The sequence below is a fragment of the Trachurus trachurus genome, assembly GCF_905171665.1.
Source record: "Trachurus trachurus genome assembly, chromosome: 1".
Classification (NCBI taxonomy): Eukaryota; Metazoa; Chordata; class Actinopteri; order Carangiformes; family Carangidae; genus Trachurus; species Trachurus trachurus.
Window position 1 is genome coordinate 28474863 of NC_139891.1, and position 144179 is coordinate 28619041.

The following is a 144179-nucleotide window of genomic DNA, read 5'->3' on the forward strand; positions in this document are numbered from 1 at the left end:
AACAAAGCAGTCGCTGCAGCTGTCCAGCCTTGCAGGGCTTTGTTTCTCTGTGACTGTTTACCTGAAATCTGCTTGTCAGTGAACCAATCAGAAAAGAAACTCAAGAGTCTCCTGTCTTCTGATTGGCTAATTGACCTGTTGCTAGAGCTTCAGAGAGAAGCCTGAGGGAGGATGATGTAAAATTACATTCTCGTGGGTTTTTTTGTTTTAAAACTCCCAGATATATCTTCTTTTGGGGCAACACTTCAAATAAAACATGTGAAAACGGTTTAATGTGGGACCTTTAAAGCTATTACTGCTGCCATGCACACTCCAATGTTTTAATGGGCACTTGGTGGTGACAGAGTACGTACATAATGCGCCGTGTTTGGGCGCCGTTGGTCAGGGGTTAAAAGGGGCCCATCAGCAAAATTTTCCCCGCAGGGATTCACAAGAGGTTAATCCAGCCGTATCTTCTCTTAAACTCGCCAAGCCTGTGTTGCCAGGGTAGAAATGGGATAAACATTATTACCGGTGATGGCATCATTGTGCATTTCTCTGACAGAGAAGAGAACAGAGACAGGAAAGACAGTGGGAGACGGGCAGTGAGTGGTTTTCTTTTTTGTTTTTTTTTACTTAACACAGAGGAAGGCACCACATCCCAACCTCCAAACCAAAATTGATTATTTTCACCATCTTTTTAAATTTTTTTATATCAAAACAGGCCTGGTGTGTAAATAAAGTGGATGATTGCCTCACTGTGCACACACTGACTTGCTAATGGACAGCACCACTTTGCAGCAAAGCTAGAAAAGAGACGGCACAAATGCACAAAGCGTTATGCACCTGCAGTAGATCCAATGACAGCGGTGACGGTTTGTGCATGTGCACCGACTGTGGATCCCTGCTGAGGCAAGAACCTGTTGTTGTTTTTGCGAGTAATGTCATCAGCGAGACAAAAAATGAAGATGAATCGGAAATTAAACAATGTACTGTACAGATGATACGGCCGAACAAACAGTTGCAACCTAACACAGGAAATAAGGAGATCAAACACATTTATACATCGTGGCCACAGGAGTCATTGTTGGAAATTGCTTTTGACAGCAGGTGAACATGACAAAAGGACGCTGAGAGCAATTAAGAGATCTATATCCTTTACCCTCCTCTGTCGGCCTCTCGAAATAGATTTTCCATTTTACCCACATGAAGTACATGTTTCAGTGCTCTGCATGACCTTTCCGTCTGACAGAGGAATGTGCCACATTATTCTCTGTGGACCACGACAGCATGAAGCAACACATCACCATCACATGTCATACATACATGCATCACACATGGACTTCATGGAGAACATATTAATAAGAGGAAGTTGTGAAATATATATCACTGGAAAAATGATAATGATAATTAGCTTTGCACCTCGTAAAGTTACATAGTGTTTTATGAGACGATAAATCCAAGACGGAGCAATAAAAATGACAATATACTTAAAATACAGCTGCCTCATAGATCAGGAAAAGCGAAGGTAAGATAATTTGGATAATTAAATCTGTGACAGTATATAATTTTATGGACTCCCAATATTTTGTTCTGTAAAATCTGTTCTATTCATCTGCTTTTTGCTCAACTATTTGTTGCCGATTTGTTTGACATTCAGATGAGGAGTGGTTTAAAATAGAAATACACATGAAATTAGATTTTGTACTTGAGTATAGTATTTTTGTGAATGTGCTCGGTTTCATTTACCATTTCATATGTACATGTTAATCAGTGCAGGTACTAAACCAGAGCCCACGGGTGTCAGATATTATTCCAGTCAGCTCTGTGAATGCTGAATGGACAAGTTGGAAAGACTTCAAACAGGCACACAGAATGCAGAATACACAATTATGTCCAAATGTATTCGCTTCCGGAAGAAAATATTGTGATGTTAATAATTTCTCTCATCATCATTCACACCTCCACCACCTGTCCTTGTCGAATGACCAGCTCCCTTTGAGTATTCACGGCTTGAAGTGCGGAGAGTTGACAGCGCCGTATAGAGGACAGATTTCAAGCAGTGGCTGCCAGAAATAATCACTGATGAACTTTTGACTAAAGAGAACAGACACTGGATGCCGGTTCGTGCGCTCGTTTGATAACGAGGGAGAATAATTGAAAAGGAATGAACCATAATCAAAAAAAAAAAAAAAAGGAGAAAAAGAAGAAAAAACTGTCATAACATTTTACAGGAGACATTTGCAGGAGATAAAATCCACATTTAGACAGGGAATCCATGAAGCTCTATTTCCCCCCTTAACACACACACATCCACACGCAACACACACACCCCTCCGCTAATGTTAGAGGCCTTTTATGTGAGATAGGTCAATCTTTCAGACAAGATTTTTTTTTTTTTTTACATTTCACTGATTTATTTTTCCCTTTTCTCTGTCGCTTTCGAACGCAGACACAGGATATCAGGTTTATTTAAAGCAACACAATCAGAGAACATTTCTGATACTCAACTGTTTCTGGTGCTTTGTAGTTTCCAGTGTATTATTAATGTAGACTGTAGAATAAATAAAGTTAAATTATAAATAAATTAACTGAAAAGTATTGTTGTTATTAATGCTTTCTAGACTTGTTTGTGACCATAAATATCATCTCAAACCTGTTTTGATATATTATAGTCTAATTTAGGTTGCATATTTAACTGTATAATACCATGTTTGTGTTGAAAATGTGTCTCTCTTCAACTAATTAGAAAGAAAATGGAGCAAAAAACATCATTGCACCTTAATTTCTAGCCATAGGCCATTGACTTTGATAATGTGTGATCACGCTGTGATGTCCTGATATGTAATAATTAATGCTCAGCAGGCATGACCGCTCTTAATGGATTCATGGTGTGTGAGGTGAAATGAGAAAGTGAAAGTGCACAAAAGCAAATGAATAATGGCCAAATAAATGTCAGACATGAAACATGAAAACTGATATTTCTTTTCTCACACTGGCTTTTACTGTCATGTGAAAATACTTTTGAAAAAAGTGACACAAACTGACATAGTTAATGCTTTATTCTGAAGGGAAAAGGAAAGGTGATGGGCTGGTTCAAGTTTGACAGCTAGGCTTTCACAGATGACTATGGAGCTGCTATTGTGTGTTTCACAATGACCAGACAACTGTAACTTTGTTGTCATGAAATACATCACAACATTAGACTCTTGTCTGTTATGTTGTTGTTGCTACATGACAAGAGTCTGCAGCCTCCCTGTCTGTGGCTGTGATAATACAGTATGTGCTGCTGTACGCTCACAATGTTAGAGAGCATAACAAAGTAAAGGTCGATTAAATGAAAAGTTTTGTTATTATAGTTATCTGTGCTGAAATTGATGAAATCTTATGAAATATGTAATATGTTGAAGGAAAAGGGAAAATATTGTGAATCTTTACCTTGTGAGTAAAACATTTACGACTTGAGCAGCACTCAGAGAGCGCAGATGTCTGTCAAGGCCAATGTCAAACAACATACAGCAGAAATCATAGGGAAAAAAGCTAATCATCCGAATCTACTTCTTCCCTTGCCAATATTACTTCCTTCTACCAAGTTCAGTGCCAATCGATTCAGTATTTTTTGCATGATCCTGCCGACAAAATAAACAAATAATCAGACGTGGTGAGAACACATTCTCCTTGGCATACGTAATGAAATCACTGCTGGGTTCTTTGAGTTCAAAAGATGTAATGAGCTTTGAAGTTACAATTGAAAAGGAGCAGACGAGCGATTCTGTATCTTTTCAACAAAAAAGTATTCCGAGTATCAACATCAACACAGTGCGAAACAAAAACATGAATGGACGTGAACATAGAGGCACTATATAGTCATGTTTGAACATAACTCCGTAGAAATCTGTCTTGGATATGTTGACATATTTCACAAGGTAAATAGAGGGATTCTTCCTCTCATCCTCCTTGATGTCTGTACAAAGTTTCATGGCAGTCTTTCAGTCAGTGGTTCAGACTGACAAATAGGCAGAAATGCACAAAGCACCGTAGCTATATAGCTCTTGAATGAACCTATAATTAATATCTAAAGAGAGTAGATGTTCACATTGTATCTAACCTCATTTGAAAATGATTTTCAGCCCTGAAGATAAAGTAGTACAACTACCACTTATCGTAGCTACCAGTCTGTCCTTCTCTCACTGAAAAAAAAAAAAAAACTAATAGCAGAAGGAAATTATCATTCTGTTGAGAGAAAAGGGGGAGAAAGCCTACAGGAAGTGTTAATGTAGAGATACAGAAAGGACACATTTGTTGAGGACTCAGGTAATCTATTCATCTGGTTCTTTCACCTTGGTGTGTGTGAATGAAACTGAACAGATGAAGACAGAAAACCGTCCTTTTCTTAGGCCCTCAAAGGTCCTCTCTGTGCTGGAGTGGGCTGATGATGAATGAACTCACTGTTGGCCTGCTAAAGTGGTTCATCACTCAGAAATGCATCAACACACGCGCGCGCGCACACACACACACACACACACACACACACACACACACACACACACACACACACACACACACACACACACACACACACACACATGGATTAATCGAAAAACAGAATTTCCTTTGAGACTTTCTTAAAGCTGCATTTTCACACGCATCAATATGTTTATATCAACTGCTGGTTAAATGACTGTGTAATATGACAGGATGTTACTCAGAATGATGAACTCACAGTGAATGACAGTCCACTTGTGTCATTCCTCCTCCTGAGTCTTTTTGACATCTTTCACCTGAATGTCCTGGTTACACAACAACGTTAGTGATTAGCTGGTGAGAGTGAATCAGTTAACGTGGTTACTACACTTTGGTTGAGACCAAAACCAATCTAAAAGGAGAGTGAATATTGAGCTTGACTTTAATCAGGTTGTCAGTCATGTCGGTCTAGATCAGGGGTGTCAAACATGTGGCTCGTGGGCCAAAACTGGCCCGTGGGATGAATTTGCCAAGTGTGAAAATTACTTTAAAGACAGAAATTGCACATTTGCTCTCAAGAAATTTCAGGTTGTTCATAAAATGGTTTGTAAAATGATAATTAATTTAATGTAATGCACTTCTTTGCACTAAAACAAAGAGAAAACTTTATAATTCTTGTTATTTATAGGTTAATAACTTAATATGCTCTTATTTTACTGGTCCGGCCCACATGAGATCAAATTGCGCCCAGTCCAACCCAGTCCGTCCTTGCCCCTGAATGACAAAAAACCATTGTAAACTTCTTGTTGTTTGAGGACTGAGATGCATATTATGGTTAGACAAGAGGTAATCTGATATGTCTAACTGTGAACTGACTGTGGTGTTGCTTTCCACCAGATCTTGGTGGGTAAAAGTATTCATTTTGATGCTGAACTCACAACATTTCTTCTCAAGTAGCTCAGCTGCTAATGCTAATGTTAGCCAATATCAGCTCCTTTAATATTTGGATGTGACGGTAAGATCAAGCAGGTGAAAATATGTAGTCTGAAGGTGGTTTCACTTCCAGAAGATTTATTGCCTGGGGTTTATATTTGATAAGATGCAATGAGGCACAAAGGGCTTAAAAGATTTTTACTGATTTTAGTTTTCAACGGGCCACATGGAATAATGACTGTCTCATGACACTTCACCTTCTCTACTTGCGCTCTCGTTAATCCTCATCCTTTGAAAACCTGGGAAGCCTCTCCCACCTGGCTCTGCTCCAACCAGTGTTTAATTCTCTGCAAAATGTATGCGGGAGGACGTAGCCTACAGTACATGTTGTGTTCCAAGCATATTTTACTTTGTTTGCAATTCATCAATTGATTAATACGTCTTGTACCATGCTGTATCTACGGATCTGCCTGCATGTCAGCACAGAAGAAATCACCAAGCCAATAATAACATTAATATTGATGCAAGTTGGAAGAATCCAACAATGATAATTTCTCTTTATGATGTAGCCCTCTGTTTTCTATGCACTGTGATGTGTAATATTTTATCCTAACCATCCAGCCACATATTGATCCCAATCTAATGAACAGCTGAAATTGCGAATGGATCCTCCTTTTATTTTTTATTTTTTTAAATGTGCATCCACATCCTATTCCAGATGTTCTACGAAACCAGCGGCATGATAATTTTTTCATTCATGAGACCTGTTCTTTTTCATTGCCTATGGATGGTGAGCTGTGTGTGCTGCATGCAAGTAAAGCTGCTCTCCTTCACGTGTAAAGTTTCAGCACAAAGGCGAACGTGGTGAAGGTCTTCATCATGGATGACGAAGGAGCAGGAAAAAGAAAAATCAATACAGCAAAAGTGTTGATTGATGAAACTGACTGCCTGAGGTATGAGGAGACTCACTTCTACAGAAGCCGGCCCCTCCTACGCTGACTCCCTGCTCCCTGCTCCCTCCTGTTTTTGCGACTCGGAGAGATGTTAGCCCTCCATCTGACTCGCACATAATCCCACCAAAGCTATCAGATCTGCAAAGGTCATGGACGAAAGAGTCATTTCCTATGTAGATCACAGAACAAGGCGGAAGAAAAATGTTTGAGGCTTCACTGATTACTGAGCATAAACCTAGAAAGACTGCGTTTTAAGTGCAGTTACATTGACACGGAGTGCAAAGCTGCACACTGCAGGACAGAGGAGAGGAGAATAAATCATGTGAAGATAAGATTTACTGCACTGTACAGTAATACACTTGACTATAGAATCTGTGTATTACATCATGTAGTAAAACAACCAGTCTAATGCAGCATGCCCTCTGCTGGGGTCACACTAATATCAATTTGCCAACATGCCAAGTCAGTATGAAAAGTTACAGATGAATGTTGAACAGTAAACAAAAAGGCATCCAGACGGAGTTAATCAAATTGCTGTTAGCTCCACAGTTGTGGATAAATGCTGACATAAATTACCATAATATTACTGCACACACCCATCTGTGAGACCGGGGGACAAATTAACCAATATCTTGAAAAAGTCAAAGCCATAAATCCACAACGATGCCCCAGTAACACAAACATTGACTTCTTTTACTGAGATTTTTTTTTAAACTGAGATTTACTTGAGATTATGGCCAGAAATCAATTTTCCTGACAGATAGTGCACTGCATACATATATAAACATTGAAGCCTTAGTACATACATGGGTTTAATGGGATATTTGTCAGACTGATCAAAATCAACAATAGACTTGCAGCAATATCTTGATTTCATTGTGTTTCATTCAGAAATGTGTTGGTGCTTATTCTGCCTGCATTCAACTCTATTATAGTCTCTTCACATTATTGTCTTCAGTGTCTTTTTTCCATCCCAGTGCACCTTGGCAGATGTTGACTGTCATGTGTTTGCCACTCAGGGGGGAGTCGTTGTGTTGACTTGAACATATGGTGAATTGAACATTACATGCACCGAGCCTCGGTGTATATAGCCTCTCTAACTGCTGATGAAATGCTTGTTTCAGCAATAAGACACAACCGTTGGAGGTTATGTCTGTTTTCACGAGAGCCGTTCTTTACCCAACAACAATAACATGCTGATTCAATGACATATGGTTAATCTACACACCATAAAACCACAATGTCCTTTGTTTGATCTCAACATAGCTCCCCTTCACTTTCCATAAGTCCCAGTAATTATGAACAAACAATAACATAAAAAGGGAGAATGACTGCCAATCCCGCACAATCTGTTTCTACTAATGAGTTCAGAATTGGTGAGAGAATACGTCTCCATTATCGTGTTAATATAGTTTGTTCACGTACTGTAACAGAAAGGTTGGCCTCCAAATCCCTCCACATCAGCTGCTGTATGCACAGTGATGTTTGTCTGCAGTAAAGTCTCTGATGACAATGTCAGACAGAGCTACACATAAATCAACCAATTTATACCTAATATATGCATCGGATGCATTTTCGTCAGAATCACATCATTGATCTCAAGAGAGAAATTTCTTTTGCTATAAACCAAGCTCCCAAAAGAAAAATTGAAACATGGAAAAATGAAATGTAATATAAGTTTAAGAGAAACTGAATAATTAAACAATATCCACCTCTTAGAATATACATAGACCTAATAGCGGAAAGAAAAAAGCATATTTTAATAATACTAGATTGTCCCATGTTGAAAATTAATATGCACTGTCCCTTACTGAATCAATACAGGAAGCTCTAATGTTATGGCACGTTTTCACATGCCTGGTCTGACATTAGAAACAAGAAAACCAAAAGTTTCATGAGGCACAGTGGAGAAGTATTAAATCAGAATGACAAGCACGTTGTCTGTTACTGTCACTTACTGTCATCATTGTCCTGGTTGAAACAAATAAAAATATTAACACACAGTATATGAAAAAATTGGTGATGAAAATCAGGGGGTGGGGGCCTTCAGGGGCCCCAGAGTTCCTAACAACGGCCCTGCCTTCCTGATGATCTTGTTGAGTCTGTTTGTGTCAGTGCAATCAAAATTAATCTGTCATATTGAGTGGATGAATTGTTGGCCAGTGGTCTGCAGTTGAAACTACTATGGAAAGTAAAACTGTCAGTGTCGGGTTTTATTAGTATCTATTATGCTTGACATGACTTTTGGATGACGTTTCTCAATATTAATGTTATCAATCTTGAGCAGTATATATATTTTCTTTTTCTTTTTTTCTTTTTAAGATGTCTGTCTAACTGTGGAAACCAAAGGACCTTTGCTTTAATTATTTTCCTGCTGAATAAGCAGCGGAGCTCGGCTACAGCTGAGCTCAAGAACAAGCGCGGTGGATCATCACTACGACGTAAGCAGTTGCTACCTAACCCAAAAGAATTTCATTACCCTGAGGGCCACTGATGAGCATATCATCCATTATTGATCCTGTAGATGTTGGCGTTCGGATCAGCCTTTAAAAATCCAATGAGTGGAACTGCAGTGTCAGCGTATACCCGACCGTACAACATTCGCAACACACATCGCTCCATATATGGAGTGAATTTGGAAATGCTGCTAATCTGGATGTGTGTTGTAGCTCTTTTTCCATGGCTTACTCTCAGCGTTCCTCACTACGCTCCATTTTCTTCCCTCCACTTCCTCTGCCACCTCTGTCTTTTCCCTCCATCCCACCTTTTTAGCACCACCATCACACCTCACTACTTCTCCCAGTGCGAGCATGTTTTTTTTTTTCTTTTTTCATTCCTATTCCCCTTCCATTTACTCCACTCGCCCGCTGCACCAACGCCTTGATGCTTCTTATTTTCCCATGCCAATCAAGCTGCCCAACCGATAAAACACATCTGCGCAATTGGTCCCGTCTCAGCTCACATAAGTGGACAGACAACGACACACACAGCACACAACTCTTATCTTTTACAATAACACAGCCAGTGATTCCCAATGGAGTTTGCTGTTGGGTAGAGTATTGATCACAAGACAGGTGAGTGACAGCCCGTCATGGAAATATAATGCAGACATCACACAATCTTTTAACACATGCTTCTTCTGAAATGACTGTGTGTTACTTTTACACATTTAGGATGATGCAGAGGAAAGTTGATGGTTTTGTGATGATGCTGTGCCTTTGTCGACTATCAGAAACCACCAAGAGAGGGAAAAAAATCATAAAATCATGTGACGCACACGTCCGTCTCCTCCTCTCTATCTTTCCTGCTCCACTGAGTTTGCTCATTTCATTAATTACTAATAAGTACAATTTATTTTTCATTTATTCTCTGATTGTGGCTTTTTTATGCACCATCAGATGCCCTCGTGTCTGTCTGTCTGTCCGTCGTCGTTTTCTAGGTACATGCACATGCGTGTGCACGTTACCCATAAACTAATATTGTTAAAGTAATCCCTGAGGCACAGGAACACTGGAAGCCTGAATCAGCTATCGACTCTGTCCTCGTTCATTAGACGAGTATAAAATCACTACTTTATTGATTCCTCTCTTTAACCTTTGCCTCGTTTGATCTCTGCCGTTGTTTTCTGCCAGTCTCTCCACTTTTTTTAATTTTTCATGTCTATATTCTCTCTTGTCTCTTTTCTGTTTCCCCCCCCTCCACTTTTTGGATCCATTATGGTGACAAAATCTCACCTGTTGTCCTCTCTTTTATCTGTGTAACATCGTCTTTTCTCCCCAATGTCCCTGTCCCTCCTCTGTCTTCACAATAGTCACTGAGGCAGCACCTCGTGTCTGGATGACCTTGAGGTGACCTCTCTACTGTCTGCTGTGAGTGAATGATTAGCGAGTCATGATTTCACCGACTGCATTTCTGTTTCAGGGGCCCTCACACACATACACATGCAGCCTCCCCATGCAGGAGCTGTATGTTCTGCATCACGGCGATGCCTGTCACTTAGAAATCAAGCATGACGTTAAAGGGATAGTTCAACATTTTGGCAAATTGGCCCGTTGCCATAATCCCTATAGTCATAGCAGTAGGGTCGTTACCTTTAATTGTCGGTGCAAGCTATTTTTAGAACGGTGGAGCAGAGCCGCAAGCTGCTCAGAGCTTCGCTACAGAGGCTAATGGGATTTCTTAGACTCATCAAATACACAATCCAGCAACTCCAAAACGCTCTGGTGGACAAGTTGTGACCTGCACATTCACCACGCTATGAAATAATAATGGAACGTTACGAGACAGAGTTGTTTTAGTGGTGAATGCAGAGACTGCTTGCCGAAAAACTGCCCCTGACAGAACGTGCATCAGCGGTTTTGCATGAATTTACCAAAACAACTCCATGTTCCGTTATTATCTCATAGCGTGGTGAATGAGCAGGTCACAACTTGTCCACGAGAGTGTTTTGGAGTTGTTGGATTGTGTATTGGGAAACCAAGAAATCCCATCAGCCTCTGTAGCGTAGCTCTGAGCAGCTCACGGCTCTGCTCCACCATTCTAAAAATAGCTTGCACCGGCAATTAAAGGTAACGAACCTACTGCTATGACTATAGGAATTATGGCAATGGGCCAATTTGCCAAAATGTTGAACTATCCCTTTAATAAATGTGAATGCACAATTAGGAGACATGAATGTGAATGTCTAGAAATTAAAAAGGCCATTTATATGCAGTGAAGCAATGAGGAAATATGTGAAAAGCTTAATAGTCTGTTATAATTATGTGTTCTGTGGGTTTAATGGCTCTACTAAACTGCCTGATGACCTTTGATGCCATAAACCTTTTTTTTTCTTATGTCAGATCCTGATTACTAGTCCACACCAATCCTGCAGCAGTAGTTAATTGTAAAGATGTAAAAGGTTGATGCTTCTGCCAACACGACAAGGTAACAAAATATAATGTGGAACTGCCTAACCCTTTATAATTAACATAAAAACTGGCATAGTATTTATGTTTGTGGTGGTGTCTACATGCTGCGAGTGCAAAAAGCCACTGAGTGCAAGACGGCTTCCTGTGAACTGCTTTTACATTTTTCACAACAGATGGCAATGAAGGGCACATCTGCAGGCACTTCTGCTGATTTACTTCTGTACACTGTGTGTGTGCCTAACATGTGTATGCGCCCAATCTGAATGTGTTTTTCTGTGTTTTTCTGTTTTTTTTAATCTTGTGAGCGTGTGTGTGTGTTTACGTCATCTTCCGGGGATCGCTTTATTCAGGGCGACCTTAGGAGGGCGAGGGCAGGTGGAGACGGCGAGGAGAGCCACAGAATACACATGAGAGACGGTAGGGGTGGGAGTGGGAGGAGGAGGAAGAGGAAGAGGAGGAGGAGGAGGAGGAGGAGGAGGAGGAGGAGGAGGAGGAGGAGGAGGAGGAGGAGGAGGTTGAATGAGTCACACTCATAGACAGATAAAAAAAAAGACACTGAGGAGAAAAAAAAGTGTTATTAGCCAGTAAGCAAGGGATACCGTGGTCCAAGAAAAGGAGACAAGAGGAGAGGGAGGGGCGGGCGATGTGATGAAGACAGTGAACCGAAACAGACGGAGGACTCTTGGGGGGGAAAGGATTAGACAGAAAGAGACAGCGACAGAGAGAAAGGGGTCTCCTGTGTCATCCTGAAGAGGACATGTCTTCTGTCTGACCTTTTCAGGCGAAATCACACCCGTCCACCCTCTCTCCCTCTTGCATCTCACCTAACCATTAAAAAAAAGAGTCTCCCCTCGTGACTCCCTCTAGCTTTTATTTCATGTTTTCCGCCTCTTTTCTCACATAAATATTACTGTGCAAGGGCAACTGCTCTGACCTCCCGCTCTGCTGCCGCTCTCCACTGGGAACTTAGTGTGGTAAATTACTAATTACAACTAATTTGACATTGCTGTGAACCAGGCTTTGATAAAGATGTTATAGCTAATGGCCAAGAAGAGACAGCAAGACAATTATTACTATAGGCAAAAAGAGAAATGAGAGAAAAAAGATACCCCAGTCTTACTGGATGTCATGTCTACTCTGTGTTTTCTCTTTGCGTTAAGGTGGCACAACTGCTCAGTGTTTAGCGCTTTATCCTCCAGGTGAGGCTTTGGTCCTTCCTGAGCCTCTTCTCCCTTGGTGTTTCTATGTTTTCTGTTGTCATTAGACCATGTCACATCACGTCACAGAACTGGAGTTGATCCTGTTGTCTGTCAAAAGCAGCCAAATGACTGTCCTCCTGGGACAAAATGAAGTATTTATGCAGAAGTAAAGCAGACGCATAAGAATGAGTCACTGCTATTACGAGTTTTATTAACATAGGCTGTGTGTTGCTAAATCACATTCTTTTGCAAGTCACTTTGAATAAAAACATATACCAGATGAGTCAATGCAAATGTAATGTAAATCTAGTTCCTCTTAGGAGCAACTAGCCTATAGTTTGTTCCAGTTTGCCACTTAAACATTGACTGTAAAGCTTCGGGCTAAAGCATTGTGGCCCAAATGGTAATTTCACATCACCCAGTAGCAATAACCTACTGCTGCCATCAGCCCAACCTTGTTCGCCCAATTAAAAAACTGCCATCAGTGCTTTGTATAGCCTACATCAGTCTGCTGTTGGGTACATTGTCAATTTCTGTTTATTCACATAAGAATAGCTAGTGCTTTTTATTATTAAAGATGCAATCATAACTTGCTGTTGAGCGAATATAAATTAGATTTACAATGAAATTATGCTATTGGGGTGAAAGAATGGCTTGTTTGACCTCCAACAAACCACTTTCCCTCACACTGCTGTGTAAACTGTAGCAATGCTGCTCTCTGTGGGATTATCCATGCAACTACAGTCTGAAGTTGCACACAAGCAGTAGACTGATGGAAATATGATGAAAATTGAGAAATATATCAGTATCCCTGAGCTTCATCAAAGACGTTTAACTTTAGTCATTTTATTCATTCACTACGGGGAACGAGTCTGTTAAGTTTCGCACAACAAGAAGCTGTCTCCATTCTCATCCAGCAGCCAACAGCGCCGTCCTGTCAAGCAAATCTCGCGATACTACATGAAGTCTCGCGTAGACTCATTCGAGCTGAACTGGAGGGATTTTCTGTGTGTGATGTGTGTGTGCAGCTGCAGCAGAGCAACTTGCAACCAAGCCAAGCTAAACCGGCTAGCAGAGCAAAGATAACTTATCAGAAACTGACCGACTCCTCTTCACAGACAAGTCAACTCTGAGGTGAGGGCTTTGCTTCAAAGCGAGACGCCATTAAACACAAAAACTAACTGGGTTTTAACACAGTATTAGCTCGATAGCGTCTACCAACGTACCGAGTTGCTGTAGAAACTACTGATCATCACACTTAACATGTAACTTAACTTAGTTTTACATGGGAACTGGACAGCAGATTAAACAGCTAAACACGGAGACACAACCTGAAATGTGCCATAATCATTTGACGTAACTACGCGACTAAATGTTTGCTTTTGTTTTTAGCCGTTAGCTTAGCTGTAGCTATCGCATCCAGTGGTAACTTCTGGCTGTTTGGCAGTTTGTAACGCAAATCCTGTGAATATAACGAAGTCCAGTCATGTGTGTGAATAACAGAAAGATGATGTGTAAATGCGTAATGCAGCTTGTTAATTCCCCATCAGGATGAGTATATCTATATATCTGCAATAGCCAGTTAACTTTGACTCAAACTCATTGTTGGTCCTCCTTTCTGATTTGTCATTGACAGCTGAAAAGTTTAAGCTGTGCTGTTTTGCATCTCTGTTGTTAAATCTGTACAGTCTCGTGCACTTCATCTGAACCTCTGCATCTATTTCTGCTCTGCAAAACACTACAGACCCTCAAAAATGGATTTAGAGGACGACACCACGGTGTTGACAACCCTGAAGTCCTTCAACTCCTTCATCAGCCGCCCAGAGCATCCTCAGCGGCTGTCAGACCACTCCGCTGGGACTGGAAACCTGCAGGCACAGTACAAACGCAGTATCGACGTATGTACAGATAAATTAACAGTATCATTGATAAGTTGTGGAGAGACACTATTCGTATGCACGCTTTGGATTGACACTCTTGTGTTTTTCCCCCTTCCATATTATAGCTGCTGGAAGCGGCGGAGAGGGTTCACTCAAAGAATCGCTACCTTCAGTTGGACCAGGAGAAGAAACAGATGGAGCTGAGTCACAAGCGCGCTCGGTTTGAACTGGAGAAGACTGCTTCAGACAGCGCACGAGACTTAGAGGTATAGCTCACACATCCATACATGTTCACGTAATAGAGAAGGGCACATGGTGATAATGGAATCTGATGTTTTCAGGTTTTCCTCACCTTAGTTTTCATAGGATATCTCACATTAACTTGCAAACATCAGAGAAATTCTGACTTACGCAAATACCTATTTGTTAAACTTTTATTTTACAGCATGAGGTTGACAGGAACCAGGAGCTTTTGGGACGGATTAAAAAGTTGGAGGAGCGAGAGGCCGAGGCAGCGAAGAACTTATCAGAACAAGTGGAGGCAAACCGTGCTCTCCGGAAGAACCTGGGTGGCCTGAACAAGAAAGTGGAGGAGCGAGATTCTAGACTTAACACTGCCAACCTGGTATGAACGGACACACACACACACACACACTCACTCTCATACATACACTTATTTTTCTATTCTGGTCATGTCTCTTTTCTAATGTTGGCTTACTTCTGTAATCCGTTCCCAGGCCGTCAGTTCTTTGAAGGATGAGATCAGAGAGCTGAAACAGAAGAATCAAAACAAAGACTCAACAATATCTACTCAAACCCTGGAAAACCAGGAATTGCAGGAACAGCTCGATTTACAGCGCAGGTACACACACATACACACACACACACTACCACACAGACAACCACTTACTTAGCTCTAGTTTCACAGTGAGCCGTATTGCATCAGAGAAATGCTGACCACACACTTCTGTCTGATTGGTATTTTAATCAGGAAGTACCAGGAAGTCTCTCAGCTTTACCAAAGTCTCCAGGCTTCCCAGTCCTCCTGCTCAGAGCACGTCATCAAGATTAAGGTACAGTATGCTGCAGTAACTTACAGTGTTGTCTCAGAGTTTTATTTTTTTATGTAATTTTCATTAATCCGTTTATTTGTAATTGGACTCTGCATATTCACGAATATACACAAAAATCATTTGTTGTAAATATGCCAGATTTAGCTCAAGAGCTCCATCTGTAGTCCCATGGTCCACAAATAAAATTACAATAAGACAAAACAAAACAAATGATAAGCATAGTACAAATACAATACATCACATAATGGTTGCATTAGTCGGAGGGAACAGAACTGAACTGAACTGAAGCTTGAAGCATTCAAGCTGCTCTTGTACCATGAGGTCGCTGTTGAAACAGTTTCATTGTGAAAAGACGTAAAACAAAGGCCAGGGCTCTAATGTTTTTTTCCGTGCACTGATTGAACACATGTTTACTGTTGTAATTTTCTCTTTGATGATTTCTCTTTTTACTGTCGGCAGGAGTTAGAGACACGTCTTGCCTTCCAGGAGCAAGACATCGCGATTGTGAAGACTGTGAAGTCGGACGTGGCCAGGCTTCCAGATCTGGAGAAGGAGCTGAAGCGTCTCAGAGAGGATAATGCCTTTCTCAGGTTAATTCAATTTTTTAAGTTTAAAATGGAAAGACTTGAGCGTCGGAGTGTTATTCCACTTTACTAAAAAAGATTGACTCAAACCTTGTGACATTAAAGCCCCAGTACGGAGCTTTTAACTGGATACGCAAAAGTCTCTGTTTTCTGCTGATGTGTCTCTGTTACCTACAACAGCAAATGAGCCCATCAGTGTGAAGATACGCTATTTCTAAGTAGTCTAATTCTATACCTCTGGAAGGCATGGTCGGGTCGGACCACTGACGAAACGATACTACTGTAATAGTTACATTATGCTGCAAAAAAATGAAAAAAAGCAAGTCCCGTCTTCTTTCTGACGTTTCCAAAACAAATCTGCACGCGCCGGCCAGACAAACGTCTTCATGACAGTGGGAAATGCAGTCTTCATTCCGCCGCGTTTGTCTACAAGGGCCGCCAAAATCAACACAAAATGAAAAATCCGTACAGGGGCTTTAAATGTGACCACCTCAGGATGTATGAGGTGATGGTTGCCTTTCCTGGTGTTGCTTTTTGTTCTAGAAACGTCACATCATTTGTTCAGGGTTGTGCTGTATGTATGCAAACACTGAAGAGGTGAAGAAGAAGAAGTAGTTCCCGCAGTGAAGCAGAAAAAAGTTTTTCATGCATATGGATTTTTAGCTGCTTCTTCAGGTTTCTAAAAGTTTCTTCAGAATAAGACACAAAGGTGAACTGCAAAGAACCGAAATAGGAAGAGTAATGGCAGGTTTAAAGGTAACATCATTGACACCATCCATCACGACTGATAACATCTATTGGCTAACCCCTGCAACACAAAGACGCTGTAATTCATCTGAAATAGAGGAAGTGAGATGTACATCTTCTGTGCCCTTTGTCACTCGAGCACATCGGGTCCCGTTTTAACTGTGTAATCTGGGGGTTTTAGTGTAATCAGATTAATGCAACACATTTTAAATGTGTTATCCAATTTTCTGCTCTAACCTTATCATTTACAGCAATCTATTTTTTGCGCATGCATAGATGCAGTCCCCGTGATCTCAGCACATCTGAAATGAAGTTTTTAAAATCGCGTCAGAGTGTGAACGCAGCGAGGAATCACAAGCGTGCCGTTCCTACGTCTGTCACTGAATACCAGAGCTTTGAAGTCAATTTTGTGTGTGTGTTTTTTGTCTTTGCTCCATCCAGGGAGAGCAGAGAGAACTGCCGCCTGCTGAAAGAGGAGGTGGAGGGGTTGAGGAGGAAGCTGGAGAGGATGGAGAAAACCAAAGAAGAGCTGGTCAATATGGAGCTGGAGAAAGAGGTCAGTCTTGTAGAGCTGTGAACAACATATTGATATTCACGATTTCACATCACTGTAATGTTTCACATGTTTTCACACAAAATGGAGATTTTAAGAAGTCCATTGTGTTTATATAATAGCTTGACACATATCGTTAAGCTTTTTGACCGACCTTTTTTTGATGCTAACTCTTTGTAGTTGTGCGTTTTATTTCTGTTGTGTGATATTTATGTAACAGTGAAAGCAGCTTGTAAAAATGTTGTAATGCTGCCTCATTACATTTCTAATCATTGCTTAAAACCTAAATATAAATAATAGATCATTTGATCTATAATGGAAAAAAAAAGGCGCCACTTGAATTTAACTAAGCTAATAGGTCAGAGCCTCCCATTGGATAATTACTGTGTGGATGATTATGTTTCAGCTGGCAACAACTTATCTAACCCTAACTGATGCAGTCTCATTTCTTAAACAACCATGTTAGGAGACACATCCTGTGGTTGTGGAGAAGATGTTAATCTCTTTCAGAAGAGTCAAATTATTGGCATCAAGCAAATAAAACATCTAAGGAGATTACTCAGACTAGATTGGGTTAAGAACTGTCCAACACATTATTACAAACTGGAAGGAGAGCGGATTGGCCATTGAGAATCTTTGGGATTTGCTGAAGGAAACTTTGCACAGAGGTCCGACTCTCCCATCATCAATACAAGATCTTGGTGAAAAATTAATGCAACTCTGGACGGAAATAAATGTTGTGACGTTGCAGAAGCTTATTGAAATGATGCCACAGCGAATGCATGCTGTAATCAAAGCTAAAGGCAGTCCAACAAAATATTGGAGTGTGACTTTTTTTGGGGGTGGGCATTGTAGGAGTCCATCTCTAACTTGCACATGTCTCTTTGTCTCTGCACCTGACTGTTGTGAAAACATGATCTGCTTCCTGTGCATTGGACAAATATACTGTATAAACTGATGATTGTTTTTTCTTTTCTTAGAGGCTGGCTGAGAAGCTTCAGGCCTGGGAGAACCTGGGACAGTCTACTGGACTCAACATAAGGTGAGATGTTGTGAGGGTTTGTCTGAATGTGTGACCGAGACAGAGGAAGAGAAGTGTGTTTTTGGGTTTGTTACATATCTACAGTATATTTAAAGAAAAATGAATGATATGTGCTACCGCCAAGTACCACTAGGTGGAGCTGTGGTCCCTCCAAACGAATGTGTCACATCACTGTGGATCGATTCCACCGGTGGCGTATAGGGGTGTGTGTTTTGTGTTATACCTGCGTACGAGTGTCTCAATTCATCCAGTCAAAGCTGGTAATGAGAGAATGATTGCATGTTTCCTCATGAGCGGCGGAGCGGATCTGACAGATTATAAACACTGCACCCTTGTCCAGTGCATGCATGCGCACATACACGTACGCACACACACACAGTGGCATGATTTTCTCTACGATTAACTCCGTCTGTGATGTAAACAGAATGTTAAATAGAAAACATCCACACGGCACATCTGATTTGTCCCTGCGTGTGTGACTGACTGCAGGGCACAAAGAAAAAGGTGGACACGCTTTAAATTACAAAATGAAATCTTTCCTTCATGCAAAGCTTCATTTCAGTGTCATGTTCTATGTGATGGGACCTGACGGTGTTTGTGAAATCCACAGTTAATTAAAGACCCCGGGAGAAATCACAGGGACGTGATACACAACACTCTGGTTTGGCTGTCCATCACTTCTCTCTCTCTTAAAGGGATAGTTCAACATTTTGGCAAATTGGCCCATTGCCATCATCATAGCAGTAGTTTTGTTACCTTTAATTGTTGATGTAAGCTATTTTTAGCTCATCAGCGGTTTTGCATGAATTTACCTCTAAAACAACTCTGTCTTGTAATGTTCTTTTATTATCCTATAGCGTGGTGAATGCGCAGGTCACAACTTGTCTACCAGAGCGTTTTGGAGTTGTTGGATTGTGTATTGGATGAGTTTGATGAGGGAAACCAAGAAATCCCATTAGCCTCTGTAGCGTAGCTCTGAGCAGCTCACGGCTCTGCTCCACCGTTCTAAAAATAGCTTGCACCGACAATTAAAGGTAACAAACCTACTGCTATGACTATAGGGATTATGGCAATGGGCCAATTTTCGAAAATGTTGAACTATCCCTTTAAGTCTGGGCAGTAGTTGTTAAAGTTTGAAATCTTTTAAAGTCAGGTGTTCACACTGCCTGGGGAAACAAAAAACAAACTGTTTTACACTTGAAACTGCAAACGGGCCAACTGAATGAAAAGTAAAGATTAAGCTTGTCGCATATCAAAGTCCTTGAAGGCAATTTTTTTTTTAACGGTTAATAAATGTCCAAGTTAATTTCCAGGTGGTTCAAGATGTTTTTTCTTTCTCTCTGGCAAAGAAGTGTGATCCAGAGGTAAACAGAGTAAGAGCAGGCCGTTCACCTTCACTGCACTCAGTGAAAATGAGTATTAATGCAGATTTGTGCATTAGTGGGACACTGATTGCCTTAAAGGCTGTTAAGCTGTCATTATCTTCTCAGGTATATAATTGTTAAAGTTTTTTATGAGGAAAGTTTTTTAAAGAATGATGAAATAAATCAAACAGAGTATGAAGTTATGTGATCATTATGGTTTCTTCATCATGGTGGAAAGAAAATGGATGAGACTGCTGCAGTGACAGAATTATAATATCATCGGTAAGGCAACAGCGTCTGAATTGATGTTGACGCCAAAACAAAACTGCCTGTTTGGGGGTGTTTCTTATTCTGTCATGGAATATGAAATATCGGGACTACAGTGTTTTTGCACACGGGTATGTGTGTATGTGTGTGTGTGTGTGTGTGTGTGTGTTTATGTTATTGATCAGTTAATTCTGCCCGGCAGGGAGTCGTTTCTCATTACTACAAGGCGCTGTATTCTTAATACATTGTTTTGCTCCAGCGGGCGACGTTTGGAAACTTTCTCTGTCACTAGATGTTTTGGGCTGGTCATGAGTGTTGGGAGAAGAATATGTAGTGGAGCGGTTGTTAATGAGGAGTAAAACACTGTGGTGCTGTTTGGAGAGAGAGGAGTTTGTCTTCAGACGTTAGCCCCGTCCTTCAACGGTCCATGTCTCTGCCTGCTGGAGGAGAGCAGCCTCACAGCCGCTGCCTGGATTTGCCAGCAGCACTTGGCTGGATGCTGGTGTTTATTTCTCTGTTTTCACAGTCTGATAACATTGTGCCTGCTCATGTCTGTTCCTGTGTAGTTGACAATTGAAAATTGTCAGAAACAGAATGAAAATATTTCTTCCTGAAATTAGGCTTCTTTGAAGGGACAGTATGTGGAGAGATTTTCCTTTTCACCAAAGCTAAAGACAAGAATTGGACTGTTTGCTACACGTGTGTCTCAGGTTTTTCTCTGTGTATATGGAGCTAAATGCGATCATGTTAGCTGGTTATTATTACAGTGTGTTTGAAAAACAGTGTAATAATGGTTTCATGCAGTTAATTTTTGGTATTTTCAAACCTGACCTGCTCACAAATCCCCCAAGTTTTGAAAGAGAAGGGACTGAATATAAAATAGGGATGCACGATAACTATGGTACAGAAATACACAGATAAGTCTATTACTGTGTGCGAAAACACCAAAATAATAAGAATGATTTGACTTAACCTTTTATTTGTAAGGAGTTGCTGTTTTTCTCAGTGACATATCATTCAACCCCAAATATCTTTGGTTTTTTGACAAGCGAATGGAAAAATTTGGAAATGTGATAAACTGTGATGAACAATTTTCTGACTTTTTGTGACATTTTATAATCAGTCAAATGATTGAAAAATAATTAATAATGAACCGATGATTCATATATAGATTATTATTTTGTAGCTACTTTAGTATCTACAAGTTTTGCAAACAAAATTGTCATCACAAAAAAACACATCTCTCTCATTGGCTGTGAGAAACCAAACAGAGCAGCTCCTCCACACAGCAAACAGCACTTCATTATCAGCATGGTTACAGGCATAAACCTGGCGGGGGAAATTAAAATGGACATTGATTTAATACTATACGTTATAAGTTACCACATTCATGGGAAACCAAGTTAGACATTGTCTTTAAATTGGCAAAGGTTTGAGCTGTGTGTGTCTGTGGACAGCCCCTGATGCATACGAACATTAACATCATAACGTAGCCTGAGTTTCACTCTGAGATGATTGTGGATGTCAAGTCTCAAAAAGAAAACACAATCTCCTCGTGTCTGAAAAGCAAACAGCAGTAAGAGTGGAGTTGTGCGTTTAGTTTTCTGAGTGGCCTCCTTTTTATTCGTTTGTTTCCCAAAGTTGAACACACACACACACACACACACCACTTTGACAACAAAGCCCTGGACTGTGCTCCTCTACTCACTGAAGTGTGTGCTGAAAACTGCACCAACCCTGACAGTGTGTTTACTCTTAACAGGGTCACACTTGAAGACTTGTTCATGACATCTCGTCCAGTAATTTACACCCACAGAGTCCCACTGTTTTGCAGCATCAAGTCCAGTCCATCGTCTGCGCAAAAACACAAACTCCCCTCCCCCCCCCAAAAAAAAAACAAAAAAGCCGACTAAACGCCGCCAGAAGAGCAGCCTCTCACAGCAGCTCAGGCGGAGGCTAATCCCTCTGTGCTCGGGGCAATGTGGAATTACCTACTTTGAGTAGCACAGTGATTCCATCGTATGATTCATGAACTCATATTTTAGTCATAAGATTATTTCCATACCTGAGAGGCACCACCTGGCTCAAAGGAAGCGGCGATAAATCCACGCCGGCCAACTTTCAAAACGGGCATTCTCTGGTTTTCCAACCTTGACGTTAACCTTCACTGCTCAGCGCTTTTCCCGCTGCACACCTAATTTGTCACACCACTCCAGTTATTAGACTGTCAAAGCACCAGGTCGGCTCTCAGGTTACCGCCGCCGACCGTCTACCGGCGAAAGCTCAGGTTTGATCACATGCTTAAAGGGATAGTTCAACATTTTGGCAAATTCGCCTATTGCCATGATCCCTATAGTCATAGCGGTAGGTTCATTACCTTTAATTATCGGTGCATGTTGTTTTGAGATCTGTGGGGCAGTTGTGACCTGCACATTCACCATGCTATGAAATAATCATTACGACACATGAAGCAAATACTCTGAACTACTTGTGCTTTTGAAATCACTCCGCCCAGCAGCCGTGTCGGGAATGTAGTTCCGGCTGCATTTGCCTCGAAAACAACTCTGTCTCGTAATGTTACATGATTATTTCATAGCGTGGTGAATGTGCAGGTCACAACTTGTCCACCAGAGCGTTGTGGAGTTGTTGGATTGTGTATTTGATGAGTTTGATGAGGGTCAGGGGACCTGTACCGTTCACCTCCATTGTGTTCACCGAGCAGCTCACGTCTCTGTCCCGCTGATCTCAAAACAACATGCACCGATAATTAAAGGTAATGAACCTACTGCTATGACTATAGGGATTATGGCAATAGGAGAATTTGCCAAAAATGTTGAACTATCCCTTTAAATTTTCCCTTGGAAGCATCAAACTAACTAACTCCATGATGTTTCCTGCATCAGCTCTCAGGTGTGTGGTTCTAGCTGCTAGGTAGGTGGCAGCAGAAGTCTTTCAGAGCCACGGCTGCACACACACACACAGGGTTTTACAGTTTGGAGGTCACGTTGTGCGTTTCCGCCTCTGAGTCTGTGCTGTGCGACCGTTTGTGTTGAGGCCTTCCCATTGTGTGTTTGTGCTCATTGTAATCTGTCAATCTCTCCCATGGAGTGAGTTTGTTTTGTGGAGCCGCGGCCAGTATTTAGCCCACTATCCTCCTCTCATCTCTCCCTCTGCTGCTCCTGTCGTTTTATTTCCCAGCTCCCCACTGGCCGAGTAACAAAAGAATATGTAAACGCTGTCGTTTTCATCTATTCTCCATCCTTTTTGCTTTCGCAGTCGTATCGATTTTTTTTATTCTGCTATGCAAGTGTGTGTGTGGACATGTGTGTGTGTGTATGCTAACTGCTCTGTGCTATGTCTGCCTGCAGGAAACCAGAGGATCTGTCCAGGGAGGTGATTCAGATCCAGCAGAGAGAAATTGCTCTGAAAGAGCAGAACTACACACTCAACAGCCGGTAACACACACTCCCTCTCTTTCTCACAATCCCCCCTCCCTCTCTCTCTCTCTCTCTCTGCCTTCAAACCTTTTTTCTCTCACTCCGTCTGCCTTCATGCCTCTTTCCCCCCATGTATCTATTAGAGCGTATCTCTGAGAAGTCCTTAATTGTCACAAAGTTAATTAAACTGGTCCTGATTCTGATAGCACTCCTGACAGTAACCACTGGTGTGTGAGCGAGAGAGTGTGAGAGAGAGATTGTGAGTGAGAGAGAGAGGGAACTCACTAATTAAACTCGTCCTGTTTAGGCAGAGGTGATGTCTATAAGGAGGCGAGCGGCGCATGCTCTGGTGTATTCATGCTGCAGCTCAGCCCTGCTAAGAAAGCTTTCATTAGCCAACGAGCGTCTCTCTTCTGCCGAGCGTATGGAGCTCATTATGAAATATTACAAACGGCAGAGGGGGGGGTGGGTGGGGGAGGCAGAGGGTGAGGTGAAGGGAGCTTGTGGAGTAATTATTGTCCTCAAGATTAATAATTGTCCTATTGATCAGAGCTGGCACCAAAAACGCTGCTGCAAAAAAACATTTCTGGACAGTTGTGTGGGAAGCGCTCGGTGTTATTATTCAAAACTGGTTTGTCTGAACACTCGGTGCTAATCGGCTCGTTTTCCGTTGTTTTCCTGGTCTTCCAGCGTGCGGGGCGTGGAGCGCTCGCAGGCCGAGCTCCGGGCCGAGACGTCCCAGCACCGCAGCAAGACCCTGGAGGAGCAGAAGAAGAGGGAGACGCAGGAAGCTCTGGTCCGACGACTGCAGAAGAGAGTGCTGCTGCTGACAAAGGTGCCCGAATGCTGACGCACCACACTCACACATAGGGATGGGCACCTTTCACATTAAATCGATACAGTACAGATACTTGGTAGGGCTGACCCAAAAAATTCGAAGCTTCGAAGCTTCGTTTGTTGCCATGGTAATCGATAGGGCTGCCCCCAAATAGTCGACCAAGCACTGGTCGACCAAAAAATCATTAGCCGACCAAAATTTCATTGGTCGATTGGTCGCAGGAAAAAAAAAAAAACATTTGGAGCCGTGTCTTGTCAAAATTAAGCCAACATCAATGACTGAACTGTATAGGAAAGGTTATGGGGCTTTTATTTTGAAGGGCTAGATACAGGAAGTCGTGACGTGACACTTTTTTTTTATTTTTTTTTTTTACAAGGCACGGCAGTCTCACTCGTATCACCGCTGTCACCATTAGCGGTGCTGTCTGAGCCCCGGTCCCGTCCCACAGCGCTCACCGGCGGTCAGTCTCAGTGTCACGGAGCGGATCCATGATAGTCCCCGCTGCAGTCAGAGACCCGCACCCATATAGACACATGTCTATGCCCGCACCGCTCCACGCCGCGGACCCCCACCCCCGCACCCCCGTCACACAGCCTGAGCTCAGTAACTTTTTACTCTCCTCATCTACTGTGTTTATTGGTGATAATAACGGTGAAACCCGACCGGCTTGTTGTTGAATCTCGGACCCAACACGGCCGGAGTCACGAGCATTAATTAATTAATTCTCAACCTGACCGCGGGCAAATTTTTTTTTTTTTTTTTTTAAATATTTTTTTTTTCCCTCAAGGTGGGGGGTCGATTAGTCGACTAATCGCCATAAGTGACGACTACTGGTCGACCAACAAAATCTTTGGTCGGGGGCAGCCCTAGTAATCGATCATGAAAGTCCGCAATCGATTTTTTTTGTTTTGCTCCTTTTTTCCTTTTCTCATCGGCAATTGTTACATTGAAAAGAGTAGGCGACTTGGCATCCTGGAAACCTGCCTGATTTTGGAGATATGCAGTGTTTGTTTGCCATTACTTTCATTATTTCCGCTACGATCGGGCACCCCCCCTCCGTTACGGTCGTCGTCGTCACGCCGCACCCCGCCCCCCCCCCTCGTCAGACGTTACGATCGCGCACCCCCCCGGCCGTCGAAGCTTCGATTTAAATCGATTTTATGTCCGCGAAGCTTCGATTATCAAAATATGATAATCGGGTCAGCCCTAATACTCGGTACCTGGGAACCGGTACAGGTACACAACGGTACCTGCTTTCGGTACTTTTTGTGTGTATGTGTGGTAATTAAAGTTATTTTGTCAAAAAAAAAAAAAGTCAAAAAACATCACAACTCCTCAGCCTTTAAGAGTACCGTATTTTATGTTTTAGGGATGGTAAATGATTTTCAAATAATCAAATAGTCATATAATGAAAAAAAAATTAATAGTTAATGACTATCTTGTCTGAAAAAATGTAAATGTTCCCTTTTTACTCTGGTAGAATGAGAAACATGTAAAGACTCCCACAGCCATCGGAAAGTTCTGTGTGAAACTCTGTAGGTTAAATACAAAAACAATTGAAACGCAGCGCAAATTCTGCACAGTGCCGACTTTGATGAGAACCGGAGAATATTCACGTATTGACGAGAGGAGACTTCGTCCTCGTTTAGATGTGTTCTCATTACTTGAGGAGAACGGTACTGCTGCGACGAGAAGCGGTACTTATATTTGCCGGTACCGATTCTCAGAACAGTCCGCTTCATTTTTAGATGACGGCTGTTTTTAAGTCGGTGATGTAAAACGACGGGCTGGCGGTAGCCTACCGCTCTTTTGGTAGCACTGCTCATTTAAAATGACGGACGAGAGCAAAAGAGAGAGAGAGAGTGTAAGAGGTATATATAATATTTGCATCAGACAGACCCTCCCATAGACCAGTCTATCCACTCTCACTGACGCACTTGAATCGAAGGTGCGTTCAGGTACCGAAATGTGGCACCGTTTGACTTCACGTAAATCGATACTCGGTCCTTAGGTGAGAATTCGATCGGTACCAATAAAAGTACCGGATTCGGTACCCGCCATCCCTACTCACACACACAAACACACACCAGCAGCTGTTGTCGCCTCCACCAGTCGTCTCTCCCTCCCTGTGAACACTGAAAGAGCCCAGTAGATGTCTGCATCTCAAGGCCCAGCGCTGCATTCCTAATCTCCCTTTACCCTCGTCTGCCTCCCTCTGTTTGGTCGATGGACGTCATGTGACTGCTCTATCTGTCCGTCTTGACCCCCCCAGACTCCCCCCCCTCCCTCCACTCTCTGCAGTTCTGGACTAGACCTTCCTGCGCTATTGATTTCTCAGTGTGTGTAATTCCCTAGGTCAACATGCTCAGTCTCTTAGTACACAAATCACAAACACACACACACACACACACACGCACACACGCACACACACTGAGCCGCCACCACAACTAAGCAGAGCTAAAGGCCTGATGGAAATATGACTGTTTTGGCAGAGAACCCACTCAACCATTTGCACCTCACCAAGCTTTCAGTGGGTGGGAATAATGGTCCGTTGTAGTTGTTGTTGAATTCTCTGTTTTTTTTGTGTTTTAAACTACTCTCTGTTATTCAGGAATGATTTTTCTGAACATATTGTGATTTTTCTGAACATATTGTTTCTAAACAGCAAGTTATACGAACCCAACTCCCCACTCAGAGCTGATATTAGTGATCGGGTGCTGATGCAGCGTGATGAAAATCAAAATCGGCACACTGAGATGACGTCACTGTGACTTTTAATCAAGAGACAACTATATGTTTGGCTTGTGGCTTGTTCACTCAGTTAAAGCAGAAGTAAGTGATATGTTTGTGTTAATATAAGTCTTAAATAGTTATATCTTCCGACAGCAATCACTTACATAGAGTGTTTGGTCTGAAACACGGGTCTCCCAGTCCCTCTGCTCTGCTCTGAGCCGAGGAGAAAACATTTATCGTATCCTACAGTTTTTATCCAATGAGGAGAGAGAACGGCATGCAGGGCTGTGTGTGCAGCCAAGGGACGCCGTGAATGTGGCGACGTAGGGACGAGGACTGTTATGGTGCGTTCAAGGAAACTCGTTTTTTTCCGACCTGTGAAGTCGTACCAGTTCGATCTGGTACATAGACTGTACAAAAAGACGTATTGGTACGATTTCATGGGTCGGAAGTTACGAGTGGCCGTTATAGTGACTTTCACCGGTAAAACAGGTCGGAAAAACACGAGTGGGTTGCCTGGAACGCTACAAAGTCGTAAGTTGTGACTTGAAGCTGTAATTTATGATTTCAAAAGCCTGCCTGGAACGCAGCATTAGCGAAAACGACCGGATCACTCACTTCTGCTTTAAATTGTATTTTCATTTTTAAATGTGATGGTAAGAAGCTAAGCTAAGTTATAGCCTGGCTACATGAGCATTGACAGCTGTTTACTGACCAGTTGGAAAAAAAAAAAAAAGTTTTGAGTTCAACATCAAACATCTTCAAAGCAACGGCAATGTCGATCTGGTCTTGTCATTTATCGACAGCAGCTCACACTGAAAACCTGGAGCTGCTCAGAGGACGTGTTTAGAAAGACACTTCTTTATCAATCTACCAGCTGTATTTTGTACGTGTGCAACTTAGAAAACCAGAGTATCCTAATACAATAGATGTGATGGAGTCAGAGTTTTTCTTGTATTGATCAGCTATAATTGTTTGAGCGCTAAGATAAACAGATCTCCACATTTCTCTTCTGCTCAAGGGAATGAATATACTGTAGATGCATACTGGCTCATATAGATATAGATATATATACAGGATTTTCTGTAAAGAAACAAAAAATCTGTGTCACTTCTGAGTGTGTTTGGCAGCAGACACCCTGTCGTCCGCCCTGTGTGATCCTATTTTGTGGTTGTCTCGCTGTGTTCTGGGCGGCTGCCTCTGGTCAGTCGGTGCCATTTGCACAGTTTAGTATTAGCCAGGAGTCGGGCAGGGTCAGGCCGGCGCTATACCAACATGCTGACGACCGGAGCAGCTCGCCGCTCTGCATCCAAACTGCTCATCAGAAACCAGTGGGTGACGTCACGGTGGCTCCATCCATCTTTATTTACAGTCCGTAATGCATTCATACTTTATGGTCTGAACCACTGTGAAACACTGAGCTGTGAATCATCACGGCCGCCCTCTCTCTCTCTCTGTCTCTCTCTTCATTCACTCTCTTGCTCTCTCGTTGAGCTGCAGGAGGAGGGGCCAACTTTGAACAGTGTGTTTACAGAAGACAGCAACCAACAAATCCTGAAAATATTATTACACCTATACAAATAAGACGCCTTCAACTGCCTTGCTCAGCTGCACCTTGACAGCAGTTGGAGGGGAGAGTGTATTTTATTATACAGTATATACGTATATACACACACACACTCTGCAGGTTTCTCCAGCCTCCTCAGGTGAATGAATCCATCCGTCTCTGCTGTAAGACTCCTTCTTCTTCCTCCTTCTTCCTCCTCCTTCTGCTGCTCTGTTTGGATGTTTTGTTTCCGATACACTTTAGTGGGACAGACGCGCTGATCCATTAGAGGCCCAGTCACCTCTTCATGCATTAGATAAAAACAGTTGACATAAAAGCAATTTTAAAAAAACAAAAAAGAAGATGATGAAAACGGTAATGATAGTTTTATCAATCTGTCCTCCTGCTCCCTGATTGTTTGTGTGTGTTTCTTTTTTTAAATGAGAGTTTTTATCGGAGACGAGAGGACAGATTTTTGATTTAGATTGAGTGAATTTCATTGCACAGTAATAGACAGTAAATAGCCAAAGGGCCTGCTGTTTAGGAAAGGTAGCACACAACACACACACACACACACACACTCATACTGACACACACTGACCTCTAAACGTGTTTGTACCTCTCTCTGTTTGTACTTCTGTCTTCCTGACGTGCCTTTCTTCTTCTCGTCTCCTTTTAACGGTTCTCACAGGGTCTGCGCATTAGGCAGTTGTGTAATGTCGTGTGACAACTGACGCCGCTTCAATGCCAAAACAAATAAACTGGAATTAAGTAAGATTTAGCATTTAGTGGGGTTTTTTTTTTTAAGAAACCCAGCTCAGTCATCTTAAAATGGATTATGTTGGTTTGGATCTGGCTAATCACAGACTGAATCTGATTAGGGTAATCATGGTTAGTTTAATCTGACAGCCCATTATTCATAGACCTGTACGTCCGGGAATTACAAGGTGCTATTGAGCCATTGTAAAAACAGACAGTGAACATTAAAGGGATAGTTCAACATTTTGGCAAATTGGCCCATTGCCATAATCCCTATAGTCATAGCAGTAGGTTCATTACCTTTAATTGTCGGTGCAGGTTTCCGGCAAGCAGTCTCGAAAACGACTCTGTCTTGTAACGTTCCGTTATTATCTCGTAGCGTGGTGAATGTGCAGGTCACAACTTGTCCACCAGAGCGTTTTGGAGTTGTTGGATTGTGTATTTGATGAGTTTGATGAGGGAAACCAAGAAATCCAATTAGCCTCCGTAGCGTAGCTCTGAGCAGCTCATGGCTCTGCTCCGCCGTTCTAAAAATAGCTTGCACCGACAATTAAAGGTAACGAACATACTGCTATGACTATAGGGATTATGGCAATGGGCCAAAATGTTGAACTATCCCTTTAAATCAACCAACAGTCGTCCACAGTGGTATTTATTTCTGGTATCTGTCACCTGACTTGAACCTGAATGTCTTGTCTTTCCCTGTTAATTAGCCCTGTTAATAATAGACTCTTGAGCTTTTAATGACCTTCAAAAATTCAAGGATGCTCCTCCTCTAAGTAGCCTGTTTGTTTGTCAGGTGTTTATTAAAAGCCTGATTGCCACGAAATGCCGCCCGCCTCACTTCATAATACATAATAGTGGATCAGTGCAGTGCAGTGAAGGGAAGGGAAGGGAGGGTGGGTGCATCCTTTTAACTGTCCTGACAGTGACAGTGAATGCGCGTTGATAAATGGGTTTTTAAACAGATTGTTCTTCATCTTGTCACCTGGCAACTAGTGCAGCTTTTCAAACGTAACACATGAATTAAACTTGGTAATTAATAATTACTGGTTAAAAGGTTCTAATGTGATTTAGACAGAAAAAAAAGTTTGAGCTTCACTGTGTTTTTACATTACAATTTGTCACTTTTATGAGTTCGTGCAGATTAGTTTGATCAAGTTGAGATAAAGCTTTGACACCAGAAAAAAAAAGGTCACATGATTCAGGGGCATTTACATAATTATAATGTTCGTGGCGTGCAGAGTCGACTGCCATTTGCTGTTTTCTTGCTCCGTCACCCTCAATCAAACACACATGTCTGACTTTCCTTTAGATGTTTGTTTGTTATTTGGGAAACTATTCCAAGCCATGCATGTTTTTGTGTGTGTGTGTGTCTGTGTGTGTGTGTGTGAGAACGAACACTCACACGTCAAGCACAGAGACACGGACTGACAGAGACTCGTGTGCTATTTGGAGACGGCGTGTCAGCCTGAGTGACACTTGTGAAGATGTTGGCTTTAAGAGGTTCTGATCCTCTCTTGGCTAAGAGAAACAACCACTTGGTGTGTTGATTTACTGGACAGAGAGTGAGCAGCAGCGTCGAGGGCACGTCGCCATCTTTTCTTTTCATTCCAGTGTTACGAAGGAGAAAAATGTGAATTTTTGAAGGATCCCATCTCAGAGAAGAGAGATGAAACGGCATGATGTTATATTGCTTTGTTTGCAAAGACATTGCTCTGTCATGACTCACTGATTTAATGTTTTGATTTATTCTTTATTCTTCGTCTACAGAGACGTTTGTCTTTGATTTGATTATTACATGAGGAGAGAAATGCAAATGAGCATGACCAGAACCCTGAGCCTCTCTTGTCGCAGCGCGGATGTGAAACGCACAGCTGCCTCATACTTTGTTCCTCATTTACAAAGGCATTTTGCCTGTCATATTACCAACACCAAACAGCCGTACATAAGTAACACGGGAGAAATCCGAAAAAACATCAAAGAGCTTTAAACCTTCCTAATTTAGTCACGTACATAAACAAAGACATTACACATCTGTTGGCGCAAAATTCTGTAATGTCATGACTTCCTTCTTTCTCTATGACATTTAAATGTGCATATATATGTGTATAGGGCTGGATTTTCATTTGGTATGGTTATGTTAAAGGGATAGTTCAACATTTTGCCATAATCCCTATATAAACAACTCTGTATCGTAATGTGAATGTGCAGGTCACAATTTGTCCATGAGAGCGTTTTGCAGTTGTCGGATTGTGTATTTGATGAGTTCGATGAGGGAAACCAAGAAATCCCATTAGCCTCCGTAGCGTAGCTCTGAGCAGCTCGCGGCTCTTCTCCGCCATTCTAAAAATAGCTTGCACCGACAATTTAAGGTAACAAACCTACTGCTAAGACTATAGGGATTATGGCAATGGGCCAAAATGTTGAACTATCCCTTTAATGTGTGTACGTGTGTGTTACAGGAGCGCGATGGGATGCGAGCTATACTGGAGTCCTACGACAACGAGCTGGCGCCAACCGAATACTCTCCTCAACTCAGCAAGCGGCTCAGAGAAGCAGAGGACATCCTGCAGAAGACACAGAGCCACAATGCAGAGATGGAGGTAGTGCACATTATATACCTGTATTTATAGCCACCTCCTGTGTCCTCTATATACACAACAAATCTCAAACTTTGCCCTCAATATACCCAAGTGTTTTGTTATGAAAATACTCTTGAATTCAATTACATTTCTCATTGAATTTAAAGTTGTCGGCCGGTTTAGTGTGCATGTTGTCGGCTGGTACTTTGCACATAGCTAATGACACTGCAAATGTGTGATGCTCAGCTGCTCCCTGTCCACACAATCAGTGTTCTTAATTAGTGGGCAAGTTAAAACTGATGGAGTGATAAAAGTGCTGCAGTGGCTCACGGGGGAATCGTGAGCAACACTGGAGTTCAAAAGAAAAAAAAAGAAGAAGAAGGCTGTTTGGCCGGCCGGTGTGTCAGTGTTTCAGATCCTGAATGAACTGCAGTCTTTGGTTAATGTATGGCTGTGCCTGGTGCTGCTGCGGCTGCTCTGTGTGTCAATACTGTGAATCAGGAGGGAAAGGACAGAAATTAATTTTTCTTCTCTAACTTTCCCCCCCTTCTTTTGTCTCGTCTGTCATCTCAGGCCCAGCTGTCCAAAGCCCAAGAAGAGACCGGAGCGCTCAAACTGCAGCTACAAACAGTTAGTAAACACTTACACTAACACACAAACTCCCACGCATGGTGTTGGTAGAGCTTCTGTCTGTGTCATACGGAAGAATCGATGCAGTGTGTTGGACGTATTTGACCATAAACCCCAAAAAACAACAAACAATAGTGCAAAAAAATTTAAATATATTAATTCTGTGGGGCCATTAGTGACATCAAAACAGTCACACACATTGTAACACATCCATTAAGGTGCTACATGTAAAATTTTGCCACCATTAGCATTAACAGATGTTCACTTAGTAGTCGCGAAGAGTTCAGCATCAAACATTGAGTTTTACTCGCTAAGAGCGCTGGAAAGTTTTGCCAAAATAAACTTTTTCTTTGCTTCTATTTCTATCACATCTTTTCTTTTACTCAAGTTTGCAGTCTCAAGTACCTTTTTAGTTGCGCCTGTTATCTCAGCAGATGTGCTGTGCCTCACTGTGAGTCACAGATGCTTTAATGCCTCTGTGTTGGTCCTGCAACCCTTTTCAAAGGGGCAGTCTTATTTAGGATCATGTATGTGAGTCCTCAAGTGACATTAATGGGGATAGGGTGTTTAAACTATCATTTCCAGGTTACAATGTCAAGATAATATGCCCTGTGAGTGACATTAAATAATACAAATGAAATAAAATAGAAGAAAATATTTGTGAAATTTATTGAAAAGACACAAAACAATTGACACATTTCAAAATATGACATAAAACCAGGATAAAACAAAGAGTTGACAGGCGTGACCGGGCCCCTTAAAACATTTTCTGTGACTCTGTTTTTATGTCTTCACCACTCGTTCTACGATCTCTCCCCTTTTCATGGCTCCTTGTTGCCAGGGAGACATCAACATAGCCATGGCAATGAGTATTGACGTGTGAAATCCACCTGTCTGGTATAGCAGTAATTACTTATTCGTCTTGGGAAGACTGGGAGTGAGGATGAGCCGAGAGACGGACAGATGCAGTCAGACAGAGAGGCAAATGGGTGTGCAAATGGAAATGAGGGATAATTGCAGAGAGGAGAACGAGATCAGAGAGAAAAGTAACCAAGACACAGGCGGACTAAAAACAAGGACTAGAGGGAGGGGGGAAGAAAAAACAAAAACAAAAAAAAAACGAGGGCACTGTGAAATAGAAATGGGAAAATGAGTCAGTGTAATGGCGTATAAAGGATATATCTGTTTGTCTGGATATCTGTCCCGAAAAGATAGCAGCACACTGGAAGAGAGTCCTCGGGATTTATCTGCAGGCAAAACGGGTTTTTGCCAGGCACATGGCCAAAAGGTGGGCCGGGCCGGCCGCCATTCATGCAACAGGCCCATCGTCTTCTTTCTTTTTTCTGTTTGTCCCAGGTGGAGCTGGAGATGGAGGCTCTGAAGAAGCAGCAGGCCTCAGCAGCTGACGGCAGCTTTTCAGCCACCAAGGAAGAAGTCAGCATACTCAGGTAGTTTAGCGCACACATCACAAAAACCCTGGCACATGAAAGATTCATATACATACACATATTCATATGTATTTTTTTCTTTTCCAGGCAGAAAATTGAAGATTTGGAGGCAGAGCGTCTGCGTTTGGAGGAGCAGAACAACGTCCTGGAGATGAGGCTGGAGAGACACAACCTACAGGTGAGGCGGCGAAAAAAAAAAGTTCCCTCCGACTGTTTCCTGTGATGGATTCACTCGTCTGGCACAAAGGAACCAATTTAATAACCCTAAGGGCAGAGGAGCCTCGTCTGTATGACGGCGCTAGATTGATTCACACAAAACACTTCCCATTTCTGACAGTTTTTCAAACACAATTGGACCCAGGTGTGACTCCAGCGCCAGCGTCCAATAGAGAACTTGTAGAAACCTGTGGCTGATTTAAAGTCCTCCTCTTTTATTTGTTGAAGGGATTAGGATGGACAGAACAGTTTGGGCGAGGACAGCGCCGTAATAAATGTAGTACCCTTTTCAGGCGTTGGCTCCGTATGTGTGTGTGTGTGTGTTTCATCTCAGTCAGGTCCTCTAACTCCCCTGACTCATACTGTGCCAAACTAAGTCTAGCAGGGCGCTTTAATGAAATGTGTGTGGGCAAGCGTGTTGGTTCCATTTAGCTGTGGGGTGAATGAAATCCATGTGCTCTCAAGCATGACCGCCACTTTTAAGGCAATTGACAACCCAGCGCGGAGGTGTGTGTGCGTGCGCGTGTGTGTGTGTGCACGCAGGTTTCAAGGTTGCACGGTCAATGGATCAGGTCAGTTCTTAGGAGTTAATTTTTATGACTCCTCCGTGGTCTAATGCACACCAAGAGACCTCTACATCAGGCCCGGGCGGCGGAGATGAGCGACTGAACAGGGAAGCATTTGTGAGGAGAAATGAATGAGCTGAGCGAACGGGCCTGAGCGACTTACAGAACCGAAAGCTCCGATAAATTGACAGTAGGATTTTCATTATATCAACTTGCGCTTTACATTCCTGTGGCAGAAGCCGTCGTTTCCACCCTGTCTTTATATTTAGATCATACTGACTAGTGTGACTGTCAACCACTCAGATTACCAGTGTAATGAGACTGCGCTCCGCGGACTCGGGCTCAATCATCCTCACCAGCGCTCCTGTCAGGAGGCACTCCTGGGAAATTCAGATTTTCCAACCTCTGTACTTCAAATCTAACGTGTATTTACAATTGACATTTTTACCTCTAAATCACCTCGTCATGTATAACAGCAACTCATTTCAAGCATATTCTTGACAATAACTTCAGTCCAGTGTACTGCAGGGGTGTAAATCACAAGTTACATCACAATACGATATTGTATCTCAACTCAACTTTATTTATATAGCACTTTAAAACACCCATAGTTGAAACAAAGCTGTACATAGAGACATAAAACAATTAAAGGCAATAAAATAAATAAAACAGACAGTAGAGTAGTTGTTTCATTGTTTTTAAAAGCAATTAGAAACAATAAAACAATAAATAAAAGCAAACCGTAAAACATTAAAACAAGAGCAGAGTCTCATGCGTTGAAAGCCAGGGAGTAAAAATCGATTCAATGGACAACAACTCGATATTTGTAGATATCACACAAGTCAGTGATCAATATGTGACAATATATATATGATTTCAATCACTTTCATTCCTCATCAAACCACAAAAAGCAACTAAATATCATATCAATATTTCTACACTGCTGAATTATTCCCGAGAGGGACGACAGTAGATGACCTTTGTTTCTAGCTGCTTAGGCTGGAAACAGACGGGGAAAACCAGGGGATTTTCAAAATAAAATCGCCCAACAAATATGTATCAATTTCTGATCAATGTTTTCATGTAGGATCAGTGCTATTGACTCGTTGGTCATTGAATCGATGTATCGTTACACCCCTAGTTCAGTGTTGGTCTTCATCCTGGATGGTGAAGTCAGGTCAGTAGGTTATCCAGCTTTCTTTGTTTTTTACAACTGCAACTTCACAACATAGTTTTATTTCCAGAATTATCTAACTCTCTATTTACTCCAAACATTCATTGTTGGTGACAGCAGAAACATAAACACATTATATCCTATTCACCGCATCTTTCTTCCACCAGAACAGTAAATGTAAAGACTTTTATAAATGAGTTAACTAGTATAACCATTTATCATTTATAGACAGAGCGAAACAAAACATAGACTTGGCAACATTATTGCTTTGTAGGTGAAAATGGAGACAAAGTAGATTGGAGAAGAATATTCTTGACGATCAAGTTTTATTGAATTTTCTTTTTTTTGGGAGGGGATTTCCATTATAGTAAAGAGATTTGTCTGACAAGGCCATCGCTGAGAGCCCACGGTGTTCAATCCTGTCTCATTATTAACAACAATAATGTTAATTGCAGACAGGATTTCAGAACCTGTCAAGAGCCGTGTTGTGTCTTATTTTAAGCAGCTCCTCTGTGGTTTGGACCCCGTGTTCCTTCTGCTGAGACATGACATGATCATCATGTCCTCGTAAAAAAACACAGTGGAGTTGAGGTTAGCTTGTAAAACATGAGACTCAGGAGTTTTATACGAGTCCATGCTCCACAACCTCTCCTGTGGTTTGGCTCAGTTTTTTTTTTTTTTTTTTCGTTGCACTGCGGACCAGAACAGCTGCACTGATGGACTTAATACTGCTGTGCTTTGTCTTTGTGCTCGCACTGTCATGTCAGTGTCTAGACAGAGATAATTGTAGCCGTTGCAAGGGGGTTGCATCAACGTTAGCTCTCTGTTGTGCATGTGCTGATGTGGCCATAGCAACATTATGTTTGGACATAATTCCCAGTTAGAAAAAAAAAGAGACATATTGCTGACAGTTTAACCTGAGTAGGTCACATTTGTTGTCCAGGTAAGGTGCTGTGTTGTTGTGGTAGAGGTGTAACATTAATTTCATGTGCAGTTTGACCTATATACGGCTTTTAATCAAGTATTTTTGTGTATTATTAGTCTTGAAATCCTGAAAACAATTTTAGTAATGAAATCATCTGAAGACACGACTAAATGTTTAAAGCAATCAACCCCCCGGGGCTGAGGCAATGTTGACATCTTTTTATTTTTTTTTGTCTTTTCCAGTATTGGGAATGAAAATATAAACCTCACACTGAGAATGAGATTTATTTTGGCACCGTGGCAAATGATGCCACAATGATATTTTGGTTTTTTTTGTTCAATATTTTTGCTCTTCATAACGTCGGTCAGATTTACAGCAGTTGGAGCCTAAGACGACACGACAGAACAACAACCCTCTCGTGACAAGAACCTGCACCACTTTGATTACCAATTTCCTTGAAGGAACCTTGTCTATACTGTGCGAGCACAAAAGTGATCAATATTTTAAACCAGATGTCAGACCAGATGTTTTTTGGGGATGTATTGTGCACATTAGATGCTGCACAGGACAACCTGGCTGTATCTAAAAGCAGCTGCAACACTTGTGTATAGAGAGAGCACAGTAATGATGGGACTGGATTTTGATCTGTCTTACTTTAGCCAATACAATCCATTAAATTATCCCCGGGCCGGGGGCCTGGTACCGATCTCTTCTATTGGCTAGTTGCGACATCTCCACTATCCACTAATGATATGACTTTTTTCAAATAAAGTAACCAGATATCTTTTATAATGAGAATATTTTACCATATAAGGAAACACACACTCCTCTTCTTTTCCCCTGTACTTCTTTTTTTAGTCACTTTTATTGAGTTATATACATGTGGCTTAGGCCCAAATTGTGTAAAGCTGAAGAGGATCTCAGTTAAGCTCAGGTTGATCTTGATATCAGCTGATGGATGGGGCAGGAAGGAAGTGTCTGTGTGTTGTTGATGTCTTCTACAGCATCAGGCTTAAACATTTTTTTTTTTCGTATTGAACTCCTGCGAGCGTTCTCTTATCACCACGAAGCTTGTGTCTCAGCGTTGTGAATATATGATCGACTGAGCTGAGCTCCATACTGTGCGTCTTCACATCGCATCCCACGTCTCCCATATAAGGAGTTTTGTGCATTGGTGGGAAGAGTAAAAAATTGATAACAGCTTTCTGACTTTTGAGCAGAAGAGATGATGGCTGCGCCGCTCGCTTTTTTATCCCGTAAATCAGTGAAATGACTCAGGACGTCTGAGGCGAGTGCCTCATCCCCCTCTAGACTGCTCAGTGTAAGATGCAATTTGAGAGAGAAATGTCAGTAATGACAGTTATTGTGCAAGACGTTTGATTAAACAGGATTTTTCTTTTTGCTTCCAAAAGGACGGTTTCTTCCTGCATTTTTTTTTCTCCTGGAAAATACTTAGTGGAATATTCAAATCATCTCTTTTATACCTGTAAAAAGTTATAATCTGTTCTTCACTATATAAATCACATCTGCTCCCTTTTGGCTGTAGTAGCAGGTAGAAAACCCATCAGGCTTGTGCAGGGCAAACGGCAACAAGCACATGTGAGTCCAATTACCAGCTGAAAGACTCCAGAAAGGTCACCACAGTGCTGGGTTCACACAGGTGAGATGGTCCAGTGTGACAGTCTAGTCTTAGGAGGAAGAGGATGACGGGTTTCACATTCCAGTTCTTCCTGAGGGAGTCTTCATCTCAGCTCTGGGCTCCATGTTGAAAAGACGTGACACTACAGTAAGAGGGAAGAAGGAGGAGGAGGAGACGACGGAGGAGCTCAGTGATCCATGCTCCAAGATGCTGCTCCTCTGCAGACCTTTGCCTTCATGCTCTCTGGGCACGACCTCACCCTCCGCTCACGTATCCACAGTCGCCCCCGAGGCTCAGGTCTCTGTAGGAGAGAGTGACCAGAGATTCTGGTGCTAATACCACATGGTGAGAAAAGCAAGCTCTTCATCTCTACCAGCTGCTCCTCTACCTCAGTCAGCTTGTTAGGGAGAAGGAAGTCAACTGAGCAGTCCATCCAAAATGAGGCCTTCTCCACATTTCTTGTTAATTCTCAAAGTTTTCCATAAAAACGGCATTGAAATGTCTGTGTACCAGCAGTGTCCTTGACTAAGAATTTTCATAGTTGAATCTGATTTGTCAGGTTTTGCCTTAAGTCAACTAATCGTGTTGTTTTCCCCCCATCTCATTCATTCATGATCTCATTTGCATCTTCTTCCAAATAAACAAATTAACTTCTGCAGTTGCCATAAGATTACAATAACTGATAACTAACCTGTTTTTGGCGCTGTAACGCTGCCACACAAATACACTGAAAGTGGAGAAGAAGTGGAAAGCTGGTGCGCTGTGTACAAACTCCAAACATTATAACTTGACTAAACACAAGAACATTGACTGGAGGTCGTGCCAGTCCAAACATATCGATTACTGGCGATTTAAAGAGGAACTATGCAAGATGTTTACCTCAACTCTGCTACATTTTTACCTTAATGAAACAGCTTCAGAGTAATAGTGCTGGTTAAAATTTTTTTATTGTAACTTGTTCCAGGGAGAATGGAGGTTATCTGCCTTCCACCTAGCCTCTCTTGGCTGAAAACCAACTTTGCAAGATCAGAGCCTCCGACCCCGGTGTCCCAGCTCTCGTCTCTGCTGCACTGCGACACAAACGCGCCCCCTAACCTATAATCTCTTGTTAATGACAGATTAAACTACACAAATATGGAGTCACGTGGGACCGTCGGGAAAGATGGCGGCACACTAGGAGAGCCCCAGACGACCATCAACTAATTACATAATTTAAGAAACATACACTCCGTTTTTCAACATAATACTAGTGGCCTCTACTTAAACAGACCTATTGTTCGTAGTGGACCGACAGTGTGCGACTTCTCGACGAAATGGCAAACAATAACAAGGCTAACTTTTTCAAAGGCGCGGCGCCGGCGACTAGAAGCAAGCAAGCTAACGTTAACGCTACGAGAGTCAGTCCACCACCTTGGAACACGTCGCCTGCGACGACACCAGAGAACAGCAGACCCCTGCCGAAAAATGCAAACGACCCTGGCGCTGGAAAAAACATAGATGAAAATATGTTTGAGGAAATACGAAAAATGAGCGCTACTCTGCAAATAGTGGCGGGGGACGTGGTCGCGATTAAAGAGACAACAAAAGAACTAAAAGACTCGGTGGAAAACATTCAAGAACGACTTGGAGAAGCAGAACAGCGGATATCGGACATGGAAGACATGCATGCAGGGATGGAGAAAAACGTGGAGAAATGTGATAAAAGATTGGAAGTACTGTGGACACGTGTGGAAGACCTTGAAAACCGAAGCAGAAGGAATAATATCAGGATGGTGGGACTGAAAGAAGGTAAAGAGGAGACGGGCAAAATGATGCAGTATACAGAGAAGATTCTGTCTGAGGGGCTCGGTCTCACTGGCTCTGGTTTCGAGATAGAACGCGCGCATCGATCTCTCGCCCCCATGCCTGACCCGAATCAACCACCTCGGACCATCATGATACGCTTCCTACGTTCATCAGCACGAGACAAGGTGCTACAGGTGGCAAAGGAGAAACGTGGAATCGAGTGGGAGGGCTGCAAGCTGTCTTTTTTTGAAGACCTGACGAGGGAGCTGGCAGAGAAAAGAAAAGCATTCAACCCGCTAAAGAGACACCTGCACGAGCTTAATGTGAGACACAGGCTCGTATACCCTGCAACACTCATCTTTACATGGAAGGGACAAAAGAAAACGTTCCGAGACAGCAAGGAGGCAGAGAGGTTTATGCAAGATCCAAAATAGGACCACGGGACTTGATAATGAGAACATGGCGGAGTGTATGTGAATTCATGGAAATAAGGTAACTTTTATTTTGATGGATTTGTCGGGGCCGGATGGTTGGGTTGCCTAGGAAACCACGCCCCACGGACCAAGTCAAGGTTTTTTAGTTCAGTCCGTGTTCAGTCAGGACGGGAGGGGGTCGCTTAGCAACCGTAAGTTCTGGGTTGCTTTGCTTGGGGGTTCGTTGTTTTTGTTTATGTTGGTTTTGTGTGTTAAGACAGTGTGTTGGCCTAATAATGCTCTGAACAGTTTAAACATTTTTTTTTTGTGTGTGTGAAAATTACAACCATGATGGATAAATTGCAGTCACGGTCACAGTACTATTACAAACCTGAGAAGTATTGCTGACAGGTATATTAATATCATATCGTGGAACATAAATGGATGTGGGAACTACATTAAAAGGAAGAAGGTTCTGACGTATTTAAAATCCAAAAATACAGATATAGTATTTATCCAAGAGTCACATATATTGGGGGATGAAGAGGCAATGAAATTTAAAAGAGGTTGGGTGGGGAAGATCTATCATAGCTCCTACTCGACCAAAAGGAATGGGGTGATGATTCTCATTAATAAAAACTTGAGCTTTGTCATGCTAAAACAACACAGTGACATGGAAGGACGATTTATCTGTATTGAAGCCTTGATCAATGGGATTAGGACAATATTATGTAATATCTATGCTCCAAACAAAGAGGAGCCTGATTTTTTCCATGAAATCAATAAAGTGATAGGACATATGGAAGGTCAGGTTATAATGGCAGGTGACTTCAATCAGGTAATGGATGGGATGATTGACAGGAGCAGACCCAGTGGTAAATCTTCACCAAAAGACAGAGCTGCAATTAAAATGTTGGCAGAGGACCTTAATTTGGTAGATATATGGAGATTAGTAAACCCACGTGAGAGAGAATACACCTTTTACTCTCACTGCCACAAATCACATTCAAGGATTGATTTTTTCCTGATATCAAACACGTTAGTAGATTCAGTTGTGAACTGTGAGATAGGTGCCATTGCCCTTAGTGATCATGGCACAGTGGAATTACATATTGACCTGAATACAGATAAAATAAGAAGGGGTCGCTGGAGACTCAATACCATGCTGCTGAAAGACAAATCTTTTAGTGACGCATTATCAGAGGACCTTAAATTTTTCTTTGAAACAAATATTGGTTCCACAGGAAAAATATCCTCCGTTTGGGAAGCATCTAAGGCATTCATAAGAGGGAAAATCATTGCCCACTCTTCAAAATTGAAAAAAGAAAATAGAAAGAAAGAAGCAAGATTAGACCAAGAGATACGTAATTTGGAGAAAGACCTGGCAAGGCATCATTCAGATCAATTATACCAAACCATATGTAATTTGAAATATCAGTTACATGATATATATAATAAAAAAGCTGAATATGCTTTATTCAGACTCAAGTCCAATTTTTATGAAGGAGGTGAAAAGAATGGCAAATTATTAGCCCGACAATTGAAACAACAAGACAACTCTAATAACATTCCAATGATTAAAAAAGACAATGGAATAGTGACTTCATCAAAAGACATTAATGAGACCTTTGAAAAGTTTTATAAAGACCTCTACACATCCACCTGTACGCTTGATACAGAAGAAGCGGAGACATTTTTCGCAGGTCTCAACATGCCTAATATATCAAATGAACAAAAAAAACAGCTGGATGCTCCTATAACAGAAGAAGAGATTAAAGCTACCATTCTCTCCATGAAAACTGGGAAGTCACCAGGAATGGATGGCTTCCCAGTTGAATACTACAAGAAGTATATTGATATCTTGGCCCCCGTTCTACTTAAAGTATATGGAGAAGCATTTGAAACAGGTGCTCTGCCTGACTCATTTAATGATGCATTAATTACTCTAATCCCTAAAAAGGATAGAGATACATCAGAACCATCTAATTTCAGACCTGTAAGCCTTCTTGGTGTAGATTTCAAAATTCTGACAAAGACACTGGCGTCACGTGTAGGGAAGGTGTTACCAGACATCATACATGGTGATCAAGTAGGATTTATTAAAAATAGGTCCTCAGCGGATAATATGCGGAGACTCATACATCTCATACATAGGAACCGCTCCAGTTCGATACCGGTCGCAGCCCTCTCACTTGACGCCGAGAAGGCTTTTGACCGGGTGGAGTGGGGGTTTCTCATGTTAGCCCTTTCCAAATTTGGATTTGGGACTGATTTCTGTAACTGGGTGAAGATACTTTATTCCAACCCGAGAGCAGCTGTCCTCACAAATGGGCTGACATCAAACTTATTCTGCCTTTCCAGAGGGACCAGACAGGGATGCGCTCTCTCTCCACTACTCTTCACGATAGTATTGGAACCACTGGCCTCAGCAATCAGAGCTAATATGAGAATCAAAGGTGTGTCTGCGGGGGGAAGAGAGCACAAGCTTTTTATGTATGCTGACGATATTTTAGCAGTCATAGCAGATCCTGTCAATTCCCTGCCGGTGTTATTAGGATGTATTAACACATACTCTAAACTATCAGGTTATAAGATAAATTGGCACAAGTCAGAGGCTATGCCTTTGTCAAACACATGTCACTCTAGTTGTGTTAAATCTTTCAATTTCAAATGGATACCTTCAGGTATGAAATACTTGGGTATTCAGTTAAATCCAAATTTAGATGAAATAATGTTGTCCAATATGGAACCACTCCTTCAAAAGATAAAACTGAATCTGGACAAATGGGAAAAATTGAAACTTAGTTTATGGGGGAAAATTAATGTGATTAAAATGGTGGTTGCCCCACAATTCAATTATGTTTCCATGATGTTACCTGTTTGTATAACGCCACAGCTCTTTAAGCAATATGACACAATTATCAAAGACTTTTTATGGGACAAGAAGAGACCAAGGATTAACATAAAGAAAATGTGGTCACCAAGGAACATAGGAGGACTGGCTCTACCCAATGTCAGACTATATAATCTGTCGTTTGAAATGTTCAGACTGGCTAAACATTGGATGGGAACCGACCCGGAGCTGAGCTGGATTAAAATTGAACAGGAACTAACAAACCCCTACAAGCCTTTGGATGTTCTCTCACATGGACCAACTTCTAATGGACAGGACTACTCCTCAAACCCGGTGCTAGCTCATTCTAAGACTGTTTGGAGAGAAGTGCATAAGATGTGTGGTATGTCACATCTAAGACAATCATATGCCTCTATATGGCACAATCCTGCCATACGTATCGGGAAAAAGACTGTTTACTGGAAGCAATGGCTTATGAAAGGAATATGTAATGTAAATGACCTATACTCTGATAGAGTGTTTATTTCTTTTTCAGAACTTAAGAAAAAATACAATTTGGAAAGTAAAAATAATTTTTGGAAGTTCTTACAAATCAGAGACAGTATAACTAAGGGTCAACTCATTCAAGACAAGAATCCAGTGATGGAATTTCTTAAATTACCTGATATAACACGCAAGGCAGCTGTATTTTACAGAATCTTTAATGGGTTACAGGAAAACATCTGTCAAAATTTGAAATATGTCTGGCAGAAAGACCTAGGATGTGAATTAAATAATGAAACCTGGCTAAGAATATTAGCAAACTCAGGGAAATATATAAAGGAGGCTAGGGGGAAATTTACCCAGTACAAATTAATACATAGGTTTTATTTCACCCCATCTAAACTCTATAGAATGGGCCTGTTAGCTAATAATTTATGTTGGAAATGTCAAGAAGAAACAGGAACATACTTGCATGCTATTTGGGAGTGTAAATTCATTAACCCATTCTGGGAAAAAGTGCTTGAATATATAGGGAAATGGGTGGGGTTAACAATACCGATATCACCAAGATTGTGCCTACTGGGAGACCAAACAGAACTGCCCAATATACCCAAATGTAACCTTGTAGTGATAAAGTTAGGGGTTGTTACAGCTGCTCGAATGATTCTCAGAGTATGGAAAAGTACATCCTCTCCAGATGTTAAAAAATGGATAGAGGTAATGTTGGAGGTTGTGTCATATGAACACATGTTAGCCAGAATCAATGATGATGTGGACAATTTCAAGAGGTCATGGGACCGCTTTCTCAAATGTAATGATGTGACAATGTGTTGACTGACTGCACTGATGTGAATGTAACTGTTGAATGTTTAGATTGGTTGTTTCAAATATGAGCATTTATCATGGGCCGTTATATACTTGAAAACAATACTGTCTGTTTGTATGTGTTTACATAAAAAAGAAAATAAAAAAACTTTAATGACAAAAAAAAAAAAAACTACACAAATATACACATTGTAACATCATATATGATAAATACCATTACCCACCGCTCCATGGATTGATTTTTCACCGGCTTCGTTGAAAGCAAATGCACATGGAGGAGAGGGGGGTTAGCAAAACAGAAAAGAGACCAGACTTGTGTACTTCCCCTTTAATGGGTGCGTTTCAGGCGCTGTGACATCAGCCTTTAAAACAAACAAACAAGTTTTGGTTGTCTATAATGCATTTTGGATTTAATCCACCCTGTTTTAGCCTCCTAAAACACAGTTTACATGCAAATGAAACACTAAAACATTATAATACTTTTGCAGATGCTCTCACACCAGTATTCATGTGGACCGTCCCTTAGTCTTTTGTCTCTGACCTTTTTGTTCTTTTGGGGATTCAGCATCACAGTGTCAGCGAAACCAACTGAAGACATGAACCTGAGGCTGCTCAGCAGAGAAATGCTGTAACTTCTCTTTGCTGTTGGCTCCTCTGGCCACAGTGACATGTTGGTGATATTTAAGGCCTGCGCCTGTTTGCAGTTTACACCAGGGAACTCGAAGGTAACCTTGACGCCTTTTTTTTCCTGCTTTTTGTCCCAGATGTGATCGGCCCACGTCGGCCTGCCTCTTCTCACTGCAGCTCAAAATAACAACGCATCCTAGTCCTTAGTTGAGCTTAGATACACTTGTGCTTTGCATGTGTATCTAAGCTTAACTGCGGATCTTTCTCAGATATGTGTATCCTGAACTAAGCTGTATGGGGATAAGCACATTACCAAACAAAACTTTCTCAGTGCAGAGTGGATGTTGTTTCTCTTCAGCTACCACTCTTGATCTGCCTGGGCTGTTTATTTGATTCCCTCTCATCAAACTGTTGCCACTGCAGGAAAAAAAAAACACACATTAAACTACTCAACTTAATCCATAGTAGTTTATTGTCTTATGAACAGAGGTGCCCTGAGTCGTCTGTTTAGAAGCTGCTCTGTGTTCATTGTAGCCTCCTCATCCCAGACCAGGCCTCAGTTTGTATTTGCTGTAAATATTTTATAATGGACATGGCACTGTTGTTGTTATCAGTGTTTGCTTTATTGATCGTCGTACACAGCTTGATGCACTTTTGCCATATAAAGTCCACAGAGGGATATATAGACCCAATATGAAGACAAAGGTGTTTTGACACTGCAACTATTACTGTATTATTTGCTATTTATATATTTTTTTAAAAGATGCATACATTTTTGAGATTTTTAATTCAGTTTTGCATTTGCTGCTCACAGCATACATAATAGAAAATATGAGCGCTCTAGGGATGACCAGTCTAGGTTTGATAACAGAAGACATGGTTGTAATTGGAAAACTGTAAGGCCCACAAAGGCAGCAACTAAACACAAATATGAAAGTATTATTTCAGATCTAAACATTGGATGAAATATTTGTGATTGAACATATTATTTTGTTTGAGGAATAGGAGGGAGACTGTTCAAGGCAATGGATCATCTTCTAATAAAGTAGGGCATTTCTGGGTTTTCATGAATCCAAGGATAGATGGTAAGAAATGTAATATTGATTCTTAAGAGCAAGGTGAGTGTTTGTTTGTATTTTTTTCCTTTTGAAAAAAATATCTGTAAATTGTTATGAATTTAACAAAGGGCTACATTTCTCCACGTGAAGCGCTGGACCTTGACAGTCGATAGTTAGATCCATAGACCTTGCTGCCTGCTACAGAGCTAGGCTTACTGCTACACCGTTATGTTTTTCACCTCAGCCGTGTCGGGCATGAATTGACACAGAGCCCAGAGATGAATATCAAAATCTGTACGGCCATGCATGCATGCGGTGCCGTTATGTAATTGTAATTTGGACGAACTGGTCCTTTAAATGCATCTGTGGTTCCTTCAGGACAGATCTTAAGGAGAGAGAAGCCAACCAAGAAAATGAGCCGTGGTCTATTGTTGATAATAATAACAATGCCTCAGTGAAAGGCCTCTTCCTCCATCTCTCCTCCGTCCGTCCGTTCAGCCTCCCTCTATCGGTTCATGTGGTTTTTAAGGGTGTGCGCGTGTGCGTTTTGTCTTCGTTATCTCCCGATAGTGCCCCTCTGCTCCCGCACTCATGCACACTCGCTCACCGATGCTGTGTCACCTGCTCCATCAGTGACTCACGTCTCCCCTGTGGTCAGTGCTGTGTTGAGTATATAAATGGATGTTTCAGAGCGATTTCTTCAGCTGAGTTAAAAACAGACATTGTTCCCTGGACTTAGACCCTAACCGCCCTCCTCCCCCCCCCCCCCCCCCTCCGCTTTCTCTCTATTTTTTTTTTTTTTTTACACTGTCCCTCTATCTCGCTCTACCCCCCCTCCACCCTCTCTCTTTCTCATGTTCTTGATCTCTTGCTCTGTTGCTCTCCTCCTCTGCCTCATGCTCTCTTTAAAAACAGCCTCTGCTCCCTGGCATTAGATGTGTTGTTATTGTTGTTCTATGAATAAGAGATTCGTAGCCTCGGGCACTTAAAATGGCACTCCACCTTGCTGCACTGTAAATACTGTGTTGAATAGTATGCTCCATATACGCACACACACACACACACACTAACACAAAATAGGCCAACTAAAACAATGTAATATTAAGCAGTTTGCTTACATCCACTTTGAAACCCGGGCAATTTGGCTGTTCACTGTTGTTGCAGCAGTCAACTGAATTATAATTTATAACCACATAGTGCACCGCTTCCTCTTGTGGCATGCAGACATACATATGCAGCCAAAGCTAATTATTACTTTGCTCCATTTTATCGGAGAAAATCTTTAGATTTCATGTTTTATATTTCAGTGGATCTGGATCTTATATATATTTCTCTTCCTTTTGTACCATTGTTTTCTGCAAGTGTGGTAAAATAGATGGAGAGTAGGAATTGTTAAGATTTTAACAAGAGTTAAGGGAGTTAACCATACTGAATAATATAGACAAATGAACAGAATTTATTTTCATATATATAGCTTTAGTAGCAAACTGCAAAAACCAAGTCTGTATGTTTGTATGGTTTGATTTTTACTCCATCATGCATACAGACACCTGGGGCAACGACGCATCAAAAATAAGCTACTGGGGTCACAAACTGTGCATTTCTGCATTTGTATACGCTGGACTTCTGACAGTTTTCTCGTGGTTTATTTATTTATTTTCCGCCTTTTGATGTGACAGGGACAGTGAGAGTTGACAGGGAAGCTGTGGAGAGAGAGAAAGAGAGGATGACGTGCACACAACACAACGACCATGAGTTGGACTCAAACCCGTGGCTGCTGCAGCGAGGACTGAGCCACCAGGACGCCCAAACTGCTTGTGTTTTTTTTCTTTTGTTGCTTTTTTTTAACCTTACATAGCTAAAGATTTGTTGCACTGGCGGAAACGAGCGTAACCAGAGATTTGAACATGTAGTTCTCTAAAAAGCAGGGAGCGCTGCTGCACCCCCACCTCCTCCTCCACAGAGAGGATTTATAAAGGTGAAAATACAATCATCGACTCAAGTCTTACTCAGAAACGGAGCTGCTGAGATAAAAGGCACAAGATAAATGTTATGTAGCAATAATAAATTGGAAATCTCTTCTTAATTTTCCCAGTACAGAGAGCAGAACCGATAATGTCGGAGCTTATCGACGATCTAGTCTTTAATCATTTAGCACCTGGACCTGGTTAGCGCTCAGAGTCTGTTCCCATCCCTAACAAGGATATGGCCCTTTTCCATATTATATCCTTTTCGGTTCAATTATTGATGAGGGTTCAACCAGCGTAATGAATATTATCCTACTTCTTGGCTCGCTGTGAAAATGATGTGCTTTAATGTCAAAGAGAAACGCACTTTCTTTGTTTTTTGCCATTGAGCAGTCAATTAAATCTCTGCCCCTCGGCTCAGTCCAGGCATCCCAAAAAAAAAAAAAAAAGTGAAATGTGAGTTCCACGGCCAAATCATTCTCATTTTCGTTCGCTTGACCCAATTTTAAGGAAGTGTGTTTGAAAGAGTTTTTCACTGTTTGACAGAATGTAGCTGTTGGCTGCATTTTGAGGACCTTCCTTCTCTTTTTGTATGTGTGTGTGCATATATGTGTGTGTGTGTGTGTGTGTGCACCGGGTTTACAGCTCTAATCTACATATCTGTCTCACACTATCTGGCTCTCGTTCCCATTTTCTCTCGCTGTTTACCACAGCGCACACATACAGACGCATCCTTGAATAAACTCGCCATACGCTGATGTAGAACTTCAAAAGATCTACGCAGGAAGAAAATAAACCAGGACTTTTATGTGGCTGTGACGTGTGTGTGTGTGTGTGTTTGCGCAGTCCAGTTGAAATGGTTTGATATAAATATACACATCCTCTGCTTCTCATTTTTGGAAACCTCAATCCCTCTGTTCCTTTTAAATTATACAAAGCGTTATTTATAAGCGTGTGAGGCTTTTTTTCCCTTCCACCCTCCGTCCATGTTGCCTTTTTTTCCCCATACGCTGAAGGCAACGATCGCCCGTCCACCCTTTTTTGTTTTCTCTGTGTTCCTCTCTATGTCCTTCACCATTTCCCATCTTCATATCCCCTTTCTCCTCCTCCTCCTCCTCCGCCTCTTGCCCCCCGCCCCCACGCCTGTAGTTTATTTGGCAACCGTCGCTTGGGGGCATATGGAATCTAATTTAGCCAGTAATCAAGAGCTCAGATTGGTGTGTATGTGTGCATGCCCTGCCTGCGTGTGTGTTTGTGTGCTTTCCTGTGTGTTGGTGTTCCTGTTTGTGTGTGTGTGCGTGTGTCTTCCTATATTGGCATTAAGCTAAGATAGACTCTTCTCATTTACTGAAACCTTAGAGTCTGAGGCAAACAAAGGAACAAAAGAAGGAAATCATGTTTTCAGGAAACGACATTCCCATTTCTGTTTCAGTATTAGCTCCCAATTTTCTTTTCGTTGCCAACATCCATCTGTATTTACCACTTATTATATGTTATGTAATTCTTGTGTCGGGCTGCTGGATACATACACTGCTGCTGTGAATCTTGTTGGGCTATCATAACAGCATCGATATAATGAAACATTTATTAAAATATTTCTCTTTCCAGTCTTTTTTATTATCGACTTCAGTTTATAAAATATTCAGTAAAACTGTAATTGTTTGCATTTGATACATATATAGGATTCGTTCTACATGTTTCCAACAGCTAACGAAGGATTTCGTTGCTTCGAGCAAAGTGAAATTATTTATGTTGGTTTGGAAAGAGAGTTTCCACTTGTCAGTCCTGCTCTGACAGATCCGTTTACATCAGAGAACAAGAAAAAAGCTTTGTTCAGTGATCTATGTGCTGCGTACAGTGCATCAGTGCGAAGAGAGAGCACACTGGGAAATAAAGCAGGTAGGCAGTTTGATGCTCATAACTCCACTGTATTACCCCGTAGCCTCTGCAGAGAAGATTTTTGGCAGAGCAATCACCGCAGTCACAGGTTACACAGAAAATAAATATCTTTAGATACAGAAAGTGGAAAATGAAGCTGTTTGTTTGAACTCCCACTCTTCGCCGTCTCCTACGCAAGCGTTTAGCCGCAGACCTGCTTCGTCCAGGGGCTCATGGCATCACCGTTTATAGCAGAGTAAATATGAATGCTAATGCACAAAGTGATTCTTAAAGGGATAGTTCAAATTTTTGGCAAATTGGCCCATTGACATAATTCCTATAGTCTTAGGAGAAGGTTTGTTACCTATTTAATTGTCAGTGCAGGCTATTTTTAGAACGGCGGAACAGAACCGCGAGCTGCTCAGAGCTACGCTACGGAGGCTCATGGGATTTCTTGGTTTCCCTCATCAAACTCATCAAATACACAATCCAACAACTCCAAAACGCTCTGGTGGACAAGTTGTGACCTGCACATTCACCACGCTGTGAGATAATAACGGACAGTACAAGACGGAGTTGTTTTAGAGGGAAATGCAGAGACTGCTTGCCGAAAAAACTGTCCCTGACGGCAACGCGCATCAGCGGTTTTGCATGAATTTACCTCTAAAACAACTCTGTCTGGTAACGTTCTGTTACTTTCTCATAATGTGGTGAATGTGCAGCTCACAACTTGTCCACCAGAGCGTTTTGGAGTTGTTGGATTGTGTATTTGATGAGTTTGATGAGGGAAACCAAGAAACCCCATGAGCCTCTGTAGCGTAGCTCTGAGGAGCTCGCGGCTCTGCTCCGCTGTTCTAAAAATAGCTTGCACCGACAATTAAAGGTAACGAACCTAGTCCAAAAACTAAATTATAATACTACATAATACTAAACTATCGATTATGGCAATGGCAATTGACAATTTGCCAAAATGTTGCACTATCCCTTTAACGTTGTTGAGAGTCCAGATGTTTTAGATGTTAGAAAACAGTGCAGTGGACAACAAAATGTCAGACATTTTCAGATCAGGCTTATAAATCATCCTGAACATGAAGGATGTGACTTGTTTGTATCTTTTGTTTGTCTTCACTGTGTCATCTCTGTCATTTGCCTTTGAAAGAGAAGTAAATCTTGTCTTATCTAAATACAGTTAACAACACTCCTGTTTAATCCTCATACGTTCATGTGACAGCCAACAGCCTCTGTGTTGTATTGGTGATGATGATGATAGTGGTGGACTAACGGCTGACATTTTCATTTATTTAATCTTTATTTATCCAGGAAAAAAGATCCATAGAGATTAACAGTCTCTTTTCCAAGGATGTCCTGGACAAGATGAGCCGCAGCACAGTATACGCACGAATACAAACAATTAATTGCAATCGCCAAAACAACTCCAGCAATGAACATCTCACTCCAACGGACACGCACACAGCTGCGACATCGATTCAGTGTTGATTTATTTCAATTTATAAGCACTTCAGAATCTGGAGGACACAAGTCCATTCTCAGTAAAACTATTCAGTATAAAAGAAAATCACAATCAAAGCAAACATACAAAATAATTATTTCCAGATTTCCCTTACAAAGCCACACACTCACCTGGAGGACACAAACTCTGTCCGTCTTGTTCCCCTAGTAATGGCCTTTATAACTAAACTGTTACCATAGCTACTGTAACCCTAGCATGAAATATCAAATACACATAAAGATATTAAAATGATACAAATATTTAAGCCTTACAAGCATTAAATGGTTGTATAATCTCTGAGCAGATTTTTTTTTATGTGTGTGTAACATATGACACACATGTTACATTTTCAATATGTAATGGTGTCGTGTCAATGCTATTGGCTCCTAATGTTTTTAGAGCTGCTTATTAAATTAATCGTCAACTATTTTGATAATCCAATAATCGGTTTGAGTATAGTTTTTTTAAGAAAAAAAGTCCAAATTCTCTAATTCCAGCTTCTTAAATGTGAATATTTTTGGTTTCTTTGTTCCTTTATGACAATAAACTGAATATCTCTTTGGTTTATGGTCAAAACAAGACATTTGAGGACGTCATCTTGTGGTTTGAGAAACACTGATTGACATTTTTCAACATTTTTTACATTTTATTGACCAAACAACTAATCGATTAATCGTTTAAATAATCTACAGATTAATCGATAATGAAAATAATCATTACTTGCAGCCCTAAATGTTTTACCTGAAGTTCCCCAAAAATAATACTTAACATTGAAAAAAATTGCAATTTGCTTGTGTTTTTTAAAGTGTAAAGCGGAGAGAAAGGAGCATGGGTATGCATTACAGCCAAAACTCCTCAGCAGCACTTAAATGGACATAATGGATAAAGGAATAAGCTCTTAAATGATAAACGGCGACAAAGTGCGTAATATTTAAAATGTTGCAAGTTTTCTCAAGTCGTCGTGATTGAAAGCAAGGACTCATTTCTCTGAGAGCACTTTGATGCCTGTGCTCACCTCTCATCTCCTCCCTGTTTCTGCCTCTGAATCACAGCCAGCACACACACTAATGGTTTCCATAAAACTTCCTGGCTGCGTGATTAACAAAGTCTACTCGAGCTTTTTCTTCCATATCCTTCTTTCTTTTCTTTTACTTTTACTTTTTCTTTCTGGTCACACTCTTCACAGAAGTGCATCAGCACATTGATTGGATTCACTTCTCGGTTCAGATGTGTCCAGTGCTTCCATGTGTTTTAGCCTCACACACGGATACACACACACTTAAAGAGCGTGAGTTATGTGTGTAAACTTGAAACGCTGTTGATCAATAGAGTGGAGGGGAAAGAAAAGGTCCGTGGGGAAGGACAGAGAGACGCACTCTCCTGGATACCAATACCTCAGCGCCTTGTGTTATTTTTCATCCAGACTTCAATTGACTACATGATCTGACTACTCTATAATATGCAGGTTATTGGTAATCTAACAACATGAGACTTGGATAACCTCACACCATCACTCTGCTACTGTCTCAGCTCCATGCAGCAGCCTGCTACCCCATGAATCAGCCAAACTCAGGTCTTTCAGAGGCTAATACTAGCTTGAAGCCTTGTTGAGAGAGAGAAGTGTGTGTGTTCACACACTGATTGACAGCGTGAGCTCCAAGCCCCCCCTGCCTCCCCCCTTCCCCCCGACCGTAACCTTCTCTGATTGATTGTTCAATGAGTCTGGATCACAGAAGCCTCTGACAGCATTTCTCCACATTAAGATGTGGTTAGGAGCTTATTTCAACAAATGGATTTTAATAAGTTACACACTCTAGCTAAATAATGTGACTGTAGATGCATCTCAATCTAACGTATAACGGCAGCTACAAACCGTGTAGTGGTTAACAGATGATACAACTGATTGATTAATAAATTGAACGACAGAAAATGAATGTGCAGCTGTTATTTTATATTATATACATCCAAGCCAAAATGTAAACACTTCTCTGGCTCCATCTTCTTCATCTTCTGGTTTTGTTGCTGCCATGTATCACTTTAGATTGGACCACTGTGTACAAGCAAACACTGGTCTGTCTTTTAAAGTTGGATGATTTCCTTTTTTAATTAGACTTTTGAACAAGAAGATCATATTTAAGATAGGGATGCACGATAACGCCGATAACCGATAACTTCCTGCTTCTCATAACCAATACAGATAACATTTTAAATACTTTATATACACACCTGAGGTTAAAATAGGCCAAGAAGCAGTGAGAAAAGATGAATTTAACATTATAGATCTGCATCTGACTTAACACAATAATATAACCAACATCACTACTGTAATCAAAAACAAGAACAGATATAAAAATCAACATTTATTATTGTTTCAAATCAACTCAGGGGGCAAACAGACTGAAAATGAGAAAAATCAAGGCAATGTTGGCTAATTATAATTGGCTCTAGTAATGTCATTATCGGACATACAGTATCTGTGTATTTTGCCGATATCGGGCCGATAATCATCTGTACCAATAGTTATCGTGCATCCCTAATTTAAAACCCACTCAAGAAAGCAACCGCAACTGAACGGACGTTATTTTTTTTTTGTCGCAGGGAGACTTCGATCCGGTCAAAACCAGAGTTCTTCACCTCAAAATGAACCCCACCTCTGTTGCCAAGCAAGAGCGGCAGCAGGAAGTGGAGGCTCTGCGAGAGGAAGTGGCGCGTCTCAGGGATCTGGTGCGCTCGCTGCAGGACGCAGGAGGCTCCCTGGTCCACTCTCAGGACGAGTCCAGCCTGCACAGCTCCAGCCTCGGCCTCAGTCTGCCGCCGTCCAAGGAGGTGCTGGGTAAGAGACATAACACAGACTCACACCGACCCACAACACAACCGACGACAACCGTCTAAATAATGGAAACAGGGCAGTTGCGTTGACTTAACCTTTGTCCGTCACATTTCCATCACCATTATTAATACTTTTTAAAGGGACAACGAGGAGTTTGTATTTGGTTATAAAAAAGTCTCACATTAAAGCAGAAGTAAGCGATCCGGTCGTTTTGGCTAATGCTGCGTTCGAGGCAGGCTTTTGAAACCGTAAATTACAGCTTCAAGTCACAACTTACGACTTTGTAGCGTTCCAGGCAACCCACTCGTGTTTTTCCGACCTGTTTTACCGGTGAAAGTCACTATAACGGCCACTCGTAACTTCCGACCCGTGAACTCGTTCCAGATCGAACTGGTATGACTTCACAGGTCGGAAAAACACGAGTTACGAGTTGCCTTGAACGCACCATAACAGTCCTCGTCCCTACACACAGCCCTGCATGCCATTCTCTCTCCTCATTGGATAAAAACTGTAGGATACGATAAATGTTTTCTCCTCGGCTCAGAGCAGAGCAGAGGGACTGACAGACCCGTGTTTCGGTCCAAACACTCTATGTAAGTGATTGCTGTCGGAAAATATAACTATTTAAGACTTATATTAACACAAATATATCACTTACTATCACTTACGAGCCGACCAGCGTTTCCTTACTTTCGGTTTCGCTGACGCTGCCCGGCGGGTCATGAGAATAATGCCGCCTAATCGCCGTTTATGGTCGGAACTACGGCGGTATGTGATCGTCTTCGAACCTCTGACTTTCATTCTTGATGAATGAAAACATTCTTGGCAAGACGTCCGTCTTGCGCCGGTCCAAGAATTTCACCGTGCGCCCGGAGGCTCATGGCAAATGTACTATGAAAACACTTCGCTTTCCAAAACTCCTCGTTGTCCCTTTAAAAGAACTCAATAACAACAGTAGTTTCTCTGCAGAGCAAATATTACAGGAAAAATACATTTCGACCAGCGCAGAACAGATGAATGCAGGACACGCTCGGCACAAGCACACACTCTGTAGCACTAAACTTGTGTTATGTAACGCACCCGCTGTTTTGGGCGCCCTGAAAACTTTGGAATGACCTGGTTTTCTGCATTAATTGGCCATAAAGTGTGATCTGATCTTCATCTTAGTCACAGATGTAGACAAACGCAGTGTCCTGAAGCTAAAAATCACACAAGCCACTGTAATGTGTCGTGTCTTTTATTGAACACACCCATTAAATATTTAACAGTCCTGGTGGGAAAAAAAAAATGGAAGTGATAATAACTGGTCAAAGCTTCTTTTGCACCAATAAACTCAAACAAACTCCTCTGGTAGCATCTGATCAGAGGAGGAAACTCTGGAGCGTTCGTCGTGCAGGTCACTCAGCGGCGCTTCCACTGGGTTCAGGTCTGACCGGGCCGCTTCAACCGGTGGACTCTCCGTTTGAAGTCATTCTGTGATAGTGACTTTGATGTTTTAGGGTCATTGTCCCGCCCCAGCCTCTATTTCCCAGTTTCTGCTGAGGTTCTTTGTTACATTATTAAATATTCTAGCCCTGCGCTTTTGAAATCATCTTAGCTGGATGTCCACCTCGAGGGAGGAGGGCCACACAACCAAATCATCTATTGACAGTTTGTCTGACTAGTGGACTGATGAATATTTACGCTCACTGAGATGACTGTGTGTGTAACCTTTTCAGCTTTATGCGTGCCTCTTGTGAATAGCAAACTCAAACTACTGGAAGTGGGGTTTTTTTATGAGTCAATGTAGCTCTAACCCAGACCTGCTTGTTTCATTATAGATTTTAAGCAGCCACAGTTGAAGCGATGACTACGACATGATGCAACAGCATAGATTTGATGTTGAAACTTCCTCCCTATCTGTCTGCTGAGGGAGAAAAGTTTTCTATACCCTGTGTGATGTGTTATTTTTTGTCACAGTTGACATTTTCATATTATTTTAAAGGGATAGTTCAACATTTTGGCAAATTGGTTACCTTTAATTGTCGGTGCAAGCTATTTTTAGAACGGCGGAGCAGAGCCACGAGCTGCTCAGAGCTACGCTACAGAGGCTAATGGGATTTCTTGGTTTCCCTCATCAAACTCATCAAATACACAATCCAACAACTCCAAAATGCTCTGGTGGACAAGTTGTGACCTGCACATTCACCACGCTATGAGATAATAACATAACGTTACGAGACAGAGTTGTTTTAGAGGTAAATTCATGCAAAACCAAGAAATCCCATAAGCCTCCGTAGCGTAGCTTTGAGCAGCTTGCAGCTCTGCTCCGCCGTTCTAAAAATAGCTTGCACCGACAATTAAAGGTAACTAACCTACTGCTATGACTATAGGGATTATGGCAATGGGCCAATGTGCCACAATGTTGAACTATCCCTTTAAGTTTAATGGATCATTAGTATGGTTGTTAAAAGTTCTAGCTAATTTACCAGATTCTTTATTTCCCAGTGTATTCGTAGTCCATCCTCCCTCTCCAGTCCTCACCCTCACTGTGCTGTGTACTCATAAAGCCGTGACGCTGTCCGTGGTGCTGAAATAACAGATTCATGCAGACTCCTCATCTCCTGTAAAATCGAGTTTTAAAGCAGCTATCAAGTTCTCCCAGGACATTTATAGAGACGTATTGTAGCGATGTTCAGATAAACCTCGGTTTCCTGAACAAGTAAAGAAGTTGCTCTGCGACCTTTAACTTCGACCAGTAGGGTATATACAGTACAGTAGGTGCTGCTGTAGCTGCTACTTTAATCATCTCTGCTTCAAGTCCCCATTGACATACTTTTTCCAGCCTGTCAGTGTTTGGTTTGGGGTTTTTTTAAATTATAGACAACAACAGTACAATTATTTTTAATTACCTTTTTAAAATGGCCTGTGTTTGTTCATAATTGTAGCTTTGTTGAAGATCGGACCATATTTCCAGCTTTCAGTTCCAAAGGGGTCACTCTACTTTTGTTTCACCACTGCAGCACTGATTTCCATTGAATCTTTTCTGATCTAATATATCTGTCTAATGGGTAAAATCAAAGGAGAGGAGGTGTTAACCTGCTCCCTCTAGTGGCTGAGGTCCTCCACCAAAGAATGTAGACAATTGGCTTCATTGATATCGAAGGTCACCGAGGCCTTTGTCCATTTAGGTGACAGACAGCGAGAGGGAGGAAGTGCAGTTAGGACGGGGTTAAATATTTAATTGGAGTTCAGGGCAGCACGGCACTAAAGTCTGTTGGCTAATTTGTCTTTTGAGGGCTACAGAGTGATGCGCAGTTTCTTTCTGTCTCTCTCATTCACTCTGCCTGACACTCTAACTCATCTCCCTCTCTCATCTTCCGTCTCCCACCTTTCATTTTCCTCTTTACACTTCCCTTCACTTCCCGTCTTCTTGCTGTCATTTCCCCCCAGCCATTAAATTTTCCCTGTCTGTTCTTTGACCCATTGTTCCTTCGCACTTCTTCTTTTTTCCAGGTGAAATGATGATTGACTTTCTAACCAGTGAGCTCAATTTAAACTGGAGTAGATAATAAAGTCCTAATGTGTGATATCTGCTGTTATATCATTCAGACCAGGGTCGGTGCTGCGGAGACGTATCAAACAAGAACTGAATGAATTTTCATGTCTTAGTGATGAGGCTGGTTGATATGACTATTTCAAACTTGATTACAATTAAATGAACAATTTGGCAATCATCATTATCTCCCTTTTTTTGTATAAAGGGCAATGTGATTGTGTTACAAGCTTTTTCTCATAAAGCATACAAATAAAAAAGAAGCATAATAGGAAGTCAGTATAAAAACACAGATTACAAAATGGATAATATCTAATTAAAGTGCAAAGATTAAAAGATTATATGAAAGCAGAGGAGAGTAGAGCTTTTTTTTTTTTTTAGCCTCCGTTTAAAGGCAGTTAGAGTTTGGGCAGATTTCCTCTCCAGTGGGAGCTGGTTCCAGCAGTGGGCAGCATAATGGCTAAAAGCCATTTCACCCTGTTTAGTTTTAACTCTTGGCACCACTAACAGACCAGCTCCTGCAGATCTGAGAGGCCTACTGGGCTTAAACATATTGAACATTTCTGAAACCTATTTAGGGCCCAGAACATTCAGTGACTGTAGTGAATGCATCTGAAAAGTCTGAGGTGTTAGAGGCCTGAAAACTCTGCAGGAGTGCAGAAGACGCTGGGCGTAAGTGTAACAAAAGTGATCAAATATACCAGAGTGGATGTAGCCTGAGACGTTGTGTTTGTGTTATCCATATTCCCAGCCTCGCTTCCAGTGAACACAGACTAACTTGTTGGACATGGAGAAGGGAAGTTCAGGGAAAGTTTGAATTGATTAACACATATCATGAAGATTAAACCTTTCAGAGATTGTTTTTGTAGGATGATTTTTCTTTTAATGACTAAATCATTGATAAATCTCACTGTCAAGCGTATAGTTCATGCTTCTGTGTAAACTCCAGACTGTAAATACGCAGGTTCCTCAACACTGTCGTGCAGTTTCGAAGTTCTGCGTCGAGGGAATGCGTTGCTGTGCAATTCCCGACATAGCATTAGGGGTGTGTGTGTGTGGTCATTTGCGAAACTTTGTTTATTTTCCGGGCTCAGTGAATGATGGCGATCGAATTGAAACAGGTGTTTTTGGAGTCAGAGCTTATCTTATCGATGTTGAACAACAAACGCTTTCATTGCAAATGATTCAGAGAAGACGTTTGCGGAGGCGGTCTGTACGCTCCCACTGAACAAGGCAAGACAGAGGACGGGCAAATTGGCCACACTGGGAAAGCTAACTGCCGGAAATTACGTTCTAAGCGGAGCGGACCAATCACGGGCCTTGCGGTCTGCGTCGTGTCGATGCTTAGTTTGAATTTTTTGGAAGTGGACATCAGGCAGACTTGATGCAAAAGGATAAACCAGGCTTTTGTCATGGTAGAGCGTCACTGTAAGAGTCATGCGTGCAACTCGATGCATAATTAAAAGTAACTCTTTTGAACTTGTTAGAACCATTTTGGCATTGTGGGACTTGTGATTATGACACAAACATGTTGATTATAATCAACTGGAACCTTTTGTGTAAATACTAAAAACTAAAACTACGCCACATAGGGCTGGATCTTACTCATAAGTCAGCGGAGGAACACTGTGGTGTAAAAAAAAAAAGAAGAGAGAGCAAGAATGAGTCTTACCCTCGAAAGAAAATGTGAAGGAGAACTCCGAAGACTGACCGTGAGAAGGGGTGATGACAATGACGATGCTAATCTGTCATTTATCATAATCGAGGCAAAAAGTTCTCCACATTTAATCGTTTACTCATGCACCAAACTTTCATTTGTCTAAACTGTGCTTAGTTCATTTTTGTGTTAATGCTGTGTGAGTGTTGTGTAGGTGCGCAGTGTAACCAGAGACATCAAATATAATTCTGCCTTACAGGTTTTTTTTTTAAAATCAGTATTTAAACCTTTATGATGACAAAACATATTCAAAATGACATTTAGGATTAAAGTGACAGGAGTTGTTCTTTAATATGGCTCATTTTTTGCACTAGATTATAAATCCCTCCATTTATTATATTCACTGAGCATTTTTAATTTAATTAAAACCACTGAATTGAGCTGTGTATTATTCCAAGCTTTGCACATGACTGCGTTTTGTGAATGAAGGATTTTTTTTTTTTTGCTCCTTCTCAGAAGCATCCTGAGGCTTTTACTCTGCAGTTGGAAGTGAGACCATTATTGAACATACTGAGTTTCAACTCTTGGTACACCTGCTGTCATCCTGCTGGAGGGCTTCATTTTATTTCATTAAAACACTTTGTCAGTCGTCCATGATGTAGCCAGAAAGTAAACCTCACTGCTCACAGATAAATCTTCCCAGACCATAATCCCTCCTCTCCTACTTTTAGTGCATCCTCTACATTATTTTTTATGCTTTTTAAAATCCTGTTTTTTACTGTAAAATCACCGTCTTTTCTACCTGTTTAATTGAATAGTCCTCAAAAATCTGATAAATAAAAGTCAGGACGCTTTTGTTTCCTGTGTCGATCTGACATTTTCTAAACTCCTGCTGTTCTTCGTTGTCGATGATTTATGTTATTACCCCTTTTCTTGTTCATTTTTCCACATCCTGTGTAGATGAACGACTGAAAATGCAAACTTTAGGAGTTTTTAAAGTTGCAAAAACGAGTTGGCAAAAGCTCCCCCTCCCAATTTCCCAGACAGCTTTTTAAGGAGACAGCACAGCTCGGACCCACAGAGACCAATTAAGGCCAAAAGTCAAAAGTCACTAACTTTTTCCTCAAAACTTGACAGTTGGTTTTAAAAACCCGTTCCAACTGGAATACGATTAATTTACACTTAACACGTGTAGATGATAGTATGCACATGAGGAAACAACCCTCTGTGTCCACGTCAGATTGTCTGCATGTTACTGTGAATTTAAACAGTGTCTACTTCTCGCTGTCACTTGAGTATTAACAGCTATTTTGAGGGCAGTTTGATAGCTGTCACACGCTGACAGTTTTGTCACAATCCCGAAGTCTTGAAACAGTATTTATCAGCGGTGACTGACACTCGAGAGGAGCCCAGTTACCCCGGGAGACCGACGGGCCCACAGATAGGACGCACTGACACAGTCTTAAGTTCATCTGCTTGGTTAATAACGACAGATAAAAGTGTTAAGGGTTGGAAGTCTGGGCTATGGAAAAGCACCAATGTCACTATTAAGTGCTCTTTGCAAATGTGTGTTTATGTGTGTGTGTGTGTATGCATAACACTCAGATGTAAATTTGAGCTACTAGAAATTCCTTTTGTGACCTTCAACAAAATAAATCAAGCTTTTCAGGGATGTTAAATAAGCATTTTCTCAGCCTTGGTTAAATCATTTCTGTCCCTTTTTTTCCCCCCACTCTCTTTGTGTTGCTTCCTGCTCTTTCTATTACCCATGTTAGTTTTTTTTTCTTTTCTTTTCTTTTAACACTTTTCTAAAATGTAACTTTGACAGAAATGGGAAATAGTCGGGAGTAGCATTTTCTCTGCACTAAATAGCAGGAACAAGAGGGCAATTGTTGATTTTAGTGAAGAAGCAGAGTTGTTTGAATTTGTATCACTGCTCTTTAAGTAGGGCACCTTTCAGCGCTATCTGTGTGTGTGAGCGAGTGCAGTTATTTTGAAAGAGGGGTGAAGAATTGCACTTCCACTATAGACATCAGGGTTCAGATAAAAGCTTCCAAATCCGATGGCAACGGGGAGACACTTTGGTTTGCTGCTGTGTTCACAAAGCCATTTAAAAAGTTTCTCATTAAAAGTGAAGAGCAACATCATGGAAACATTTGCCTCCACCCCTCTTCCTCCTCCTCCTTCTGTCACCCTGTCGAGGTTACATCACATTCATGCAGAATTGCACGGGCTCACATGGATGTGTCTTCCCTTTTAACATCTGCTGCTGTGATAACATTGTAAACAGTGCCAGTCCATAATGTCTCTCTTTTTTTTTTTTTTTTTTGCTCTGACAAACTAATTTCTGCGCCTTCTCAAATCAAGCCTTCAAATTAAAGTAATTATCACAAATTGATTTTCACCAAATTAAAGTCAAGCCCCATCCTGCTGCTGCTCTCAGTCGTTCTCTCTGCTCCCAGCCAGGAATCCACCGCTCGCTGCTTCAGTCACCACTCTCCACTCTGAGCATTATAGTGTTTTGTAGTCCCTGGGTGAGCAGATGGAGAGCTGCAGGCAGTGTATATTTGATATGGAGCTGTCCATCTATGCTGCATGAGCTCAGTGAGTTTTAACATGTAGTGTTGGAGCTCTGTGGAGGAGGAGATGTGTACCTGAATCTAACAGAGAACTCCCAGAGAAGCTTGTGCACAGAGAGAGCGATGTTACAGAAATACAACCTGACGCACAGTGCATGCAGAATACACACTGTTGGAATAAAATTTAATTTTTATATGTCTTTAACTTTGTTGATCAATCTCTTCCAAACATATCACTGTGAAAACTAAACCACAATTTACCTCGAATTCAGGCTTAAAGGAATAGTTCACCAAAAACAGACTCACCCTCATGCTGATGAATACTCCGGAGTAGTTTTTTATTCCTCAAAGTGCATCTGGAGACCCGGGAGGCCGGTTCGTAGTCCAATGAAATCCTTATGTTAGAGTCAATAGCGCCCGACACAAAAACGTCCATAAAACTACACAAAAACCTTCCTTTTCCTCCACACTGCTCGTCCACTGCAATTTGAGTGTCCTGAAGGGATATAGTCCAGAGTTTACTCGAAATAACCTAATTTAGGACATTTTTACAGCCTAAACAGTCCTGTATTGCGCTCTGACGTTCATGTGCCCCAGGCAAATTCAAATTCATTTTTTGGTGAACTCTTGAACAATAGGATTTGTTTCAATTTTTTAAACTTTGGTACTTGGTTGAAGATTATACAGCCAATTCTGAAAACATGGATTTACCGCATATAGACTTAAAGCAGGAAAAGGTCAATATAGCAAATGTCTTGCCTTTTATGGCACCGAACAATTGTTGAGAATGGATTTGTTTCACCTAGGTAACTTGGACTCAGTATGTCAGTCACTGATGTGTGTAAATAGGAATAAAAAGAGGAATGTGTCTGAAAAATAAATTATTCCAACTTTATGGGCAACGGTGTATTTGAATCATTTCACTTTTTGTTTGTTGCAACTTTATGTCAAAATCTTTAAAATTGACCCCCCCCCCCCCCCCCCCCCCCAATCACTTTATACTCAAAACCCCATGATGACGGTAAAAACTCAATGCACTCAACATGAGACTGTCTGATTGACCTGTGTGTGTGTGTGTGTGTGTGTGTGTGTTGCAGATCTACGTAAGCAGATGGAGAGCGCCGAGCTCAGGAACCAGAGGCTGAAGGAGGTGTTTCAGAGAAAGATCCAGGAGTTCCGCACGGTGTGCTACGTCCTGACCGGCTACCAGATCGATATCACCACTGAGAACCAGTACAGGCTCACCTCGGTGTACGCAGAGCACATGGACGACTCGCTGCTCTTCAAAAAGGTACCTACACACTGCAAAAACTCAGAATCTTTCCAAGAATATTTGTCTTATTTCTTGTCAAAATGTCTCATTTCTAGTCAAAACTAATCTCTTTCCGCTTAAACTAAGACTCGTCACCTAAAAATGAACTTGTTTTTAGATAATTTTCACTTGTTTCAAACACATTTTTATTTGAATTGAGTAGAACAATCTTTTGAGCTTGTAATAAGAAAGAAAAACTTGCTCCACTATCAGATTTTTCTACTTAATTCAAGTGAAAGAAGTAAAGTGAAGTGTCTAAAAACAAGCTACTTTTTTAATGTGATGAGTCTTATTTTAAGTATAATGAGATTTGTTTTGACTAGAAATGACATTTTTGACTAGAAAAAAGACAAATATTCTCGGTAAGATGAGTTTTTGCAGTGCAGCATACTTACTGCCTGGTATGGATTCTCCAGTCTGCATTTTTGAATTGTCCTTGGGCGAGATACTGAACCCCAACCTTGATATATTATCACTGTGTACAGAAAAGTGCTGTGTGTGAATGGGTGAATGTGGCTTCCATTGTAAATCACTTGGAGTGGTTGATAGCAATAGAAAAAAAATCCATTTACTGTTTACATGTTGATACGATGTGGTGACACAACTGTGGTGCATTTAAAGAACAAAAGAGATAAAAGTTACAGAGTGGCTCAGAAACTGTCACACAACCTTGAAGTCCAGAGAAAAACACACAGCGTATCACAATATTTCTGTTTCAGCTTTACATACATACATTCACATATCTCTGCCTACACAACCTGCTGGGATCAGACACCAGGTTGCAGGTATAGCTGTGAGCCGCTGGCAGCATATGTGTGTGTATGTTTGTGTATGTGTGTGTTTGTCAAAGCATATGCACAGTGATCACAACCGCACAAGTGCGAGGTTAAAAGGGAAACGCTCTCAGCATCAGGATTGATATCCTGTCTCAGTCACCAGCTCTTACATGAAATGCTTCAGGGCTGTGCAAATTTTGACCTTGTAAGGTGCCCCCCGCCCCTCCTACCCCCCCCCCCCCCCCCCACACTCCAACCCATTTTTACTGTACTTCCCCCCACTCCCACATCACATCCACATTTATGCACCATTACGCCACGTTATAGCTTTGTGTCCAACTCGACCATGCAGCGAGAGGAACACCACGCCAACAGAGACTCTCCTGCTGTTTGTATTGAATGTGCAGAAATGGTTGTGTGTATGTGTGTGTGAGAGAGAGGGAGTGATGACTGGGCAGTGTCACAGGGCCGGGCTGAATTAATCGATCACCACTCCCCATACGCTCATTGAGTGGGCTAAATAAAAACTGTATTTGTTGTCCGTCCCCTCGGCTGTTGAGCGAAACCTTTAGCCTAAAGTAGCTTCGCAGTGAAAACATCCTGTTGTGCTCCCGCTGCACTTCCCTCTTTGTCTCCGTCCTCCTCTCTCCCCACCCTGCCCTTCTTCTACACCTTTATCTCTCTTCTCTCTTCTTGTTTATGCCCCCGCTGCCCCCCCCCCCCCCCCCTCCCTCATCTTCCTCCTTGTTACTCTCTGATCTGAGTGTGTGTAGCAGTAGCTAATCACCGTGTTGTTGTTGTTGTTACTGAGTCGTGGTATGATAGGGAGCCTCTAGCTAGAAACAGAAACCACAGAGCATCCATACGGGCGACATCGGAGGCAGCTTTATTATCTTGGCAGGCTAATTATTGTGGTCAAGTGGAAGACGGTTGCCACTGTTCTTTGTCGTTCCTCAAGGACTCACTTGAATGCAGGTGGAAGTGGCGAGTAACATGACAATGGGGGAAGATTTGAATGAATGTGTGCATGTGCGTGCGTACATTTCTTGCTTGTGTGTCCAATCTGCTCCATCGAACCCACCTGCGACCCTGCCAGAGGAGATAATTCACCGTCAATATTTATTAACCTCAGAGTGCGTCCATAGAACACACACACTAACACGCACACACACAGACGTACACACACGGTCGTAATACCCTCGTAGTGCGCACTGTCACACTCAACTGCACACATACTCACTCCAATCTCAACACTCTCCGTCACACCGCACTTCACCACACAACACCCCCCACCACCACCACCCTTCACTCTGCTGGGTGCACATGCATACAGATGTACAAAAGAAGACACACACACACACACACATGCACGCACACACACACATAAAAAAAACAGATGCTAACACCTCCAGTATTAGTATTCAGGGTGTTCTCCACTGTCTGAGTGTGTATGACACACACACGCCTGGTGGCCTATGGGAGCAGAGAGGCCTGTACTACTAATAGACTATGACACTCACACCATGCACATGCTCATACACAAGTGAAAAAGCCACACTTAAAGTCACACACACACACACACACACACATCAATGCAATATATATAATATACATAACATGCATGACATGCTGTTGAGGCGTGTGTGCACGTGTAATCTGTGCTGTGAGAATGTAAAGTGGACTAATTGTGGGATGAGGCAGGAGTAAGTGGAGAGAAAATGGGGGATTTTGGACAGGAAGCATAGAAGTCTTTACAAATAGGATTCTAATGTTATTCACCTCAGCAACAGGGTTGCCAGATAATCCTGCTAATATCCCCCTCTAGCAGAAGCACCCAAATCCCCCTCCTATGGTGTAAGCTGTTTAACCTGCAGCTGTCATGTTCCCTCTCTCTCACTCACTCTCTCTCTTTCTCTCTCTTGCATTCATTATGTCGCACGCTCATTCAAATGATTCCTTCACCTCTGTATTCACACAGCCTTTTTAAAAGACTGGTTTAATTTGGTAATTTAAATGTTTCAAGTTAAATTGTCAGACACAGATGCTTTTTTTTATTTATTTTTTTATCCTCCATTGCTTTCATTCTGTCCTGCCCGGGTCTCAATGGGGATGGAAGAGAGACAGGATGATAGTGGTAATTATAACTGCAAGAAATGTGTTGTTTATTCAGTACTTGTCACCAGCACGGCTCAGATGTTGTTTTTAAAAACTATATTTCCCCCCCTCCTCCCCTATTTCATCTGAGGAAAAGCATCAGCTGCACCATCAAATGCTGCTATTTGAAGGTTTTGTTGGAAAACGGAAAATGAAACCATCGTTATTTGATCATGACTCATGTAAACATATGATTCAGCTTGAGAGGAAATATGTCGATTGAAGCTTCAATCTGTGTAGTGTGGTCAGAGTGAAGCAGCTACTAATTTCTGTTTTCATTACTGATTCATCTTTTTTTGCAATAATGAGACAAGTATTTTATTATCAGAAAAGTTCAGGAGTTGTTCTTAAATGTCTTGATTTGTTGCAAATAAGAGTCCAAAACCCCAAAGTATAAAGTTGACAATGAAAACACAGCAAATCCTCACAAAGAGAAAGCTGGAGCCAAACTGAGTGTTCGATAGAGATTTTATCATGTAATTGTTTTTCAATGTAACTTTTCCACATAAAAATGCAACAAACAACTCAACCTGTTTGAGTTGTGTTACTTACATTATCCCAAATGTTTTCAGTCCAGGAAATCAGTATTTCATCATGGTAACGTATGTTTCATTTGGTCACGTCGTGGTTTCCTGTCAGAAGCTTGAAATAGATTTTTATCCAGTTTTAAGACACATTTTTCAGAGACACTTTTCACACCTTGGTCGTTTTCAAATGTATTTTAACTGGATGGGGGATTTTAGCCAAATGTGTCTGCTGAACTGTGTCAGTGATTTTTAAAGTGTAACTGCTTCATTTGGTGTTTGTGCTGGTTTTTAATCCCATGGTCCGTTAGTTATAGACAAAAGGACGAGTATGTGGATAATTCTGCTGCTGGTAAAAAACCTCCAGAACATTTGGTTAATTAGTTATCAGAAAAACAATCAACAACCTTCCCAGATGTCTAATGCCCATTGTCCAGTATCGGCCAAAAGCTGATTTTAAATGTGACACTGCTTTGTTTGGTGTTTTTACCGCTTATAGTGTTTGTTTTTGAGATGAGACCTCAGTGGTCTCTGTAAGTCACACCGATGGAACCAAAACCAGAAAAAGTTTACAGCAATGGTGGTAAAGACTTACTATTTACTTTCCCCTTGTCCCTGAACCAGAACTCCCCTTCCAACATGTACAGTATACCTTGGTAGTGCAAGCTAAATACAACACTGCACCCTCAAAAATGACAAACCTCTGGAAGGTCTGGTTGAACGCAGCATGGCATCGTAAAGGTTTTTTTGAGTCTGCATCATTACAACAACAAAGCAGGATTGTTTTATAACGCTGGTCAGATCAACAACTATTGGATTGTTATTCAGTGTCGCCAGAGGTTCAATCTTCTTGACATTACATTACAGTAGATACAAGAGCAGCGATGTATTGGAAGAGACACAAGTGTTCAAATCTAGGGGTGTATTTAGACATGTGGCTTGTTTGCTTTGTTCCGATTCAGGGGCTAATATGATAAAATTGTTGCATTGTTCTTTTGGGTTGTTTGTGTTCACATTGTGACGGCCCCAAGCAGTCCAAAGTTGTAAACAAATGCCATGCGGGAACCAACTGTTCTCTCATTGGTCAGAAATCTCACCCAGAATGAGGAGGAGGTTTCCCGGGAAAAACAAAAGCCATGGAATAGAAGTCCCAACGGGCTTGAGAATTAAAACCTGACCTGGCCTGACCCGCGGTCGAAGCCTGGACCCGACCAGATCCACGTCATTTGCATATATCTGCGGCCCGAACCCTGCCAAAAAGAATGAAAAAAGGAAGCATGGGGCCCAACCTGAGTCATCCTAAATATTTATTTCGTCCAGATCCACCGCGTCCGCATTGAGAACCATGGAGCATCAGCAGCCTGTCACATGTTTTGTTGCTTTCTGAGTTGACTACGTTCTCACTGCAAAGAACCGCTCCAGGGATCAAATGGAAACGAGCCGAGACCACCCCTGCTTGACGATCTCGGCCCACTTGTTTTACCCTACATACTGTAGGAATGCGACTGCTGTGTTCACATATGACCAAATGAACCGATCTTTGGGGCGAAACGGTCCCTGTTTCAGAACAACTGCTCCAAACGAGACAGGTCTGAATACACCCTTAAAGCAGATATCAGTGGAATGTTTTTGTTAATATAAGTCCTAAATAGTCCTATTTTCCGTCAGCAATCACTTACATGAAGTATTTCAGCCTAAACACGAGTCTCTCCGTCACTCTGCTCTGCTGTAACCCGAGGAGAAAATTTTCCTTGTGGGATACAAGTGTTATCCAATGAGGAGAGAGAACGGCATGAAGGGCTGTGTGTGCAGCCAAGGGATGCGCGTGAATGTGGTGACGTAGCACGAGGACCAATTGATGCCTGACAAGGGCGGGGGCTGCTAACTCATGGTGCGTTCAAAGAAACTCATACTTTGTGTTTTTCCTTCCTGTGAAGTCATACCAGTTCGATCTGGTACGAGTTCACGGGTCGGAAGTTACGAGTGGCCGTTATAGGGAACTTTCACAGACAACAGGATGGTAAAAACACGAGCTACGGGTTACCTGGAACGCTACCAAGTCGTAGTTGTGACTTGAAGCTGTAACTTACGGTTTCAAAAGCCTGCCTTGAACGCAGCATTAGCCGAAACGGCCGTGAAGCTGATATCTGCTTTAATGCTCAACCAAACAACTGCAACAGATTTAGTTGAGTTCATGCGTCTGAAGCGTCAGTTGTGCGCTAAACCTGCATGTTAACATAATGATGCGGTAAATGTAGAGACTCTTACTCCTTACTTACTTATTTCATTGTTGCATGAAGCATCGTGCGGTTAATGAAGACACACACCTCTTCAATATTTATCATAAAACACTTTGAAGAGCACTGATATAAAATTCACAGTCAGACGGATTCTTATTATGTCGGCACTTGCTTGTTGTTGTTTTTGAAGCTCAACCGCTGGTTTTCTGTTAACAACCAACTTTGAGTGGTGCGAGATCAAAACTTCTTTGTTTCTTTCACAGCGCTGCAAACAAGAACTACTTCAGTGCAAAAGCCTCTCAGAGTCGTAGTCGGCCCGTGTACCAGAGAAATGATTGTTTGTCAATTAATAATGGATTAATGCAATTTTATGTTAAAATGTCTGTGATGACGGGATTATGTCTGAGACGGGGAAACTGTGCAGAAAATGGTTGCGTGTATTAGCCTAAGATGAGCATGTGTATGTCATTTATATTTTTAGCTCACCCCTAGGTGAGAGGGCTGATTAGCATCAGTGATTAGGTATTTATGAGGCTCCGCTAATCAGCGAGATAAACACCTTAGCTGTGCGAGCAAGTGAGTTATTTGAACATTTTTATTCCAGAAGTTTAGAGGGGAAGGAGGGGCTCGTGTTTTATAATATTAACATTTGCCCATTTAAAAATCAAGATAACACAAAGGCCAAAAAGCCAGTCTGACATTACTGTACAACCACAGAGCAGTTTTTTTTCGGTGCACAGAGATTAGAGTAACACAAGTTAAGTTTTCTTTTCTTTTCATTTCCTATGGGGTATTTTAGCTTCATAATACAATAACTTCGTGAGACGTCGTAGCTCAACACAGACTTGAGAACTGACCTGTGATGTTTGCATTACAAAAAACAAGAGGGAACGGTGTAAACAAACAGGTCCAACAAGTTGTGTATCTCTGAAGTAATCAGTCTCTGCTGGGCTCACACACCTCTGCTATTGATTAGCTCATTAACAAATAAACAAGTGCACGTGCAGAGCTGCACTTCTCCACACCAGTGGCTCAAAACTTCTGATGTTCTCAATCGACTGCACTTTTTTTCTCTTTTTTTATTTAATCTATCCCTTCCTCTCTTGCTCTCGCTCACTCTTCCTTCACTTTCTCGACACTGCTCCCCCCCCCCCCCCCCCCCCCCCCCCCATCTTCCCTTCCTAATGAAGAAGATGGAAGATAGGATCTCAGGGCCAGCTCATTAAAACACACTCCCAATTAACTGTCAACCCTCTCACCAGAGAGCGATGGAGGGAAAGGAAGGAATGAACGGAGGAGTGGTAGAGTTTTAAAGAAGCAATGAAGTGGTGCCTTTTGAAAAACCAAAATAATGTGTGTCTGAGTGTGTGTGTGTGTGTGTGTGTGGGAGAGAGAGAGAGTGGGAGAAGGAAAAGGACAGTTAATAAAGTACAGTTTATGAAGACTGTCGAGTTTTAATGACCTGTCTCTGTTTTATCAGCCACTTGGGGATGATTAACGCCACACAAATGTGTGTTTGCCTCCGAATGTGTGTGTAAGACGGATTGTAAGCCATCAATGGTCCAACGCTTCAGTCATTTGTCTGTTATAGCTTAATTTTGAAATAACTTTGGAGCAACGGCTCGGGTGTCAGAGTTGCCCGTGGCTACTGGGCCAATAAGCCTGGAGCCATGGGAGCAGTTAGCAGCCGGTGCAGTGGAGCCCAGCAGCGCCGGTGGACACAGAGGTTTCGATAAGCCCTGTTATCTGCACCTCTCTCTTTTTTTTCCTCCCGACCTATCAGATTTAATGTCACCACCAGTGTTAAGAGTGTTGTTTGTAGCAAACAGTGCGACAGCTACTTAGAATGATAAGGACTGATAAAGGTGTTGTATTTTCTTTTTTTAACCATTTTATAATTGATTTTTGAGTAAAGTGGAATGAGAGTCCTCGCTTTATCCTGAATGGCTGTTACAAAAAAACACTCATTGCCCGCCACATGGCTATTGACAGCACTCAGTGGGGTGTAAAAATATCAATAGAGCTGATTTTAAAAACGAGGACAGATAGAGAACCATCCTGTGTATAATCAGCGACTCTCAAAACACTTCATTGACAAAACACCAGTGCTTCCTGCAGAGCACATGTATCTGAACAGCAGCAACAGGTGCATAAAGCGTGTGCCACGTCCTCGTAAGGACACTGAAGACGCCTTTTCAATTTTGTGAGTGCGGCTGCTCCGAGCACTTAAGAGCTGAAAATGTCTGAACCTTTTGAAATGCGCTGCTGTGAGCCAATCAGAACAGCAGCGCATGGACGGAGATGATGATACTCACATCCTCCTTTATCTACGACTGTCAGACTGAGTGGGAACCAGCTCGTCCATACAAAGTATTTTATTATGGCAGTAGATTCTTTCTCTGTCTTTGTGTTTGCAGCTTCTATCCAGTCGATCATAAACATCATAAAGCGATGAATAGACAAAAAAACAGACCAAACAAACTCCTCCTTTATTTTAAGTTACCAAAGCGATGAGTCTCCATCTGACTTGGGGCCAGAAATAGGAGCCGCAGAGATTCTGATAACACTTTATGATGCTTTAAGCATTAGTTAAGCATCATTAAATACATAAACACTCTCATTCATTCAACTGATTAAGTAAACTCTAAGCAAAGCCCTTAATAAACATCTACTAACACGCTCAATAACTATTACTACACATCTAAATCATTGTGTGCATAAGTGCAGCATAAATGTACATCTAATTGGTTAATTAATGATTCACTTAAACTTTATAAATGATCTTATGAACCACTGACATCTCCTAAATAACGTATTCTGATCAAAGTAATTCTTCTAAATACTGAATCCATCATTTGTAGTATGGAATTATAATTATTAATTAATCACATTGTAGATAAGCTTATATATGGAGAGTTAAACTTTTACAGCTGAGTTTATAAATTGCATACTGATTAGCATGGACATAGGAGGAATTATGTATTTGATAAATGCTGAATTAATGCTTATTAGTGTGTAGATATGATATAGTGTTCAGTGCAGAGGTTTTCTCCTCGGAGATGGTGCATATAAAAAGCAGAGTGCTTTGGAGAAAAAGAAAAAAAGCAGGGAGCAGCTCTCTCTCTCCACTCGTCTACATGCTGCTGCTCTATACGTCTGTCCTCATTGAACCATTGGAAAAAGAAAAAAAAAGAAAGGTGGTGGACAGCCGGCTTGTAATGGCGAACATCTCCCTGTTGTTGCTCGGGGCTGAAATCGATGTCAGACAAAGCGAAGGGGTGATGCCAGTCTGTCATGCAGTGGCGGTGCTGAGATGTTGTCAAGATTTTGTAAAGAAACCAACCCCCCCGGCTCCCCATCTCCAACTCCCATCATGCCGTATTCATGAATACTGTTCAATCTGTAATAAAGGGAGGACGATTTGTGGATGATTGCTGAAGTACTGTAACTCACCTATTTTTAGCTGAACCTGATCAAACACATCAGTTCTTAGATTCCTCTCATTCATTGTTTTTTTCCTTTTTTTTGTCACTTGTTTGTTTTGTGTTAGCGCACAACATGCATGTGCAGAAGACAGTGGAGATGAACAAAATGAAAAAGGATGGATGAGGGGGTGTTTGAAATATTTGGGGAAAAGGAAACAAGGCTTACTGGGACTGGGACCGAATTTCACTTTGCTCTCTGACTGAAACAAAACACTCGCTGATGTATCGCTGATAGCTATGAAGATAAACATGAGCAAAGCAATAATAAACAATAAACACAAAGGCAGATGGGAATACGGGAGTGAATAAATTAACTGCGTTTCGGTGGATGTAACTCGATGTACTTAAACCTTCAGAGAGAAATCTTGAAGTTAAAATCCCAGAGAGAGAGAAGAGACTGTTGACTCTGATTCCTCCTGACGGTTTCCTGTCCTGCTCGCCCTCAGGCTGGATGTGTGTGTGTGTGTGTGTGCGCACTTGTCGGCATCACTGGCTCCTCCGGTCGATGTTGGGAACATATGTCTGCTGTCTCCATGGTAACATGATACATCACAACCGCACACGCCAAGTCCACCTGAGGTCATGAATATTCCTGAGCAGGAGCAGGCCACTCCGGTCCTGTCACCGACTCGCAGCGGCTCACACGTTACTGTTGTCATCATAACTTTGTGTTTCACTCAGCTCGGTCAGGCCCAGGGTTTTTTTGTTGTTTGGTACTTGGGATTTGTAGAAAGACAAAAAAAAAAGGTCAAATATTTACGTAGATTTAGATTGACAGATATTTGTAGGCAGATTATTTAATATATTTTATTCAATTCAATAAAACATCATTTATCCCCAAGGGGCAATTAAAAAACACACACTGGCAGTTATTCACCTGGACATCAGAGTATAAGTAAATAAATAAATAGATAAAAACAGTGCAAAAGACAGGCAGGGTTGGGTATTTTTGAGGGCGGGGGGTTGACTGAATATTCACAAAGTCCAGAATTAGTTTTGATTCTTGATGGTGCAGTTAATACCAAAGTTGTGTAATTGTCCTCGGAAATTATCCTGGTAACTTAAAGAGAAACTATGTAAGATTATTTACCTTAATTAAATAGCTACAGAGTAATTGTGATGGTTAAATGACTTGTTACGGGGAGAATGGAGGATCTCTGCCTTCCACCATAGCAACCAACCTTGCAGGATCTGCGCCTCCGACCCCGTGTCCCAGATCTCGTCTCGTGAGAAACGTGGACTGCTTTACAGCACTACTATACAAACACCCCCGGGAATCCGTGATCTCACATCGATAGACATCGCTCCATGGATTTCCTTCTTGCCGGCTTCATTGAAAACAGATGCACATGGCCTGAGGGGGAGGGAGGAGGGTTAGCAGTACGTTTTTACGACAGTGAAAAAATGCACTCCCAAACTTTAAGGGGAGCGACCAAAACAGCGAAATGACAACCATCTTGTATAGTTCCCCTTTAGATAAGGGGGAGTGGTGTCGGACAACGCTGTAGGGGGAGCTCCGTAGAGGAAAAAAGCATCATGACTTGCATAGTTCTCCTTTAATACCGGGTACATATGCTACGCTGGCGTCAGTCCTGGCTGGGTTATGATTTTCGGGTGGTCTACATGTCTGTGTCCTCCTTGAAAAAGTTATGTTTTGATGGGAATTTCTATAAATTTGTCTCCAATGTGAACTGATTTTGGTTAAGGTCAAGGTTACTGCGACCTCACGCTCTTGTGAATGTGATATGTCATGCACACCCTGAGGCCGTTACATTACATTTGGCACAAACGTTCACTTGGACTTCAGCTTGAACTCATCAGAATTTGGCGGTCAAAGGCCAAGGGTCGCTATGACCTCACAAATTTATACAGTAATTTGGACACAATTGAACTCAAATGTCATTTTGTGACATTTTATATCCATAAGGTCAAAGGTGAACTTCACTGTGACACCATTGCGTTCTGTGAAAACACTTCTGGCCATTATTCAACATTCATGTGACCATAGTTCCTGCAACTTGTCTGTTTGGCAAAGGCATATAAACATTTTAGTTACCTTCAATCAAATACAGTGTGAAGTGCATATTATGGGCTCAATTGTAAAACATTTTAGAGTAGAGTGAACGTTAATAATCCCAAAAGGAAATTCCAATGTCAAAATTTTCCATTTTAAATCTGTGGACCCATTTGTTTTCATTGCCAAATGCAAAACAACTAAAACATGACATGTATTTTTTCAGCCAAACAAGGATTAAAAAAAAAAAGGACCTGCACCTCTTCCAAGGTCTTTGTCATTTTGCTGTTTTAGATGCTTGAAGAAAGGGCAGCACGTCCATGTGGATGATCACTTTGAGCACAGACAGGAGGATCAACTGAAAAGCCTGCTCACTCATTCATCTGAACTGTTTGTATTCACAAGGTATCAGCCTGACTGCAGGCGGCCTCCTAGCCGGTGTTAGCTGGTGTTAGCCACCCAGTGGGGACCGGCTGACTAAAGAAGGAGCCACATACACCGTTGACTCAACTTCTGCGGCTTCACGTCGTGTAATCAGAGATAATATCTTTTCAACTAACACAAACAGTCAAATCAGTGCGCTGACTCTTTTTTAGAGTCTGTTCCTCTTAGATCGAGTCAGTAACCATGCCGAGTCACAACAGTCTCACAAACTGTGGCAGGTCCTTATAAAATATAAATATTTGATGAGACTGCCTTTACTTAAGGTGGCTCATATAGCCAGCTGCCATATACTGTATACTTTAAACTCCAAATAACCTTTTTTTTATTCACTTGATAATAACTGAAGTTCTTCAAAATAGAACAAAGTAACTGCAACAACAACAATAACAACATGCACATTCAACACAAATATTCAGGGATATTAATAATTGATATAGGACCATTCAAATAAAATAGGGATAAAAGCGATCTGAAGTTCATTTATTTACTGACTAGAGGCATTTATTTTGAAGTTCTCTTTTCATTTCCCGCCAGACGGTCAGATAAGAGAAATGCTACGAGTGCACTTCAGTATCATATTAGCTGGAGTGTTTCATGCCGTTAATATCCCCAGTGCTGCTGTTGTACAGACTGTAAAAGGTCATCTCCTTTATGAGGCTTTGTGTTTGACTTGTAAATATCCACTTTATCTTGTCATCACCAAAGAAAACAACACTTTGACTGGTTTTGTTGTGGAAATTTTGGTCCAGAGTTGTTTGTCTGTTTGCTGCACAGGTGGGTTACATAAATCCATCAATTACTCTTTAATAAAAATATTTTTTAAAAGTTGTAATTGCATTGTTAAAGAGTAATGATTTAAATAGTTTACTCTAAAATTAATTAATTCTGGCTCACACAGGATATAAGATCAGATAAACTGATGCAGTCGCCTTGTGTTGATTCTGAAAATCACTCCAGGATGTTTTTGTTTTTTTTAAACCATTCAGTTGTCAAAACATTTAATTAAATATAAGCTTGATTAGTCTCCTATAGGAGCAAGTTTATCCCACATTTAACAAGCTGTAAACAATAATTTATCTGTGATCTTCACCTTCGTTAGCCATAATGAAAACTGTCCCCATAACAGTTGTCGCATATTAGATTAAATTCTGGGCACTGGCCATACTACAAAATGGTACAATTGGCTGTTGTCTAATTAGTGTGATCCCTCCAATGCAATCTTATTAACACATTATTAATAATGTAAAGATATAATTAAAATCGTGGCTCTTGCTATTTGTAAATTGCACTCCTTTGAAATTGTGCTCTCACTATAAACATGATTAACTTTCAGTCTAACCTGCATCATTGTTCATTGTGATGTTAATGCTTCATTCACGTTCACGTAGACTATAAATAAACCAGGAAGCAAAAGTAGAGGAGAAGCCTCAACATGTCCAACCCAACAACTCAAAGCTCCTTTCAGCTAAATGTTAATACGGCTCCCGAGAGGTAAAGTGTCACATCCACAAAATGAATGAAGAAATGGCCAAACCAGGTCTGAACAGTTCTTCACAGTGTGTGTATGTGAGGTAGAAACAGGCCTGCCTGAGTCTAGTGATACAAATATTTGGCCAAACCTACATTTATAACAGTAAATGTGTCTGGGAGCGAACTGTGCATCGCTGCCAATTCAGATTTAATTTGGGAAAAAAACTCACCTGTGGTTCAGCTCTTTTAAATTCCAACAGCTCCAACATCTTGTTTACCGGCCCAGTTTGTTTTGCTCCGAGTCCCATCTGAAATGCATCCTGCATATAAACTCCCTCTCACTTGGAATAATATGTTGAGCACCGTTTTCTGTAAGAGTCCAGGACTCAGTGGTCAACACACACTCGGATCCTTGACACTTAAAGACCCCATTAAGTGATAAATGTATTTTTCCAGTTGTATCCACATGTTAATTGTTCATTTATCTGTTAATATTTGGCTAATTCATATCAAAAAGATCAAAAAACAACTCTGTCCTCTAACGTTCTGTTATTATCTCATAGCGTGGTGAATGTGCAGGTCACAACTTGTCCACCAGAGCGTTTTGGAGTTGTTGGATTGTGTATTTGATGAGGGAAACTAAGAAATCCCATGAGCCTCCGTAGCGTAGCTCTGAGCAGCTTGTGGCTCTGCTCCGCTGTTCTAAAAATAGCTTGCACTGAAAATTAAAGGTAACAAACCTACTCCTAAAATAGGGATTATGGCAATGGGCCAATTTGCCAAAATGTTGAACTATCCCTTTAACTGCTATGTTGGCTAACATTCATCAGAATCAAAACGTCTCGCTGTTAAAATGTAGTTTCCATTTGCTATGATTATGTCATGTCAAGCTTTCCGCAGTGAGTCATTACGTTTGCTTTTGTGGACACATTTTGAGACTAGGACGAAAAACATTTGTTTGTAGAGAAGGATGTTGTTGTTGCTGCTGCTACTACGGCGGCGGCGGCGGCGGCAGCAGCAATATAGAGATGTTCAGATACGAGCGGACTTTTTTTTCGACTTGAGCAAGTGTAAATATGGGGATAACCATATGTTCACCTCCGAAATGACAGCTGTACTTTTAGGGCTTTTACCTGGGCTTTCAGGCGAGGGATCCTCCAGGCAGGGACTGCTTTCACTGACTGATACAGCGGTGGGAGAAAACAAAACAGCAGCGAAAGCTGTATGTGGTTCACAATCGCCCAAAAACTTGCAGTTTGACAACGTTTCATGACCAGTGAGATGACGTAAGTCTTCGTGGGTTGATAGACGGTAAAATTACCGGTCCTTACTGCTGCTCTGTACATTGTCCAGTCGTGTCGTTGAACAGATGTTTTATCCTCCTGCGCGAGTCACACGTCACTGAAAACTATGAATGATCTTTGTGACTTCTTCTCTCTATTATCTCAGAACAGTTTATCCAGAAATTTGCTGATATTTCCTTTGAAATCGATACCAAATACTGCCAGGAGCATGGCTGGGAGTGAAAGCTTGCCCGCCGTAGCAACAGTAACCAAGGGGGCGGGGCTTACGCGAAGGGTCAATTAATGCTGGTGAAACAGGCCGTGTCAGATCTGGGCTTCAGCATCTGTGGGTCAGACCCTTAATTTGAGAACTCTGTAGTGGGCTTGCAAAGAAAGGAGCAGCACCTTCATGGGGAGTGTGGGTTCTGACATGGCCCTTTGCCAGTGGAAAAGCAAACTGGTTCTTTGGAGGTACGTGAGTTGAAGCAGCTTAGCACAGTACTGTATGTTTGAGCCTATAGGGCTAAAGGTAGCAGTTATAGTAGCGATGGAGAGATGCAGGTTCATCCCCATGATGAAGCTGATGCTCCACAGAAACTATTTTAATTGGGTGCAAAATCATTAATGCCCTGGAGTGCAGGATGAGTCATCAAATGTCTCAAATCCTTTCACAGGAAGAGACAATACATCAAATTGGTTGTAAAAAAAAAAAAAAAAGTCAGATAGTAACTTTCTGACATTAATCTGATAAATATCAACAGATAAATGAACAATTAACATGTGGATACAGGATTGAAGCTGGGAAAAAACTGTACATTTCCGTTTAATGATCATTTAATCACACACATCAAAGGTGACGGATCAGAACTGCATATTTGGAGATATCTTCTCCGACACAAGCCATTTGATTTCGTTAAGCCACCATCACTGTTACTAGACCCATTCAATTACAAATCCACAAATACTGAGTTTCCTCCAGTTTTCCTCCAGAAACTGCCCAGGAAACGCTGCGAACAACAAACACATCTCAAGTTTGTAGGTGTTTTTCCTTCTGACAGCTGTAACTAATTCAATGTTTTATGTATTTATGCCAGTGAGAATCAGGCTGATCACAGCCGTTCAGTGAAGGTATCTATTAGTGCCGCTGACAAAATGGTCCTCTGTCAGCTATATGTAGTCATTAGGCATTTATTACTTAGAGACATGAGCAACGCTTTAAAAAACAGTAAACAAAAAGGTGATTAGAATATAAATATGGATAGAATAGCTGCTGATTTAATTATTTTTTCTAGACACTCTCCCTTCTCTCCCTCTCTCTGCTCACTGACATCCTCCTCCCGACTGCAGAAAAATGCCAAAATCTGCATTTAAATTGAAAGCTATTCATCTGCATATTTCTGATTATTCAATTAATTTGCCTGTGCTTTTTTTTTTTTTTTTGGCCCCCACCAATCAGGAGCTATGCCATCCAGTGGAATTGTTTATTGTTTATTGTTTATTGTTTGTTTTTGATGATGAATGGCGATGTGTGTGAGTGCGAATACTGAATATGCGCATGGTTTGGCAGGAGCAAGAGGTGGGCAAAGGTGCAACCTGAAAAGAGGCAAAGGTGTAAATGAGAATTTAATAGGTTTTTTCTTTTTCTTTTTTTTTTTATTTCAATGCGCCTCTGTCTCTTTGCTGGACACAGAACTGTGCAGCACAGGAAGGAGCGAGCAAGACAGAGGATGAGACAGAGAAGAAAAGGCTCCTCATTAGCGGTAGAGAACGGAGACAGAGGTCAACTGATCTGTGAACTGAGAGTCGCCACCTCAATATAGAGCCATCTGTCACGTCCACACATGCAGTCTGAGGCCTCTGTCTGAGCAGTAGAGTCATAGAGACCTGTGCGAAGCAGCATGACACGTCTGTAAAGGACAGTGAGGGTGGTTTTTTTTTAAAAGCGTCTCACTTACGAGTCTTGGAAGACTGAGGAGTGAGAAGAAACTGAAAACATTTGTCAGAAACTGTGTTCAGATCAGTGTTTATGTGTGTAGGATTGACTCGAGCGCACGTGTTCGTCCTAATGATGGAACATGTCACCACAGTGTGGCTCAATGATGCATCTTTAATAGCTGACAGTGGAGCTGACAGTGGAGCTCTGTGGCACAAGGCAATGAGCTGTTGCAAGCTTTCGCAGCACAGGAAACACTTTTCATCAGGATCAGCTCATTGTTGGTTTTGGTCTTTTCATGGGATTCATTGACCAGAGATGAATAGGGATGTGTATTGGCAAGAATCTGGTGATATAATACACATCATGATACAGTGGCGACTAGGGATGCACATTTTGTTTTGTTTTTTCTGACCGATAACCGACGCATGTTAACCGATTATTAAAGGGATAGTTCAACATTTTGGCCCATTGCCATAATCCCTATAGTCTTAGCAGTAGCTTCGTTACCTTTAATTGTCGGTGCAAGCTATTTTTAGAACGGCGGAGCAGAGCCGCAAGCTGCTCAGAGCTACGCTACGGAGGCTCATCAGATTTCTTGGTTTCACTCATCAAACTCATCAAATACACAATCCAACAACTCCAAAACGCTCTGGTGGAAAAGTTGTGACCTGCACATTCACCACGCTATGAGATAATAACCCAACGTTACCAGACAGGAACGTGCATCAGCGGTTTTGCATGAATTCACCTTGAAAACAACTTGTTCCGTTAGTATCTCATAGCGTGGTGAGTTTGATTAGGGAAAACCAAGAAATCCCATTAGCCTCCGTAGCGTAGCTCTGAGCAGCTCGCGGCTCTGCTCCACCGTTCTAAAAATAGCTTGCACCGACAATTAACTGTAACAAACCTACTCCTAAAACTATAGGGATTATGGCAATGGGCCAATTTGCCAAAATGTTGAACTATCCCTTTAAATTATACAAGTTTTATATTTCTTTTCCGGACCATTTGAAAAATGCAGTCCTCACCACCAGCAGCCCCGTCTCCCTGAGCCGACCAGTATTGATGCTTTGCTGGACTGAAAAAAAACAAAAACACCAAATGGCAAATGTGGAGGCAGAACTCATTTGAAGGTCAGGGTTAAAGCAACACGTTGAAGAGTCGCCTCCTCTGTTTGCGTTGGCAGGAAGATGGAGGCCGCGCTCATTTGTTTCCACCTCCTAGTCTTTCATGTGTTTCGGTTCAGCGCGCACCTTTTACTCCTCCACCGACTCTGTCTGCATCAGGAGAGGAGCATGATTGTCATTCTGGCAGCACGCCGCTCCTCGGTTGGATGAGGTCACTATAAAGCCCCGCCCTGCATCTCAAGCCAGCAAGTATTGATTTCCTTTAATTGGATAGACAAATGAAAAGTGGGGATGAATGGTATAGCACTCCTTCTCTCCATTGTTGAGGTCGGTGCTTCTTAAATCTTGTGTGCTGGTTTATCTTGTTGGATTCTTTACCTTTTGATTTTGGAAACGTACGGCGGTTTTCTTCCATCTCTGTCAGTTTAAGTAGGTGTCACCCTGTCATTACCTGAACCACACCCAGCAGCTGCTGAATGAGGGAAGTCCTGTTGTTTCCAATTGTAAACAGAAGGTTGTTGTTTTTGATAAAGGTCAGATATTGTTTAAAACACTTTTTAGGGAAGAGTGAATATGCAAATAACCATTGATAAGGTCAGTATTTGAATAAAGCTGATTTCAAAAAAACCTCCCCTGACCTTTCATTAATGCTGTTTGATTTTTTTTTCTATGCACAGAACGTGAGAATAAATTTAACAAGTGTTGCAGCGTGCGGCCCACTGGGTTACTTTTGTTTTAAAATATTCCTCCCTTTCAAGCGTCAATAAAAGCTTTTCCCCCTGTTATGGCCCTTCCAGAGGACCTCTGCGTGTATAATACACAATGTTTCACTTTAATCACAAGCTGGTAATGGGTTACTAAATCAGAACTTAACCACTCCATCTGTACTTCAGAGCGGTACGATGTGTTTTACTGTACATGAACAGAATCACTTAATATTACAGCCCAAGTACTTCATTAGGGAGATTAGTCCATATGAGTGCAGCAACATTTACAGAAACAGCACCTGAATGAGCACACTCCGCCACTTTTTATTCAGGAGTCAAACCAAATCTGTGCTGTTATTTGTTCTTTCGCTGTCAGCTGCTTAGGCCTTTCTGACAATCAATTATTTTCAATATTTCATCAGTGCCTTCGTTGCAGAGCTTTTTAATACCTCAGGTTTGCCTGAAGTGCACCGGCACGATCAATTCTGACTTGAGAAAGATGATCCCAAGAGAAAATAAACATTACAAAACACAATCTTTTTTTTTTTTTTTTATTTTTACACAGGTTACACACTGGAACACGTTCACCTGTGATAAAAATATATCTGGTGTAACTGTATTTTCTTAGAGATTGTGATTATGTTGACAGTTTGTAGGAAAAACGTTCTTTTAATAATCTGTTGTTGTCGACTTTGACCTGAGGTGTAAAAACCAGCTGGATCCAGTGAAGCGGTAAATGACGTCATTACATGTGTTATCACACACACACACACAAACCTAAACTGTGGAAATTTCTATTCAGTGCAAAAAAGGTGCAGGTAGTTGATTATTCTTGTTCAAACTGTGTGTGTACATGCAGTGATCCTGACAATATCACATCAGGGCTTATTTCCCTCTCACTGGAAGCATCATTAAAGGGATAGTTGAGGTTATTTGCCGAACGGTTGCATGAGATAATCAGAGTCGGTGTGTTATCTAGAGTAGATTCAGATTAACGCACCGTCGGTTAGAAGAGGCAGCAGTGAACACGGTGAAAGAGAAACATGTTTTAGACACTGAAACAATCCAATAGATGGTTTACAGGTGAAGTCAGGTGAAACGTTCATGACGTGATTTTCCAATAGGAAAAAGCTACACATAGTACTATGCCTTACTGTAGTCTTGTGCAGTCTACAGTTGTACTAACTGTTCAGTTCTGACGGTAGTAAAGTAAAGGAAACTCCCTGAAAAACAGCAACAGACATGGATTAAAACCCTCTGTCTTAAAGAGGAACTTTGCAAGATTTGCACCTTAAAGGGATAGTAGCATTTTTTTTAAAAGTGGGGTTGTATGATCTACAAATAGCCCCTAAGTACTTTAATTGCAGTAGAAGACTCTCTGCACTCCTCCCGTTAACAACGCCAGCCCATAGCCCTGCCCAGAGATTTACAACATACAGTGTTGTGAACAGACCCAAAGAAACGGCCTATTTTCGCAGCCTAAAAGAGGTTTTACCTGAAAAAAATACACAGTTCCATTGTTCGCTATAATACAATCAGCAGTTGGTTCGGTCCAAATAAAAACTGTGTTTTTCCTGCACTTTGGGGGGCGGAAAAAAATTATATTATAGCGAACAATGGAACTGTGTTTTTTTTTTCAGGTAAAACCTCTTTTAGGCAGCGAAAATAGGCTGTTTCTTTAGGTCTGTTCACAACACTGTATGTTGTAAATCTCTGGGCAGGGCTATGGGCTGGCATTGCTAACAGGAGGAGTGCAGAGAGTCTTCTACTGCAATTAAAGTACTTAAGGGCTATTTGTAGATCATACAACCCCACTTTAAAAAAAATGCTACTATCCCTTTAATCAATCAGCTTCGGAGTAATTGTGATGGTTAAATGACTTGATACGGGTAGAATGGAGGCTCTCTGACTTCCACGTAGCATCTCTTAGCTGAAAACCAAACTTGCGAGATCAGCGCCTCCTACCCAGTGTCTCGTGAGAAAAATGAACTGCTTTACGGCGCCACAACACAAACACGCCTGGTAATCCGTGATCTCTTGTTACTGTTATCCAACTCTGTAGACATCATTCCACAGATTGCTTTGTTGAAAACAAATGCACATGGCCCGGGAGGGGAGGGAGGGAGGAGGGTTAGCAGTGAGTTTTTACGACATTGAAAATATGCAGTCCGAAAATGTAAGGGGAGCTCTGTAGTGGAAAAAAGCGACCAAAATAGCAACCAACTTGTGTAGTTCCTATTTAGATAAGGGGGAGTGGTGTCGGACAATGCTTGGTTACAGTAATTAAGTAAGTCATTTCCTCGGCTCGCTTTCTCTCCGGGATAGCGATGGAGTTTGACCAGCCGTCCATCTCAGGAGACCGGCTGCTCACCTCTGAGATGACCCGCTGGTTCACATCTCCGAAAACATCAGAGCAAATTTCAAAAAAGGCAATTTTGGATAAACTGACTGGGGATCTAAACGGTTACTTTCGGTTCATCCAGCGCGTTCGTTTCCTCGCTCTCTGTCGTTTCCAATCACTGTTCTGCCAGCTTTGCGCATCATGGGAATCCACTTGACCACAAACCACCTCTATCTGTTAAAATGTTCACTTCAACCCTGAACTCAGCATCAGACCTGAACTTTCCCTTCAGAGCTACATGAGTTTGAGTTTGCGTTACTGTCACATTCAAGTGCTTGACATTATAAGGGGGGAGAAATCACCTATAGAGAAAACTGTACATGATTTCAAAAGAGCCTTTGCAAACATTCAGATCTGCTATTTCCCTGGCAGCGCCTCTAGACCGAAGGAAATAGTACATTTTAAAGAAAAGAGTTATTGGCACACAAAGACCCAGAGAGGCGCTCGGTGCTGCTGAGTTTGGACGAAAACACCAGCAGTGTCCGAGAGGCCGAACCCAAACCTTTCACTGCTTGAGACGTTTTGCGACACAGCTGTCATCAGATAATTGCTCCGTTAATGCCGTCACCGGTCGTTCTTCTACCGCTGCACTCGTCTCTTTTCAATCCGAGGAAGACCGGCCTTGGTTCAAGTGTTTGTCACAACACTGTGATTTCCCCATTTCATCATTTCCCTGACTTTTTTTTTTTTTCTTCCCCACGTACGACTAAATCTGCTTCATAGCTGGTAGCAATCTCTCAAGGGAAAGGCAGCGCTCTCACCTCGACTGAAACGCCTAAGCGACTGTTGGACAGATTGCAGGGTGATTTGGTTAACAGGTATCAGTGGTTTGTGGAGGATGGATCCTGATATGTTCGCTGATCCCCTGACTTCTCCTCTGGTGTCGTAGAATTTTTAATTTGACCAGTTTACGACCATAAAGTGATGACAGACGACAGCCTCGGCTGTATTCTGTGTTTAGCGCTAATTAGCAGATGTTAGTGTCTCGGTCACAGTGATAGTGTCATGGCGTTGTCAATGTATGTTAGCTCGCAGCTCAAGGCTCCACTGCGCCTCACAGAGCCATTAGTATGATTGTAGACTCCTCTATAAATGAAATATATTGTCCGCCCTGCAGCTATAGTTTAATACACCAGCTCTGATGCACCAATATCATAAGAATTACTAATTAAACACTTATACATAATTTTAAAGAACTTCCTCCTAATTTGAATGTTAATTTACTAATTTACTAATATTAAAGATTTTGTAAAAGGTTTGAAGGGATAGTTCAACATTTAGTCAAATTGGCTCATTGCCATAATCCCTATAGTCATAGCAGTACGTTCATTACCTTTAATTGATGGTGCAAGCTATTTTTAGAACGGCGGAGCAGAGCCGTGAGCTGCTCAGAGCTACGCTACGGAGGCTCATGGGATTTATTGGTTTCCCTCATCAAACTCATCAAATACACAATCCAACAACCCCAAAAGTTGTGACCTGCACATTCACCACGCTATGAGATAATAACAGAACGTTACGAGACAGAGTTGTTTCAGAGGTAAATTTATGCAAAACCGCTGATGTGCGTTCAACATGCAGTCTCTGCATTTGCCTCGAAAACAACTCTGTCTGGTAACGTCCCGTTATTATCTCATAACGTGGTGATTGTGCAGGTCACAACTTGTCCACCAGAGCGTTTTGGAGTTGTTGGATTGTGTATTTGATGAGTTTGATGAAACCAAGAAATCCCATGAGCCTCCGTAGCGTAGCTCTGAGCAGCTCACAGCTCTGCTCCGCCGTTCTAAAGATCGGTGCAACAAACCTACTCCTGAGACTATAGGGATTATGACAATGGGCCAGTTTGCCAAAATGTTGAACTATCCCTTTAATCGAGTGTTGTGGAGCTCGGCTGGTCCAAATGAGAGTTTGAATTAATCTCCCGCCTTCATTGTGTCTCCATGTTCTGTCACACAGCCAGAGCACCGCTACTTCACTTTTTGTGTCCATAACCTTTTGTAATCTGTGTAAATTGGTGTGACCTTTGCTCAGCCACCTGTGTGTGTCTACAAGTCCGTTTGACCACTTGAAATGAGGGCGCGTGTGTGTGTGTGTGTGTGTGTGTGTGTGTGTGTGTGTGTGTGTGTGTGTGTGTGTGTGTGTGTGTGTGTGTGTGTGTGTGTGTGTGTGTGTGTGTGTGTGTGTGTGTGTGTGTGTGTGTGTGTGTGTGTGTGTGTGTGTGTGTGTGTGTGTGTGTGTGTGTGTGTTTTTCTTTTTAGCCAATGAGGCTGTTATCTTAGACTTTCATCAACTTGTCCACCCTGTGTCGCACACACACAGACACGTTTGCGCCCACTCCAGCACACACAGCGCCTGCTCTGACGACAAACTTTGACAGAAGGTGTTTCAGACACAGAGATCTCCATGGTAACTGGTCGCAGTGTTTTTTTCTTTTTTTTCCTTTGATGTGTGTGTTGCATGTTCCCACAGAGGCCCAGCAGCTTCTAGAGCCGTGTGCACACTCGTGTTTGTGTGTGTGTATGTGTGTGTGTGTGTGTGTGAAGAGAACAGCAGCCCGAGGATATGGCATATCTTTCAGACAGCTGCACAGGGGAAGGAAACACCAGGGAGCGGCAGAGAAACAAAGCCACGGAGCGAGGCAGTTAGATGGGAAGTTGTCACAAGAAAGATGGTGTGATTAGAACCTCTGGATTGCCTCTCCTCTCTTCCCTCTCTCCCCCTTCAGCGACCGGTGCAGGAAAGATGGATTTTGAAAGAAGTCGAGACCACAGGAGCAGAACCGATGTTTGTTGTGAGATGTTTCTAATATAAATGGTTTTTACTGACACCTGTCCGCAAGCTGAATGTGTCCCTGTTGGGCCATTTAAGTCGTGTACACAGATATCCACGGCTCCCACACGATCAATATGAGGCCGGGCAGCAGAGTGGTGTGTGTTGGTGTTGTTGTTGTCACACTGTCGCTGGTTGGTGTAACAATCTGCCAGGGTGTGGATTTTTTGCAATATCACTGTTACAATGATTCATAAACAGAGGAAAATCCACTTCCTACAACCCTGGGTTCCACTTCCTACGCAACTTTGAAAAGTATTGAAAAGTATGGAATTTGATTTTATACATTTCCAGGTCTGGAAATGTATGAATACTGAAACTATTGTATGGAAATATATTTATCTTAAAGCAGAAGTAAGCGATCTGGTCGTTTTGGCTAACTTCTTGTCAGCCGATGGAGTTAGCAGTCCCCGCCCTCGTCCCTACGTCACCACATTCACATGCATCCCTTGGCTGCACACACAGAGAGGACCGCCCCTTTATGCCGTTCTCTCTCCTCATTGGATAAAGGTTGTAGGATACAAGGAACGTTTTCTCCTCGGCTTACAGCAGAGCAGAGTGACTGACAGACCCGTGTTTCAGACCAAACACTCTATAGAAGTGATTGCCGTCGGAAGATATAACTATTTAAGACTTATATTAACACAATTATTCTGCTCACTTCTGCTTTAATACTTATCTGGGTTTGGTCTTATCTGAAGTTATTTGGGTTCATTATTTTGTATGTGCTATTGTACCTAGCTACATCCTGGAAATAATTTGGTGACATAATGGCATACAAATTCAGAATAATGAAAATCAATGAATAAAATAAAATAAAATGAATTGCATTTACATGATACAAATCTAATTACTCAATGTCACAAATTATTTGAATTTTTTTATCGAGAAGTCTGATAATTAGGGTCTGGATTTTTTTTTTTTTTTTTTTTTTGAAACTTTAAATGTGTAGGAACCCTGCTATAGCACCTGATGAGCTGAGTCACAGGCTGCAAACAGGAAACAGGTTTATTCTGCACACTGCTCACTGTTGCAATGATGCATGCCCAATGTTGTGCCACTCTCTCTATATACTATATACTGTATATACATAATATATACTGTATATATGACGTCACCAAGTCCCATGACAGTAAAAGCCTATGGGAGCGAGGCGGCTGCAGGTTTCTGAGCGGGGCTGCAGCCGTAGCAGAGACCAGGAACCACCTCTGTGATGACAGAACTTGGCCCCTAATTGGCTTAAAGCTTCACTCGAAGTCACGCATGACATGTGGTACATTTTTATTAAGAACTGAAGATGCGTTATCTCCTGTGGTTATCGCTCCCAGAGGGGATGCAATTTATTTGATCTCCTCCTTCTGGCAGCTCATATGGGAACCAGCACTATAGTTTCTTATTTCCAAGGCAAAAAGATGTAAAAGCTGTTCAGTTTCTGATTTTTCAGAAGGAAATTGTGTTATACTTATTTGACAGTCATATGTTTCAGTATAAACTGTAGGACGGTTGTGTCCAGGATCTGGCCTCAGTGCTGTGTGCAGCAGTGAGTTGTTCAGATTCACTTTCTTCATGTGCGTTAAATTGTAAAGAAAAATGTTGTTAGTGTTCAGTTCCTTCAGAGGATTAAATCCTTTATTTAATGTAATTCCCACTTTGGCTCATATTTATTAGATCACAGATGATGTGGCTCCACTCAGAGCTGGTTCATTAAATGATACTGAAGTAAGAGATGGATATAGAAAGTCACATTATTCTTACTCAAACTGAGGAGACTGATTAGGAGATGCTTTGAATTCTGGGACTTGACTCTTAATCACCTCCCTGCAGGGAAAAAAAAAAACTATTTGTTTTATCCTGAGAGATTTTTTTTTTCTTTAAACCACCTCACCATCTATTCATACATTAAAAACAGAGGATGCAACTTTCTCTTTTAACAATGATGTATGGCAACTTTTTGATAATGACCCAATTAAAGACAGAAATACACATTTAATCTGGGAAACAGCAGCTACAGTGGAGTGTCACGGTGGCCGAGGGCTTTAAGATGCTTAGCACATAACCGCAACAAATCCATCTGGAGACCTTTTGTTGCATATCATCCTCCTCTTCTCCCCCTTCCCCTCCCCCCAGCTCTTTACTGTAAACTATCAAAAGCAACAAAACACACAAAAAACAACAGTGTCACTGTCACCTGACTCAGACAAACTCACCCACCTCCTTAAGTTTTTTTTTTATATATATATTTATATCTTGATAGTGGTGACTTTGCCTGCATCAGAGTGAATGTGATGTTATCGTTCTCTGGGGGCGGGAATGAAATAAAAGGCTTCATCACAGATTTATTTTTCAGTCCAGAGTGCAGTGAAGTACTTGAAAAAGCCAACAAAACAAAAGATAAACAAAGACCCGTCGCATTGGAGACAAAAGGCTGTGACTGTAATCAGCTCATAGTTTAACACAGTGACAGTACAGTACGATTTGGCTCCATTTAAAGGGATACTTCACCCAAAATCGACAATTCACCAATTTTCTGCTCACTGTCATGCAAAGGAAGGGTTTGGAGAACTTTCAGAGTCATCAAAATGCTTTTGGAGTTCCAGGGGGGGTCCGGCTGGCAACGGATTTTCATATAATGGCGGCGGATAGAGTTCACTTTTGAATCGTCCAAAACACACACTATGAAACATCCAGATACCTCCATACTGCTCGTCCGTACTGACCCAAGTGTCCAGCCATTGGATGTATGATGTAAACACGGAAGAACATCTCGCAGCAAATCTCGTGCAGCCACTGGGAGCTACTGCTACAACAAGGATAAAAACAGAGATCAAATTAATTTTTTCTGAACAACATTTTCATGTGGCGGCTTCAGTACAGACGAGCAGTATGGAGGTATATGGATGTTTCATAGTGTGTGTTTTGGATGATTCAAAAGTGAGCACTATCCGCCGCCATTATATGAAACTCTGTTGCCAGCCGGACCCCCCCGGAACTGATGATTATAGGTGAATTATCGATTTTGGGTGAAGTATCCCTTTAAGCAGAATAAATCAAATCCAAGTCAAGTGAAGAGTTGTATAGTCATTGTTAAAAAACAGCAACAAGATAATGTTGGAGCATCCCATACTGTTCATGCAACACATACAATTAATACAATTACATAAATAGAAATAAAGATAGAAAAATAACCCAAGAACCCAAGTGTTCAGTCGTTTCCAGATTCTACAGATAAGTCAGGTGAAATTGTTCAATAATCATTCAGCTCCGTCCGTCCACGTTCCTGTGCAGCTCATATTCACATTCCTGAGGGAAACAGAAAAACCCTCTGAAACAGCAAAGTCATTGTGCCTTTGTCTCTGGAGCTACCCCTCCACTCTGCGTTTAGCCTCGGTTTAGCATTGTGCAGTCAGCTAGCAAATGTCATTAGTTCAGTTACCCTCGCCTTCTCATCCATCGCAGATTTGTGGCGTTTCGCACAGAAACGAACAGCTGAGTTCACCTCGGCCTGTTGTGTGTCAGGGAGCACACTAATTGGTTTATCAAGTGGGATTTACTTTTTCAAATCTGCATCAGGAAATAAACTTAGTAGCGTACCAACACCTGGATTTTTTTTTTCTCAGTTTCTTATCGCTAAAGTAGATTTTCAAAATAAAAGCGCAGAGCAGAATCAGATTTAATCATATTTCATGAAATATAATTTAGCAGCTAATCACACTGTGGGTGAACATTTACTGACCTTCGGTAATAAAGTGTTCATGTGGTAATAATGTAGTCGTGCACTATTGAGTCATTTCCATTCATTCTTTCTTATATTCTCCTCTTTCTTCCTTTATTTTTTATCCCCAAGATCCTTCTCATGGTACTTGTCAAATAGAGATCTGTGTGTTTCCTCCTCACATGGACACACGATGTCTCTCAGACGTCTCAATATCTTCCCAGCGTGTCATGGGACTCTGCTCCACCGCTACCTTCCTCCCTCCCTGCAATGCTTTAATTACTTTATCCCTCGTTTCCCTCATCCCTTTCTCCTTCACTCCATCGCCCCAAGCTGCTCCTCATTCCTTTTAATTAATCCACACAGATTTAGACACCTTCACCCTGCTGTGAATGCACACACACACACACGCACACACACACACACACACACACACACACACACACACACACACACACACGTACACACTTGACAATCCCCAGTAGACAATAACAACTTTATGTGATCTTGCCTCACTTTGAAAGTTTCTCTCTGGAGATGGATGTAGTGGAAAACCCAGGTCTTTTTGTTTGATATTGTGTATTCTTATTTGATGACTGTGTGTTTATGTTTGTGTTTGTATCTGTGTGTGTTTGTGTAGGGTTCCAATGGAAGCATGCAGCTGATGGAGACCGAGTTCTCCAAAACCCTCGGAGAGATGGTGGCGCTGCATCTGCATCACCAGAAGAGCATCCCAGCGTTCCTCTCTGCCGTGACCCTCGACCTCTTCAGCAGACAAACCACCGTCTGAAGACAACTTGGCAGCTTTTTAAAAAAAACCTAAATCCAGGATTAGTTTTGAATTTAATTGCGTGTAACTGATTTTTTTTCTTCTTCTCCTTCTTTTTCTGTCTCATAAGATATTTACAAAGTGTTGACAATTTCCCACGATTCCTCAGCAGCTCTGACATGTATGAACGGTGCCGCCGGTGCTGGAGGAGGATGAGCACTTGGTTTGATGAAGTACTTCCATCTTGCTTTCAAAAGGCTCAGAAAACCTATTTGTACGCTGAATATTTCATCAGTGAGTCCTTCAGACATGTTTTTTTTTTTTTTCCCTTAACAGGGACATGGTTGTCATGAAAATGACACACAGAAGCCACTGATATTTGAATGTGGAGCATGTGTTTTTTGTTTTTTTTTCTCCTAGTGGGAGTTTGACAAACACTATCCCACTGAGTTAATACAAACAGTGTGGAGCAGAAGAAACCGTTTGTGTGGTTCTGTGGAGCTGCAGTAAATGTGCTGTGTGTGTTTGGTCTTTGCCAAGGCTGAGGCTTTGTTGACTTTTTTCATTCTGCCTTTTTGTGTCCTCTCTCTGGGGGCCGCGTACAAAAGGTTGTGGCTACAACTAGTCTGAGTCAATCCAGAGACTGTGCTGGAGAAATCCATTTGAATACAGGATCAGTGGCTTCTGGTATTATTACTATTATTTCTTTTTTTCTTTTGTTCCCTTTTCTTATCCGTGTCCTTGGATATATCAAAAATGTGGAGCGAGTTTCTATCAGTGTCTGATTTTAGTTATGCTACAGGTATTGTTTCTCTCCTGCTTCATCTCAGACAAAAAAGTGAAACATTTCACAGAAAAATACAGACTTGACTTGTGTCAAAATTCACATTTACTGCTTCAAAATTGGAAGAGAAAAAGAAATCAATATAATTTCCCAGTAAGAGCAACAGGCTGTGCTGCGTCTTTTTCTTGTCTACTGCTGTCTGGTGTCTCATTGCTCCCTTAAATGACAAAATGAAGAGAACTGAACAAATAATTATGACGACAGTGGACTTATTTTGAATATCATAGATACAAATCATATGTTTTTCCTTTGAAAAATTGCAGCTGCTTTGCAAGAAATTACCACAACATCGATAAATATCTGAGTCACCTGTTACCTTGTCACTCATCTGAGGCAGTGGCGGTTATGTGAATAAAAGAAAAACACATTCATTTTACAGTCTAAGTGTTAGTTTTTTAATCCTGTGTGTGGGTTGGTCTGAATAAATTCCTCTAAAATTACCATTTGGTACTTTCTCTCTCTTTTTTTTTCAAGGTTATCTGTTTTGGCATTTTGTTTTTATTATACAGCAAATGATGGAGAGGAGGGGAGAGCGCCAGGAAAAACCAGGGCAGACAGAGAGAGCGAGAGGGTGTGCGGGGGTGTGACCTCCAGCTGGGTATCGAACCGTGGACGCTGTGCTTGTGTGGTTTGCACCTTAACCATGAGGAAACAGGTTTTCATTTTTTTAACCTTAGAAAATGTCAAAATCCCCCTCAGAATATATATTGTATAAACACAGGGTTATAGATGGTACACACTCTGTTTTCCACTGCTCGTCTATTACATGAAAAATGTTATTCGATGTTTTTATGTCAGAAAGTGCTGATAGGACACATAAATAAAACCCACACATAGTAAAAAACAAACACCAGGGATGCATTAATGTTTGAAATGTAAACATTTGTTGAAACTCACTGAAAAAATCATTAATAACACGCAAATAAGTCTGCGGATGTGAATTTAACTCTGACACACTGAGTTATCCCCCCGTTTTGGATTTAGTTAACGATCTTGGGCCTATGTGCATTTACACGTCGTCGAGTACAAAACACGAGACAAGTGGAGGGAAATTTCTTGGCAGCGATAAAGAGAAATGGCAGAAATAAACATGGCGTGAAGGAGGGGAAGAAGCAAGGGAGCAATCCAATAAAGCTGAGAAACGCAAGGAAGTGAACTGAGAATAAAGCCACTTATCACAGCAACAATATAAGAACTCCAGCTGGTGCAGCCATATGTCCCATGAGGAAACATATTCTCCTCTATAGTACATGCCACATACTGTCCTTGGGTTGTTGTTGGTTTTTTCCCCCCTCTCACAGCTTTTTCTCTGTAACAACACAGCACTTCTGCTTCACACCTGACAGCTCTCACCTATAGGTCACTATAGAGACGGGGTTTCTTTCACCTAAGCTGTGTGCAGCACACACTGTTCTCCCACATAAAGCCACTGAATCCTCTGTTCTTTTCTAAAGCTGCGATGTAAACGCTAATCGATGAAGCCTATATCTGCGACTGTTCAAAGACTGACTTCACTCCGATGAATATTCATTTCGGAGCCCAACATTGTAACCGTGGAAAGATCGAATCCTCGGCCGATGAGACACTGGAGGATGTAAATGGAGTCGAACATGTTGACGTCTCTCTCTTCCCTTTCTCTCTCACCGCTTTGTTGTCAAGTCCCCCACACCCCCTGTGATCCTGGATGCTTGTGTTGTCAGGTGAAACGGCACTGGTAAGCTCTCCAAAGGCCCCGAGTCCCAGGTGAGCAGCTGAGCTAAGTGCAATTCAAAGAACAGTGACTTTATAAAGGAGCAGTGTCATGTGGAAAGGAGATACTGAGAGAGAGGGGGTGGTTTGCCTCTGCAAGGGGAGTTTACAGGTGAGAGACTGGTGGATGTGTTTGTAAACCAACTGCCTCAGACCCAATACAATGCATTAAAAACAAGGTAACAAAGCAATTTTACATTCCTTAAAGTTAAAGGGATAGTTCAACATTTTGGCAAATTGGCCCATTGCCATAATCCCTGTAGTCATAGCAGTAGGTTCGTTACCTTTAATTGTCGGTGCAAGCTATTTTTAGAACGGCAGAGCAGAGCCGTGAGCTGCTCAGAGCTACGCTACGGAGGCTAATGGAATTTCTTGGTTTCCCTCATCAAACTCATCAAATACACAATCCAACCACTCCAAAACGCTCTTGTGGACAAGTTGTGACCTGCACATTCACCACGCTATGAGATAATAACAGGATGTTACGAGACAGAGTTGTTTTAGAGGTAAGTTAATGCAAAACTGGTGATGCACGTTCCAGTCTCTGCATTTACCTCTAAAACAATTCGGTCTCATAACGTTCCGTGATTATCTCATAGCGTGGTGAATGTGCGGGTCACAACTTGTTGTTGGATTGTATATTTGATGAGTTTGATGAGGGAAACCAAGAAATCCCATTAGCCTCCGTAGCGTAGCTCTGAGCAGCTCGTGGCTCTGCTCCGCCGTTCTAAGAATAGTTTGCAAAAGGTAACGAACCTACTGCTAAAACTATAGAGATTATGGCAATGGGCCAATGTGCCAAAATGTTGAACTATCCCTTTAACCATATGAACATGAACATATTTCTGTTTGTTTATCAGGTGACTGGTGTTATGAAAGATGCTTCACATCACCCACTTCAGTGTTTTGATGCATGAAAAGCCTTCAAACTATTGGATCTGGTAACCAGACTACACTTCAAGGATCGTGATGCATTGTCTTACATGCAGCCACCTGAAGCAATACACTGCGGTTCAAAGCTCCACCTGAGGACTTGGATACCTGCGGGGCCCATGAGAGCAGAGTTTGTAGTTGGAGTAGAAACATGAAGCCAGCACCCACCCCAAAGCTGCAGAAGTGCACAGATTCAGCTGCCAGCTGGAAGACAAGACACCTTTTATATGCAGAGCCAAAAACTGGCTCTTGAGATGTGTAATATCGGCTCTTTGTCACCAGTGTGGAAGGAGCTGCAGCCAATCAGAGGTGGAGCGTTCCCAGTTAGAGATGACTGGGCTCACTTCTACCTGCAGCTGCTGCTCTGAGTCCCAATTCTTTTGGATGGAGGCGCTTTCTGTTGGCGATCCCGAGGGTGACGGTAAGGTGAGGATTTACTGTAACTGTGGCTAGGTTGTTTGTGTGTGTGTGCTGGTGGAAACCCAATAGAGGCCAAAGACAGAGGTGTTTTTGGCTCCATTAGTCCACTTAGATCCCAAGGCCAGGACAAAAACAGTTAGCTGTGGTTGTGGAATTGTGGAGGGATGTCTTAGATATATACACATAGATGCCGCATTCGGGCTTGTCAGGCACGTCAACACGGCCGCCATCTTGGGTCGAGGTTTCTGACCATAAACGTATACATCTGACAAGCAGTCAGACCCGGTCAGACCCTTGTAGAACAAATTTCAGTGTATGTATGCATGTGGGTGTGTGTCTGAGTATGTAAGTGTATGTTTAATATAAAAAAATATAAGTCGTTTTATCATAAATATGTCTGACATTTATAATAAACCAAACAGCTTGAAAATTGGTTGAATCTTCAGTGAGTTATGGCGATTTTAATGGTTGATAGACCTCTGCCTCTGTTGACTAATGCAGTAAGTAGACACGGCTTCCCACAACCCAAGATGGCGGCCGCGTTGACGTATCGTTCCAATGGACAGCAGCGTCAGAGGCGGCATCTATGTGTATATATCTATGGAGGGATGTGAAAAGAGCTCCTGGAGACCGCCAGTGACACCAGGCCGGGGGGGACGCCATCTAACACAGGTGGTTCTCACATGGGGAAGAATGGCTGCCCTCTCTGGAGAGTTTGTTTGGTGGTTGAAGAGGCACATTGAACGACTTCTAAAACCTGCTCAGCTCACACGCTGTGGAGGAGGCAAAGTTCGTCTTTTCATTTCTTTCTGTGTACCCCAGTGAGGCCACGGGGCCTCATACACTAGCCCCTCGCTAAAGGTGAAAAGTGAGGCTGTTTGAATCGCCATTCATTTTTTAAAGGTCTTATATTGTATGAGGTGAAATTTCCATTTCTTTCTTCTTCTTTTTTTATTATAAATCAGGTCTAGGTTTTATATTAATACTGTGAAGGCATCAGGGGTCAGTCCACAGAGAAATGCACACAGCCAAAGACTGAACCTTAAGATGAACTCTTAGGACTTTGTGATGTCATAACAACGCAGTCACCAAGCCCCTCCCACATAAACCCATCATCTAACTTGGTAGGATTTGGTTTCTCTGTGTGTTTTACCTGAAAATCTGCCATATTTTTATTCCATCACTCAGAAAACAGTCAGCCAATTAGAGGGGAGGATCAGAGCCTCCTCTCTTCTGATTGGCTCACTGGCTTGTTGTTGCTAGATCTCCAAACAGAAGCCTGTGAGAGGAGATGGCAAACTACATTGTGATCATTTTTGGTTTTTAAACCTACAAATAAACAATATCTATTTATCAATACATAAAATATAAAACACAAGTAAAGTGTGAAGTATGGGAGCTGTGATGTTACAGTCTAAAAATATGTATATTGATCACATAAAAGCAGCGACTCTATCTCTTTAATGTCACACCGTGCGGATTCTGCATATAGAGGGAAAAACAGAAGCGTCGGCAGCTCAGCTTTCATCCATCTTATTTCCATTTCTGTCTTTCATTACCTATAAAACCCCAACTCTCCTCATCCTCTCTTCCTCACCCCCATTCTTTTATTCATTCCTTTATCTTTATTTCATCAGCCCATCATCTCTCAGTCTAAAACAATTAGTACACCCCCTGATATCTCATTAAGTATAAATGAGGTGGCAGAGTGGAGTTGAAAATGCCAGGGCTTAAGCTTTATAACTCGGCGCCATGTACATCAGATTTCACACAATAAAAAGGGGGGACGGCGCCAGTCCTCATCAAGCAGTAAACAATCGATTTTGAAAGGTGCGTTGTCGAAATTCGCAGCAGAAATCATTTCAAGGCTGCACTAAATCTTTAAAAGCAATTCTCATGCATGTTTAATTTTTTTTTTTTAAGTATAGGCGTGGCATTTCAACTTCATCTTCAGCTTTTTTTTATTTTTTTGTTCCTCCCACCGCAGAGAAATATTGGTAAGTGAGGCCTGCAGAGACGAGATATCCCCACTACACAGGAGATTCCTCAGCCGGGACAGAAAAAGAGGATAGAGAGGACCTGTCATTTCTCTCTTTCAAGTCTCATCCCTCTCTTCTTCCTGCCTCTACCTTCCTCACTAAACTCTCCCATCTGCCTGTTTCCAGGAAGCTCACTATTGTCTCTGAAGTGAGTCTTTTCTCCCATGTCTTCCTCCAGCCCCCCTGCTCTCTCCCTCTCTCTCAAGTCCCAACAGAGGGAGACGGAGCAGCTGTCATGCTTTAGTTCAGATCTGAGTTTCTTTTCCGTGGGTTCCCCTCAGAGAAGCAGAAGCAGAAGCAGCAGCGGCGTGGTACAGTACTCACTGAGGCAGGTGTGTGCAACACAAAGTGTAAGAAAGCGTTCATGTGTACATATACAGTTACATGTAGCGGGACCGCAGTGGAAACTCACTGCTACTGAGTATGTGACTTTTTCCTTTGCAGCTGGATCCAGTCGTTAATCACATTTTTAAAGGGCCAGTGTTATGTGACTGTGGCTCTAACATTAACACTGAGTTTATCAAGTTACTCACCGAGGACTAGAAATGCAGCCAGATTCCTACAAAACAACAAACAAGACAAGAAACATGACGAAGCAGATTTTTAATCGATTTTTCCCTCCTTAAAAACAAACTACGAAACACAGACTTTTCAAATGTATATATGGGCACCGCCGTTGTATCTGTGCTGTTCTGTCCTCCCACTGGGACCCTATGGGAAAATAATTCTGCTCATGTGCTACTTTTTAACTGTAGTGTTAGCTGCTGCTGGTGCTGCTGCTGTCAGGGAAGCAGCGGTGGAGCTGAGCAATAATTACCTGAGATAAGGTGAAATTGGATATGCATACAGTGTCCTAAAGCATAAATTCAAATGATCGACTATGATCGATTTATCACCCAGTCTTAAATCGACTGATCATCAATCAACTCTCTGGTTTATCAGCTGCACATCAGCCTTAGATTCATGTGCAGTTGTCCTGTGCTGACTAATAACATGAATAATTTATGAATAATATGAATGATGACATCTGACACTTCAGGTTAATTGTTGAGAAACCTGGAAAAATAACAAAGCAACACAACCAGAGGAGCAACTGAAGGCAAAATTAGCACAGACATGGATGTGAACCTCACCACAGTTAAGACTTCCTGCTTCACCTGTGACCTTACCTCCAGTTGTTAGGGAGAGGAACCGAAACCTGGTATTTAAAGGGATAGTGCAACATTTTGGCAAATTAGCCCATTGCCGTAATCCCTATAGTCTTAGCAGTAGGTTTGTTACCTTTAATTGTCGGTGCAAGCTGTTTTTAGAACGGCAGAGCAGAGCCGTGAGCTGCTCAGAGCTACGTTACGGAGGCTCATGGAATTTCTTGGTTTCCCTCATCAAACTCATCAAATACACAATCCAACAACTCCAAAATGAGAGTTGCTTTAGAGGTAAATTCATGCAAAAACGCTGATGTGCGTTGCATTCAGGGACAGTTTTTCGGCAAGCAGTCTCTGTATTTACCTCTAAAACAACTCTGTCTACTAACGTTCTGTTATTATCTCATAGTGTGGTGAATGTGCAGGTCACAACTTGTCCACCAGAGCGTTTTGGAGTTGTTGGATTATGTATTTGATGAGTTTGATGAGGGAAACCAAGAAACCCCATGAGCCTCCGTCGCTTAGCTCTGAGCAGCTCACGGCTCTGCTCTGCCATTCTAAAAATAGCTTGCACTGACAATTAAAGGTAACGATCCTACTGCTGAAACTATAGCGATTATGGCAATGGGCCAATTTGCCAAAATGTTGAACTATCCCTTTAAGACTGTGACATCAATAAGATCCAATGTTCAAATTAAGATTTTTGGTTTTTCAGTGTTATATAAAGCCTTCTGACTTTGATTTAGACATTTGTCTATGATGTTTTTTTTGCTGATCCCAACAGAGAAGTTCATCTGCATTTCTCCGACACCAAAAAACCAAAACGCTCTGCAAATTTACACAACATGACAGATGTGTTTCCAGGGGACACTAAAGAGTGATGAACCTGGCTGAGACTCGTTAAATGCCAAACCATGACCTTTGACATCGGGGCTAGGGTTGAGCAGAAATCAATTATTTTCTCTCTTAACCCTTTAATCACCTCAGGACGCCTCAGCCGTGTCATGGATCGTGTCTCGCCACCTGCTTCACCTCCTCACTTGGCTACACGTGGTATTTACTTTTAAACTTTTGCTGCCATTTTCCAAACCAAATTGATTTTTCTACCTCCGAGGCTCCTGTTGTTTTCCAGCTTCCCTCAGTCTGCAGCAGCAACCCAGTTCATCTGCAAACACTGAACTTGAGGTACTGTTGGTAATTCATTACACTGACGACTTAAATGCCTTTGTTTGTTTGCTTGTGCATACTTCAACTGAGCTTATAATTCTCTGAAAACTTTCTGTGGCCAAGATTTAATATGTTTTCACAAAGTCAAATTACAATGAGCGAGCAGAGACAGAGTGTGAGTCATGATTGTATTTTTTTATTTTCTAATAAACAGAATTACTGATCTGTGACCAAACCTGAAGAGTCACTTGTTGGTGTTGGTGTTAAAAGCACCAACAGGCAGATTTGTCAAAACACTCTGTGCTCCTCACCTCTCGACGACAACAACAACAACAATACAAAGCTTTGACAGCTTTGACAAAACCCGAAGGTAAAGAACCGTCGCTGGTGATGGATTAGCGAACTCCACTGCACATTAAGTTCCTGCAAATTGATTTTCATGCTTTCTAGACGTGGGAGTGAAGTGAGAGATTCTTTATAAACTGGGAAATCCATCTGAAATCTTGAGGTATTTGAGAGAGAGCTCAGCAGCAATCTAGCGCACAGTCAAAGTCAATTTACATGCGATGAACTTGCTGGGTGGAAAATCTGAACATAGAAAGCAGCACATGAAGCTTTATTGGAGTTATCTCATTTATCATACAGTGGCAAGAAAAAGTACAATCCAACCTTAGTTTCATCAGTTCCACAAAACTTTTACCCAGTTGAGTTGTGGAGTGTAAAGCTGCTCTTTGGCAAACTTCAGGTGTGCAGTGATATTTTTTTGTTTTGTTTGGAGAGCAGTGGCTTCCTCCATGGTGTCCTGCTATGGACACCAATGTTTTGCAGATGGTAGACCCATAAACAATAACAGTTACTGTTTCCCTCATTATAACGCCGTTATTTGGCTGTAGTTATTTGACTCACTGGAGCAGCTTTTACCCAAGCAGGCTCTGATGATGATTGGCTTAGGTAGAGTAAAATTTAATCAGAGGCAGAGTAGGGCGGCTGTTTGGGTAACACTTTATAATAAGTACACACTATTAAGCATTAGTTAAGCATTAAATACTGAATTCATCATTTATAAACACAGTTAAAATGTTTTATTCATCATTGATAAGCACTAACTGTATTTATAAAGTACATACGAATGGGTATTCATGCGTTATAAATGAACATTTCAGTAATTATTAATGCTTAACTAATGCTTAATAGCGTGTACTTATTATAAAGTATTACAGGTGTTTGTTGTATCATAGGCCTACTGAATTTGCGTTGTCCCACGCAACAATGCAGTGCATTGTAGATAAGTGTACAATGTTAATAATAATAATTTATTAAGTGTCAGTTTCATTTTAATTTGACATATCTAAGCATTTTCTAAAAAGGTATACTTTTTTATAACATTATAACGCAATATTATTTTACAATGTAGTGACTATCATGTATCATGCCCAACACTAGCTGTTCTTTTTAATCCCACCAAACATCCTGCGTAATGGCTTTGGTGTCAGCTTGGCTGGGCGGCGGCGTCCACTTCTAGGGAGAGTAGCCACAGTATTTAACTCTCCTTTTGTAGAGAAACTGTGGACTGTGAATACTGTACCTTAATTCTTTGAGATGACTCTGTAACCCCCTTCCAGCTTTATGCAGCTCAACAATATTTTCGAAGCTCTCATATCTGCAAGGCATGGCTCACATCAGCAGATGTTTCTTGTGAATAGTAAACTCAAAAGGTTTTTAGTGTTTCTTATAGGTCAAAGTGGCTCTACACCTTGGCCCCAATCTCGTTTCACTGATTGTGCTGCAGGTTTGCTCACTCCTGACTCTATGTAGCTTTGTTTTGGAGTCATTAGCCTAAGGTTTCACTTACTTTTTTTTCACAAGGACTGTGAATTTTTTATTTTATTTTATTTTATTATTTTACTTTTTAATGCATGTGTTCAATAATGACATCAAAATTTATATTTGTGTGGTATTAGGTTATATTAAGCACGATGTTTGTTTATACCTCTGTAGATCAGATCCCACACTTTCAGTTTGACGTTGCGATCATTTCTTGTTGCCTAAACATACAAAAATGCAACAGTTGTGTCCTCTTTAAACAAAACACTTCCGTTAATGTAGAAATTTTACATTTATTCATCTGAACTTTTGAGATATTTCCAGCCGTTACCAGAGGCATAAACCTCGTTGATGATTATTCTCTGGCACAACAATTGGCCAAGTCTAATGGTGCAATAATGCACTCGAGAGTCGGTGCCAGAGTTTTTGAAGGAGCTGTAGCGGGGCAGAGTTCCTCCCTCTGATGATGGATCTTCATTAAAACATCTCCTCTCCGTTCATTGTTCTGTTTTTTGGAGCGGTTTGCGGTGCTTAATGTCTGGCAAGTGTGATTCTCAACAGCCTCTGCCTCTAATCCTCACTCCCGTACAGTATATGTGTCTGCTGAGAGTCGGCCGGTGGAAACGCACAGTGCAGGAAAGCAGGCAGGTCTCCAGGCAGACTCCAATATGGCTGCCAGAGCTGTGTGTGTGAGTGGCAGTTTGGCTAATTAGAGCACTTTTAATTTGCACTGCCTTGATCTCTCGTCTTAGCCTCCTTCAATCTGTGAGCCCAAGCATGTGTGTGTGTTAGTGTGCAGGGATGCAATGCATGCTGGTGTGTGTTTGTCCATTTTTAGCTAATTCAGTGTCACCTTGTGCTGTAATTTGGAGAAGGTGAGATAGTTTGAGGAGGGCTAAACGACAAAATACCTGTCATTTAGCCCTCTTCCAGCTTGGACCGTCCTCTGCGCCTCGTTCTCTGCTAATGCGTTTGTCTTTTCAAGCCGATTCTTTTCTAGATGGTTCACAGTCTGTGTCTCTTGTTTTGTTTTTTTCTACTTCTGGCCCCAAAAATCTCTCCTCGCACACACTCTCTTAATGAAAGCGGCAAGAGTTTCAGGGTCAACAGTCTCTCCAGTGCTCCGGCACTAGTTATTTATCCAATGTCCTTGTTTTTCAAATGAAATGCAATTAAACCAAATGAAGTTGCGATTTAAAAAATGATTAAGGCTGGGAGAGTTACTCGTGCTCCCGGGGTGATTCGGCCTCATAACATATTTAAACAGGAGCAGGTTAGATTGGCTCCTCGGTGTAACCGCTGACCTGATATCTCGTCGCTGTGTTTGTTCTCCTCTCAGCCAGTGTCGACCTTTTCTCACTTTACACCGTACATTATTAATGCCATGCAGCCTATCTTTTGTGTGTGTGTGTGTGTGTGTGTGTGTGTGTGTGTGTGTGTGTGTGTGTGTGTGTGTGTGTGTGTGTGTGTGTGTGTGTGTGTGTGTGTGTGTGTGTGTGTGTGTGTTGGGAGTAAAAACTAGGGCCCTCCCTTTAGTGGGTTGATTTTAATATGTATTAATACAGTGGTGAGGATGTTTCCCATTATTACTCTTATCCTCTCTCTCTATCAAGCTGAGACTGGCCCACATTAGGCCGCGATCTTCGGGAGAGACAGCGAGTCTAATTCCCTTTTTTAAAAGGAGGTTATTTCACAAAGACAACCCCCAGGGCTCTGAGTGAAATCAAAACTCTGAAAATGAGCAAAGAGCCCTGTCTTTCTGTCCTCTTTTATCTTCCTTAGCCCCTTATTCTTAATTCCGTTTCCTGCTCCTTTCTTTTCTTTTCTTTTCTTTTCTTTCTGTCCTCATATCTCTGCTGCCCTCCATCTCCTGCCGTAGGCGTCACTGTAAATGCCATGTGGAGAATGAAGGAGGGGGAAGTTATTGTTTGTGCCTAGGGAGGCCTCTTTTTGTGCTCGGGTAGGCGACAGCGTGGACAGCTATAGAGTGACGAGGAGGAGGAGGAGGAGGAGGAGGAAGGAGGGAGGGTGGGAGAGACAGGCAGCTCACACACATATACAGAGACAGATATTTCGGACAGCGCTGTGATGAGCCTGACAACTAACTCGGGGTTTCAGACTGTGTTGCCCATGCAGGCGAAGCTGGAGGCTCGTTTCACTCCAGCTTTGATAAGACCACGTCTAGAAAGAGCAGCTCTCGAGCACCGTGCTGCTCCACAACTAGACTTAATGTAGGTTCTCCAGCTGCAGTAATACCAGGAGTTGTTTGGCTGCCCTTTCCCCACTGCCCCACTGGGTATCGGACTGAGATCTTTCATTCTGCTGGCCAGGGGTGCTCTTTAATAAGCTGCCCCGCGTCACCACCGGGTTATGTGCATCTCTGTAAATATCACATATGATCTTTTAAAAGTTCACCGACAAAAATCAAATCTCACAGTTAACCCTTTTTTGTTGTTGTTGTTTTGTAAATTGAGCTATTTGAATGTCTTTATATATAAAAATCCTGCCATGCTTCAGAGCAAAGACATTGCAGCAGGACAGGCAACCCGGGCATTTGCCTATAGGGCCCCGAGCTGGAAGGGTGGCCCCCCAGAGACGGCTGACTTTGGTCCATATCAATAACAACATGATGTTGCCAATGGCATAGTATGCACAATGTTATTGTATGCACTGCATAACTGCTGCCAACGCCAATGTTATTTTCTCCCATTCATAATAGAATCATAGCCTGGCTAACACCAGACCTCATCTCAGTGTAGATTGAGATTCGGTCTGGGAACCACTGTTCATTTTTTCGTATTTTACGAAAGCCCAGAGCTGTTTATTGGGCGCCCCAAATGTCTATCAAGGCGTCTGTACGTAGCTTAAGGCCAATTGTATCAATCATCCCCGATGACGTATGTAAAGCGACAAAAATCCGATAAAATAAACTTGCGGTCTAAACTACTTAAAACACTTTCTAACGCTGCATCGAAAGGTAAATCGTCTACTGCCATGTTGGGTTGACAAGCTATCAACAAAGTCGCTTCGGTGTGTAGTCATCGTCTTGCTGCCCCTCCCACCATTCTGTGACTGGCTTCCTCATTGAGGGAAAAATTGGGTCCATGGTTTCCAAGCTGACTTGCAGAGCGAATAAAATCACGCGCAAGGCAGCATGGGTAACCCAGGCTAGTAGAATCATGCAGTTTTTGTCAAATGCTAACATTTATACCAATGTCAATTCTGCTGTGAGTATATCAGCCTGTTCAAACTATTTCTAATTTGTAGTTGTAGTAGGAAGTTTTTATAAATTTGGAGGGGGGAGGGGGGAGCGTATTGCCTGGGGCCTCCACAGTGTCTAGAAACGCCCCTGCTTCAGAGTGCGTGTGAAGTTATGTAGTTTGTGTGAGATCCGAGTCGTCACAAAGGGAGGAAAATGAGGTTGTCGAGACAAATGATGTAACAGAGGAGACATATACCAAACTCACCTGCCCTTGGTTAAAATTGTGCGGGACAGATAGGAGATGGAGGGGATAATGAAAAGATCCTGTTCGGACATGTTCTCTTAATGTGGCTCCGTCTTGATAGAAGCCACCCACCGTCAGGCCCCTGAGCCACTTGTATCGCAGCAGTTTAAAGATAAGGAGTAATGAACCTTCGCTGGTGTCGCACTGAAGTTGCAATTTTCCGTCAGTCAGTTTTAGGGGCAGGAATTGGATAGTTCTCCTGCACATGAATTCCTCTGCTGTGGTGAATGTAAAAAAGGGGGGGCTCTTCCACCTGGAGAGATAAGCCCCTGGCCCTGGCTTTTATTTTATTTTTTTATTGTACTGTAGCTGTGTCATTGCCTACATGTGCACCTGACTGCTGCTGCAAGATGAGAGGGTACAAAATCTCTGCACTATAAATCGTATTAGAAAAATCCACAGTGGAGATAATGAGGTAATGGAAATTCTGTTTTTAGAGCAGCTGAGGAGTTACATGCTCCTCTCATGTGTGACAATCATTTTCATAAATGTGGAGACGTCGAGAGAAACGTGCTTTTTTTTAATCTTTCTTCAGCACAGATAAGAAAAATTAAATACCACTCCACTGTCAGTGTGTTAAAAGGAGCAGATTGCAGGTGCACTGACGGACTGTCTGCATGATGAGGCACAGCATAGAAACATACAACTTGGACATTGTGTTTATGTAAATGTGATTATTATTGTCAGTGTCATAAAACATCTGCATTAAAACCTGTAATCCAATTAAAGTAAATGTGTATGTGCATATTAAAGATGATCCAAAATGATGAGTAATATAAGATGTCCAATTTTATATTGTTTCCACATAGATTATATTACTGTATTTGTATTACTGTTGTATTGACTTGCATTTTTTGCAAAACTTCCACTTTTAAAGACAATTATTTCAATAGTTTGGTCATAAAAACCTGAATTGAACCTGAGTTGGTAGAATGAAACCTCTGCTCTCAAGAAAGACCAAAGTTGTCTGTTTACTTTGCCAGAGATCACTTGGACACAACGGAGGCCTTCTGGACGTCCAAAATTGAATTATTTGGCCACAATCACAGGAACCATGTTTGGAGGGTTCACAAACTTTCAAGCAGCACTATAGCCTACAGTATACACAGAATTACATAACATGAAACATAGCTAATAATGAAAGGAATTGCACAATGTGTGGATTAAAGTCCATTTTTGAGAGGACAAATGTATTATAATTTAAAAACATATGCATTAATGTGAAACATATTCTAACTATAACTGTTATTTCTGCATTTATTATGTAATTTATTCATTTCTGTATATATTTCAATAGCTGTACTTACTTATCTATTTAATATTGACTATAATTGCATCCCATATAGACCCACAGCTGTTCACAGGTTTGATGCTATTACTCATAGATCACATGTACTTACCCCCTGCTGTGCGGTGACATAACCCTCCATGTTGTATAAAACAGGAAGCAGGTGGATAAGCGGTCGTGTTTGTGCATGATTCATTAAGGATGTTGATCCTTCTTTTGTAACGGCGGTGTCAGACTGTATTAAAACAGGAAACGGTGAAAGAGTAAAGCTGCTGACTCGTGGTTCAGAGAAATGCACTTACCTTGCTTCATGCATGCACAGCAAAGCTTCTCACTAAATGTCTCTGAATGAACATGGAGGGTGTGACCGCGTAGACGTTTGTGTGTGTGTGTGTGTGTGTACAGTAAGTTAAAGTATAGCCCAGATTTGACAGTTCAAAGTCCAACCATGTCAAACCTTTTGTTTGGCACAAAACATCCTGTGATTGTGGGGGAAGTAGGTTACACCAGCAGCGCTATCGACAGAAGTCTCTCATTTTTCTTTTAGTCTTTCTCTCTTATTTTGTTTTTAAAAGCAGCTTTTCTTTTTCTTGGCATGTCCGACACCAAAACATCAGAATAGGTTTCGACTCGTGCGATAGATACCCGCTCTCCAGACACTCCTCATTAGATGGTTCACTTGGTCCAATCACTCGCTGCTGTCAATTAAAATTCAGCAAAGTAAGCATCCCAATTCATTTCACCAAGGACACGCTCTAAATAGGGCCTTTCATTCACAGTGCCAATCCAACATGGCATCTCATCGTTTTTTTTTTTTCTTCTTTCTCCCACTTTCTTCCTTGTTTGAAGTCTTTCTTGACTCAGTATTTTTGAGGGTGTCTGGGGTTTTGTCAATATTCATGTTCATCCAACTTTTCCTAAAGCTAATTTGGCCCCTGTTTTTTACATTGACTCAGATATCGGCTGGACTGAGACATTAAAAAAAAAAAAAGGTTGGTTTTGCCAAAAAATTTTTTTTTTTTTACATGAGTTATGCAATTTATTTAACAGGATTATATTTCACTTCAAGCCAAAAAACGGTTCACAAATATCACTCAGTCATGGATTAATCAATTTGAATTATTAATTATCGTGATGTCTTCATGTTGCTGTGTGATGGTATAAAACTACAAGTATTAGTAATAAATCCCCAGCTCCGTATGATCGTGTGCACAGAGTTAAACAACATACAGCGACAGATACAAGGACGCTGTTTTAAGTTGTGTGTGTCTGTCAGCGTCTGAGCAATCAGCCCAAAGAATTACTTCACCCAAATTACAAAAACAAAAAAACAAAACAAAACAAAAAACAAATTTTCTTTCTATAACCTCCAGGAGCAGCTCATCGTTCAGACGCTCTCAGTTTAATTTGTTGAGGTTTTCAAGCCTCTGAGAGTTCAGCCTCCAGTCTGATGTAACAGAGGAATAATAATGGAAATATTGTTGTTTTATTGTCATGATGAAAAAAACAATTCATATTAAAAGGTGATTATTCAAGAGTGACAGTGTCTATTGCAACGACATTGCGGCTGAATTTTTAGCTGTTTTTTCTTTTTCAGCAACATGTCAGTCGGTTCGCTGCTTTGGTTCAGGTAGAAATATCCTCAACAACTACTGGATGGATCTGTGTGGAAAAAAACATCCAATTTACTTTAGTGAACTCCTGACATTTCCTCTCGCGCCACCAGCAGGTCAACATTTTCCTTTATCTGGTGAGTTTTGTTACAGACATTTTTGTTTCCCAATTTTTCTTATGACTCTAATGCTAATTATAAGAATAACTAGATTTCTTGATTTTTCTTCTAGTATCATGAATCCCTCTAGTTGTACCAGCTACTGGTACAACTAATGATTTTCCATTCATCCTGGTGAACAGTGCATATATTACACCTGCTAAATGTCAGTGTGAGGATGCTAGTGTTGGCTCTGCTGTACCATAAGCTGTGTCCCAGTTCATGGGCTCTAACCTTTCGGAGGATGTAGGCTACACAGTCCATGAAGGCAATGATGGGAGGCCACGAAGGATAGGTGGACTGTGTTCTCCTAGAACAGGCAACAGAAGACTGGATTTGGAGGAGCCTTTGAATTAGGATGGGCCTTACTGCAACGCTGTGATGTAGTCGGCCAGAAAGAGGAACTATGCAAGATTTTTAACTGCTACATTTTTACCCTAAATTAAACAGCTTTGGAGTACTTATGATGGTTAAATAAACGACTCTTAGCTCGTTACGATGGAGAATGGAGGCTCACTGCCTTCCACCTAGCGTTTCTTGGCTGAAAAACAATCTTGCAAGATCAGAGCCGCCGCCCCGGGTGTCCCATCTCTTGTCTCTGGGCATCGCGACACAAACACGCTCCGTAACCCATAATCTCTTGTTTATGTCGTAACATTGTATATGATAATATAACCTATATATGTACGGCTTTATTGATTGATTTCTCGCCTGCGTCGTTGTAAACAAATCAGCACCGTAACATAAACGTGCGGGACATAGCAGAGCGATCCTGCGTCGGTAATGATGTAGGAGCTGTCCATGGTTACTTACTGTAGCCAAAAGTCTCTTGACATATCAAACAAAGAAAACGGTAACACTTTATTTTAAGGGGTCCTTGTTCCTGTGTATCTACCTAATTAATTACAGTGTAATTACCTATGTAACCGTATGTAATAACATGTACTTACATTGTAAATACATAGTGTATTTTGGTGTACTTACAGGTCCTTGTTACACTTGTAATAAGAAATGCTTGTGCAAAGAGAGAGGCCACTTTGGCATTTCTTATTACAAGTGTAACAAGGACCTGTAAGTACACCAAAATACACTATGTATTTACAATGTAAGTACATGTTATTACATACGGTTACATAGGTAATTACACTGTAATTAATTAGGTAGATACACAGGAACAAGGACCCCTTAAAATAAAGTGTTACCAAGAAAACTACTATGGAAGTTTTAATGGTCAAAATACTGACAATATCATGACGTGAACCCTATGTTGCGGTAAAAAAAAAAAAAAAATATTGTTGGTGATTCGGAGGCTATACTTTACGGGCCAGAAACAAATGCACATGGCCAGGAGGAGGGTTAGCAAAACAGCGTACAAGCGACCAGACTTGTGTAGTTCCCCTTTAAAATGCGTCCTCCGAGGGATGAAGCCGCTGAACTGAGACACAGCCGTAGTGCTGCCTCACGGAGCAGCCATAGCGTGGCTGTAGACCTGTAGCCTTGTTGAAATCTAATCCTGCACTATTATATCTCAAAAACCTGAACAGATAAAAACAAACACATCTGCATGACAGGAAGCTGCCTGAGGCTTGCTGAGAAAATCTGTTAGTTTGGTAACTGGATGACTGAATCTCTCTCAGGTGAATGAACCCAGCATGACTCTGCTGCCTTATTTTTATTGCCGCCGTCGGTTGGTGTTTGTGGAAACACAGCGTCCTCAATACTCTGGACAATTCAAAACTTTCACTATCAACTATTTTTCACCGGAGATTCTTTATTGGAAACATCAAACTGTGTTCTCTGGGACAGTCTTATGGGGGGGAAAAAAGATGTTTTTGTTGAATTTTTAAAATGATTTTTTTTTCCAACAATGTGAATGAAATCTAGTCCCTTCAGGTGGAGGCAGAGATCTCAGAGGCAGACCACTGGGACTAAGCAAGAAAATGTTTATTACAAGATTTGGGTGAACTGACCCTTTAAGCATTTATGGACGTATCACTAGAGCTGGATACAGATAAACACTCACACTATTGATAAAAAGCACGTTCCCCATAGACCACCATTATAAAAAGCATCAGTCTTTACCCTCTCTTTCTCTTTTTATTACTAAGTTTTGATTCAAGAAGGATTTACGTTTAACTGGGCACCACTCATTAAAATAACTGGGCGCCATCTTTGAGTGTCGTTGTTATCCAGCTCCTGTGATACGTCCACCACACTTGAGTCGAACAGAAGTGATCGGCCATGTTTGAGATGCGAGGTGAACGTCCTGAGTGTGTTTTCAAACGTCTGGCATACATGTGTTTTCTCCAGGAAAGGAGACGGTGAAAGAAAGGCTATTTTATTGTGCTCATTTTTAAATCTTTTGACAAGAAAATAAAGAAAGCCTCTGAGAAATCCTATGGCAGATCGTTCTCACGTTCTCTCTTCCGTTCTCTCAAATCTTTCTCTCTCTCTCTCTCTCTCTCACTCCTGAGTCATTCACTTCCACTGAGGATTTCCTTTGCAGCATGCCCCGTTGTCGTTTCTGTCTCTAGTCAGAAGGACCTCTCATTTGCTTCCACTTTCTAGGCATTGTTGTTTTTCAAAAAAAACACAGTTTCTCTTCATCACGCTTCACAGAGTAGCAGCGCTTGGTGGAGGTCACCGCCGCCGCCGCCAGCCGTCGACCGCCGGCTCCTCGTCGTCTGAGCTCTGCTACTCTCTGACACATGATAAATTCAGGCCATTATTGTTCATAAACAGAATGGAAAATAGAAAAAAAAAAAAAAAAAAACAGTAGTTTAATACATCGCTACATTGATATTACTGTTACTCAAAGAATGCTCAAGTGAGGCTTAAGAATCAAGCAATTACAAAATTGCAGTCAGGAAAGTATAAGTTAAGAAACAAGGATTTTTTTTTTCCACTTCTTCTTGATTTTCAAAGCAATGCTAAAGTTAAAAAGATCAAATAAAATCAAATGTTTTAAGGCTGTTGTTTAGTTAAAGCCACAATCTGGGACGTGTGATGCAGAAACAAACCGCGGCTCATCATCGGTTTCCGTTTTGGATCAGAGCTGTTTGCTGCAGGAGCTGCTGCAGAAAGAGGGGAGGAAATAAACTTGCCTTTTCATTTTCCTATTTTAACAACACAATTCAATGTGCTTTTGTCAGTGCTACAAACAGCTGTGGCGATTTTCACTAACCCACGATTATGGCTTTAACTGGGCTTAATGACTTGAGCATTCTAAACTCATTATAGCAGAGAAAACAAATATTATTTTATACAGTGTTTCCATTCACCGATAAACTTTATCATTGTTTTTTTTTTTGCCGGCTTCAGTTGTTTCTATTTGTGTAGTTTTTCAGTGTCGTCTCTGGGTTGGAGTCAATTCTGTTTCAATTCAGAAAGCAAAGTGGAGCTGCGTTTTCCTTTTTTTGTAATTTGTAATCAATTAATAATTTTTTTTTTGTCAGCACCATGTCAGCGCTCGTTAAACTAAAAAAAAATCGACTGAATTGAAATGTCGTCGACTCCAATCCCACGGTCACGGTCTTCTTGAATGAGTAGTTGTAGCACAGTTCTGTAAATAGTAATAAACAGCAGTAGGTTTGTTATCACATTTCCTCCTCTGTTCAGCCTCCAGTGTTTTAAGATCCTGCAGATATACATGAAGTCTTTTTTTTTTATCACCACACAAGTGATACTAATCACATTACTATAACACTTCCTATACCAAGAGCTTCTTTTTTTTTGTTCTTTCTCCCCAGTTTGAAAACCTTTGATAAGGCAGAACCCCAGTTGTACTATTTAACTTCTAAAGCCGTCTGCAGCGGCAACATTTTGGGCGTCTTGTTAAGACAACATTTGGTTCACGTGGGTGCGAGAGGGGGGGAAAAAAAGTTGTCCAGAAGAATCTGAAGAATTTGGTCAGATTTTTCTTATTTCGTTATTCTTGTTTTTAGAAAAAGCCCAAGTATTCCTCATTAATCTCCAATACTGAAACACAAGTGGCCGTCTGATGAAAGTTTCCTGCCAGACAGATGAAGACACTGTTTTGAATACAGCTCATACACCAGAAACAGAAAAACCAGCTGCTAAAACAGTATTAATTTCTCAGAGAATACATTCATCTGTGTGTGGTTGGAGTTGTGAGTCTGTGTGTGTGTGTGTGCATGAGTACACTTGGATGCGTCGCGTCTACATGTGCTAAAGTAGCAACTGTAAGGGTGATGATGGGGAAATAATCGGGGGGGAGGCCAGGTCAAAAGGAGGAGGAGGAGGAGGGGTGAGGGTGGGGTTTTATATAAGGGTCAATTTACTACCACAGTACTTTGGTCTTTAGAAATGATTGGAGGATAGAGAGAGAAAGGGGGGAGGGGTGGGGGGGGGAGCAGTGAGCCAATGGTGGTGGATCGTTTGTCTATTTTTTTTTGTGCAAATCGTTTCTTCTGTTTGGCAAACTGATGTGTGTCGAGGATGTGGAGGAGGAGGACGAGGTCTGTAAGTACTAGTATTTAAAATCATTTTCAAATACTTCTTTGTGATTTATCAAGTTGGCACAATGGCACCACAGTGGAACCAGAGGAATAAAAAAAAACCATAAGAGAATAAAAAAAAACTTGGGAGATGGGAGGAAAGAGGAAAAGGTTTGGGGTAAAGTGGGGGTGAGGGGTTGGGGGGTGAATGAATTGTTGATAAAACACAGTGGAGCTACAGTGTATCGGGAAGGAAGCTGAGAGTTTTAGGTCTTTTTTCCTAAGAGTCGTTTTTTGATTTTGAACAGTGCAGATATGTTTCCCCTGTGGGAATTGAAGACATTCATAGGAAGATTAGAATTTTTTTTTTTTCTCCTTAGTTCGATTTTCAAAATCAAAAACGTACCATTGTTAAGTGAGCAGGTATATAGGTAACTAACTTGGGATTCTGGTTTCTGAAAAGTCTGAAAGATTTCAAAACCCAATGTTGTACAAACAAAACAGTCACCTCTGTTGCAAATATAGAACTTCATCTCTCTCGTCTGTACAGCGTTTCCCTCTTTTAGGAGGATGAGGAGCAGGTGTAGCAAGGAGAAAGGTTGGGGAGGGGGAAGGTTGTGGCGGTGGTGGCGGTGGGTTTTTTTTTTTTTTCCCAAGAGAAATGACGCGTTTTGTTTGTGGCTCAGCAGAGAACACATTCCTCTTGGTAGAAAAGAAGAAACTCAAATGTCTTGTCCATCGTACTGTTTGTCTCTGTTGGTGTGGACCTCCCAGCTGAGAGGCCGAAAACAGTCAAAACACAGTCACACGACAGAGCCATGCCATATTCAAATAATAGAATATCAATGATGAGGATCATAGGAATAATAATAATAAGAAGACCAGTAATGATAATAAGAATAATTAATAGTAATAACAACATATCATTCTAGGTTTTTTAAATTCTGTATATAAAAACAGTGGCGAGGAGACGTTGGTACACAGTAGGGCTCTTACTATCCCCTTGGTTGATTTGGCACATTATACTCACTCTCTGGTGAGAGCTACCTACTCGTTCTCAGCACAGTTGAATACTTCTGTTGCCGAGGGCGACCCATCCAGAAACGTTTCACATTTCGATTCGTTCCACAAAAAAAAAAAAAAAAAAAAATTGTCTTGGATGTCTCGTGGCTTGTTATCGCAGGACGCGATACAAAAAACAACACCCAACACCCTCCCATCTCGCCCCCTCGATGAGGTCGATCTGAACCGATGGGATGTCAGATCAGAGGCGTTCGGGATGGATCGCCCGGCAAACGTTTTTAAGGTTTCTTGTTAATCTTAAATGTTGATTCTTCTTTTTTTTTTATAACTTTTTTTCATTCAAAACTTAGTACAAATAGCTACATCAGTCGGAGCTATAATTGTCATTACATTACAAAAAGTAACTCAGTCTCTCTATAAGTTATGATTTTTGTCGTTCAATAGAATATATTAGTTTGGTCCTCCTTTAATGTTCTCAGAAGAAAAAGGCTTAGTTTGTGTAAAGTGTGAGCCAGTGTTGTGTGTCTGTGTGTGTGTGTGCAGTTTGAGTCTGTAGATCCTGTAAGTTGTGTGTGTTTGTGTGTATTTACAGGTCTTTTTTTCGAATGTATCAGTCTGTGTTGTCTGTATCAATACGTCATGGGTGCAGTGTTATTTCTCCATCTTCAGAGTGTATGTGTATATGTGTGTGTATGTGTGTGTGTTGGGGGCGGGGGTTAGGGGGTATGGGGGGGGGGGGGGGGGGGGGGCGTGGGGCTCAGGCCTTCTGCTGTGCGGACACGCCCTTCCAGTAGTCCAGGATGTCGTGCAGATCCTCATCCTTGGCGAACTGCACCTTTCGCCTCAGGGCGTGTCCGGCCGCCACGTAGCCTTCGTCCTCCATGGACGCCTGCCGGTGCCTCTTGCGGTGCAGCTTGAACCGCTCCCACAGGCCCAGCGTGGGGGTGCACAGCAGGCCTTCCTCCTCCTCGTCCTCCTCGGGGCTGGAGCAGTAGCTGAGGTTGTGGTACTGGGGCGAGAGCGGGTAGTGGGGCGAGAGCTGGGAGTAGGCCAGCTCCCTCTGCTTGGCCTGCCTGCTGAGGGTGAGGGGGTCCAGCATGGAGGGCTTGCGGCCCCCCGGGTGGTGGTGCAGCTCCTGCAGCATCTGCGGGTGGTGCTGCAGCTCCTGGAGGTGCTGCTGGGAGCCCGGGTAGGAGTGGCGGTGCTCGTTGTACTGCCGGATTCTCTGGGCTTCCGCTCGGAGGATGGCCGCTGCCGGGGTGACCGTGCGGATGCCCTCTCCTCCTCCTCCTCCCCCGCCGCCTCCCCTCTCCCCCCTCTCCCCCCTCTCCCCGGGCGAGGTCCTCTCGATGTAGCGGGTCTCCGACGTGTGGTACCCTCCCTCCGAGCGGAAGGAGCGTGGGCTGCGCGCGGAGCCGGGGGAGGAGGAGGTGCTGGGCCTCTTGGAGGTCGGAGGAGCCTCCATGCTGTGGTGTCGCTGCAGGGAGTGATGGTAGCTCCTCCCCCGCTCCTCCCTTCCTCCCCTCCCCCCTTTGTACACGGGGGAGAGGAACTCGCCTCCTCTCTCTCCTCGCTCCCCTTGCTCCGAGAGAATCACCAGCTGCGGCTCTGCGGTGGAAACGGCGCCTCCACCTGCAGAAGACGGGGATTTGATCCCCTGCTGAAAGGACGTGGACTCTGACTTGAGAGCATCTATACAGTTGTTGATGATCTGGTTAACTTTATCAACTTCTTTTGCTATCGTGGAGATCTCCGCCACAGAGCCCTGGGGATTAGCCTGCGGTGACATTTCCCTCTCCCGCTCCCGCTCCCGCTCCCTCTCCCTCTCGATGCCGGAGCCTCTGACTTCCATGTAGTTTAGTTTCACCGGCTTGTGGGCTGGTGTTTCTATCACCTCCTGCAGCTTGTACGGATCAATCTCTCCACCCTGAGGCAGGTACGGCATTCTGGACAGACTGTCCCCGCCGCCGAGCTTCTGGGAAACAGATCCCCCGCTGCCGCCCTCGATATCCCCCTCCCCTCCGTACTTGAGCTCTATCAGCGTCCTCTGGATCCTGCTCATCTTCCTCTCCTTCTCCTCCATGATCCTCTTCTTCCGCAGGCAGTGGACGACGAGGCCGAGGAAGAGCAGCATGCCGAACAAGCAGCCCAGAATAGTCATGATGTAGTGAGTGGCCGACGACTGGTTGGCTATCCGCTCGGGGCCAGCCCGCCGGCCGGTGGAGATGGTCAGACACGTGTGGTTGAAGCGCAGGGAGTTTCGTATGGAGGCCACACAGTACGTGTAGTCAGTGTTGGGTTTTAGGTTCTTCACCTCGATGTCTTCTCTTTGACTTTTCAGATTCTGGATATCGGTGAAGAAGCTGTTGTTGTAAAGCACCAGGATGTACATCTTCTTGTACGGATGGGGGATCTGGACTTGTATCACAGCGCTCGAGTGCAGCACCTGTTTTAGCGTCATGAGCGGACCGCTGTCGGAGAATATGGGGCTGAAGCTGATGACCTCGTCGGGAGGGGTCCCGGACGCACAGTCGTCCAGTCCGCAGGGAGAGGCGGCATCCGGGGACATGGTGGTGGAGTCGGGGCCGCCGATGGAGATGAAGGGCGTCACGCTGCTGCCGTCCTCCGTGCAGACGATGCTGAGCACGTGCAGGGCCGTGCGCTGCGTCGGCATGCGGGGGTTCTGGCTCAGGAGGTTGAAGCCGGAGAATCCCACGGGCGAGTCGCACACCATCCTCTCGCTGGTCCGGTTGGGGAAGGCCGCCAGCCAGCTCAGGAAACCCAGGATCTCGCAGGAGCAGTTGAAGGGGTTGGTGTAGAGTTCACAGGTCGTCAGCTTGGAGAGCCCCGAGAACAGGTTACCATCCAGGACCTGGATCCTGAGGACGACACGGAGGGAAAATCACACTCTAACTTTTATACACAATCTGCTGCTGCCAAATCAAACAGTGAAACACAGTCAGATTCAGACACAATTTAAAAACCATTTTTCTTCCTTCACAACAAACCTGCATTAACAACAATGTATAAAGGATAAAAAAAATGACATACATGATATTAATGGGATAGTTCAACATTTTGGCAAATTGGCCCATTGCCTTAATCCCTTAGGAGTAGGTTTGTTACCTTTAATTGTCGGTGCAAGTACAAGTACAACTCCAAAACGCTCTGGTGGACAAGTTGTGACCTGCACATTCACCACGCTATGAGATAATATCAGAACGTTACCAGACAGAGTTGTTTTAGAGGTAAATTCATGCAAAACCACTGATGTGCGTTCCCGTCGTGGGCCGTTTTTCGGCAAGCAGTCTCTGTATTTACCTCTAAAACAGCTCTGTCTGGTAACGTTCTGTTATTATCTCATAGCGTGGTGAATGTGCAGGTCACAACTTGTCCACCAGAGCGTTTTGGAGTTGTTGGATTGTGTATTGATGAGTTTGATGAGGGAAACCAAGAAATCCCATTAGCCTCCGTAGCGTAGCTCTGAGCAGCTCACAGCTCTGCTCCGCCGTTCTAAAAATAGCTTGCACCGACAATTAAAGGTAACGAACCTACTGCTAAAACTATAGGGATTATGGCCATGGGCCAATTTGCCAAAATGTTGAACTACTCCTTTAAATAAATAGAGAGTATTATGAATACTGTCTAAAGCAAACAAATAGGAAGGCAATTATGAAATCTCCCACTAGCAAGCCTTAACCCGACCCCATGCAATGGCTTCCAGTTTTGACCACTGACCTCCCTAATTACCATACAGACTTACAGAATTAAATAGCAGAAACAGAAAAAGCATTTAATTATTTATTTCTGTATTCATTCTGGTATATCATGCAGATTGTTCACCAGGTTTAAAGTTCCAGTCTCCAACTTTTACGCAAACTCTTGCCACAGCCTCTCAGCCTGCAGGCAGCTCCCTCTGCAGCCACAAAAGGTTTTATACAACTTTTTTTTCCCCTCATGTGCAGTAGCGAACCCCAAGACCTGTAAATAGACTCTGATGTGTACCATCTACAGGCATTTTGCTCCTCTGTCTTCTTCCAGACCTCAGTTTATGGCCTTAAACATCTCACAAATTACTTTTCTGCGCAGCCCAAAGAACAGCTAAACCTGCTCCATTCAGCTGTTGCATTTGGGCGATGTGATCAATACCAATTACACATCCAACAGATGAAGAACAAGACTGTGATTTCCACAGAGAGAAAAGTAGGGATCTCAACTTTAATTGAAAGCATTGCTTGTTGCATCATGATGTGCAGAGAGTACCGTCGGTGTCTCTGTATCTTCTGCACTGCGTTTTTTTCTTCCCCGTATGTTTTGCCCAGCGCAAGTAGCAGATTGGTGAATTTAGAAAGCTGGCCTTGATCTTTGATTTTTCAGCCTGACATTTAAAATTAATGTTTTGGGTGCATTTAAGAAATGTGTATTCTGTTATGTAACTCCAGTGCAGCTTGTTTACATCATGTTTCTACATTGGGAGTCCACTTTTTAAGATTGTGTTGCCATTATCCAGCAGCAAGAAGTGTAGCTTCAGGCTGCAGTGATTATAATCAATTAATCATTGCATTGTTTCCTATATAAAGTGTCAAAAGACAGTTTAAAAAGTTAATAAAAATTTCCCATAGCCTGAAGTGGCAATTTTAGATTGGTTGTTTTGTCCAAATAACAGTTTAAACTGTAGATAAATTCAATTTTCTGTTATTAAAAAAAAAAAAAATTAAAAAAGAAAAGCTTAAAAGAAGCAAATCCCCACTTTTGGGGAGATTTATCCATTCATCTAGTCGACTATTTTTTATATTTTTGTAAATAGTTGACTTAAAATTGCCTTTAATAAATCTGCTAATCATTTCAGCCCCACTACAGCTTTTTTCCCATTCATATTCCACCACACGTACCTGTTCATGGACAGATCGATGTTCTCAATGTTGGGACATTCCCAGAAGGTGTTGGGTGTAACAGTCTCGATGAGGTTGGCCTGCAGGTAGAGATACTGCAGCTTGCCCAGGCCTCGGAGCATCCCCTCTGTCAGGTTCCTCAATTTGTTAAAGCCCATCTGGAGAACCTGGGGAGACAAAGACAAGTGGGATTATTCTAATCTTTGAAGAGCCGCTCGGCGCCAGGCATCACTCACTACAAGCTGGAAAACATACAGAAACAACAGACGACGGTTCAGTACAATTCTTGTTTCACATGCTGATCTAAGCCTCTGTGCTGTTCTGAATTTACTCAGATCTGTCTTGTTCACATTTTACCTCCTGGCTCAGCTCCAGCAGCTGGGGTAGATGTGTGAGCATGCCAGTTCATTATGGCTGCTGCGTTCAGCTAAGTTTGGCCAAGCACTTTTGCCTGAATGTTTCTGGAAGCCGTAATGAGCAGGTGTTGTCTTTCTTGTGTGACTGTGTCCATCTGTGTGTGCAGACATGGACGAATTTAGATCGCTAGCAGCATCACAATGGCAACTCAAAAAAAAAATCCTCTCTTTGATTAGAAATGGAAGTGCCTCATTCAAAATTTTTGTAAAGATTAATAATATTAATATTATTTAATGTTTTGGTTTAACTGTTTTAGACATATTTATATTAGTTACAAGGAGCAAATGGACACATTGCTCTGTTGATACAGGGGGAAGCAGTAATGTTTTTGACAGCTCCTCTCTTTGTTATCTTTTTTTTTGGTAGAAAGCCAAAGTTTAGGTTTGTGGACACTGCGCCTGAAGGCAAAATAAAGTTTGTGTTTGACTGACATGGGATCGCAGTTATTGCTTTCAATTCAGCGAGGCAAGACCACAGCTAAACCCCCCGGAACAAAGGGCAGCGGCTAAAGCTGGTTCAAGCCACCACAATATCTTAGCTGGAAAAATAAACATGTTTTTTTGTGTCAAGAGAGACAGAGAGGGAGATTGCAAACTAAATATTGTTAAAACTTAAATATAATTCAGTCAAAAACAACATCACTATTCTAAACTAATAAATACTATACTAAAATACTACTAAAATATCACATCACAGTCGCTAGGATTAAAAATCTCACCTGGTAATTTATTCTAAACTACTTCACAGATCTTGATGCTTGGCGCAGCAGCTAAATAAAGATCGATATCAAACAGGTGCAGAGGTTTGATACTCTGAGTTAATTATGTATTATGTAATTAGATTATGAGTCTGCTGAAGCATTGAGGTGGAAGGCAGCAGTGTTTCAATGGTGCAGCTGGTTAAAAATCACACCATTTATTCCTTATTTAAACATTTCCAGAGGTTTTAATATGTCTGAATATATATTTCATGCTGATCAATTTTTTATGCCCGAGTCCCGTGACCCCTGATATCTCAACGCCTTCAGGGAGTTTCTTTAAACTCGGCACAGACTCAAAAAATGAACTGATTTAGAGACTGGTGATGAAAAGGTCAAATGTCAAGGTCACAGTGACTCGGTTTCAGGCCATAACTCACATATTCATTCATTAATTATGATACAATTAAACCCAAATTTATGCGAAAATGATAAAGTGATGACATTTTATATCCAAGCGGTCAAAGGTCAACTTCACTGTGATGTCACAATGTACTCACAGCTGTAACTCAGGAATCTTCACTGGTTTGTAAAGGCTGACAGCCATGAGGTAAAAATATAATAAATATAGCACAGATAATAATAATAAATTGTATTTGTAAGCGCTTTTACAGATGCTCAAAGACACTTTACACCTTGAAAATCATAAAATAGAGCAAAGTCAGAGTGGAATTCAGATTAAAAACAGCAATAAAACAGTATAAAACACAAAAATCATATATTACAGTAAAAGCTCATTTAAATGGTGAGTTCTGAGCATGGTCTTGAAAGTTGGGAGGTGTGTGCAGATACGGATGGGTTCCAGAGGGAGGGGGCAGCGATGGAAAAGGCTCCGTCCCCTCAGGTTCACCCCATAAAAAGAAATCTATTGTCCCCTGTAGTGCAGCAGCAGAGGAGTAATGCAATCAACATATCAAAGCACTTGAAAACCTTCCTCTGCTGCGTTTATCTGCATTAAAGTGCATCCGTGAGCGTGTGTGAAGAGCGGATGCATATGTATGTATGTATGTGTTGTGTATGCCCAGAGGTTTATCATCATCACTCACCTGCAGGTTGAATTGTGCTGAGAACGCTCCGTCTTCCACGTAGCTGATATCATTCTTGGTGAGGTTCAGGTAGGTGAGGTTGCCAAAGCGACTGAGCGATGAATAATGGACCGACCGTATCTTGTTCTCATTCAGCCTCAGATCCACAATGGTGCTGTTGAGAGACGTGTGAAGGCTGTAGTAGACGTTTGGCAAAGAGGTACACACAAAAAAGGCAAAAAAAAAAGACAATAATTTCAGAAAACTGGCTCTGAGTCGGAGCGCTCTTACCTGTTGATGTGGGCGGGGATGGCCTCGTACGGCGGCTGGTTCATGCTGCAGATCGCCAGCCACACGAAGCCCTTCTCCCCCTCGATGAGCCAGCAGTCGGCCGTCACCGTTGGCAACCGCATCATAGACAGCAGGGCGAGCCAACAGAGGAAGGAGCTGGCTCCGGACAGGACCGCCGTTGAAGAACCTCCAGTCGCGTTTCTCAGTCTCTGCCGTCCTCCGCTCCTCTGGGCCATCTGGGATTGGGTCGTTGCAACATCCATTGGAGAAAACCGTGCAGAGGTGCTCGCCATCTAACATTTATTCATGCAGGCTGCTGCCGCCATTTGAAAAGAGGGGAATGAGTTGGGTTTGGTTTTATCTCGGCGTTTTACCTTTTCCCCTTCAGATGTGTGTCTGCTCTGCTTTTGATGTGGTCACAGCATGGTTAACTGTGATACCGAAGTATTTACCAAAGTAGAAATGAGTGCAGGAAGTGAAGGGTGTGGGTGTGGGTGTGGGGTGTGAATCACTTCATTGGCAGTATGCGTGTCTCAGTAAACTGTATCAGTTGTTTAATTAGGGGGTCACATTTGATTTATTATGTATTAATTGGCGAGTGGAAGTCGTCCCGGTGCCAGATTGGCTGGAGCTCATGTCCTCTGTGGCCATCTGCATGTCTGATTGGACAAGCACCTCTTTTCTTTCTTCCTCATCACTTACTGGTCTGTACTTGGTGTGAGAACTCGTCCCTGAGGGGCAGAGAGAGAGAGAGAGAGATAGAGAGAGAGAGGGTGTTAGAAAAGAGGCGCTAATGAAAGACAGTGGTGCGGTGAGATACCAACACAAACACAACCCTGTTACCAGCTGGGTGAGACAGAGGTAGTCGCTTCCTGTTGGATAAAGGCCTGACACACACACACATACACACACACAGAGCAGCAGCATGTACACACACAAATATATGCACACACGCGCACATTTCCATCTTGACAAGTCCAATTAATGCACACATTGGTGCAGTACACATCAAGCAACTGCAAATTCTTAAAATACACACAGCTTGTTGTTGTTGTTGTGCTCATGCACACACAAACACACACAAAACATGCACGCGCGCACACATATTTCCTACCACACCATTAGCCTTGGGGCCTCGATGGGCCCGGGCTAAGAATGTCCATGGCTCTGATACTGTATCTAATTAATTAATCTGCTCTAAATAAAACACTTCCTGAGAAAAACAGCTGATGTCTGATGGAGCAGGAGAGACGGAGGGATGCGGGGAAATGAAAGAGGCTCGTAAAGTGCTGTGGAGTGGCGAGGAGGAGGAGGAGGAGGAGGAGGAGGAGGAAGAGGAAAAAGTAAAGCAAGAGAGCAGCGAGCAAAGATGTTTGGGGGGAAGGGGTGGGGGAAGAGAGAAGAGAGAAAGAGAGGCAGTGATACTGTGAGAAAAAAGGGAGGCTGGGAGGAGAGAGGGATGCAGAGTGGCTCTCTGTCTGGGGAATTTGCAAGAATAGTGGCTCTCTTCTCTCGTCTTTCTCTCTGAGAGGCTTTTTCTCCGGCCGTGAGAGCGACAAACAGGATGTGACATCACAGAGGTGAAGGAGGTGAAGAGGTCCGGCCCTCCTCCTCCTCCTCCTCCTCCTCCTCCTCCTCCTCCTCCTCCTCCTCCTCCTCCTCCTCCTCCTCCTCCTCCTCCTCCTCCTCCATCAGCAGCAGCATCTCTTGGCTGCTGCTCCCTTCCTTATTGATTACAGATGAACGGCGAGGCGAAGAGGTGCTGATGTGTCACCTTTAATCTGAGGTGGAGGGTGAACGAGACAAAACTCCTCTGACGTCGTCACGTCACTGATCTCTTTCACGTTTACTTTCATATTTTGTTCACAACAATTTATTAGTTCTAATACTTTGCCAGCACGTTGGTGGCACACGCAATTTGTCTCTGTTATTGATCCATCGACACTCCCCCCTCAAGTTATCTGTCCTGCTTCTTACTGTAGCTGTGACCTCTGGTGAATGGGCTAAATCTTAATGGGAGTATCAATATTATATTTTGGGGCCATTTTTGGCTTTATTTAGATACAGCGAGGGAAAGACAGAGACATCGGGGATATGGAGATGGAGTGCAGCAAAAGGCTGTGTGTCAGACTTGAACCCAGAAGTGAGCCAGAGAGGTGAGTATCACTGACATTGATCCTAAAAGTATCAAGCTTAAGATTAAGATATACAGTACCTTATTGATCCCAAGGCTGAGAAATGACGGTTTCAGAAGATAACACCCATACAAATAGAGAAATAAGAAAAATAATTCCTATAAAATAGGAAAGAATATACATAATGTAAAGTACTGGTATGAGTATGAGTATGGAAAGTATAGTTGAAGAAGGAGTGGTATATGCAAGTGATAAGTGTTATGGTGAGATGACATCCGGTTTTTACTTGTACCATAATGTTATTTTCCATATCCTAGACTGACCATATTTTGATCTCCAAAAAAGAGGACACTTGGCTCTTACTTAAATGATGATTGAAATTAACAAAAAAGATGCCTCATATATACATAATATACAATAAGTATGCCTCATCTGTATGGATATACAATTCAGCTATACAACAAAACATCTCTCTATAACCACAGACACAAATTCAGATCGGCTTCCCAGGCTTTATTGATGGTAGAAAAATAAAATAAAATAAAATAAAATAAAATAAGCTCTCTGGAATAAAATAATGATAGAAAAACTATTGTATTGAAAAATCTACCTCCGCTGGCCCCGAACCTGTGTCACTGCAGATAAAACTCAGAATTCATTGTGCACCATCAATTTAAGTTCAGGCTTAACCATTCTGTGAAAAACCATGAAAACCAGACATATTCACAAATTCATTCCCTCTGGTCACCCTGGACAAGACATGAAAAATGGACATGTCTGGGCAAAAGAGGACATTTGGTCACCCTACCATATCCACGACATTCCCCTAACTGTGCTGATTATGACATAATCAGGTGTGGGAACTGTAAAAAATGTTTTAACATGATCTTTAAGAGCTCCTCTCATGAAAATCAAGTGTCGCCATATGGTGTTTTTATAAAATACATCATATATCATGAGCAAAACCCTCAGTAAACACCAGGACTGAGTGTTTCCTCCTTTGAACCGCAGTGAACCAGGGACATAAATGACTCATAAAAACAGATTTATGAAGCAGAGACAACCTAACACATCTGCTACTGTACTGGAACCACTGCTGGGTACAAGCTAACAATCACAATCCACAGATAAAGGATGCTAACTGTGCTAACCGCTCCAATTTGTATGCTATAGTCTTGTTAAATTTGACTGAGACTCAAATATGAGGTTGAGTATCGGATGTTTCCTCCTCTAACCGCCTTGATACACTCAAGTCAAACGTAAACCTGTCAAAGACGTCTGCAGGGAAACTTTGTCCAACCTCAGCCGATGCTGTTTGATTCAGGAAGGCAGCGATACCTACAGGCATTATAGTGTGTGTATAGAGTGTGTGAACAATATCAAATATCATTGTATAAATAATCCTCCTTGTATAAAAGAAATGCTTAGGATTTGGCAAACCGTTTATATATTGTATATATTTGTATTCACGTCATAAATCATCGCACATTACTCTCCCTGCATTGAGCACAGTAAAACGGATCATAATGATAATGGTGCTTCTGGCACTGGTTTTACTCTGTGTCACATCAAAACCAGATTTTCTGTTATTCTCCGTTGCTTCCCCACCCTGCAAAAAAAAAAAAAAAAAAAAAAATACATCGAGCTCCACAACAGGCAAAAAAAAAAAAAAAGATTTTTATTTCATTTGCAGCAAACATCAGGAGGAGTTTGTGGAGTTTTCTCCCCCAGAGTCTCCAGTTTCATCTGGGCTCTTTCTATAAACGTCACAGATGTACTGTGGCATACGTGAGTGTTTGCGGTTGTGTACACAGACACACACACACATGCAGAGGCTTTTCCAGCCAGTCAGCACAATCTATAATTGATGGTGAGACTTCCTCCCACGTAGCATGAGACAAACTACCCAGTTAGGGGGCCACCAGAGGAAGGAGCTAGGAGCTGCTGCCAGCTACTCACACAAACAAACACACACACACACACACATACACCAGACAAGATGCACATATGCACAGGAAATGTCCGTTTTGCTGACCGAGGGTTAAGCTCGGGTAAACAAACTGTTGACAAACAGAGGAGACGGGGGGGAGTGGGTGTAGCGAGGATGCAGAGGAAGGGACGGGAGGGAGGAGGAGATCAAACAGTTTAGTTTACATCCAGAGACGGCTGAGTCGTGCCTGACCTCTTTTCTGTACAGAGGTAAGTGATGTCAGCTGAAGGGCCAGGAGAGGAGACGGAGCGGGAGGGGGGGAGGGGGGGAGGGAGGGGTGAGTGTAGGGCAGCAGAGAGCAGAGAGAAGAGATACAGTAGCAGTTATGACTCGCACTTGACCTCTTTTTGTAGTAAATACACTTGTAGTAACTAACGTGATATGCGTAGAAAGAACTGTTAAGAGTCTGTCGACCTCTTTCCCATTCTGCATCATTCATCGCCTTCTTCCCCGACTGCAGTTGCACTCTCTGTGAGTACACACAGATATCTACAGTACACACAGATATCTACACACAGATATCTACACACACACACACACACACACACACACAGTGCTGGCCATGCAGGCTGCTGGAAACAGCCACGTGGAATATTCCAGCACTCAGCATCATGACCTGCTCGCTTTCCAGTCATGTCACACTCAAAGATTTATAGGGAACAAACCGTCATATGGAGGAAGACTGAGGTCGAGCGTGACCTTGCTTCACTCAGAGGGTGACGGTTGTGACGTCAAAGGTCGCCGCCGCATCTTCAGAATATATTGTGTTGTATATGAGCATGTGCACAGTTCAGAGAAAAGTAGCCTATATATGGGGGGGGGGGGAAATGGAGAGTGTTAAAAAAAAAGAAGAAAACTGGGCTTGCTGACAGCAGTGTGATACACACACACACACACACAGCAGTGCGACACCTTTCTCACACAGTCTGCCAAACAACAGGCCACTGAGCTTCGCCACAATACTCTGTTTCTCTGCACAACATCCCACTTTTTGTTAAGCACACACACTGCCCTTCCAAAAACAAAGTCACCACTTGGATGTAACTAAGCTAATAGGTAAGAGCCTCCCATTGGATAATTACTGCATGGATGATTGTGTTTCAGCTGGCAAAAACTCTTTTAACCCTAACTGATGCAGTCTCATTTCTTAAACAACCATGTTGGAAGACGTATCCTGTGATTGTGGAGAAGATGTTAATCTGTTACAGAAGGGTCGAATTATTGGCATCAGGCAAATAAAACAATTGCTGAGACTAAAATTGGGTTAAGAACTGTCAACTGTCATAACAACGCATTATTAAAAACCGGAAGGACAGTGGGGAACCATCAGCTTCAAGGAAGAAACGTGGTCCAATGTGACCACAGAGTCCAGACCTGAAGCCCATTGAGAATCTTTGAAAAATCAATGCAACTCTGGACGGAAATAAATGTTGTGACATTGCAGAAGCTTATTGAGACGATACCACAGGGAATGCATGCTGAAATCAAAGCTAAAGGCAGTGCAACGAAAACGAATCAAGTATGTGAGTTTTTTTTTTGGACGGGTACACACACACACACACACAAAAAAAAAGCAGCCAAATCTATCTGCTGTTAACAAGACAAAACAACAAAGTCCAGCAATCGTCCGACCTAATGAATCCAGATGTCTTCAGACTTAACTGACTGAGAATCTTCATAAACACTCATTTATCATAATCTCAGCGAGGCGGCAGCTTGTCACCGAGAAATTAACTGCAATAAATTAAGGCGGTTACAGCAACAGCAACAAAAAAAACAAAAAAACAATACTTGCAACACAAACTGGAAGAGTGAAGCTGCCACAACAGGAAACAACATCTTTATTGTGTTTCCGATGCTCTGCTCGTCTCCTCTCTCTGTGTCATACAGGGGATGGAGCGACTGAGCAGATCCACAGCGTGAGTCAGAGAGGTCTGAGAGCAGAGTTGGGTTTTATAAACACAATAAAGATGCTGTTTCCCGTTGAGGAGGGCTGAAGCGTCTCTCTCTCTGCACCTTTGCCGAGTGAGTAAGTGTTTGTTTGATACTTCACAGATTGCAAGTGACATCTGCCTGAGGGTCAGACATTATATATGTGAGTGTGTGAGTTATTAAACACCAGCATCAGAGGATTGTGCAGCTAAGGTTGAAGTCAAGCACTCTACACTTTCTCTTGTGTTTCCTTTGAAATGTTTTTTTTCTTATTAACCGGCCTCGTGTGCTGCTGTTCATGCTGTTAAAGGCTTAGTTATGCTCCACACCAGAAACAAATGCGGAGTCTGGATCTTATAGGGTGTGGGAGAAAAAATCGATTCATGTAAGAATCGCAATTCTTATCTTCTACGATTCTGGATTGATTCATAATCTTCAAAAATCAATTTTTATTTACGTTTCCTCCGTCTCAATACGTGCCCTCACAGGCTTCCATACACAGTGTTGCAGGAAGCCATGATGCTAAGACGCCCGTTAATCGCCTACTAACGTTAACTGATCAGATTTAAATGCTCTAATGAATGTTTACTTTACTTACTTGTTTAATTACTTTAAAATGGTTCAAATATATTGCTGCTGAATAAATCTGCAACATGTGATGTGCATTTTTTGGGGGAAAATATGGCTCCTGATATAATAGTCTGTAGACATCATTGTCATTCAACTTTTTCACATGGTCGGGTGTTAAAAAAGCAGACAAAAAAATCACAAAAAAAATCGAGAATCGTTTTGAATCGAGAATCGATTTTGAATCTAATCGTGACCCTAAGAATCAGAATCTAATCAAATCGTGAGACACCCAAAGACTCCCACCCCTAATAGCTACGGGTCAAAACATAGCAGTACCACTGGAAACCAAGGGGGGCAGTATGGAGCAGTGTAGCCAAAAGTTCAAGCCAAGCCAGCAAAACACAATGTGCACCTTTTGAGGTAATATTGTGCAAGTTGCTTAGAAATTATAAACATACATGATGTTATGTCAAAGTGCAGCACAAACATTCCTGTGAAATCTGAAAACAATGTTTTTACAGTTTGTTCAATATGTGCATAATCAACAGTTACATATTATATAAATCTACATGTTTTCCTGCTTCCAGTCTTTTTTGCTGATCTAATCGACTATTTACTGAAACTTGATGTGCCCATTAATTCTCAGTAAGAAATCTAATAAATATATATTTAGCATTTCAAAACCTTATAACTGAGCCTGTAAAAATGAACTGCTACATTTCACAACATTTAGCCTAATCATAAATCTGTCTTTGAACTTGAAACTGCATTTTAGTAACTCTGGTTTGTTACCACTCCAGCCTCATCATCATTTTACACCATGACCTCACTAAAAGTGTTTGTTGAGATCTAAGAAGGCGAAAAAATGTGACAACAATTAAGTGCAGCAGGGAAACAAACATGAGATAACAGGTTGTAAAGAAGCAAAGTAAACCTGACCTGTGATGTCCTCCACTTCATTTGGAGGTTAAAGTGCACTTGATATGTTGCTAATAACCCTTCACTGCACAGGAAAAGAGTGTGTGCGTGTGCGTGTGTGCATGAAAAGAGTGTTTGTGTGGAATGGGTCATGATTGAACCTTAGTGTTTTCTTGTTTAAAACTCATGTGACCTTCATAACTGGTTTCTTTATGTCGCCATCCAGGTCCTTTAACACTGAAATAGATTATTGTCTCTGTGTTGTCATAAATAACAACTACTACACACACACCCACACCCACACCCACACCCCCCCACACACACACACACACACACACACACACACACACACACACACACACACACACACACACAAACGACTATCCCTTTATTTCCCCCTGTGACTGATGAACAGCACTTAGAGGAGGGGTTATAGTCCTGTGCAGATATATGAGTGCATTAATAACAGGAACACATTAATATACAGAACAACACACACACACACACACACACACACACACACACACACACACACACACACACATACACACCAATAGGGGGAACAGGGGACCTGTCGGGCCAAGCTGCCAAGAGGGGTCTTATGTTTACACTTATTTTGAAAAAACAAACATGGAATATAAAATTTACATTTAAGGTGTTTTACCATAATATTACTGAAAATGTGACTTTTAATTGTTTTTAAAGAAATTGCCAAGAGGGGACTTGGATCTCTGAGCGACATTTACCTATCAAAGAGTGGACCTCCACATACTGCAGTGGAGCTGTCTGCACCCATTCATTCACCTAACGACCCATTCATTCACCTAATGAGTCCTTGTTCACAACAATGACTTTCTCAGTTTCTTTCAAAAATGGATAATATAACTTTAGAGTTATCATTACTTATTTTAAAGTCTCTGTAGTACAAATTGTATATAAATATATAATCATGGCCACATTTGAGAGTGAATATTTTTATTGAATTGCATGCAGTTCAGAAGTAACATGACTGCATGCACTAATATCAAGTTCTGCAGTATAAGCAACAACATTTACTTTAAACCGGCTTTAATATAGATTAATTCTTTTTTCTTAACAAAGATAATTTGCTCGTCCGTCTTTACTCATCCATAAATGCGTTGCCTCTGTCATTCTTAGCAGTCCAAGAGGGGATCTACTATCATCTCAATTTTAAATGGTCAAAATGCTCTAGACATTTGGTTTCAACCAATTAATAGGAAATAGGAATGCATTTTATTTATTATTTTGCATTGCAGAAAAAAGGTCCACACTTGGTTCATATGGAATGACAGGGGTCCACTGTTGGCTGGTACATAATGACACAGGTTCCCACTTAGTTAGCATGGAGTGACATACACACTCCATCATGTATGAATATGAAAGAAATAAGCAAAAGTGATCATTCTTAAGATATTTTTTTTTCATCAAAACTTAACACAAACATTTCTAATAAAGTAGCACCAATAATGTTTTAATTATTTTTAAATGTAGGGTGTACTACTGCAACACACATTTCTACAGTCTATTAATTTTTCCCCTACAAGAGTTTTATACTCCTTGACTGCATTTTTGTTATAGGAAAAAATATTTGAATTAAAACTAAGGGTTTTAGGTCATTTTAATGTACTTGCATCATGAATCTGTATTTATGAGGATGTATTTTATTTACTGTTTTACATTACAGAAAAAGGTCCACACTTGGTTTATATGGAATGACAGAGGTCCACTGTTGGTTGGTACGGAGTGACACACACACTCCAGCATGGGTGGATAAGCAGAAATGAGATAAATTGCTAAGTTTTAAGATACATTTTTAATCTAAATTTAATACAAACATTTGTAACTATTAATACACACAACACACACACACAAACACATGCAAACACACATATTTAAACTAAAGTAGCACTGGTGAAGTTGTCATTGTAGTTTTTTTTAAAACATGGGGTGTGCTGTGAAAACTCAATGGCAACCTATCAAGATACTTAAGGGAATATTTCAGTTATTGACATTTATGGCTCAACAATAAACATGTATGGGAAAATAAAGGAGGCGCTGGGGGGTCATCAGTTTGTCTGAGATACAAGGGATAATTCTTCTAGAGGATGGATTAACCTCACTAAGTAATATACCACTGCAACACACCTTTCTACAGTCTGTCAAGTTTTTGACTTAATGAAGTTCCATACTCCTTGACTGCATTGTTGTCATGGGAAAACTACTTTAAATAACTAAACTCAGGATTCAACATGGTATGATGGCCCAGAGCCACAAAGTGTTATTCTGTAGTCACCTAATGTCCCATATAGATGAAGCTCTGTGGTGGCCACCTATTGTCACTCTTCTACTTTTTAACAGCACATGGTTTCAATCAATTTTAATGTACTTGCATTCTAAATCTATATTAATAGGGATGCATTTTACTTATTGTTTTACATTGCAGAAAAAAAAGGTCCACACTTGGTTTATATGGAATGACAGGGGTCCACTCTTGGTTGGTGCATAATGATACAAGTGCCCACTTAGTTAGCATGGAGTGACATACACACTCCATCATGTATGAATAAGAAAGAAATAAGCAAAAGTGATCATCCGTAAGAGAAATGTTTCATCACAGCTCCACGTTACACTTGTTCCAGGCTCTGCCCGTCGTTTTTCTCTAGAAATAGAAACTTTTTCCAACTTTTTTTTTTTATCTCTGTGAAGCGATCGCACTCGTCTTCTCCTTCTATTTCACGTCTTGCTCTGATCTACAGTCTCATTCGTTCTACACATCCCAGAAACCCCAAAATTACTCACAGTGTGGGCGACAGCGTCCCCATTTACCAGCCGCAGAAAACTGCATTTGACGTATACAGTATGTACGTCAATGGCACTCAATGAGTTAAGTGGGAGGTACACAATAAATCTAATTCTAATCAAATTTATTTTGAAAACAAATAGTAGAATGGCAATCTGATTCAGTGATTAATTTGTTACACATTTGGGTTGCTTCCTAATGATTTTTTGATGTTTTAGTACCCAGCTAAACACAACAACAAGTGTGTATATTCCTTACTATCTACATTATGTATGTGCCTTGTAGGCACTTTACTTGCAAGTGTGTGTATGCAGTGTTTTATAAATCTGAATATTTTTTGTCACATCACATCTACCCCGACACTTTAGAGCGCTTCTGTCTCGACGCCGTGTTTGCCTTCGTTCTGACCTGAACACGGCATGTGTTGTTTGGGTTAGAAACATGCACATTTGCAAAGGAAAAAAAGCAAAATAGATTAGCGGAATCATTAAGCATGCACGCACATAATCCCAAGGAAATTATCACGTGGGAACCAGTTCTGAAGAGGAACCGGTTCTCAATTCCCACCCATAGACTTCAGTCTATGATGTGGACACAAAAGCATTCCTCTACATTTAAGTAGTGAAGTCATCAACACTCATGTATTTCACAGATCCTAAATCCTGGTACACACATAAAGATTCTCTAAATTTCAACCAATTTTTTATCTGTGAAAGACCCCACACGTGAAGATAAAAAATCTGTGATTGAACAGTTTTGATCGTATTGTGTGTGGTGTGCTGTGATATTCCAAACACAACACACCACACACATTAAGATTTTTCAGAGTCGTGACCCTCCGGTCAGAAAACTCAGAAAGAGATCAGTATTGTTGTAGCTACTCTTTCGGGTCTATTTCCGGAATGGACAATGAGAGTGATGTAATTTTTTTAAATGAAAGCAGGACACTTCAGCCTTTACAACGATACCATCTGTGTGTGTCTGTGGCTTCGGAGGCCGAGCAGTAAAGCGGCTGTGAGCGGCGGTCACATGATCATTTAAACATGGCTGCTCTATTGCTGGCTGTTGCTGGCTATGATCGCTACCGTCTTTGCTATCGGCTATCAGGAAATCTCCCGTGTATGCGTGAATGTCTGTGTGAACCTCATGTAATGCCAGGGCTGCACCGTGGCTCTCTGTGGGATTACCGGTGTTGTGTCGAGAAGTGGCTTGCCGCGAGCAGCATGCAGAGCTTGGCACTTCTCAGCACAACACCAGCTTTCCACATGCAAGATGACTTTTGATTTGTAAATATTGAACATGTTTAATATTTACGATTATCAATTCAGCGCCGAACGTTTTCTGAGGCGATTGTTGTGAGAATTTTGACTCTTAACACACCACACACTACAAGAGAATCTCATAAAATAATCTTAAAACCTTAGGATAATCGGCCCGATTTTTGTCTTTGGTCGGAAGGGGGAAGATCGGGGCAAAATCAGCCCGATTATCTTTATGTGTGTGGTAGGCTTAACTCTACCTCCACTCTCCACTCTAAATGTGGAACTGGCTGAGAAGTGAGTGAGGGCTTTAAATCTGTGCCAGACGACTTGTGTCAGTCCTTGACCGTCGGGAGTGTGGGGGATGGTTTCTTGTAGCTGACGATGGTCGTTAGCAACTCTGAAGGGCAACCTGGAAAAGACTAGCATCCCTCAGCCAAGATCTTATATCCAAATCAGACTAACAGACAGTGGAATTCCCCAGTCCTAGGTTGGCCATGTGCTACACACCTATGGACTTCTGTGGCGACTGTAAAGAGTGGGTGTCCCAGCAATAATCCACCCTGTCAAGTCTTTGATGAGTTTTGTAAAGGTGTGTGATGCCTTGTGATCAGTATAATATTTTGTCAGCCTTTATATGGTCAACCATGGTGTGCCAGTAGAAATGTTTCTGAAATTAGGATTTATCAGATTTCCAGAGATACAGGGGATAAATCAGCTATAGTGGATGGAATAACTCCAAAATACCCACTGTTGAACTACTGCAACACACATTTTTATTTACCAAACTATTAGCTCTACTGGAGTTCATGTATACCTGTCTGCATATTTTTGGTCCACAACAAAAGTTAAAACTACTAAACTAAATTTGTGTTCTTTTTCCTTCTGTATATTACACACTGTATCACATAGTCATACACATCTATAGATGAAATTGGTGTATGAATTGAAACCTAATTTAAAGTTGTCAAAAGGTACAGGATTGGCACAGGGTCAGAGAGTTTATATTAAGTGGGAAGTACACAATAAAAGCTGTATTCAGTTCACACTGGTGCTCAGCAGAAATGGGTCTGGTTGCTTTCAGGATGTGTGGATTGTACATTCAACAATCCCATATTACCTTATTCATAGCATCTGAAGTGGATTATAAACAAATTCAATTAATTGTGTTCAGAAGATGGTAAAACGTTATCTAATTTATTTATATTTTTAAGTAATTCATTTGTTATCTATTTTGGTTGTTTCCTAATGATTTTCTTTCGTTTCAGTACCCAGCTAAACACAAGTGTGTATATTCCTTATTATCTAGGTATAACCTTGTGCATGTTGAAGTAAGAAATGTGACTTCATTACATTTACACACAGTTTTCTAAGTAGAGTTGAACATTTTTAATGGGGTTTCAGTCTATGATGTGGGCACAAAACATTCCTCTACATTGAAGTAGTTAAGTCACCAGCACTCATGTATTTCACAGGTCCTAACTTTAAGGTAGAGTTGTTGAACTGGGATCTGAGAAGTGAGTGAATGGAGTGAGAGTGGAGTGAGTGCCAGATGACCTGTGTCAGTCCTTGAATGTGGGCAGTGTGGGGGATGGGTTGTCGTAGCTGACGATGGTCGTTAGGTATTTTCAGGTTGGGCTTCAGAGTTTCTACCTTCTTTCAGCCAACATCTTATATCCAAATCAGACTGACTGAGACACAGGTATTCCCAGGTCTTAGGTTGGCCATGTGCTACCTACGCACCTATGGCCTTTGGTGATTCAACTTCTGTGGCAACTGTAAAGAGTGGGTGTACCAGCAATATTCCATTTTGTCTAAAGAATTGTCAGTTCTTTAATGAGTTTTGTGAAGGTGTATAATTACCTGTTATAATATTCTGTGACAGGGCCTTTATATGAGCCACCATTGTCTGCTAGTAGTAATGCTGTCTGAGAACAACAATTAACATGGAATAAGAAATTCGGATTCATCAGATTGTCATGGATACAGGGAATATGTCAGTGTGTGGACGGAATAACCCCCCAAAAAACCCTGTTAAACTACTCATTAAAACGTATTTAGAAAATCAAGGGAAATAAAGGAACGCATAAATATAAAAACACATGCAAAGCCTTACAAAGCCTTGTAAAGGACAATTAGGACACAGCAAGAACTATATTCCTCAGACACGGTCCACACCACTGTCAACTTTTTTTTATTTGTGTTGCAGCAGTTCAACATTGAGCTATTTGGGGTTATTCCATCCACACAATGCCTTATCCCTTGTATCTTTGGCAATCTGATGAATCCTAATTTCTTGTGCCATGTTAAGTAAGATGTTGTTCCCAGACAACATTTCTGGCAGAGAATGGTAGCTCATAAAAATGCTCTGTGACTCTATATTGCATGTACCCATGTTTCAGTCAGTCTGTTTTGAATGTAAGTAAGTGGAGTGAAATGCACACTCCATCATGTATGAATAAGAAAGAAATAAGCAAAAGTGATCATCCTTAAGAGAAATTTTTCATCAAAACTTAACACAAACATTTCTAATAAAGTAGCTCAGATAAATACAGTGGGGCCAGGCCGTTAAGTGCTTTAAAAACAAACATTAAAAGTTTAAAATCAATTCTGTAAGGGACAGGGAGCCAGTGAAGGGAGTTAAGAACAGGAGTAATGTGCTCACGTCTATTAGTGTTAGTTAAAAGACGGGCAGCAGCGTTTTGGACAAGTTGGAGGCGACTGAGCGAAGACTGGGAGACGCCAACATAAAGTGCTGAAACTGAAACATTTTGACTGTGTGAATGTGTATGGCAATAGTTTAACATAGGGATCCTCTCAATGAATTATCCCTTGTATCTCTGACAAACTGATAATCCCCCATTCCCTCTGTATTTTCCCATATCAAATTGTTGTATATCAGTACCTCTTTGATGGTTTACTTGTACATAATATATCATCATAGGTTGCCATTGAGTTTTCACAGTACACCGCACATAAAAAAACACGACATTACCGTTGCTACTTCATTATAAATGTTTGTATTAAAGGGATAGTTCAACATTTTTGAAAATTGGCCCATCGCCATGATCCCCCTAGTAATAGCAGTAGGTTCGTTACCTTTAATTGTTGGTCCAAGCTGCTTTTAGATCGGGGGAGAAGAATACCGAGCGGCGCCGCTACACTACGGAGGCTAATGGAATTTCTTGGTTTTGCTCATCAAACTCAGCAAATACACAACCAAAAAACTCAAAAACGCTGTGGTGGACAAGTTGTGACCTTTACATTTACCACGCTATGAGATAATAGCGGAAAGTTAAGAGAAGTGAAGCAAATACTCGGAACTACTTTCTTCAGTGAACCACTGGTCGGAGGGACACAGTGTGCGCACCTCAGCCAGTGCCGTAGTATACGGACGTATCTGCAGTAAACAGGCGCTTTTGAAATCACTCCGCCGAGCAGCCGTCTAGAGTGTAAAGTCCGACTTTGCCTCTAAAACAACTCCATCTCGCAACTTTCCGCTATTATCTCATAGCGTGGTGAATGTGCAGGTCACAACTTGTCCACCACAGCGTTTTTGAGTTTTTTGGTTGTGTATTTGCTGAGTTTAATGAGCAAAACCAAGAAATTCCATTAGCCTCCGTAGTGTAGCTGCGCCGCTCGGTATTCTTCTCCCCGATCTAAAAGCAGCTTGGACCAACAATTAAAGGTAACGAACCTACTGCTATTACTAGGGGGATCATGGCGATGGGCCAATTTTCAAAAATGTTGAACTATCCCTTTAAGTTTTGATGAAAGTTTTGAGCTTTTGAGGTTAATCCATCCTCTAGAAGAATTATCCCTTGTATCTCAGACAAACTGATGACCCCCCAGCTCCTCTTTTATTTTCCCATACATGTTTTATTGTTGAGCCATAAATGTCAATAACTGAAATATTCCCTTAAGTATCATGGAAGGTTGCCATTGAGTTTTCACAGTAACTAACCCTAACCCCATGTTTAAAAACAAAACTACAATTACCAGTGCTACTTAAGTTGAAATATGTGTGTTTGCATGTGTTTGTGTGTGTTGTGTGTATTAATAGTTACAAATGTTTGTATTAAATTTAGATTTAAAATGTATCTTAAAACTCAGCAATTTCTCTCCTTTCTGCTTTGCTGGAGTGTGTGTGTCACTCCGTACCAACCAACAGTGGACCCCTGTCATTCCATATAAACCAAGTGTGGACCTTTTTCTGTAATGTAAAACAGTAAATAAAATACATCCTCATAAATACAGATTCATGATGCAAGTACATTAAAATGACCTAAAACCCTGAGTTTTAATTCAAATATTTTTCCTATAACAACAATGCAGTCAAGGAGTATAAAACTCTTGTAGGGGAAAAAATAATAGACTGTAGATATGTGTGTTGCAGTAGTACACCCTACATTTAAAAATAATTACAACATTATTGGTGCTACTTTATTAGAAATGTTTGTGTTAAGTTTTGATGAAAAATTTATCTTACGGATGATCACTTTTGCTTATTTCTTTCTTATTCATACATGATGGAGTGTGTATTTCACTCCATGCTAACTAAGTGGGCACTTGTATCATTATGCACCAACCAACAGTGGACCCCTGTCATTCCATATAAACCAAGTGTGGACCTTTTTCTAAAACGTAAATCAACAAATAATTCCTATACAGATTTATGACGCAAATACATTAAATTTAATTGAAATCACATGCATTTAAAAAGTAAAAGTCTGACAATAGGTGCCCCCAACAGGGCTTTATCTATATGAGATGTACGTGGCCAAAAAGTAACTTTTTGTGGCTCTGAGCCATCAGGCCATGTCAAACTGTGTTTTCCCATGACAATAATGCAGTTAAGTAGTATAAAACACCAGTACAGTGAAAAATTAATAGACTGTAGAAATGTGTCTGGCAATAGTTTAACATAGGGACTTTGTGAGATTAATCCTCTCAATGAATTATCCCTTGTATCTCTGACAAACTGATGATCTCCCAAACCCTCTGTATTTTCCCCAAAGATAACAAATTGCCGTGCCAATACTTTAATATCAGTTACTCTTTGATGGTTTACTTCTACATAATATATCATCATAGGTTGCCATTGAGTTTTCTGTAATATAAAACAGTAAATAAAATACATCCTTATGAATACAGATTTATGATGCAAGTACATTAAGATTACCCTAAATCCTAAAACCCTCTCTTAAAAAACGAATAGACTGTAGAAATGTGTGTTGCAGTAGTACATCCTACATTTTAAAAATAATTACAACATTATTGGTGCTACTCATTATAAATTTTTGTGTTAAGTTTTGATGAAAGTTTTCTCTTAAAAACTATCACTTCACACTCACATGATGGAGTGTGTATGTCACTCCATGCTAACTAAGTGGGGTCGTGTGTCATTATGCACCAACCAACAGTGGACCCCTGTCATTCCATATAAACCAAGTGTGGACCTTTTTCTGCAATGTAAGTCAACTAATAATTCCTATACAGATTGAGAACACATGTATATTGTAAAATTGAAACCCTGTGCTTAAAAAAACTGGACAAGCAACAATAGCAAGGTCAATTATTTTTAATGTTTAATCAGAATTCAACAGAAATGATCTAAATTACCATTTTATTTAAAATTTTGTTATGGGTGATCAATTTTTTCAATATTTTAAAATGTCTATTATACCTAATACAGTGTTGAGTTTAAACTTAAGACATCCATGAAAACAGAACCTTTATATTTTGTTACAAAGAATAACAAATTATGTTTCAAGGTACTGGTTTGTTCACTAAGGAGCCTGTTTGATAGCCTCTCTACAGTCTGAAAGGCTGCCGGGGCTGCAAGTCGTTCACACTATGGAGGAGTGTAAGAAACGACGTGTGTGAATGAGTCGTTAAAAACCCTGCTCCAGCCTGCCGGGGCACTGCTGAATATGGTATTTTACACACACACACACTCAGGTCCCCTCTTGGCTAAAGTTAAAAAAAATTAACCAGAAGGTTTTTCACATGATTTTTAGTTGATTTAAAGCATGTCCAAGAGGGGACCTAAAAAAAGTCCCCTGTTGGCTGCTTGGTCCCCTGTTGGTGAATGTGTAACGACGCCGATGTCCCCTCTTAGATAGGTACAACAGTGCACACACACACACACACACACACACACACACACACACACCACTGATCCATGCTGTAGTGTGTTGTTTGTGGGTCATCACACACTCTGTCATCCCACAAAGAGCCATCAAGAGAAAAAATGATGACCAAGGTGAATAAAAAAAACAGGAGGACAAGAGCTATGATGGCGTTTACTGATATAATTCATAAAACTTCCATGAAATAAAACTCTATTTTAAAGTTTTGTGTTTAATATTGACAGTAATTTAATGTGTTTATAGTCAATAAATGTGAAGAATAGTGTGTATTCTACTGCAGCTTTACGGTTATACAGTGTTCTCCATGCTGCGCCTGTGTGTATGAACATGTTAGTTCAGCCGCTAAAAAAATACAGTATCAAAGGAAAGTGTGCATATACATAAAGAAAATATACATAAAGAGAAGATTTAAATATTTTCTTTTTCTTTTCTTTTTTTTAAAGGGATAATTCAACATTTTGGCAAATTGCCGTAATGTTCTGTTACTGTATTATCTCATAGCGTGGTGAATGTGCAGGTCACAACTTGTCCACCAGAGCATTTTAGAGTTGTTGGATTGTGTATTTGATGAGTTTGATGAGGGAAACCAAGAAATCCCATTAGCCTCCATAGCGTAGCTCTGAGCAGCTCGCAGCTCTGCTCTGCCATTCTAAAAATAGCTTGCACCGACAATTAAAGGTAACGAACCTACTGCTATGACTAGCAATTTGCCAAAAATGTTGAACTATCCCTTTACAGTAAGTGTCTTATTTGCTTGCTGGTGCTCATGGTCAGATCTCAAAGTATGGCAGGCCACCTCACATAACTCCACGTCAAAAATCCTGAACTATCCCTTTATAACAAAGTTTTTTACTGTAAAAAGCCACATGGAGTGAGGTCACTACTGTAGCTGTATTGTGAGTTTCTCACTACAGTACAGTCTTGTATCAGCGTTCATCAGCCGCCTGCCCGCCTCCCTGCAACACTGACGTCCACAGATGTCAATCAAAATGAAAAAAGGCGCACAATACCTACAGTATCATTTAACATCATTTCCTCACATCAGACGTGTCAGACGTTCACATTTTCCTGCTAAAAGTTCCCAATTTCACTCTGGAGACACTCCCCCCTCGCCACCACTCTACAAATGCTGTCACACGCGGCTTTTCTTAATGCTGCATGTTGATTTGCACGGCTATTTTAGGCCCGCTTCCAAATTATTTAGATATTTATGTAACAGAAATATGGACGTTAGTAGTGTACAGTTTTTCTTTTTTCCCCCCCTTTGTTGCCTCGAGGCTTGACAGAGATGTGCTAGACAGTCTTTATGATGCTTTGAGTTCATCGTGTAAATTTGTCTGCTTAAAGGCTTGAAAATTCAGAAACTCATTTCTGTGCCGGAGTTCAAAGCCTTTCGTTGCAGCAGCGCGAGATGAATCCACGGGAGTTGTCATTGCTCTGAATAAGTTGGCTTTTTTTTTTTCATTTATTTTTTGGCCTCTCTCTCTCTATTTGTCTCTCTGTCCCCAACTTTCTCCTCTCTCTGTATTATTTATCTGTAACTTCATGTACAGTATGTCGCTGCCATCTTGGTGCCGTCTCTTTTGCAGATGTTTTGAAGGTGTAACCTGGTTAAATTTATATTTAACTATATGAAAAACACAGAGTTCCCACCTGTGTTTTTTTTGTTTTTTTACTGTGACGCTCACTGATTCTCCAGGACGTGGAGACGCCAAACTGCGGACGAGCTTGTGAAGAATTACTGTAATCTTTTTCTCAGCGTTTTGGGACGTCACGTCACACATCAAACCGTATTACATAGTCGCCTCCTGTTGTGCATGAAGTCACACACACACATGCACTTCACAAGGCACAAATGACACATGAGATTTGTGCAATCGATGAAAGTGAGTCATCTGGATTAGATTAGATTACAGAGTAAAACGAAGTGAAGGGAAAAGGAAGGAGAGGAAAGGAGAGGAGGAGAGGAGAGGAGAGGAGAGGAGAGGAGAGGAGAGGAGAGGAGAGGAGAGGAGAGGAGAGGAGAGGAGAGGAGAGGAGAGGGGAGGATGAGAGGAGAGGAGAGAAAAAGGAGGAGAGGGGAAAGGAGAGGAGAGAGGAGGAGATGAGAGGAGAGAAAAAGTAAGAGAGGGGAAAGGAAAGGAGAGGAGAGAGGGGAAGAGGAGAGGAGAGGGGGGGAGAAGAGAAGAGAAGGAGGAGGAGGAGAGGAGAGAAAAGGGAGGAGGGGGAGGAAAGAAGAGAAGAGAAGAGAAGAGAAGAGAAGAGAAGAGAAGAGAAGAGAAGAGAAGAGAAGAGAAGAGAAGAGAAGAGAAGAGAAGGAGAAGAGGAGGAGAGGAGAGGAGACAAAAATGAGGAGAGGGGAAAGGAAAGGAAAGGAGAGGAGAGAGGAGGAGAGAGGAGAGAAAAAGGAGGAGGGGGAGGAAAGAAGAGAAGAGAAGAGAAGAGAAGAGAAGAGAAGAGAAGAGAAGAGAAGAGAAGAGAAGAGAAGAGAAGAGAAGAGAAGAGAAGAGAGTCAGATCAAAAAGCAGCTCCCAGGCAAAGTACAACTACGTCTCTTCCTCAGCGTGTGTCTGTCTGTCTGTCTCTAGTCCACACGATTCACGATGTAATTTGTTTTGACTCCCGGCCTCACCCATCGTCACCCCCTCCCCTCCCCTCCCCCCTCCCCCGCTCGTTGGAGTGATTGACTTACGGAAATAAGGCTTCAACATCACACATCCCTGAAGGGGAAAGAAAGCCCTCTGTCACGCCCTCCCCTCCACTCCCTCCTCTCCCCTCCCTTCTCTCCTCTCCTCTGCCTTGGGGGTTTAAAAGTACGAGAGGGAGGTGGTGGTGGTGATGGAGTGAGGAGTTGGGGGGTGGGAGGGGTTTGAGCTGACGTCCAGACTCAGCATGATGGACGTTTCTATAAGAGATATGGAAACACGAAGCGTGACGGACATTTCTATTATAGAAATATCCCACTGCCTTGCTATACCCGGCCTGTGGTGTGGACAGGGGGAGAGAGGCGTTCACTGCTGCGTTGTGAGGGGACGGCAACTGAGACAAAGTGGGAAAATAACAACACTATTGATACAAGCGCTCACTTTTCCCATCATGGCACAATTTTCTTTTTCTTTTTTTTTTTTTCCTTTTACATCTCATCCATCTCTGTCTCTTTGTCAGCGGCTGAGCAGCGTCGTCCCTGTCTGTCTATCTCTGTCTCTGCCGTTGCAGTCAGTGTGGGGGTTACGCCAGAATAATAGGCACGGCTGATATAAATCTGCTCCATCGGCCCCGCGGTGCTCCACTTGTCACTCCCCTGCAGAGAGAAGTGAACATGTGAGATGCCATGGATGATCCTCTGTGGCGAAGCATTGTATGGTTACGTAATGCGTTTAGTATTCAGAGAGGAGAAAGGAAGAGGAAGAGGAAGAAGGAGAAGAGGACGAGAAGATGAGAACGGGGGAAAGAGAGTGAAAAGAAAATGGCATGCAGAGGTGGAAAGATTCAGAGCTTTATTAAAGGGAAAGAATAGAATCACAGCAAAGTACGTAGGAATAAGACCTTGATTTTATTTTGTTATCTCTGACACACAGGCTGAGATGGAAATCTTACTCTGCATTGTCAAGTCACCTAAAGCTAAATCTGTGAATAGCTGAATAACTTTTAATATTGATGGTCAAAATGAACTGTCAGCTACAGATAAATTGATCAGTAAAAACATATTGTATATGAACATATTAAGATAAATCTAAAATGGTACACTATATTAAATCCAAGTTGGGATAAAAAAGATAAAATGATCACTGATTTTTTCCTTATTGGTCCTTAAGAGAATAAACTGTATTTGTCAAAAATCATCTCAGTGTAGTTTTACATCTCCTCTCTCAGCTTCTCTCTTGAGCTCTAGTAACAACAGGTTGGTGTCAGCCAATCAGAAGAATGGGGGCTCTGATACTTGCTTCTGGTTGGCTGAATGTTTTCTGAGTGATTATAAATTTAAAAAAAATATATATATACGTAAGATTACAGGTAAAACACTCAGAGAAACAAAATCCTGCAGAGGTTGGATGGTTGGTCCAAGTGGGAGGGGCTTAGTGATGATGACTGCTTTGTTGTGACATCCTAAACATACAGAAGTCGTAAGGCTCAGTTTCTGAACACAGGATGTGAGCATTTCTCTGTGGACTGAAGATTTGATACTTTTACATCTAGACTTTTGTTTTACAATCAAAAAAAGACATAGAAATCTCCCTTTATTTACCTGTATGGGACCTTTAATTCTACAGTACATGGGTTAGAATAAAATAAACTGTCTTGTCAACATACTGTATTTTGGCAATGTAATATATTTCAGTATTTGAATAATGAATTTACACTGTTATACTGTTATTTAATATGAGTTTGAGTGCTGCATGTTTTGGTGGCACACTCAATACCCCATATACAAGACTCCAGAGACAGGTAAAGCTTGTGTCAAGTGTGACACAGCGTTGGTGTTGTGAAGTGTATCCTACATACGAATATTAGCACCATCACCTGACACAGCACTCCCCCAAAAGCTGCTACACAAACTCACACACACGCACGCACAGGCCTGCACAGAAAAACAAACATGTACACAGGTGTGATAACTTCGTGCATGTAGTCTGTCTGTCTCTCCCTCTCTCTCTCTCGTTCTCTCTCTCTGAGCAGGCAGTAGGCCAAAGAGGGTTTTAACACGCTTAATGGGATTTCACACTCGGAAGTACACACACACACGTACACGCTCTCGGACACACACTAATGTTGAAGATAAACATGTCTGAAAGCTATGTGTGATCCCAGACAAATAAACATACACACCCACGCACGCACACTCTCTGACATAAAAGGATTTGTCAGGCTCCCACATTGTGTACATGCAAAACTAATGGTCTCCAATATCCACACGGTAACATTACTGTTACTCACTCATTTCCAAATAGTCGTGGCTTTATACACCTGTCAGGACGAAAAAACACACCGAATCCACCCGCACAAATCTTCTATTGTGTGTCCGTCCGGCATCAGTGCAGTGGTCATTGTGACCTGTAACACATCAGGTGGTCTAAGAAGAGTAAAAAAATCCACTTTTGAGAATCAACTCCTTTCAGTCTAAAGGCTTGGAGGAGTTTGTACCTTTTTTTCTCTCTCCCTCTCTCTCTGCAGAGGATGACAGCTGTAGTGAGATTGGATTCACAGCGGTTACAATGGATCCTAACG

At 41.7% G+C, this 144179-nt stretch overlaps 2 protein-coding genes across 2 annotated transcripts; one reads left to right on the plus strand and one right to left on the minus strand.

Annotated features, from left to right (window-relative positions):
* Positions 1-14192: 14192 nt before the first annotated feature.
* mad1l1 (mitotic arrest deficient 1 like 1) lies at positions 14193-92825 on the plus strand (the record flags this gene model as incomplete). Its single annotated transcript, XM_083974748.1, has 17 exons — positions 14193-14336; positions 14444-14584; positions 14764-14943; positions 15056-15180; positions 15310-15391; positions 15851-15981; positions 17164-17278; positions 18256-18317; positions 23317-23403; positions 24076-24220; positions 31727-31867; positions 32420-32476; positions 33833-33924; positions 34012-34102; positions 54443-54677; positions 63543-63736; positions 91500-92825. 17 exons carry the CDS (start codon positions 14193-14195, stop codon positions 91647-91649), a joined length of 2172 nt encoding a protein of 723 aa, XP_083830874.1. The 3' UTR covers positions 91650-92825.
* A 21726-nt stretch (positions 92826-114551) lies between these two features.
* LOC310989812 (protein ELFN1-like) lies at positions 114552-121469 on the minus strand (the record flags this gene model as incomplete). The annotated part of the gene is made up of 4 exons (XM_083976963.1): positions 114552-116673; positions 118687-118853; positions 120907-121060; positions 121177-121469. The coding sequence occupies 4 exons, from the start codon at positions 121467-121469 to the stop codon at positions 114552-114554; spliced, it is 2736 nt and encodes a 911-aa protein (XP_083833089.1).
* Between the last annotated feature and the right edge of the window lie 22710 nt (positions 121470-144179).